The sequence below is a fragment of the Convolutriloba macropyga genome, chromosome 3 (assembly GCF_964194025.1).
Source record: "Convolutriloba macropyga chromosome 3, txConMacr16.3, whole genome shotgun sequence".
In the NCBI taxonomy this organism is placed as follows: Eukaryota; Metazoa; Xenacoelomorpha; order Acoela; family Convolutidae; genus Convolutriloba; species Convolutriloba macropyga.
The window spans coordinates 35,080,990-35,225,168 of record NC_134470.1 but is presented as its reverse complement, the minus strand read 5'-3'; the positions used below and the strand labels follow the sequence as shown (position 1 = coordinate 35,225,168).

The following is a 144,179-nucleotide window of genomic DNA, read 5'->3' as shown; positions in this document are numbered from 1 at the left end:
GTTGGGGGATATGAAACAGATCAAAAATTTTCAGCTGTCTAAAAGTCTTGTGAATGGATACCTTGGTAGGCTATAGTTTTACCTTGGTAGCTAAACTGCAATTAAGAAGCTCACCTATCTTCAGCCTGTTGTGTGTCGAACTGTTGTCTGTACCTCCTCAGAATATACTTGGGAGTTTTACCATAATTCGGTTTGTAAATGTACTTTCGCTCCAGTCCACTGTTGATCAGAGGCTGTGAACATCAAAGAACGTTCGTAAAAAGAAACACATTTATTATTTTGGGGAATGTACGAGTAATTGTTGGTTACATGACAATTTACCCAATGTGCCAAAATACCCAATACCATAATGCCAAACAGGATATGGATCTTTTCTGTTTGAACCCCTCCCCCCCCCCGTTACAGAGCACGTGCCATTACATAGTAAATCGTTATGCAAAAATATGGCACGTGCGTCTGGGGGGCGCAAACAATATGCACCCACCAAGCTGGAAGAGGGGGGGGGGCACAAACCCCGAGTCGAGATGTCAGCGCCGTTTCAGCGGATTATTTTGTAAGAAATGCGCTGAATGTGCTAAAAATATGTAAGAAATGAGTTGAATGCGTTGAATTGCGCTAAAATGAGCTCAAACGCGCTGATTTTTCAAATTTTTCAGCGCAAAAATCTTGCATAATTTTGCGTTGAAATGCGCTGAAAATTTGTATGAAATGTATTTGAATTTCAGCGCATTTCTTAAAATCATTTAGTGGATTTAAACGCTTTTTGACACCGATTCCATAATTTCGAACCATTTAATTTTCCTTATACACTATGGTACCAAAAAGCTATGTACAGCATGATTTCTGGTTTTAAAGCATGATTTGTGCTTCATAAGCATATTTTGCTCTAAGGCGAGAAGAAAGGCGTGAAATTTAGAAGGTTTAAGAGAAATTTCATTCTCCTTTTCTCCGCTTAAACAGAAAAGATGGTTAAACCGCTTTGTTTTTTCACCGTTTGCCAAGTTGTTACGCAACGAGATGTCGGATTTTCATGGTCTAAAATACAAAAGCAACGCAATTTGAAATCAAGATCCAGTGAACAGTATGCATATAAACGTTACCTGTAAAATAACAGTTTCGAGACCCAAAAATCGAGCGGAAGACCCCCAAAATTGTCAAAAAAAGTTATTTACTGATGTTTTGAAAGATCCCAAAACCTCACTGGAGCACATTAGAGTGGCTCATAACGCTTTCTCTTGCTACGATACAATTTCCAGTGGTAGAGTTAGACAAATTCTCAAAAAATATGGCGTTTCGTCAAGAAATGCTGCAAAAGTCATTTTGAAGAAGAATGAAGAAAGTAAAGATGAAATTAAGAGAATGAAGAAAGTGTTTTCGTTCAAAATGGTGTATCAAGATGCCGAAGAAGCCGTTGTCTTTCTGGCAGAATGTTGTTTTTACTGATGAAACACGGATGTGCATCTCCAGCAACGGAATTGTTAGAGGTTTTCGAAGAAATGGAACAAGATTTCTTGAAAAAAAACCTCAAAAAATTTGAGCTCGGATAAACGATCTTTTATGCTTTGGGTTGCAATACAATCAGATGGACAGAAATTGCTTGTTAAGTGTCCAAACAAGCTAAATGTTGTCGGTTTTTGGAATTTTGAAAACTTACGAAGAAAAAATGCATTTCCTGGACATGTTTTTTTAGCAAGATAATGCTCCTGTGCATAAATCGAAGATTATCGGCATTTTTTTTCCAAAAAAACGAGTGGAAGCTACTGGAATGGCCAGCATGCAGTCCAGTTCTGAAAGCTATTGAAAATTTATGGGCGATTTTTAAGCAACAATTACGAAGACAGACAGTTTTTTGGGAAAATTTAGAAGAAAAGGTGTATGAAATTTGGAATGAAATTGACCCAGACGTCGTGAGAAACCTGTATGAAATTTATATCAAACGTCTGCTAGACGTCAAAAAAGCTAAAGGTGTAATGACGCGTTATTAGAGAACAGAATTTGAACTGGAAATGTTGTATTATTTGATGTTTGTATTGCTTTTTGAAAAATCTTTTGGTGTACGTAGCTTTTTGGTACAATAGTGTATAACGATTAACTTTTTCTTTAAGAAATGCGCTGAAAAGCGCTGAAAATACGTAAGAAATGCGCTGAATTTTCAGCGCATTTCTTCCATAATTTCAGCGCATTTCTTTCTAAACTGTCTATTGCTATAAAATCAAACTAAATAGGCAGAAGTTCAGTAATGAATGGAGCAGTGGATTGAGTGAAGGCAACGGCGCCGGAGAGCAGGGTTCGATTCTCAGTGATAGCTATTTTTTTCAAAACTCAGTGGTTTTCAGCGCGTTTCTTGCAAAGTTTCAGCGAATTTTAGCACAATTCAGCGCATTTTTATGTAAGGTTTTTGCGCGAACTTTTTGAAAAATCAGCGCATTTCTTTCATAATATTTCTCGACCCGGGACGGAAAAGATCCCAGGATAGCATAAAAATTTCAGATATTCACCGTACCTCGAAGTGACCATTCCTGTCATCCACTATTCCTCTTCTGATCTGATTGGGACAGCCTTTGAGCAAAATGTTTTCAGCCGCATTCTGTCTGATGAAGTCAGTATCTCTCCTTAGATTCATCAGAGGCGGATCTTTTGGAATCGGAGGCAAGCGAGGCTCGTGCTAGAATGCATAACAGAAATGGGACTATCAAGGTTGAGGTTTTCGTTTATTAAAAACGCACAGTACGTTGAAGGGATTAAACCAACGATGTCCCTAGTCAAAGTGTGGATAAATTCTGATCATGAACTAAGGTATATACTGATCATAGCTCATTTTCGTCCGGATCTGTCTGCCTAAATCTCAAAACGAGCAAAAATTTATCATGACTGATAATTACCAGGATGGATCTGATCAAATATGATCATGGCCAATTGTTGTTTGGATGGGTCTCATTACGATCAATGAGCACCTCAACCCGAGTAACATTCGCGTTGAATTGCAGATTGATACACCTTGACAAGACGTCTGATCGTGACACCGTATGTAAAAAATAAATATCTTGAAATAAAGATCTAAATAAAGATCTTATCCAGATAAATCAAGAAAATTTTTTCACAGCACTTAAAAATTCTTGTTTTTTCTCTTTTTTTTTTGTTTTCTCCCTGACAAAAGAGACAAGGAGAAGTTAGATTTCATTCAAAGACAAGCCGAAATAACCGATTCTGTTCTAGGTTTATGCGTACCAACTAATGCGATCTACTGAAGTTGGTTCTGACGCTTTTTATAGGACTCTAGTGGGGGAAGGGTTACGTTGAGGGTTCTACATAAGTTGTGTACTGCTTACAAAACGAGCTTGCATTCACTCTAAAAAATCTTGATACTGGAAACAGGAAGTTCAACTGTTAGTAGACTGGAGGAGCTAAAAGTTTTTAAAAGATTTTCTGCTTACTTTTCATAATTTTAATCTTAGAACATTGTGTTAGATCTTGTTTAATATTGCTCATAAACTTTCTACATTCTAAACTCGATAATTTCCGCAGGCAGTCTTACGCTAAATCTTCCTTGACCATATTAACATGATCTTGTTCCTTGATACACATGGACAGATCTTGCAAGTATTTTTCACATATCTTGATGTTTTTCGCCACGATTGTGGCAGGATATTTCATGTCTTAGTATGTTTCTTATTATGTGTGTCAAGTTTAAGCCGAGGGGTTTCTCAATAATGATATGATTAAAAAAATCTTGCTAAACGTCGTGATATTAATGTTTTCAGAACCATTTCATTGTCTCAAGAAACAATCCAGTATCTCTAATTCAAGCTTTAAATAGTTTCAATGACTCAAAGATACATAAACTTGGAAGATAACAAATTTTCGAAAACTTGAAAAAAATCAAACCTTATCAGAAAATTGCTAAAACTCGCGCCATAAGGTAATTGCTAAAACTCGCGCCATAAATTGCTAAAACTCGCGCCATCAAACATCGGAGGGCCCTGGTGCCGGAAAAAATTTAAAAAAAAATCAAAATATTCAAAAAACTTGAAAAAATTGCAAAATTTTTTTTAAAAATTGCTTAAATTCCTGATCTCAAATTTTGAAATAATTTTGAAAAACATTCCACTGCATCTAGAAACTATGCATTAACCTACTATCAAAACCTAGAGTTGGTTCCTGGTTCTTGAGGCTGGAAAAACAAAAACTGACAAAAATTTTCAAAGAACTTGAAAAACTGGTAAGTTTTATCAAAAACTTGCTACAAGCCCTATCATTTAACCCCGATTGATTCACCCTTGTATCATTTAACTTTTCTATCTTTTCACCCCTCTTTTAACTTTTCTATAAAATAGGGATTATTAAATTAGCAATATAATGATTTGGCCATGCCTTGCGGGCCATGGCCATGCCTCCGCGGCACGTGGGACTTGATATGAAACTATCACAACTGGAGGTGAGATTAACTTATCCACTTAATTATGACAAAACATGCCTTTAAAGTTGACTGCTAATTGGCGGGATGAAATGATAGAGGGGTGAATTGATAGAGGGTTTAAATGATTGAGGGGTGAATCAATCGGGGTTAAATGATGGGGGGTTGACTGAATAGGGGTAAAAAGAAGTAGAACTTATAGATTATCTCTTGGAGTTAAGCTAGGGCATCTTTTTTACAAACTAGGGGTCAAAACTAGTTCACTCATTGATTTCTATATTTGATAAAAAGCCGTTTTTGCATGTGATTTATGCATGGAGTTGTAGTTTTCAAAAAAGCAAAAAAAAACTAAATAAGTTTCTACAAGTATAATAGAAAATATTTTCTTTGATGTTTCAACAGATTTGCATAATCAAATATAAAAACAATTACAAATTTTCGCAATTATAGCAATGATGGTTTTTTTTCTAGTGATGGGTAAAGTTATAGTCAGGACCTTGAAAAATGTATGCGTTTCATTTGAGTTCTTCCATGCCTCAAATTGATTTAAAAATTTGAAACTGACCGCCGTTTTTGGTTGCCCGTTTTTTCTCAGTCTTTTCACAGTTCAAACCTAAAAACACTGCTTCATTGTTGCAAGTATACTTTGCATCCATTCACGCGCGTGTTTTAATTTATGACATGAAAACTGAAGAAACCTCTGGTCTTTCCCATTATAACCCCGCCATGAAACTATAGCCACCATCATGGTATAATTACCATGTTTGGGGGGCTATAGATTATCTGACCACTAAAGCTTTTTTTGTGGAGCATCGTGACAACAGCATTCTTTCAAATGCAAGTTGAAAAAAATTTCAACACGCATTTTGATATAATTTTTAACAGATCTTAAACGAGATGCGTGTTTAACTTTTTGCAAAATAAGGCAGCTACTCAGAAAGTTGAAATTCAGCAAGATCAATAAGTTGCAAATGCTTGCCTTCTGTTTTTTTTTCTGAATTGTTTTTTTTCGGTTCTCCTCTTAGAATAAAATTCCCAATATGATCAGTTTGTTTGATGATAGTCGAATTGAACCCTTAATCAATTGGTGGGTTGGCTTTTGGGTAGGTTCTTGTGGAAATTAAAAAAAACATTCTGTTTCTCAATATAAATTTATTTGTTTTTAGATCAAAGTGAAAACAGAAATAAATTAAACTGATAATTACAATGATGCCATTGAAGGGTCATGGTTAGTTTTAGTCTGAAGAAAAGAATTTGAAAAAGATAATCATTTTTTGGATCTTTTCCGTTTGTGCCCCCCATCTCAGTGGGTGCTTAAAATTTGCAACACCCAGACGCACGTGCCATATTTTTATATAACAATTTACTATGTAATGGCACCTGCTGTTTGTGCCCCTCCCCTCACAGCTTAGTGGGTGCATATTATTTGCAACACCCAGACGCAAATGTCATATTTTAACATAATGATTTACCATGTAATGATACGTACTCTACAACAGGGGGGGGGGGGGGCATAACGTTCTGGGGGCACAAACGGAAAAGATCCAATTTTTTTTCTTTCAATTGGTTGCTGTTCAAGTTGGCGTTTTTTGAATTTCCCAGAAACGCTTCTGTTGTTTTATTCCATGTCATTGCCTAAGTTTATAGAGGTTTACACTGAGATAAAATTTCAATATATAGCATCAATTTGTTGAAAAAATTTACAAGGAACGAAATTTACTACTTTTACGGAAACTTCTTCTAATTAGAATTTCGCATTTAAATTGAAAATCTACTGTTGATCTTGTCATTTTTTTCCAAACTTGCTGAGTCAATCTGAGTCAAATGAGTAGTCGATCTAAAACTTCAGGAAAATCTACATTGCTAAAGCCACCTGAATTATCAGGAATAATCAAAAGAATGCAAATTTGAATGGATAGTTTTTCCTTCTATCTCACGAAATTATGTTTCCTGTCGTGTCAATTACTCAATATTTGGAACCTTCTGCGGATTTTTAATCAAAACATAATTGAATTCAACTGTAAGAGGCAGGTCTGGAATTAATCGTAGGTCACCTCAGAACGTTATGAAACTAATTAATTTAGATGTAGTAAAAACGTTTGGTTTCTCTTCTTCTTAAGCAAAGAGAGGATTTTTTTTGTTTGTGCCCCCCCCCAGCTTGGTGGGCGCATATTTTTTGCAACCCCCAGACGCACGTGCAGTATTTATACACGATGATTTACTATGTAATGGCACGTGCTCTGTAACTGGGGGACGCATAACATACTGGGGGGGGGGGGGGGCACAAACGGAAAAGATCCCAAAAAGATTACGGCAATTTCTCACATTTTTTACCGTTGAATTACTTAATTTAAGATAAAGAGACCCTAATTTGCCAGCAAAATAGTTCGTTCGAGGGGCCACTAAAAGCACCAAAAAAATTAGCGAAATTTTTAAACTTTGTTTGTTGTTTCCTGTTTCTCTGAGAACAATGTTTCTTGTAGTTTTCTTGTACATAAAGTAGATCCAACTTTGTTCTGGAATTGAACTCAGTAAAATTTTGAAACAATGATGTTTCTTTTTCTTGTTTTTGAAAATTTTTCTCGTCTCTTGAACTTTTCCCATTTTCTTCAAAGTTTTTCTGTTGTAGTTAAATTGAATATCGATTGTACTAAAAATACCAAGGCTTAAAATGTAAACTACAAAGATGAGAAAGAGCTAGCGAAAAGTAAAAAAAAATCCTCCTTTTTTAAAATTTAAAAACAACTACAAATTAATTGAAAAATTTCAAGCAATTATAGCAATGATGTCTTATTTTTTTCTAGTGATAGGTAAAATTATAGTCAGGACCTTGAAAAATGTGTGCGCCTCATTTGAGTTCTTCCATGCCTCAAATTGTTTAAAAATTTGAAACTGACCGCCGTTTTTGCTAGCCCGTTTATTCTCAGTCTTTTTACAGTTAAAACCTAAAAACACTGCTTCATTGTTGCAAGTATACTTTGCATCCATTCACGCGCGTGTTTTAATTTATGACATGAAAACTGAAGAAACATCTGGTCTTTCCCATTATAGCCCCGCCATGAAATTATAGCCCCCATTATGGTATAATTACTATGTTTGGGGGGGGGGGGGCTATAGGTTATCTGACCACTAAGCTGGGGCGCTATAATGGGAAAGACATCTAGTATGGGAAATTAATGAGAATGGGAAATAGTAGGGTCAAATAAGAGGGTCATCGAAGAAATTACCGCTTCTGAGGAAAAATGGTTCTGATTTAGGAAATTATTTCAAATAAATTTTGCGACCCCCACCCCTCACAAAACAATTTATATATATAGTAACACAATTTGAGAGTGGGGCAATAAAAACAGTGCATAGATTTGGTGGGCAGAATAGATCCGAAGGAGCAAAAGATGGGTCTCCCATTATGGTATAAGTAAACTATAATGTAAGCGTTCACTTTCCTTGTATTTAGTGACGCAGTGACTGGGCTGCTTGATTCCACAATTCTTCTTGAGGAAGCAGTTGGGATCTTTCAGAGGCTCCAGAGCCCACCCCATCGTGCGACGACAATGTCGGTTCTTGCGTCTCTCAATCACTGCTTGGGGATGGAAACAGGACACATAGCCAGTGTAGCGTTTAGGAATCGGTGGCAGTATCCGATTAATAGGAATTAGGTTTAGAATGTTTTCTTCACCTCGACATATTGTTGGTCTCTTTGTGTCGTAGGGAGCAAGACCAGAACTGGTCATGACTTTTTTGATAACCATTTTTAACAATTAATCACAGCATCTAATTTAAATCTCGGCTGTATTTGTGCATATATTTAAGTGGAATGTTATGCTGTTAAAAATAATAATAATGAATGAATTCATCTAATAGGATTTTCAGATGATTATTTACGCAGCAAAGAGGCTCAATAGGACTGTCAAGAATGGTGACGTTAAGTCACGTGCTTAATTAAAATATGTTTTTGGATTCGGAGACTTAAATGGTCACGACAAACTGAAAACCTCATTAGCAACTTTTTCTCGCCCTCAAAAATATTCTGAACATTTTCATCTATTACCCCGCAGCAAAAGGTTCACTCGGGTTTAACCCTGGAGTTCTGAAATGATTGAACAAATATTGCCGACGATTAGACTTTTGACCGATTCAGATAAGCTCTTCGACTTTTCGCCGCCCAAAATTGTCGCGTTGGATTTTGGGTCTTTCCCATTATACCCCCGCCCACATTAATGTTCAGATAACCTATAGCCCCCCCCCCCCCCGTCATGGTAAACATACCATAATGGGGGCCTATAATTTCGTGGGGGGGAAGGGGGTAGGGTGGCGGTTATAAAGGGAAAGACCCGGATTTTTGTTCGACCCATTTTTTAATGCTGCTTTTTTGCCTATAACCAATATTTCAAGCCAGAATTTAGGTATTATAATGCTCGGCTTTCGCTCAAATCAGGAACCTGAAATCATTAGGAATCGCCTCGTCCACTTAATAGCATAAGATTATCTGGATCTTTTCCGTTTGTTTCACCAGTATGTTATGCCCCCCTCCCCCCAGAGCACGTGTCATTACATGGCAACTCATTATGTTAAAATATGGCACGTGCATCTGGGGGTTGCAAATAATAGGACGTACCCAAAAAACTGGGTGCGCATTTTTTGTTTCGGTTAACACTTTTTCACAACCTCTCAAGACAAATTGTCTTACCCAATTAACAGCCTATATCAAGTTGCAGAAATTGTCGAAGTAAATTATTTTACTCAACCTTTAATGCTTGGGTAAAATGATATATTGCAGCAATCTATGCAACTTGAAATGGGCTGTTAATTTTGTATGAAAATTTGTGTTGGGAAGTTGTGCAAAACTGTAGGCCGAAATAAATAATACCGGAAAAACGTAAATGTTTGGAATTGAAGCGACTGATAAATGCTCATAAAAGTTGCTAGCTATGAAAACATTAACTTTTACAGTTACAATACTTTATAAAATTTGGGATCAACCCTATTTTGCCTCCCCCAAGCTTACTGGGCACAAAACTTTCACGCCCCAGTTTATTTTTTTAAATAAGTAATGTAATATAAAACACCGGGGAACCAAATAGAAGAGATCAAAAAGTTGATATTCTTGGGAGGGAAGAAAAATAGAAACTCCTGTTCTCACGAAATGGCTTATATTTGCAGTGCAATCGTTCAAGAGCAGTGCAATCGTTCAAGAGCGATCTGTCATCTTATCGCAATTACTCAGGGGTAATTATCTTAACTACCCCCAGGGAAATGCATCAAGTTTTCCGCTTATACGCACTTCAGCTAATCTTATCTACTTAATAAAATATATCTGCAGAACTTTTACTTTCAAACTTTTCATTTACGCATAACTTTTTCAATTATCAAATTTTTAAAAGTTTTTCGATTATTAACGAAGTTGTTGAAAATTTCATTTTTTTCAATTTTTTTACTCCTCATGATTTGAACCCATGCAACAAGAAAACAATTTTTTGGCATTTTCTTTTGGTAGTTTAAGGTTTTTTCTCGGTAGTTTCAGTTTCAAAAACCCGAAACCGTTAAAAAACTTTTCAAATGAAGGTGTTCTAATAATCGATTAAAAATTTTTTAACACAATTTCAAGGAAAAATACTAAAGCCCAGAAAACCATCACAGTGTGAATGTTGTTTTTGAATATGATATTGGTAATCTGTATAATCATTGACTACAGTACTAATGATGGTTCTGGCAGACTTCAATGAAGTATTTTCAACAGTCCATGCTCATTGTATTTCTTTCATTGTATTTTGTCCAGTTTCTGTAGAAGAACACGAAAAGGAGACTGCCTTACTGCCTTGTCAAATTTTTTGTTGCCTAACTTGGGCTCAAGTGCGTTCTCTTCTTCTACACTTGCAATAATACTCTTTGTCAATGACCCATTTTCCCACTCGTCACAATCCCGATCCAGTTTCTGCTCCTGCAAATTTTCAAACTCGTCAGACACACACCACAGGAATTTAAGTTGTCTCTCCTCCTCAAAAAAGCCCAGTTGATTTTTATACATTGATTTATAAGGCAACTATAATCACAGAACTGCGCGTGGAATGACCTGCTTTGTTCCATGTTGTCTGAGACGTGTAAAGTTGTGTTTTCGTAGTGATTCTTGTAAACGTTTACAGTTGTCTGTTTCTATGGTACAGAGATTTCAGGCAAATTCTCGATTGCAATAATGTAGACCAGAAGCTGCCCCAGAAATGAGAATGGAGGATCAGCTACCCAGCCGAAGCACCTTCTCTTCTCCTTTATAATTTCTACATCATCACTGAAATCGGGGAAGAAGAAGTGGGCCTTAAGATTTTCGTTCATTTTCACAGATTTGATTTTAATTATTCCAGCCTTTTTTGGGTGAAGACGGTTGAATTCCAAAATGAACTGAAGTTTCCAAAATCTTTCCCTCTGAAGAATTATTATGCTATTTGCGAATGAGTACGATGATTATAATAGCCGTTCATTCGTTTTTCCTGTTCTTTTTAAATTTTCTATAACAGTGGTGACTTACCTGGAATGGAATTAGTAAGATGTTCTGGAGATGAAGAATCTTCACTGAAAAGTTTATAGTGGTCAACTTACGTTTGTAGCAAAAGGAGACTGAAATTGTCTTTAAAAAAGAATGAAAAAACTAACTATAGCTGAGTTGGTGAAGGGAAGGAAAAGAAGCACAATGACTTGGATTATGACGCAATAGTGACGTCATTATTACATTGTTATGAGTAAGACTTCAATCACGTTAGCTGTGCATGCTTTGATAAAGTAAGAATAATCAGATCGTAAGTAGTATGGATTTTTTTTGTTCACTTGAATTCAGTGACCCCATAGAAAACCTAGGTATCAGTTATTGTAGCAACCATATGACGTAGCTGGACTAAATTTTGATCCAATGAGGTCAGTGGCCATCCTACAAGGATTAGATAACCTAATTGTTCGTAACTGTGAAAATAGTAGCACGTAGTTATAAAACTACTATTATTATACAGATACATTTAATGACTAATTTTGAACAATAGTAAATAATTCGTGACAAATTTGTGCTCATTAAACCTATATCGATCACCTGAGAAGATTCGTCTTCACAAAAAATCATGTCAAAAATTGATGTTTTTAAGGTCACTAAACAATTGGTTGTCAGGAAGAATTTTGATTAACAGAGATGATAAGGTTGTCCAATTTTTGATATACTTTAGATAAATAATTGATATCATTTTGTTATTTTGCTTACAATATGGGTATTTTGTGACAATACTAAAAAATTGGATAGAATTTGGATATTTTTTGACAAGATTTAGCTACTCTATGGTAAAAACGGTTATTTTTTGGAAGATTTGAGTCTGTTTTTGTGGCAACTATTGGGAAGTTTTCGCTAGAACTGGGTTCTTTTTGGCAGGAATTAGGTATTTTTTGGTAAAGTGTAGTAGATTTTGGTTAGAATTGGGTATTTTTTGCTATGAATTGTGTAATTCTGTACTAGAAATGGATACTTTTGGGCTAGAATTGATTGTTTTTCAAACTGAGATCAATTTTGTGAGACCTTTATGATCTTTAATAGATGACACAGTAGATTTGTTTGGTTAGACTTGTTAAAATAAACACAGTAATTTTTTTGGTTTCAGGTTACAGAATCTAAAACTTTGAAAAATACAAGTTTTTCCTCTTTTCACGACTTTTAAACTATGTCCATTGGATTCTGCGTCAAAGATTTTACGCTATAATTTTGTTCTGTAACGCACAATTCCAACAAAAAATTGTTTGAGGTTTCAGAAGCTGAAACTTCGGAAAACCCGAAAAGTGTAACTTATTAGGGTTAAGGAAATCGCCATCAAATGTTTTGTTTAAAAACAACATATAGAAAGTTGGTATAGCATACCACTCTCGAAGAAATTATTTTGTAGTATGAGGTTTGAGAAACTAAAACTACCAAACACCCAAACCCATTATCTATAATTGACCGTGAAATTACCACCATTGAACTCCACTTCGAAAAATACCCTCTAAAGTTGTACTGTATCATATATTTTCGACCAAAAAAAATTTTTAGTTTGAGGTTCCAGAATCTGAAACTACGAAAAAAATAAAAACTTTCTGTGATGGTTTTCTGTGCTTTAGTACTTTTCATTGAAATTCATCTGTGCTAAAAACATTTTAATCGATTATTAGATCAATTTTATTTGAAAAATCTTTTTAATGGTTTTGCTTTTTTGAAACTGAAACTACCAAGAAAAGACCTTAAACTACACAAAGAAAATGCCAAAAATTAGTTTCTTGCATGCTTTCTTATCATGAGCAGTAAAAAGATTGAAAAAATATGAAATTCTCAAAAAAAAACTTTCAAGAAGTTTTTTGCGAAAAATTTCCGATAATTTGAAACTATTGAAACTAAAACTTCGTTAATAATCGAAAAATTTTTAAAAATTTGATAATTGAAAAAGTTATGCGTGAATGAAAAGTTTGAAAGTAAAGGTTCTGCTGATATATTTTATTAAGTTGATAAGATTAGCTGAGGTGCGTTAGAGCGGAAAACTTGATGCATTTCCCTGGGTGTAATTATGATAATTACCCCTGAGTAATTACGATAAGATGACAGTTCTATTGTTCTCGCTCTCTTTTTTAGTTACGTCTTTGACAAATTGATGAAAATAGGCTATAGGTAATCTTTATACATAGGTGCGTCCTTTTACCCCCCACTCTTGCTCACCCTCTACTACTATCATAGCGCAAATTATTAGTTAAAAACTTATTGAAATATAAAATAAAATTTGATAATTTTGAAAATTAATTTCCGCCCAAAAATCAACGGTATTTTTAAAATTTTTTTTGCACAAAATGTCTCCATTTGTGTATTTTTTTAGAAGCTTTAAAACTTGTTTTGAAAAAGTATCTCTTTAAAGTTCAATTTTGGATTAACAGAGGCGTATAAACTGATAAAATTCCATTTGTCCAACCACTCAAATAAATTGGCGAGATAATTCGTCAATTTAAGCTGCTCTATACAGTATTTCGAAAAGTAGAGAAATTTTTTTTAGACATTTAGTTTTTTTTTGCGGAACACTTTTTAAACTTATGATTTCATATAAGTTAAATAAGAACAAAAAATTTGATTCAATTAAACCAATTTTTTCTGCACTCTCTGTGTCTAATTTGGAATCTGAAGTTTTGTTTCTAACATTTCGAAAACTCTTTTAACCCAAATTTCAGCCTTCATGGCCCCTTACATTTTGGTCGATTATCTAAACTTTTAAATAAACCGTTTAATGTAACCTATTATATACTTGATTACTGAATGTAACTTTCTTGGTCCAAGAAAAATTTAATCGAGCAAGCCAGAAATTTAAAGCAATTTTGTTGTATGCAATGCATTTTGCAGCTTTTCTAATTAATTGTTCAGACCCCAGTTGTGGGGGAAGGAACTATATACTCAAATGGGTTTTTTTGTTCAGTCAATTTTGGCCGATCGATATCTTCATCGTAGAGAAATGTGAGTGGTATCATTAAAAAACTCGTCCAGCCTAAAATTTGAAAATAACAAGTTTTTTTTTAATTTTGTTTTTTTCCAGGAGTTATCGAGGATTGAACTTTTGTGCGAGCACGTCATATTTGATATGATATTTCACTTTTAGTGTAATTTTTCGTCAAATTATGATTTTTTCTTTAGAAATTTTTCATTCAAAATTACATTTCACGCCACAAAAAGAATCAATTTTGTATTCCTAATACACAAAAGGTGACAAACAAACTAGTTCTGGTCTCAGAGGGAACATCACTATAAAAAAAATTCGAATTCGATTTGAGAGCTGTTTTTTTTTTAGAAAACTTCATATTTTTTAGGTCACCTAGAGACTGGTCCATATCGATGTTTGCTTAATGGTAAACCTGATTCACAGTAAAACCAGAAATTAATCTGTTTAGTGTTTACCGGCTTTATCTTCTAACTATTGGTTTTATGACTTCGATGCCACAAGATTTCAAAAACAATTTTAAAGTTTTTGGTTATTTTTGTATTTTTGAATCTTTTTGAAATTTTATCGCAATATTCTAATTTGGATAGCTCCCGCTGGTTTAGGGAAGACGTTCAATGGATCCTAGACAAAATTATGAGAGAAAAGCTTATGGTTTAAATGGCTTCGACACTTTCATCTTGCACTTTTCTACTGATTTTTTGGTTTTTGCCTGTATTTGTTTTTGTTTCCATAGTCATAAGACTTATTGTAATATCCTAGTGGTTTTTCATGCATGACAAACATCTTTGTTCTTCTATTGAGTCTTGACTGAGCGTATTTATTGGCTTCTGCTGAAAGATTTTGAACTTATTGTCTGTTAAGAATTAAAAAATACTTTTTCAAAAAATTTTTTTGATAATTAAACAATTTTAAACTTATTTTCATGACTTTTAAGAAACTCAGTATTGATCAGAACCCCCTCCTTTCTTTCTACAGCAATCTAAATTCTTTTGGTTACTGATTTTTTCTGACTCCTGGTTTTATGTCTTCGATGCCATAAGATTTTAAAAAAATTAAATTTCAGGATATTTTGTAATTTTGGTTCCCGTTGAAATCTTTTCACATTATCCTAATATTGATAGCTACCATTGATTCTGGGAAGACGTTAAATGGAGCATAGATAAAATTTTCAGATATAAAGATATGGCTTAAATGGCTGCGACACTCTCTTCTGGCACTTTTCTAATGAGTTTTTTTGTTTCTGTATTTTTTTTGTTCCATAGTCATAAGACTTATTGTAATATCTTATTGATTACCAATGCATGACAAACATTTTTGTCTTTCTATAGAGTTACGACTGAGTGTATTTGTTGACTTCTGTCGAAAGCTATTGAATTTAATGGCTGTTAAGACACAAAAACAGTTTTTCGAAAATTTTTTTTGAACATTAACCAATCGTAAACTTATGTTCGTGAATTTTACGAAAGCCTCGGTAATTTCCAAAACTTTTTTTTCCTACTTCAACAAAAATAATCTATTTTGCGTCTTTTTCTTCTTACTATTAGTTTAATAAAAAAAGTTGCGCGAGTCTTTATAAATTTTTTGGACATTTGAAAAATTTTCGGATTTCTTGTAGTTTTTCTGAAATCTCATCTTATTATCCTATTGGTGTTACTTCCAATTGGCTTAGAAAGGATGTTCAAAAGCTCATAGATAATGTTTTCAAACAAAATCTCATGGCTTAAATGGCTTCGACACTTTCATCTTGCACTTTTCTACTGATTTTTTGGCTTTTGCCTGTGTTTTTTTCCATAGTCAGAAGACTTATTGTAATATCTTATTTGTTTTCCATGCATGAAAAACATCTTAGTTTTTCTATTGAATCGTGACTGAACGTATTTATTGACTTCTGTTGAAAGCTTTTGAACTTATTCTCTGTTAAGAATTTAAAAATACTTTTTCAAAACAAATTTTTGAACATTAAACAATTTTAAATTTATTTTCATGACTTGTAAAAAATTCTCAGTAATGATTAGAACCCCTTCCTTTCATTCTACAGCAATCGAAACGCTGTTGGTTACCGTTTTTTTCTAACTCCTGGTTTTATGTCTTCGATGCCATAAGATTTTAAAAAAAATAAATTTTAGGATATTTTGTATTTTTGGTTCCCGTTGAAATCTTTTCACATTATCCTAATATTGATAGCTCCCATTGGTTCTGGGAAGACGTTAAATAGAGCATAGATAAAATTTTCAGATATAAAGATATGGTTTAAACGGCTGCGACACTCTCTTCTGGCACTTCTCTAATGAGTTTTTGGTTTCTGTATTTGTTTTTGTTCCATAGTCATAAGACTTATTGTAATATCTTATTGATTACCAATGCATGACAAACATTTTTGTCCTTCTAGAGAGTTACGACTGAGTGTATTTGTTGACTTCTGTCGAAAGCTACTGAATTTAAAGGCTGTTAAGACTTCAAAAACATTTTTTCGAAAATTCTTTTGAACATTAACCAATAGTAAACTTATGTTCGTGAATTGTACAAAAGCCTCAGTAATTACCGGAAATTTTTTTCCTACTTCAAAAAAAATAATCTATTTTGCGGCTTTATTTTCTTACTATTGGTTCCATAAAAGAATTGCGCGAGTTTTCATAAATTTTTTGGACATTTGAAAAATTTTCGGATTTTTTGTGGTTTTTCTGAAATCTCATCTTATTATCCTATTAATGTTACTTCCAATTGACTTAGAAAAGATGTTCAAAGGCTCATAGATAAAGTTTTCAAACAAAAGCTCATGGTTTAAATTGCTTCGACAATTTATTCTCGCACTTTTCTACTGAAATTCTGGTTTTTGCCTCTATTTGTTGTTGATTTCTTGGTCAATGACTTATTGTAATGTCTTATCGTATCGATGACTTGTCAATGACAAACAATTTTGTCATCCCATCGAGGCATAACTTTTATGCTCTTATCGAGCGCTTTTATTGCGCTTCACTGAAAGCAATGGAGTTTAATGGCGTTGATACTACCGGTTTTCTAAAAAATTTCGTGTTTTTAATGTATTTGTTCATATTTATTGATATTTTGAAGTCATATTAACAAAAAGAATCTCATGTTTTTAAATATTAAATGGATGGTTAAAGAGTCATTACCGAAAAGTTATTTTTTAATGGCTTCGACACTTTTCTCGCTCAATTTTTTTTTCAATTAGTGGTTTTTGACTATTTTTTTTAAATCTTTAGGTAGGCGTAAAATGCTGAGAGGTCTGAAAATCTTGTAATTAAGTGTTCAAGGGTTAATGTTTCCCGAGGCAGTCAGTTTATAGCAAAAAGTCTCATAGTTTGTGATATTATAAATTTTCAATGTTTTTTTAAATTTTTCAGTTTTTGTTGTTTTTTTTTGTCAACTTGTAGCTTCTTCTCATCATTGAGAGGTCTATTTCAATTTTTTGTATTTGAAAAATTTAAATGTTCAATGATATCATGTCTTACCTGTGGACATTAGGCGTTTGAATAAAGTTTCAATGGTGTACTTGTGTTTCCTTTTCTCTTCTTTTAGCACATTCACGTAATAACTGATCCCAATGATTTTCAAATGTGGCACAAAAGCACTTATTTAGTCTTTCAGTATAATTATAATTGCATTAGTTTTCATTCAAAATTACATTTCACGCCACAAAAAGAATCAATTTTGTATTCCTAATACACAAAAGGTGACAAAAAAACTAGTTCTGCTCTCAGAGGGAACATCACTATAAAAAAAATTCGAATTCGATTTGAGAGCTGTTTTTTTTTTAGAAAACTTCATATTTTTTAGGTCACCTAGAGACTGGTCCATATCGATGTTTGCTTAATGGTAAACCTGATTTACAGTAAAATGACGCCTAATGAACAAAAAACACGTTTTCAAGGAATCGCAGATCTTTTTTATGGCTTCGACTCTGTGCTTTTGTAATTTTTAATGAAATTTTGATTTTCTTTTTGAGGTTTAACTATATTTTTGGAGCCCTATGGCATAGAATCGTTGATTAAAAGTGCTATGGGTTTTGTAACGAGCATTATTGAAGCTATTCAGTGCTTTGATTGGACAGCTAATGACTGTTAAGACTGTATATAATTTTTCGAAGATTTTAAACAGTAACCGATTATAAACTTATTTTTGTAAACTGTAAGTCAGTTTCAGTACTGACAGGGTCCTCTTCCTTTCTACTGCAACCAGAAATTAATCTGTTCAGTGTTTACCGGCTTTATCTTCTAACTATTGGTTTTATGACTTCGATGCCACAAGATTTCAAAAACAATTTTAAAGTTTTTGGTTATTTTTGTATTTTTGAATCTTTTTGAAATTTTATCACAATATTCTAATTTGGATAGCTCCCGCTGGTTTAGGGAAGACGTTCAATGGATCCTAGACAAAGTTATCAGAGAAAAGCTTATTGTTTAAATGGCTTCGACAGTTTCTTCTTGCACTTTTCTACTGATTTTTTGGTTTTTGCCTGTATTTGTTTTTGTTTCCATAGTCATAAGACTTATTGTAATATCCTAGTGGTTTTCCATGCATGACAAACATCTTTGTTCTTCTATTGAGTCTTGACTGAGCGTATTTATTGACTTCTGCTGAAAGATTTTGAACTTATTGTCTGTTAAGAATTAAAAAATACTTTTTCGAAAAAATTTTTGAACATTAAACAATTTTGAACTTATTTTCATGACTTGTAAGAAACTCAGTTTTGACTAGAACCCCCTCCCTTCTTTCTACAGCAATCTAAATTCTTTTGGTTACTGATTTTTTCTGACTCCTGGTTTTATGGCTTCGATGCCACAAGATTTTTTAAAAAATTAAATTTTAGGATATTTTGTATTTTTGGTTCCTGTTGAAATCTGTTCACATTATCCTAATACTGAGAGCTCCCATTGATTTTGAGAAGATGCTAAATGGAGCATAGACAATTTTTTCGGATATACAAATATGGTTTAAATGGCTGCGACATTCTCTTCGATCACTTTTCTAATGAATTTTTGGTTTCTGTATTTGTTTTTGATCCATAGTCACAAGACTTATTGTAATATTTTATTGATTACCCATGCATGACAAAAATTTTTGTCCTTCTATCGAGTTACGACTGAGCGTATTTGTTGACTTCTGTCGAAAGCTATTGAATTTATTGGCTGTTAAGACACAAAAACAGTTTTTCGAAAATTTTTTTGAACATTAACCAATCGTAAACTTATGTTCGTGAATTGTACAAAAGCCTCAGTAGTTACCGGAATTTTTTTCCTACTTCAACAAATAATCTATTTTGCGGCTTTATTTTCTTACTATTGGTTCCATAAAAGAATTGCGCGAGTTTTCATAAATTTTTTGGTCATTTGAAAAATTTTCGGATTTTTTGTGGTTTTTCTGAAATCTCAACTTATTATCCTATTAATGTTACTTCCAATTGGCTTAGAAAGGATGTTCAAAGGCTCATAGATAAAATTTTCAAACAAAAGCTCATGGTTTAAATGGCTTCGACAATTTCTTCTCGCACTTTTCTACTGAAATTCTGGTTTTTGCCTCTATTTGTTGTTGATTTGTTGGTCAATGACTTATTGTAATGTCTTATCGTATCGATGACTTGTCAATGACAAACAATTTTGTCGTCCCATCGAGGCATAACTCTTATGCTCTTATCGAGCGCTTTTATTGCGTTTCACTGAAAGCAATGGAGTTTAATGGCATTGAAACTACCGGTTTCTAAAAAATTTCTTGTTTTCAATGTATTTGTTCATATTTATTGATATTTTGAAGTCATATTAACAAAAAGAATCTCATGTTTTTAAATAATAAATGGATGGTAAAAGAGTCATTATCGAAAAGTCATTTTTTAATGGCTTCGACACTTTTCTCGCTCAATTTTTTTTTTCAATTAGTGGTTTTTGACTATTTTTTTTTTAATCTTTAGGTAGGCGTAAAATGCTGAGAGGTCTGAAAATCTTGTAATGAAGTGATCAAGGGTTAACGTCTCCCGAGGCAGTCAATTTATAGCAAAAAGTCTCATAGTTTGTGATATTATAAATTTTCAATGTTTTTTTTAAATTTTTCAGTTTTTGTTGTTTTATTTTGTCAACTTGTAGCTTCTTCTCATCATTGAGAGGTCTATTTCAATTTTTTGTAATTGAAAAATTTAAATGTTCAATGATATCATGTCTTACCTGTGGACATTAGGCGTTTGAATAAAGTTTTAGTGATGTACTTGTGTTTCCTTTTCTCTTCTTTTAGCACATTCACGTAATAACAGATCCCAATGATTTTCAAATGTGGCACAAAATCACTTATTTAGTCTTTCAGTAAAATTATAATTGCATTAGTTTGAATGAAAAGGGAAGGAAGAATACATAGTATTCAGATAATAGCTGATGATTTTAATGGCTTCAATAATTTGTATTTTTGCATTTTTGTTTAATTTTTTGAGTTTTTCTTCTTCTTTCGTTCCTATGGCTTAATTTAACCATCGACTGGTCCTATTGGTTTCACGATGAATGTTTAGTAAATTTAATAAGAATTATTTCGTTAAAAGCTAATGATTTTTAAGACTTTAGAATTTATTTGGTTTAAAGAAAGTTGATTGATTTTCCAATTTTGCCTTATTATTTCCTTTTGTCGACTTTGTTACCTTCTCATCAAGGAATACTGCCATCTGCCGTATACTATGGACAACGTAAATTTGTGCAGTTAAAGTTTTATACGATTGCATTTTGGCTTGGTTACCAGGTATGTTCAAATTTAGATACCAAGTTTTTGCCGTGAAATTTTTGTTTCTGCTTGTTTTCTTGTTTTTTTTCGTAGTTTTTTCAATGAAAGATCTTGTCAGCGCCCTTATGAGGCATGAAATTATGTAATTCAATAAGTAGTTAGGTTTTTGAACGTTTTTTTTTAAAATCAAACATCTATTTTTATTATGTCTTCATTTAGTTGACAATTAAGTCAAAAATGTAGATGAGCTCGGGTCGGAACATCATGTGCGAACGCACATTAACGAGCATCCTTGTTCGTTTCTAATGTTTCGTCAACTATTTGTCATTTATTGTTTTTTAACCCGAATGCTGAAATTTTAATTCACGTATTTAACATTTGTTACATTATTCTTTCGCAACATTCGAGCGATTCGAGCTCTTGCTAATTTGTACTTCGAACTCTTAAAGATCGCCCACTATGTTGGTATATTTGCTCTTAAATACCGTTGTAAGCCATACTTACGTTCAAGACTGTGAGAGGATTAATGATGTTTGTATCGAGAAAACGTGATTATTTCACACGAACGAGTATACTTTGAAATCGGGTTACATATGTTTGCATGAAAAACTATTAAGGTAAGAATCATTGACGGTATAGTTCTTAAATTCTTACTTATCGTTGACATATCCCAAAAGAGCACTTTTTGAGCCGTCTATAGCCGTGTTTTCATGTAGACAGTAGTTGAATCTGTCTGATAATGTGAAAAAGTAAATATTTACTTAATAACACAATGCGAAGTCCCACACAAACAATTTGAACACAGAAAACCACACAAACATTCTGATGAAACCAAATCAGGTCTTCTCATCTCTGGGCAACATCTTTCCAAATTTGACATTTTTGCACTATCATAGAAGCAGCCTACTTAAGCTTTACAATAAGCGGCAATGAATAACTGCAATGAACAAATTAAATGTTGGTGGATATGAAAGAGTAGTTAACAATAATTTTTAATCACAAAGGCAAACGCAAATTAATGCTACCTCCTTTTTTTCAGTTGAACGCTCATGTGCATTTGGATGTTGCTTCAGGGAGCACTTTCTTTCTTCGTTATTACCTTAAATCTACCACCTCCTTCAACTCAGACAACAATGAATAACAATGACTTTGCTTGAAACTAAAGAATCATTAGAAAAGAAATTCTTTTTGTTTTAAGATTTTTTGTGGGAGTACCTCCAACTTTTCAATCGATTTCTTAACCAAACAGAGAACAGACAGCATAGAAAAAACGAAAATTAGCCGGTCCGATTTTCCATAATTTTTCCATATATTTACAATATGTACGGCATTTCCACACAATTTCCACACAATTTCCACACAAATTAAACTTTAATATCACCTGCTTTGCTTTGCTAATCATTAATTATTAACTTGCTTTCAACCAGCCACGCTTGAAGCGACGCAGCGTTTCAGAGCTGTATAGCAGCAAATTCATCACAGCACGAACAGAAAGTTGCTAGGCTACTTTTCCATCAATACTCAATAAATATGAAATAAATAAAAAACAAAATACGCTTTCCATCTGAAATATTTCACGAGGCAAAACGATTATTAATTATAAATTAGTGTATCATATCGAAACTGCCAACATCGACTATTTATTTTGCTCGATAACAGTTTTTCTCACTTGTTTGTGTTGTCTTGTATTTGAACGCAAACGAAAAGTGCGACTGTATTATCTTGTTGACAAAAAGTCACCTTTGTTTACTTTAATTAAAGAAAATATATTTACAAGGTTTTTACCTGTTTATTTTACAGTGAAACGAAACTTGATATATCTATATTGACAAGACATGTATTATTTTGATTTTCGGATGCTTTAATGCAATCCTGTTTAACTACTTTTATGATACAGGTTTAGTTCAGAAATTGAGACCACGTTTTTAAAACACATGCAAAGATTGCAAACGTTAGTTCAAATTTTAACGTTTTCCTATCAAGATATGTTTTTAAAATTCACTATCTAGATCTTATTTCTAAAAAATACTAGATGAAGTCTAAATTTTCGAGTTGAAAGTTTCAAAATTGAAGTTTCGTTTCACTAATTTGATAAGAAAGAAATGACTGCTGATGATAGTAACCACCAAGAGAGGGAGCATAATTACCAAGGAGATGGAAACTCAAAATCAACTCAGAAGGCTCGACCACTGGTATGATTTCATAACTGACCACGCTAAGATAAATTTGACATATTTAGACCAGGAAAACTGTCATCAAAATAAACTTAGAGAGCAAGAATACGAGAAATTTATCAAGAAAAAATTACCAATAGCAAAATATGCAATCTCCCAAAAGTATCCAAAATATACCCAAGACTTTATCGAACTGTTAAATTATCAGAAAGAATATTTAGCATAATCATGACCTATGAATATATTTTTGTTCCGACCCATTTTAGTGGGGGAGGAACTATATGCTCAACTGTTTTTTTATTCGATCAATTTTCGCCGATCAATATATTGATCGTACAAAGTTGTGAGTAGTGTAATTAGAAAGCTTGCCAAGCGTAGAGTTTCACATGCAAACATTTTTGATAGCCGCACAGCGATAGCAGGGGCGATAGTTGCCCTTCTCTTGGTTTTTAAAAATTCAAAGAATTTGAATTGTATTGGGGCGCTGTCTTTTTATTACGACTCGAAGAGGAGTATTGGAGAAGTCCTTTTCTTAATCAATTTTATTGGAGTGATTTTTGAAGCCGGAAATGAAACGCGTGAATAAAATTGGAGTGATTTTGGTGCTGAACAAACGTGAAGAGCGGAGCGAAAAGAGAGTGTTTGTTGTTCATACCGCTATTTTTGAGAGAGCGAGAAATTGATGTGTGAAAAAATTTTCTCTAAGCGAGCAAAACTTTTGTATACGTGCGTCTTTTAAAAGCAGTTCTTTTGCAATTTTTGATGGTTATGAGGCTTGATTATAATATTGTATTAGTTTTAGGCTTGTTTTGATAGGAATTGAAGGTTTCAATTGGTTAATTTGAGTTTAATGCTAACTTGAAGGTTTTTGACCAGTTTTAGTGATTTTTGGACGATATTTAATGAATCTTTTCTGTTCTTTTTTGTTTTAATGCTTTAAGTGGGATTTGGATAGAAGCTTGATACTTAACGAATATTCAGATACCAATTAACTAAAGTTTTCTTGGTATAAATCATTATTTCAAGGAAAATGGACAGAAAAATTGAGACATTTTAAAACCATTTTCTTACTTTTTTGCAGTTTTTCTCCTCTTTTTTTGGTCTTAGACAAGTTTATTAGCCTACTATGACCTGCCCATTGTTTTGCTAGTTTTTAATTGCTCTAATTGGGAGGAATCTAATTTGTAATTGCGAGGAACTTTATTCGGCTTTATGTTTCCTTGAACTATTTTTTAAAACTCAAGTTAAAAAAAATTTAAGTTTTTCTAGCTTTTTTGTTCAATTTGTTTTTGAATGCCGTTTCTATTCTTCCTTAGTTTTTATGGCAGTTGTGGAGGTTCAAGGTTCACAATAGTTGTTCTAGTTGTTTAGTCATAAGTATGGGCAATTTTCTCCTGCGAGTTGTTTCCGGAATTCTTCCGGCTATGTTTTTTTTCGAAGATCTGTCCACACATTTTCATGATTTTTGAAGTCAAATTGGAGTAGTGATTTTGGTCATGCCGAAACAGGAAATAGAGCAAAAAAGGCAGTGGTTTTGTGGCGTGATTTTTTTCGCTCTAATTTTAAAGTAGAGTGAGTTAAAACGATGTTTGAACAAAAATTCGCTTTCTCGCTAGTGGTTTTTTGTTCATCTGCGACAATTTCACTTTGGTTTTTTACTGTTTTTTCAAATTTTTGGATGGGATTTTAATCTAAATGGTTTTCCCAATCCATTCTTATTTCATTCCTGGCCTATTTTTTGTTAGAATCAAGTTTGTATTTCTCGCTAGTTGTTATATGTTCCCGCTAGAGGCATTTTGACATTGATTTTCTTTTCTTCTGTTTTTTTTGTTTTTTTTTTAAATTTTTTTCCAAAAGTTTTTCCCGATGAATTCTTAGTCCTTTGTAGATCTAGTTTTCTGCTTAGTCAATGACAATTCTTTGAATTGTACGTCAGGACTTTTTCTGCTATGTTTTTTTATTTCGTCGTCGCGATTTTGGTTACAACCATATGACGTCACAACCACTTCAAATCTGCTTCTTGTTCAATCGCTCATGCAATTTCAACTGAAGTGAGTGTGTCACATCAATTTCGGCTCTTAGTGGAGCGAGTTATTTTTTTCATTTGCGTTATTAAAGTTTTTGGTCACACTTGACTTACCTCACTCTCGAAAAAGAATTCCTCACTTTTAAATTGACTTTTATTTAATTTAATTCAAAGAGATAAGGTCAAATGGGTGTGTGTCATTCTAAATGAAGGTTCTTTGAGAGCAGCTAATAGACGCAGCTAAAATTTTGATTAAAAAAAACGATACAGATTTTTAATCAAAATATAAGACATCAGCCTTCAATGAAAAGACGAAAATTTTTATTCTGTTTTTTTTACCGTTTTTTTAGACTGCAGATCCACGAAGCTCTTCTGGACATCTGCGGCTATTTTCTGGCAATCTGCTAGCTACGTTTTGAGTTTACTTTTTTACAAAGAGTTAGAGTGGTTTAAAGTTTTGTGAACGTTGGTCACTTAGGCTCACTTCCGTTGATTTGTTTGCAATCTGCCTGAAAAACTTCAATCTATTTTGCTAAAATTTGTTGAATTCTTATTCTCATTTTTCTTTTAAAAAATTTAAGATAAAAGAGGGCTGTTTAATTGTTTGAACCAACTCTTTTAGCTAAAAGTTTCGCTCAAATTTTTGAAAATTTATTATATTTTAAAGTTTCATGAAAATGGCATCTTTAGCTCTCTTTGTCCAAATTGACCAGTAGTGCAGACAAAGAATTGCCATCGTTGTTTGCACAGATGAGGGCTAATTCTACCACTAGTTGCTATTAAAGTGCTCTTGAGCTAACAATTTGGAGTCCTTCTGCTAATCTGTATCGGTTTTCAACGAAAATGCAACATTTATGGTTTATAAATTGAGCATTACTTTCACAAAAAAATTTATTAGAGAATTTTTTCAAATAACAGATTTTTTAACATCTCCGCAGCGATAGCGGGGCCATTTTTGGTCTCATCGTTGATTTTTGCAACTATGAAAATAGGAATCGATTTTCTATTGAATCTGTTCGTTTTATATTATTTTTTGCAGTTTTCTTAGTTCAAATTACAGAAAATTTTGTTCTCCTTTTATGAATTTAAAAAATAGAGATCTGCCGTTTATGTTAAATGATGCAAAAAGAAAAAATAGTTTGTTTTCTGAGTAAAAGTCATGGTTTTTATAGCTCCCAAAAGCGTTTTTGTAAATTTTTAATGAAACTTTAGTTTTACCAAAAATTCTCGCCAATTTCGTAGATTTGTAGTTAAAGATTTTAAAGGTTTTATATGATCTCGAAGGAGCTACAAGATCTAATTTCATGTTTTCGGTTGATAGCTAACGGTTTTCATGTCTTTGAAATTCATTGTTTTCAAAAAGTATTAACGTATTTTTTTATCTATGCTTTTTTGTTTTTTTTTCACATGTTGAATAACCTCAAGAACGCCATTTCTTATATATATTCTGGTGAAATGCAAGTCAACTCTTTTAGATAAAGGTTCATCTATTTCAGATGCTATTTTGACTTTGTTATTATGCTTTTTTTTTAAAAATAGATAGACATTGAATTTTGGTCTTATTTGAGGCTTGTTGTTTTTTTTTATTATTGCCTCTCTTGTCTTCTCGTCTCCCTAATATCAGGCTCCATCGGTCTTTTAATGTTGCATTAAATATTTTTCTTAGTGGTTAAGGTTGTAACGATTTTTTAAATCGATACAATAATTGTTTTCGATTGATATATGGATTTTTGCCATTTTTCTTTCGCTTCCTTATTTGGAAGATAATTAAGTGCAAAAAGGGATTGACCGGTGTAGGAATATTATGTGCAAACGCACATTACCGAGATTACTTGATTATAAATGAACGGCTAGCTCATTTATCCATACCTCAGCGGCCCATGGGACTTGATATTTAAATATAACAACGGAAAAATAAAGTAGTGCTAAATAAAAAATGGTGTGTATCTTAATAAATCAAACATTGTATCATTTGTGCGCTGCAAATAGGGGCGATCCGTGTACGATTCTTTTTAGGGCCGTAATAATTAGGCTTGATTCAGATTATTGCTTTAAAATGTGCTTCTAGATCACTAAATTCGACAAAAAAGAATGAAATTTAAAAAACCAACAACTGCGCTCATTAAGTTACATATTTTTCAGACAAATCTCTTCTTAATTTAGGGAAACCGTTAATACAACTTTGTTTAATTTCTATAATCTTTCATGTCTAGCAATCAACATGATAGCGATTGCACGCATCATTGAAACTAGTACAGTCCTGTCGTACGCTATTATATTTCAGCAGGCTCTCGCAGTGCGCGTGAGCTGTAAATTGCGAGAATTGAGTTTCAAGGTAGAAAATTGGAACTTAGACCTTTCACTTATTTTGCGGCGCGAGTTCCCGGAGAAAGAAGAGCAAATGAATTTGAATTGAATGAACTAATGTTATGTCTCAAGTACTTAGCAACAAAGTGCGAATGTATGATCAGACATGTCTGATCACGGGGCGGGAGACAAAAGGTAGATGAAAAAAAGCAAAATCGTGATAAGAGGTTTGAACAAGAATAACTATAAAATGAAGGGCAAATGAAATGAACTAAATAAAAACTTGATATGAAACTCACTGCACCAAATAAAAAATGAATGTTAATATACTCAGCTATCACATACCCCTTGTTGTGAAAAAAAATTGAACTTATAGTACAAATTTTTGTTTCTTTGTAGATGACAATAACAAAAATATTTACATATTAATACTTGTTCCCCGGTTAAATAATAAATAACAATATATGTACTGGTTATCATATCTAATAATGAGTTAAAACCAAACTAACAGTTCGACAATTTTCCAAAGTTTTATTGAATAATAATGTGTTTCAATCATATGTCTCCTGATTTTTCGTTACGTATACTCTCATTGACCTGACATCCTCATCCAAAGTTGGGGTCTGCTGGTCAATTAGTAGCCTAACACGCGGCTCAGGAGGTGATACTTCTCCGATAACAGGAGAGATGTTTGCCTCCTCGGGTAGCTGGTTTGTGATTGTTTGGACTATTTCCAGAACCGAAACAGGAGTTGAAAGTTTTGACGTCTGCCGCTCGGCGTGGTTGTTTTAGGAGTGCTGCTATAGTTGAGTCGGACGATGAGTTATCAAAACCAGAATATGAGGGACTGCGGCGGTTTCTGTCCGAGGCTCGTTTGCCCTGCGTTCTGTCCGAGGCTCGTTTGCCCGGCTTTGAGGGTGCGGGTACTACTTGTTGTCGGGCTGACGAAGAAGCTGACTGTTGGGTTATACCAGTTGGCTGTGCGAGTCAGCTTGATAATCGTTGCGTTGGTTTCCTATTGCGGGGAACTTTAGGATTTTAGGTATACGTCCTCGCATCGCGTGTGATATATTCGATCGAGAAGATGAAACTCCACTAACGGGTACTCGCCTGCGGTGTTTATTCGTCTTGTCGCCTTTCAGTTTACGTGTGAATTGTTTCACGTTGCTCTGTATTTGCCCGTCTACCAGTTTTTCACAGGTACGCGGCCCACGCCGGTCTGTGTGGACTTTTCGTGCCTTTCCTGTAGTGTGCCAAATTTGGCAATGTCACTGTACCGTACAGCTACTGCGGCCTTGCCTGGTTCCTTGATGGTAGGGGTTGTAGGTTGTAGGGCTCTCTTTGATGATGTTTGAGCCTGGTGCTAGTACCTGGTACAGACTCTCCAGGTTCTTTTTCGAGCGCCTTTTCCCGTGAACTTTCCGGGCAAATTTTTGCTGCACTGCTCTCTCTGTAAGCGGAATTGGTTTGCATATAACAGAAATGGGAAATCTGAACTCCCCGTCCGTGCTCTTTCTTTCCCGTTTGTTTGCATCCCAGGTTGCCCAAGTCATTCCCATCTCAACCTCGATATCGTTATTGTATGCGTACAGCCATTTGTCATCTGGTAACATGTCTTCGGGAGTAACTGTGTCCTCTTCTAAATAGTGCTTTATAATGTTCTTGTATGAGGGGTTAGATAATTTAGGTTTAGTGGAGATTACGCTCAGCGGGGTATTAGATTTTTTGCAAAAATGCGCTTCGAAGGGCGAGGTCTTGTTGTTTTCTGTTTACATATTCGCAATTGGTGAATAATAATCTTTATTGCATGCTTTACATGAAATTTGTTATTAGCCGATTTTTCTTCTTTGATAAATGCCAGTCTATTCTTAATCGTTTGAAATAGTCTTTATACCAAGCCAATAGCACGTTTTTTGCAGAAGGTCTTTACTTGATTTCCATACAAACATTTTGGTTGATCCAATCCGATAGAACGAGGGACTCCGTGGTTTTCAATATAAATGTCCAATAAGTTTAAAATGTTTGGTCCATTAGCTTTTTCATAAACACATGCAGTGGGATGTTTGGAAAAGCAACCTATTGCAGCTAAAAAATATACTTCATTCCCCTTTTTCATTGAAAAGTGGTCCTCGAAAATCGAATTGAATCTCCCGATTCGGTTCAATGCAATGTACATAAGGTCGAAATCGATTAGCAGGAATAACAGATTTACGATTCTTACCAATTGCTGTGCATTGTTTTGCACTCCGTTGATTTAACTAATAGTTGTCGATTTTTGTAAGTGCGTGGCCATGCATATCATTCCGCAGGTACCTGAGTGGCTTGCAGGAATGTCCTCCATTATTGCTTCGCGGAGGACGTTGGTATGACTAGTTTCTCATCATTGCAAACGCAGCCAGAACGAACAAGGAGACCTCTCCAATAAGAGTGAATGTAAGAATCCAGCTTTTTAAGGCGGGTTTCGTTTTGGTTAAGATACAATCATGGACCTCTTTAAAGACTGCGTCTTTGCCGGTGAGTGCTGCAATCAATGACTAACTACAAATGTTGTTTACAATTTTGTAAAATGCTGGGATTTGGGGGCTGGGAGTTAGGGGAGTGCTGACAACTGATGACAACGCTGGAGAAGTTGGGTTTGTTGGTATAGGTGGGGGATTTGCGGTGCAAGAGGAAGTTGGGAGATTTGCAGGCTGATTCGCGGTGTGAGAGAGGCTCGTGGGCGTATGATAGATTCGAGGGGCGGGAGGAGTCATTGAATCGGGATCTTGTTATGTTTTTTTTCAAAAAGCATTTTAGGTTGAGTAGAATTGATGTAGTTAATATCAGAGTTTTTTTGTGAAATATGAAGGAGATTTTGGGTGAAATATATACGACTTAATTCTGAAGCGATTTGAGGCTAAAAGCACTGATTTTGTTTTTGGTTAGCGACTTTCAGAAATATTTTTGGAATGTCTTTCAATTGGCGGGAAATTAGGCTTAGAGAAATGAGTATCAAGCCTCTCGAAATGCTTTTCGCTCCGATTTTGGGAAGATTGTTTGAATTGAGTTGAATTTTGCTTTGCCAGCGAAGTGTTAATTGGTATTTGCGACGCGGGGTATGCATATTTTATTTTGTTTGAATTAAAGCTAGTATTTGTAAATTGAAGTTCGAGTTCATTAAAACTATATCGTTCTTCACAATAGTTTAGAGATCGAGATGTTAACGTAATTGGTTTCCATACGTCAACCGTTAATTGTTCAAGCGCCTCCCGAAGACCAGGGCAGGATGCGTCACAGTTTGCGCGTGTTTCGAGCTGCAGGTTGTCATAACCAATTTCAGTAGCATTTGCAATGCGATTGTTTTTCAAAAAAAAAAAACAATTTTCATGAACATCGGTCCAAATAAATTTAGATGGCTTTTTCAATAGAGGACGTAGTGGGTGACTAACTTGTGCGAGATTACGAAAAAGTTTACTAATATAGTGTTCCGAACCCAGAAAAAAATCGAAATTTCTTTAATTTCTTTGTTTCTGCCAATTCATTGTTCTGCCAATTCATTTTCTGTTGTGCACTGCGGGCATTTCCTTCTCTCCCAGGTTGTGCCGAAGAGCAAACAATTGTCTCCTCATAGATGGGTTCCAAAGGAAGATCCCCGATCTCAGGTTTCGGTCCGAGAAGAGTATCAAGAATGATATTCTCTTTTGCGAGAGGTGCCAGCTTATATTAGACTGTCAACTTTTCCCATTGTAGAGGAAGATCGGGTGTCGGTTTGTCCCAAAATGCATCTATTCCGAGCTGTGTTCGCTTGTTTGCTGACTGCGTCATGTCGTACGCTATTATATTTCAGCAGAATATGATATTTCGTTTGAAATGTCTTAAAACTCAAGACAATAGAAATTATTTCTGCTTATGGCTTTTGAAAACTTCTGTTTGCAAAAATTTTGTATTATAAACTATTTAAGCTGACCAAAAATACAGGAAAAAATATCAAGTTATTATTTTATTATTTATTTAATATTATTTTTTTTATTTTATATATTTTAGTTAAAATTATTTTAACTAATATGATTAATATGAAACTATTGCGAAAAAATTGAGATTTTGTGTATTTTGTTCCCCTATTTTTAACAATTGCTTCCTTAGCGCTTGTTTTGATTATCAGTATATCAAAATGGAGTCAAAATTCAGTTATAAAAACTTTTGTTCTTAAATTGACATATCCTCCAGAAGTTCTAAGCAGGGAAAAAATCGAAAAAAAAATTTAAGAAAACTTTAAATGAAGATATGGAAAACAGACACGAACAAACTCCAATGGACAACAAATTGAAGGCTTCGAAAGCTGTTTTTTTAAAAAAATTTACGAAAATTGCAAACTGAACCCTATGTTTTATTTAGTCATTCAAAGGAAAGATGTTGTATGTTTGATTAATTATGTTACAACATGTAACTTTTACCTTGTGGTTAATCGAACTTTCATGTTTGAAATTCTAAAAAAAGATTGTGTGTACATGTAAAAAACAGTTAAAAAACTTTAAAAATAAGTAGGTATGATTAGCATGATTTTAGAATCATATGTATGACATTGGCTTTCTAAAAAGTATTCACAGAATTCTAAGAAATCTCACAAACCGATCTTGGAAATTAATCTGAAACATTAATTTATACACTAGCGATAACCAAAAATCTTATTGAACCTCTACAAATTATGGAAAAATTTAAATGATTATAGATATCTTTTCAAATTTTACTGTTGAAAAACAAGAGAAAATTTTTTGTCTGAACAGACCTTAGGGCGTGGGGAATTATGGCAAAATCGATGATGAGTTTTTGTACAATCAGCAATAAGATATTGTTCTTCGGAAGTTTGCTCCATGATTCCATTTGTTTCATGAGTTATATTCTCAATTATATGTAGTGATTGTTGCCAGGAAGTAATCTTAGTTGAGCACACAACTAAGAAAAAATTTCATTACAGATATGGCCGTCTATCCATTTTTGGTCTTTTAAAATTTATAGTTGTTCCGGACTTTTTGGTTATGCTTCTGAACTGCAAACAATTTTTGGAGGGTTTTACGTGAAACCTTTGTGGCGGAACACAAGAAAATTAAAAATTGCTTTTTAGTGTGCCACTTTTATGTATAGAAACTAAATAGACAGATGAACACATAAAAAAGGCGCTGTTTCAATTGTGTGAAAGCTAGTGCATATGAGCAGATTAAATTTTGGTCTATTTTGAGTCTAGGATGAAATTGTTTCAGTAGCAAGCGTTTAGCATGTTTTAATTCTGTAGCTGTTTCAAGTGTTTTTTTTTCAGAGTGAACATCAAACTGTCGAGTTTTTAGGAGATCTTTCAGTTCAGATCGAAAAATATAATATAAATTCCAAGCGATTAATGTTTTTACTATTAAATAAAAATAGGGAAATCGCTTCAAGGATTATCATGCTTTGGCTTTTAAACATTTAGTAAACTGTGGCATATTTTGCCAGAATTATTTCAGGTCTTGCGTGCAATTATCTTTCCTAATTATACCAATGCTTCGCAGTGAAAAATTGCATTATTTATGTAAAAACTAAGTGATCCAGGATAATCTCGCTATTGTCTTCAGAATATTTTTAACTAATTTTGATTGTGTCAACCGGCCAGTCATTTTATAGAAAATATTACTTCCCATTCTACAATTTTGATTACAAAAAAGAAATTACTATAACCAGCAGTTGCTTGGGCTGAACTTCAAGGATTCGGATTGCATTATAATATCTCACATCGCTTGAATTCTGCTTATGTTAAAAATGGGAGAAACATCCTGTAAAATTTTTATGGTAATGATTCAACGTTAAAAATCAGGATGATCTATTCTGAAACGTTTTTCGCATGTAATGGAATTGTATATCGGATTGCACTCAATATTTCAAGTCAATTATTTTTCCCACTGTCAACTCATACCAGGCAACCAAAGTGTCGGTTAATGGGAACGCAGAGACAAATCTTGTAATCGAATAGTTAAATTAGAAATAATGGTTGACAACTGTGGCGATTGACACGAAATTCAGTCCATATTTATTACCCCAAATTACCGCACTTTTACATTCATGGTGATCACCTTTAATTTATAACTTCCTTGACTTCTTATGACATCCGATCTTAACTAGTTATTTACTCTGATAATTTACTTCTCTAAAAGATCAAGGGTCATCATATCACACATAACAATATGAAAAGTTGGGGACAAATCTAGTATAAATAGCACGTGTTAGCTCCTTGTTGCATTCACTCATTTCATAAATAACTAAGATGTAAATCAGCACGTGGATGAGGTACGTATATCTTTCCATACTTTAAACAATTAACATTATACTTTCAACACTCCTCCTATCATGTTAAGTGTTTGTTCCGAGAAGGACATCACGAAAAAGTGATACTTTGGTCCTCCCCAATGCTTTTTTAAGTGTGTCTGCCGGCATGCGATCGGTAGGTAAGTAGTTTAGCTCTAATAGTCGACTTTCGACTAAATTCCGAACGAAGTGCACTTTTAATGAAAAGTGCTTTGTCTTTCCGTGATTCATCGAATTTTTACTTCGATGCTCAGCCTCAGCTGTTGAAGTAGATACACACTTTTGTAACTTGCTAGCCCAACTGATTGCACCTGAACTATTATTAAGTTTAAAACAAAAACAACTTGTACTTTTTCTATTGTCTATGTTGCCTGCCCAATCGGAGTCTGAAAATCCTGTTAACTCCAGTTTCTCACTTTTTCGAAAGACCATCTTCTCTGTTTTTGTACTTTTCAGGTAACGTAAACACCCTTTTGCCGCATTCCAATGTCGCCGTCCAGGATTTTCAACAAACGAACTCAATAAATTGGCTGCGTGCGCAATATCTGGTCTGCTTGTTAATGCCAAATAGTTCAAACATCCCACTATACCCCTATAATCACATGATTGCATTTCTCTATGCTCATTGCTGCCTATTTCTGGTGAATCTAATTTTGATAGTTTCAGGCTAACATCTAAAGGTGTTTCCAGTGTCTTTGATTCGCTCATGTTAAACTTCTCTAGTAATTTTTCTACATATGCTTCTTGGCTTAGCACAATTTCGTTTTGTGTTCGCTCAATTTTTATATTTAAGAACCAGCTAAGATCTCCATAACTGCTAATTTGAAATTGCTCACTAACTTTATTTTTAAAGTTTTCACAAAAGTCTTCCTGCAATCCTAATATCACCATATCATCTACCCAAAGACACACTAATCCTTCTATACCATATTCTCCTTTCTTTATGAAAAGACACTCATCTTGAATAGCCGGCGTGAAACCTAATTGGTTGAGAAAAGTTTTGATTGTTAAGTACCAATTTCTACCGGACTGTTCCAATCCATATAAACTTTTCCTCAGCTTACAAATTAATGGATTTCCTTGCTTGTCAAACTTTTCAAACCCTTCGGGCTGTTGCATAAAGATTTCTTCTTCGATGTCAGCGTTTAAGTATGCTGTTTTGATATCTATTTGTTTTAACTCAGTGTTTTTATATACTGCGTAGCTTATCAGTACTCGAATTGTTGAGAGGCGTGTTGTTGGTGAGTAGGTTTCGTTGTAATCCCGACCTGGAACTTGGCTAAATCCTTTTGCTACGAATCTTGCCTTATACCTTGTTATCTCACCACTAGGACCAAACTTAAGAGCAAAGTGCCAGCGGCTACCAATGGGTTTATTTCCTTTGTTCTCTACCAGTTCCCAAAATCTATTTTCCACTAATGAGTTGTATTCTAACTTCATTGCCTCGTACCAGTTTTTATCCCTAATTGCTTCATCAATAGACTTAGGTAGCAATTCGTTGTTAACAATTTCACCAAGAAAAGCTACCGGATTTAAGTCTCTATCACCATCTGAATGATGCTTGTTGACTATCTCCTCCTTCTTTTCTTTGACTTCAATAAACATTTCGTTTTCGTTGAAGGTTACATTGCGAGATTTTCTAACCTTAAAGACCCCTTTGTCATTTGGAGTACCTACCAGATAAGTCTTACTATTGTCTGAAGACCCTAAGAATATTCTTTTTTGAGAAGTTCTATCAATCTTACCACGAAAATTTTTTTCAACATGAACGAAAGCTGAACAACCAAACACTTTGATAGATTCTAAGTTAGGTTTCTTCTTGTACATTGCCTCAAAAGGTGTTTTCTGAATACCTTAATGGAAACAAAGATTTTTAATCTCACTTGCCATGTTAAGTGCATAGGGCCAATACTCTTTTTCTAAACCTGACTGCTCTAAAAGACATCTAGCCATTAGGGTGATTGTCCCCCAATTCCTCTCAACCTTTCCGTTTTCTTGTGGTGTATACGGTGCCGAGAACTCAAGCCTAACGCCTTTTCGTCTACATAATTGTTTTATGTCATTTGATACATATTCCCCTGCACCGTCACAAACTAAGATTCCTGGTTGTCCTATGTCTGCAAAGAACTGTTCAACTTTTTCAAAGGCCTCGTCCCTTGTCCTCAAAAAATATAGTTTCTGATATCTGCTAAAACTATCTACGAACCCTATTGCATACATATGACCATCAACCGCTTCCGGTTGGATGGGCCCTAATATGTTGGTATGAACAATTTCTAAGACTTCACTTGCTTTTGTTCCTGAGTCTCTTGGTACTGGAAGTTTCTTTGATTTATTTAGCTGACATATTTCACAGTTTGCTAAATCATGCTCGTTTATTTTAAGCCCCACTGCGTGATCTTTTAATTTGTATATGTCCCCAACATTGTTATGACCCAAACGCTTATGCCACAAACTAAGGGGATCTCCATTTGCTAAGTTGCACTGCTCGCCGTAATCAATGTTGTGCCAGATAGATAAACTATCTCTTTCCTCGAAAGGGAAAACTATTCCGTTCTTAGTTCGTATTTCTAAAGTCACACCAAAGACGACCTCATTGCCTGTTGCTCTAGGTTTTGACACTGATATCAGATTCCTTGTGTTGTTGGGAACAAGCAATGCATTATTTAATCTTATTTTTCTCGCTAAACCATTGGAATCCAAAACCCTAATTTCAACTGTTCCTTTCCCACTAATTGAACTTTTACTGCTGTTTGCATTAGTGATGGTACCAGAATACTCCTTGTCTATATCTATGAATAAACTTTCATCTCTAATCATATGACTGGTAGCACCTGAGTCTAAAACTAGCTCATTTGCAAGGTTGTTTTCCGACGTTTGAAAGAAGGAAAAGATCTCTTCTTCTTCTTCTTCTTCTTCTTCTTCTTCTTCTTCTTCTAAATTCTGCTCCTCAACTAAATTTTGCGTGCCCCTCTGGTTGGTTCTCCTGCTTTGACTTACAAACTTTTTCTCATATTTCTGTTGTTTTCTACAAAATTTAGCTATATGTCCGTGCTCACCACACTTAAAACATTTCATTTGAGAAGCTTTGGTTTGTTCAGGAATCGTTTTCTTAAGCCTACATTCTTTTGCGATATGTCCCATTTTCTGGCAGTTGAAACATTTCCGTTCCTTATTAAAGAATACGCTCTCTGTTTTGGTTTTTACATTTTCATTATCGAAGTTTATCAGGTCTCGTTTTATTTGCTCTAGAGTTTTCTCGTCTTTGCTGTATTTCACGAGTGTTGCGAAATTTTCATATTCCTTCGGGAGCCCTTTTAGAATTATTGAGACAAATATTTTTTCACTAATTCCTTCATTCACTAGTGTTAAGTTGTATTGCATATCATCTGCTCTGGTGAGATAATCTACTATACTCTCACTTGAAGTCTTCCTAAGGCTAGTTAATTGCGCTATCAATTTGTGTAGCTGGGGTCTCTCAAAACTTTTGAAGCGTTTACACAGTACATCCCAAGCTCTGGTGCCATCACCCTTATGTGGTCTAAGAAAAAGAACTGATGTTTTGTCTAAAGCCTGAACCAACTCGTACCACAATGTCTTCTTTTTCTCTTCTAATTCTTCCCTCCCCTTTTCTATAGCTTGCCTACGTTGCTCCTCCGAAGAATTATTTCTAACAGCTTACATATAATCTAGATAGGTGGCTTCTCCACTAAGAACTTTACCAAGTTTTAAAGAGTGCATACGAGCCTCAAACTGTTCAGCAAAATACAAGAAATCATCTTCACGCCCGCTGAATAGCAATCTTTCTAATTTTGAGCTCATTGTTAGGCCTGTCTTAATTTCGTTTATTTTCCGTTCGTCTCAAATTAACACTTTAGCTTTAATTGTTCCCTACTGAAACAAAGACTATGTCCTTTGTTTTTCTAAGCTAGTACTGCTCTAGGTAAATATTCTTTTGTAACAAGGACCGGGTTGTGAAAAATCTTGTTCGGACTTAGATCAAAACTGCTTTCCTTTCTACGCGTGTTCGAATCTGTTGCCTGTTGGTGGCTGTGTTATAGGGCGACGAAGCGGTGAGTCGTTATGTTTGTGTATCAAAAAAATGCTTTATAGCACCAGGTTAGCACTTGTTGTAATATGGTAGCACTTGTAAGAAAAAAAAACACTAAGCAAAAAGAGTTTGGTCGACTAAATTAATCTAGAAGTTGGTGTTCTGTTCGAGTTCTGTAGTATCCTTGACAAAATCGAAAGCAGGACATTGACATTGAGCCAGGGTTTTTCTGCCGCGATTTAGCACGATGAGGATACCAACACCCTCCGAGGATAATGTACTCGAACCCTAATCCTAGTCCTAATTAAGAATTGTTTTACCACCAACTTTTGTGTCTTTCGACCAAACTTGTATCTTACAGAAGCACAGCACACACAATTGAAAATGAAACAGTTGTTTAAGCTGAGCTGTTCTCAGCTATACTAAGCAATCCTGGTTCCCCGACAGCTCTGTTATACAATTGAACCTCCGCGCTCCTTTTTGATCCCCCACAACAGCTCCACTCACTCTTGACTTCACAAGCAGAATCCACTGCTTAGCTACACACACTTAGCACTCCACGATTGAAGTCCCCCGACCAGGTACACAAGCTCTCGACTCAACAGATGAAGTCCCCCAACCAGCTTCACAAACTGCTCACTTCACAAGTGAAGTCCCCCAACCACTTACAAAAGCTTCCAACTCCACAATTGAAGTCCCCCAACCAGTCACACAAGCTTTCAACTCCACAACTGAAGTCCCCCAACCAGTTACACAAGCTTCTTACTCTTGCTTCTTCTGGTCTCACTTGGCCACTTCTTGACTACAAGGCTTGTCTCTCCTTGTCTTCTCTGTCTTCCTCCCCCAGTGATTTCAGCGATCCTCTTATGTAGCAAAGAGGCGCAGCAACAACGTTTTTCTATTCACGATGGGGGTTGATTACTTAACTTAGAAAAGCTCTGGGCCCATAACCTGTCGGTTAATGGGAACGCAGAGACAAATCTTGTAATCGGATAGTTAAATTAGAAATAATGGTTGACAACTGTGGCAATTGACACGAAATTCAGTCCATATTTATTACCCCAAATTACCGCACTTTTACATTCATGGTGATCACCTTTAATTTATAACTTCCTTGACTTCTTATGACATCCGATCTTAACTAGTTATTTACTCTGATAATTTACTTCTCTAAAAGATCAAGGGTCATCATATCACACATAACAATATGAAAAGTTGGGGACAAATCTAGTATAAACAGCACGTGTTAGCTCCTTGTTGCATTCACTCATTTCATAAATAACTAAGATGTAAATCAGCACGTGGATGAGGTACGTATATCTTTCCATACTTTAAACAATTAACATTATACTTTCAACACAAAGTATTTTGACAATATGACTGAAATATTTCTTAGAAATAATGATTTTAGTAATCTTGTTCAGTCAAATTTTGGTACTTTATTATACATTCAAGTTTAGTTATATTGGGCGCTATGACCCCTTTTTTAAATGAATATATATATATATATATATATATATATATATAAATATATATATATATATATATATATATATATATATATATATTATTATATATATATATGTATATATATATATATATATATATATATATATAGTCATAGAAATGTTTTAAAGTCAGCCGTAAGTAGTTAGTTTCTTCCTCACTTAAAGCGTGAACAGAAAAATTAAATGCTGGATCCAATGAAACCAAGCAGCTCCAATCTCCGATTGTCTCGCAAATCTGAAAATGTAGGATGCTGATAATCATGATTTATATCACTGTATTTTTGTCAAATTTCTTTTTGCAGCGAATGGGAAGCTCTTTCACGAATCTCACAAAATCGTGCATGATAGTCATTTGAAGCATATTGATGTGGTCTAAAATACTCCAACAACTAGCCAATAAGCATTTTTTTCTAGATCAAATTCTTACTACCCAGGTTAAAGTTTGGTCAAAAAATAATGTAAGATTAGCGGTGAATAGCGGTGAAAAAATCTTTTTTTTTCACCGCAAACGCCCGCATCTTTTAGCATTGAATGCGGTGAATTTTTGTAAGATTTGCGGCTTTTAGCGGTGAAAATTTTTTTTCACCGCATTTCTTAAAAAAAGAAACCGCCGTACCTCTCACTTTTTGCATGTCAACAATTTCTTATTTCACTGCGCCAGCTAGCACTAACTTCAATAATATTTCCTGTGAAGTAACGAGAAGCGGTTTTGCAGTTTTAGCGCTGAAAATTTTTTTTCACCGCATTCATTGCATTGAGCGCAAATCTTACACTTTTTATGCAAATTCACCGCAAATCTTACATCTTTTAGCGATTTTTAGCGGTGACACCTCAACCCGGGTACCAAATTCTTGCTTAGAAATATGAGCGAAAAGGAGCAAAAATCTACTGCAAAGATTATTGTACTTTTTCATACAGCAAGCAAAATATTTCTGTTTTAAGCTTTTTTGCCTTTAACGGAGCATCAAATGACGAAACTTTGCTTCTATGATATCAATTCCCTTCTGACTTTTTGTTCATAACAGGTGGCCGCCATGGAGAAGGGTCCGGGTCCTGCAGTATATCAGCTGAGGCAGAATGTCGTATACGATGAGCATGGACCGACAAAGCTCAGGAACCCCGCGTGGAGCATGTCGGGAAAATACGGCAAATTTTCGGACGATTCCAGTACGATACTTGTTTGCCTTTGCGTTCCTATTGTTTTTCCTTGCATATAAAATGATTTGTACAATTGATAAATTGAAGTAAACAGTTGATATTGTTGGTGATAAACCCAAAAAGCTCAGAATAATTTTTTGTCTCGTGCCAATTTTGTTTTATAGTGGAAGGCTCTTGGTTGACCCCTTTCGCCAATTATTCTTGACTATCATCCTCATTTGGCAGCCGTCATTCAAATGAAGGGGGCGGGGGTTGAAAACTCAAGTTTTTTAATGCATTGATTGAGTTTGATCACGGACCTTTTTAAGTCTAAGTTACATTGAATCACATTAAAATTAATTTGATTGATTATTATGTAATTGCTATAGGAATAGAATGATTGAATAAAATGGGTTTCCTATTCTAAACATTGTAGTGATAATATAAAAAGCTCTTTACTTAATTTGTTCGCAGCAAGTTTCCATGCTTTCATTGGAGGTTTTTGGTTTTTATGGTTGCCAAAAAATTGAGAGGATTTGTCAAAAAATTGAGATGATAATTGACCTGCAGAGCTATTCAGTGTTTAGTGTTTCATTTTTATAGTGTTTTTTAAAAATTTTGTAGGTCCCGGTCCCAAGTATGGACTCCATGAGTCTCTTACCAACCGGGGAATCCAAAGATCCAAGTCGTTCACGATGAGTGCTAGGAACAGACCACTGCGGAATCTGATGGTTGACACCCCTGGACCTGGTAGTAACTCTCCTCAGATCAACTTTGTATCTCAGCACAAAAAGGCACCCGAGTGGGTCATGGGAGAGAGGAGTGCTTTCAGACTGGGGGACAACAACCCTGCCCCAAACACATACGGGTAACTCCCCCCATTTACTTAATAAAGTTGCTTTCGCATAAACTCTTATAATATTGCAAAAAATTGTTTTACGTGTTCTAACAATTACGTTAATCAATTTCTCATGAAATTATACTTTTTTGTGAGAAATGTATAACATTCTACTTTATAAAAATTTTAAAATGATGAAAAATGACAGAAATTTTCCCTCCATGAAATGAGGTTGATGAAATTTATGGCAGAGCGGCTTTCTCAATTATGTCGCTTCGGCGGAGAGATACAAAAATCATACATTTAAAGTCACTTGGACTTGGAGAGTTGAAACGATCTCTCGACGACAAATTGAGTTTCGAAAATGTTAAAATTTTCACTTTTCTCACCTTTTCACTGTTAAAGAATTCCTTCTTTTCTCTTCAAATAGACTATGGCAATTATAGATATTTGGAAAACATGGTTTATGTGTAAATAATGTATTCCAAATGAAACAATTAGTCAATTTCAGGAAATGATTCAAATTTTGTCAGACAGATAGGGTGAACGTCACATCTAGTGCAAAACATTGTGAGAAAATTGAATTGCTCCCAAATTACTGAAACGAGAAACTTTTATTGATATATTATTTCCTTGTAGCGTCTGCTCTCTTACCAAAGAAAAGGTTTTACACCGCCATGTTTTACACCGCCCTGTTGGCTTCAGCGGCTTCAAGTCTGTCCGGGGAAAACGTTTTTGCGGTAACTTTGTGAACTTTATTATCCGCTATGGCGTAGATTACTGTGGCCTTAAATGAAAATCAATTATTTCGAATAATTAATTGTTCAGTTTTGCTGAAAAACAAATTTGCTTCCCTCATATTACCAAACAATTCTAAGATGAAGCAATCAAAATTTTGTTCAGTTTTTTGTTAACCAAAAATGGAAATTAGAGTTTATGATACCAATAGATTGTATCCCAACAACTTGGTTTTAATTAAGCAAAGTTTCAGCTTTCTGTTGCAATGATTTTAGAAAAATCAGTTATGCTAAAAAAACTGAACAACAATAATAAAGTTCTAACAATAAGGTTAGCGCATCTTTCTTTCTATTGATTTCAAAAACACCAATATCGAACTAGAGTAGGCTTTGGTGCAGCCGGTAGAGAGGAACCGAATTGATTCAGCACTTCGTAGAAAGGTTTTTTTCTTAGGAACTCTTTTCTGCAGAAGGAAGGATTGCGAATATGAAAATATCGAGGTTAATTATCTGTTCAATCAGTCCAAAATAAGATAAGCTGTACATTCACTGAGATGATTTACACCAACAAGACACAGTAACAAGCAATTTACTCATCGAAGATTGGGCCTCAATGAGCATTGTATCTCAGTTTACCACGACAAAACTGAAGAGCTTCACTGATTTTCATGGTTGTTTTTCAAGGTCTTACTATGCTACTAGTCATGTGATTGTACATGTCAAAAGTGAGTTTTTGAGTTTTTGTAGATAACGAAGTCGACAGAGTATTACCAGTTTTCTATAATGTCACTCTGTTAGTGTTACCTTAATGTCTTGGGAACCTAGTTAACTAAATATAAGATTTGTATTCTGTATCAACATCAACTAATATCGTATGGTTAGTAATCTGATAAAATTTGGCGATTAATTTCTGATGTAGCACATTCGTCGGAATTCTGATTTGCTAGTTCTGGTTTCACTTCATGTTCTATGAACTTTTACTAACTAAAGATGTTGCCAAGCTTGAAAAAATTGATTGGGCTTCTATAGAATGTAGCATTGAATTCTTCTTGTCATGCTACTCTAATTTCACTCGTTAATTCGGCCTGGAAAGGTTCTTCTGTTAATAAACCCGGCCTTGACATTGCCTGTGAAAAAAATGAATGCAATTGGTTGATTTTATTCCGGAAAACAAGTTAAGTGCAGAATGACATCTTTTTGATTAAAGGAACCAGAATTTTCAGAGGAATAAATTTGTGGAATAATTAGAAACATGTCCCTGTCAAAAAATGAATTGAGAATAGTGTGCTCTTTACTTCTCCTCTTTGTTCTTCAAAAGATAAAACTAAATCAAGTTTTATCTAAGCTGGCACTCTGGGTATAAATGATTTGTTTCATTTATTCATTAATATGACCTCCTTGGTGTCAGCCAGCACAAATGGATCTCTGAAGTCCTAATATGATTATTTTCGAAAAACAATGCTTTTGTTAAAAACCGAATGCTCGGTGAATCGTCTGCTTTGGTGAATTCTGTTCTCCATAAGTGGCCCAATTTCCTTTAGTTATACATTGAAACAGTTAAAAGGTTATAAGGCTACTTTGTTCTCAAGAAGACTTTAATCGTTTTTTTTATCGTGGCTTCAAAAACTTCGTTCCACACTTTTTGTTAATGTTTACATTTGACCCGCCTTTGCTTTTTCATCTAGGCGTTTTTGTTAACTCCTCTTGCTGCTTGACTAAAAAGTGTTAATACTGACAATTAAAGCAAGCCATTAATCTTTTGGTTTTTTTTTCGTTCCGTTTTAACGAATAATGCACCATTATTGTACTGAAATGTTTAGCTTGAAATTTTCATACTTTGATAGTGAACGGCGTGCTCATGCTACACGAGGAAGACTGTGTATATATAAATATCTGATGATCTCTAGATTAGTATCTAACAGTTTGTACGAATTCATGTTTCGATATTTTGTTTGGAAAACGACGGGTTGGAACACTATCTATAAACGCACACTATTCGCCCTCCTTGTTGGAATCTCAGAACAAGGGAAAGATCAGTACTGAATGGACTTAATTTCACTCGATACAATCCGTTCATCCACAACTTGTGTTCTTATCTAATATCTCATTAATTATACAAGAGGATAATCTTTTAATCTATTAAAAAATAGTCCATTGACTTGGAGTTTATTATTTGAACATAAAGCTACGCGGCAGTTAAATCTTTCCATTTTTACGAAATGGTAACGAACTTAGAAGCCATACTTTTTGTCCTCATTTTCGTCTGCTATAATTTACGATGCAATTAATTTTGTTTGCAATGAGTTTTGTTATTTTATAACATTGGCTTTTAGGTTGCCTGAGCTAATCGGCACTGGAATTCCGAACAAAGCCAATTCCGCATCATTCACGTTGCATAACCGGAACAAAGTCGGCTCTCACGACGAAGACCTCGGCAAGACACCAGGGCCTGCTGCCTATAGCGCTACAGACAACAACCTCGTCTACAACCGAAGGCCCAGGTGGACAATGAGTGCCCGGGCGAAGAATATGTCGGCTTTGATGAAGAACCCAGCTCCGAATGCTTACGGACCTAGGGGCTTCGTCGACCGGAAGACGGCTCCCAAGTTCTCCATGGGAATCAAACATTCGGAGTATTGCATGCCCTTAATTATTGATGCGTGGGACTAACGTCTCGATCAAACGAAAATTTTTGAATAAGTGCGTGCTGATTTAACATATGCTATTGTAGTCATTAAAAGAACGCTTTCCAAAGTAATTGCTCAACCGACAAGCAAATACTCTCGTGCAGTTGAACTAAAAGATAACAATATGAAGAATTCAAACTATACCATCACTTGATTTTAAAACATTTTGAAAATTATATTCGAATTAAAAACAAGACAGCGAGAGATGGAACTCTTCAAACAAAAAAGAGAAAATACAAACCCTCAAGACAAAAAATATTTCTCGCGGCGATATTTTGATTTGAATTCAAAACAAATCCTTGTTTATTTTACAGAGCAACGAAGAGGCTGGGTAATGTGCGTTCGCAGAATGCCCCGACCCGTCATTCATATTTCTGTCTTGATTCTTTACAACATGGAGCAAAGATAGGAAAACTTTTAGGGGAAAAAAGAAAGACGAAATAAGACAAGGAGGCTCGGTAATTTGCGATCGCACATAAGGTTCCGTCCCCGCTCACCCTCAATTTTGGCATAATTGTCTACCAAATGAGGAACAGATACAAAAACCTAAAAATTCAAGTACTGTTGTATGAAAGAAAAATAGAATCCAAAGCAAATAACTCTGTTGAGTAGAAAATGATGCATTAGATTGATGAGATATGCCAATATTCAGAAAACGATTCACGACGAACAGCAAAATCAAACAACAACAACAAACATTAATTACATCAAAATCTTTATGTACGTTTTAAAAAACAAAAATTAACAACATAGTCAAAATAGCGTCAGATAAAACTGAAATTAAACAAAATAATTGTAATTCATCAGAAAGGATATGGGACTGGTCCATAATAAGGCTTGGTTACAATTAGACAAAAAAAAACAAAAACTGGAAAGTTGAAAAACTTTTTTTAAAAAAACAATCGATTTCAAAGTATTGAAAACCATTAGAAATCAACTAAAATATCCGGTATGTTTATAATTACCAATGCTTCTATAGAATGGAATTAAAAATTGTCTTTATTCAATTTTTTAGGCGGTTAAATAAAGAGGAACAAATAGACAACAAACAAAAAATCAATTAAAACTTGCCAGAAAACGCTGTCGAAGCCGTAAAGCCATATTTTGCCCGCCAAAATTTATTAGGTTGCACCTTTTTTGGACTCGGATAATTTGGCATGTGACCTCTCATTATTGAAACTAAAAAAACAAGTCAACGAAAATGAAAAATGGCAAAATTAAGTTATAGTTTTGTATTTTCCGAAAAAAAATTATTTCCAAAGTCACGAAAGCCATTAATTACAAAAAAAATGATTAAACAGGTTCCTTTATTCATCCAGAGGAAGTCCTCAAGATCTGCAAATATCCAGAATATGTTCTACGTCTACAAAAAGAACGCCAAATATGGCAAAAATGAATTTACTTTTTTTGTGAAAAACCCGCGTCGAAGCCAGTAAAGTCAAAACGAATCCTTTAAAAACAATAGATTTTGTGACATCAATCACTTTTGACACCATCTCTTAACACCAATAGTGTCTTATTATGCCTGTAGTTAACGAGACTAGGTAATAAACCGACAAAAAAGGACAAAAATTTGCGAAGTTAAAAAGCGTTTTTTCTTATTTTGGAAAACAATTGTTTCCAAAGTCATGAAAGTCATCAGTTATCAACTAAAATCAGAATATCGGCTCATCAATTCTTCCGTGAGAAGCCAACGAAACCGTGTCATCGTACAGGAATATTAATACGACTATAAAGACAAAGCAAAAACGACAGTTAATGGCAAAATTTAAAAAATTCAATTAAGTTCTTCGAGAAAGTAGTGTCCGAGCCGTTAAAACCATAATCTGTATCGTTAAAAATTTTTAATTTTATCAATTGTGCTTTATTTTTAACGCCAATAATTTGATATATGAACTGTTAATAACGTGATAAACCGGCAAAACCAGAAAATGTGAAAAATGAGCAATCACCTAAATATAAAACAAAACTGAAATCTAGTAGTATCAAAGCCAGAAAACCATCACTTAGGGCGTTAAATTGCTATAGAGGTTGAAATTTTCATCAATAGCAAAAAGAGACACTAAGCTACAATTTGAAAGAAAATTAAGAAAAAATTAAGCAAACTTCATTAAACTTTTATTTATTTACAAATCAAATTTTTGCAAAAGTCAAAACGAACAGAAGTTTTTACGTAAAAAACTAGATGCATTTATTTGGAGTTGCTTAGGAAGCCAATTGGACCTATCACTACTGAGCTTTGATTTGAAATGTTCCGTTCTTTATAATTAATATAATAAAGATCGACTATTTTAATTTAAAAAAAGACCGACAGATTATAATTTGGATCTTTTTTTGGATTTTAACGGTCCAAGATTGATCCAACACTAGCCCTGCTAATGCTGTTTGTCCATTGGGAACACTTATTTTTGCAAATGATTTTCATATAGATAAATTGTTGTTTAAAAAATCAAAAATAAACTCTGCGTATTTGATAATCAACGAGTAAGAATAGAAATAAACGGCAAATATTTAATTACAGAGCACCCCCAGTCGAAATAGCCCCCCATTGTGCCTACAAAAATTGTGTTAGTTTTTTTAGGTGTGTACTTCCTGCAAATTTAATCAAATTGGACTAAAGAAACATTTCTTGCTGTTTTTGATGAAAAAGTCTGAAATTAGAATCATTTATCCAGAAATTTTGACAATAAAATTTAATAAAAATAGTCGACAAAATTTGATTGTCTTCAAAAACAAAATCAACAACACTTTCTTAGAAAATTTCAACAAATTTCAGCAAAATTGGCGAAATTTTAGTCAAAAATTCCTGAAAATGTGAATAAAATGATGAAAAAGGCTGATTTTGAAATATTTAGCCACAATTTTAGCCAAAAACACAAAATTAAATAGTCAACAAGACTTTTGTGTCTGAAAATAAAATCAAGAGTGTTATTGTGAACAATTTTTACATATTTTAGCAAAATTGACGCAATTTTAGGCAAAAAATCCGGAAAATTTGAACAAAAATAACTCAAATCGGTCTAACATTCACAAAAATTTTAACTACGATAACCAAAAGACTCGGATAAAACCAATCGGCAAGCCTCCGTTATACTGAAAAGTAAAGACATAAAGTATTTATAACAACAACATTGTTGTTATATATATTATTAAATTTTATCAAAATGGACGAGAATTTGGTAAAAAAAAATCCGTAAAATATGAATAAAAACAACCGATTTCCGTCCACTATTCACAAAATTTGAAACTTCGATAGCTCTCTGTAAGAAGCGAAATTCAGAAAAATCTTTTTAATTCCGTATTCTACGCTGGACAGGCTTTTTAATGATACCACTCACAACTCTCTACGATGAATATATCGATCGGCCAAATTTGTCTGAACAAAAAAGCCCATTTGAGTATATAGTTCCTCCCCCCTCAAGAGGGTTCGGAACAAAAATGAAATAAAAATAGCCTAAAAAGTCTTGAGTCACAGCCCAAAAAAAGAATGATAATTAATAACCTGCCAGCAAAAGTTTTAAAATTTTATGATGATGAACAGTTTTTGATAAAGCCTATGACCCTACATCCGCAAAAAACATAAAACAGAAAAAATTTTGAAAAATTTTAAGCGTTTCTTCTTCATTTCCCAACTGTCAGGTTTCCGCTTGTTCTCTTAGTTCCCCAATGAAATTTTCAACAGTCTCTCTCTGTGTCTGTTTCGCTGTCGAAACACAAAACGGCCAGACTTTTTATTTGGAGGTCTATTAAAAGGGAGTTCCATGCGTCACAAAGACCAATTGTAACTAAGTGGTCAAATTTGAAGTGCGGGTTCTGGCTATTAAGTGCAGGACCACCCTTAGTTCCACTTTTGAGGTATTTTAGGCAAGCTGTTAGGATCTCTCATGGATACAAGATTTAGCAGGACAAATTATCTTTTGACCAGCTTCAGCTCATTTTAATTTTAGCGTTTTTGCTTTTCGTTCGTATATGGATTGTGCTGAGGAACCGTCACTGGTGTTTGCTAGGCAAAACCACAACTTCAGGCGGGGCTTGAAGAAAAATATCCGAAGCAACGCTTTCTTTTGCCAAAAAACTTTTGTTTCTTTGCCAAAGGAAAGGAGAAGGGATGGGTCCAGTGTAGAATTTTCCCAGAACAGGTCTATTCCGAGAGTACTATTCTTCTGATCCCGGTTTGCTGACTGCGCCATGTAATATTCTTCAGAAATGTCAAATTATTTCAGTTCCGATTTCCGTTTAATTACAGACATTGCTGTCGAGAGCTGCATCACAATTGCTCAGATATGTACTGATTGCACTTAATTAGTTTTTGAAAACTAGATCAAAATAATATTGAAGGTTACAATTGACTCACGAGATGTAAATGTAATGTAACTTGTTAGGCAGCATATATGAACAAATATTATTCAATCAGAAATAGGGAGATCTAATAACCTGAAAGAATTATTGGTTGGAGATACTCAACACGATGCAATTAAAATCAAAACAGAAGACGAACTAACTTAGGTACTCTCTCAAAGTAAAAGAATGAATAAACGTATGTTAAATTCATTATCTGCTTCATACCACTTAACGTTACCAAGTAAAAATGTCGATTTCTATTTCAACTAAGCAGAGACAAACATTCAAGGCAAGTGTTAAAAAACAAATGAATACAAGATCTTAAAACACATTAAAAACGTTCAAAAAATTGGTCTCTTAGTAAAATTAGCTGCAAATGGGAAAATTGATTTTAAAATTAAAAACAACAATTAGCTGGCCTATACAACCAGATGTCAACGAGCGGTTTTTGTTTAAAATACAGAAACCAACAATTTGTTTCATTTTTGAAATTTGGGCAAAGTTTCATTGAGGAAAATTCTCAAAATTGAAAACAGTCGGACATAAAATGAGGCCAATAAACTGATTGGTATTTTTGTGTTTGCCAAAAAAGGATTGTATGTGACTCCAGTAAAATCAATTTTAAAGTCGGTAAGGAAAACCAAGTATATAAAAATATCATAAGCACAAATTGGCACTGTCAACCCAAATGTTGCCCACATCCATTAAAGCCCAAAAAAGCCCAAAAATACCAAACCTTGCCCAAAAAGCCCCAAACCTGTAATTTAAAAAGTTATAGGATATCATTGTTCGCAGTCGAGATTACTTTACTCGAGATAACAAACGATATGATAGTAACAAAAAGAAAAGCAAAGCTATAGCCCCAAAAACTCCCAAAATCTTTCAATTGTTCTATGCAAACATATTGCGTCAAAAGTAAAAAATTTTGTTAATTGTCCTTGTTTGATTCACATAATAGAACTTACACACTTCAAAAAATCATCTATCAACTAACCTTTGCACAATTTGCAAACAATCAGGACAAAAACAGCCATAAAGAATGTAGAATGTTGGTATGCGAAATAAAAAATGCCTCTCAAAACCAAAAACTAGTTCAAACACCAATTTCCACTTGACTCGAGGAATTTTTTAAAGTTTTGCGCTGACCTATTGTTTCTGTCACTCGCTCTATCTTTCAGCATGATTGAAACTACTCTCCAGGTTCAACTTATCGATTCAGTTCAACTTAAGTTCTTGAAACTCGCGCTCCATATTTTTTTGATAGATAGTAAAATTCCCACTAGATCTTGCTGTGTATAGCTAAAATTTCTTCAATAGTTTTCAGGGCAGTGCTTTTGAGCTTTATAGTTTTCAGGGCAGTTTTTGTTAGAATTAACTGATTAACTGATTTAGTGCTGGTTATGCAAAAAAATAAATTACAAAATTGAATCCCTATTTTGCAGACATTGTCAAACTAAGAGATTCAGCAACACTGTCATCTTAAAAAAATGAATGAGATAACGTTGTTTGGCTTATTTTTAATTTCCTGCTAGCAAATTAATTCAAAACCTGAAAAGTTTTCGAACAAGTAAACGAAAAAGGTGAAAATCGGCTGATGTTAACAATTTTTTTAAACATTGAGCCCTCCCCCTAAAAAAACGATATCAGACGCTTGACTTGCTTTCTAATGTTAATACTTACACATTTCTAAGATAAATGTATCGATTCCACAATTGACACTATCTTGGGTTGGAACAAATCAAAATTGGTTTTTGAACCAAGGTAATTTAATTATTCAGTTAACACATAGGGAAACTCAAACTTTTATATTTCAAACTGAAAAACTGTTCTAGTGCCCATTGCTGATTTGAATAACGGATGATTACATTCGTGAGTCAAACACTGCCCTAGTGATGAGCGGATTGAAATCTTGCATGATTCTTTTATGATGATTCAAAACTTGCAAGATTTTGAATTATTTGATCATTAGGGTGTTCAATTATTTATGACATTAGAGGTTTTTTTTGACATTACAGGTTTTTTACAGTACAACCCTGGTTTATTCTAACAATACCACACTGGTTAAACTGGTTAAAGTAATGAATTGATATTGATTCAGTTGAGAGACCTTCAGGTGGCTTTCGAATAATCGAAGCGTATCGAAGAATAATACCGATTGTCTATTCGTGCCGTCACGTTACATGAAACTAAACTTGAATCTTCTTCGTATTTAAAGTTGTTGCGTTTAATACTCTTTATACTCTTTGAGTCTTCCTCATAATTGTCATTTATTTTGCGAGAAAGGAGCAGCCAGCTACAATTAGTTTTAAAAACCAGCGTCGACATCAAATAACGGAGTAAAAATGTCTTTTATAATGTATACATAAAAGTGAAGTCAATACAATGTAATCAAACTTTTATAAAATAACATTTGATTGGGTCTAAAGCTATTTCTGAGGAATAATAAATGAACTGCGACAGTGTAGCACTAAGTTTTAAATTAAAAAAGTTTATGTCGCCCTTTCCATCGCTCAAAGGCTGGAGAATGAGCTCTGGTGCCTGACTAGGTGGGGTGAAATGTCCTTGAGAGTCCTGCAACCTGACAGTGCCATTGCCAATTTCAGCTCATTGTTCAGGGTTTGTAGAGTTTTTGACACACCTTCCTCTCCCTGAAACAGATATAAACAGATATCATAGTTTTTAATCATTTCCAACTTCAGATGAGCTTGGTTTCTAGCTTATAGCTTTAGAATATTCCATATTATGTTGGAGCAGCAAACACCCCTAAAAATAGTTTGCGTATAATTAAATAAATTTTCATAGAGCACTGAAGATTTGAATTGTGGCTGTACTTCTTTGTTAATATGTTAAGAGAAATAGTTCATCTTAACTGCACATGTAAATCTTCATGTATGCAGTGTGCATTCATAGGGCGAAAGAACTCATTTTACGGATCTAAGAGTCTCAAATATGCCATTAAAACTATATAAATTTATATTCAGCTCAGTTCGGCTCAGGGAAATTCAACATACTGATAAAAATTTCGGGCATAAAACAGATCATATTGTAATGGTTTAACAAACAATGTTACGGCTGTGTTTTCACAAGCAGAATACATTTTTCGGGAAACTTGCTAACCATTAACTATACAACGGCCATTGTGGAAATCTGATTATAGAACTTTATGAACCAATATGGCCAGTAGTATGGTTGTTTAGTTTGGCCATCCCGGCAATTTGTTAGTTTTGTACAGGTAAACTTTAAATAGGAGACAGATTATCTCTAACCCCACACGCCAGTCCCCACAGAACAGGTCTGCCAATAAATACCGCATTTGCGCCAAGAGCTAGTGCCTTCAAAACATCAGTACCAGTTCTTATGCCCCCATCGACAAATACCTCAACGTTAGAGCCCTTCACAGCCCGGACGATATCTGGCAACATCTCAATAGTTGCTGGAACACTGTCCAGTTGTCGCCCTCCGTGATTGGATACCCAAATACCGTCCACACCTGCTTGTACGGCCAATTTTGCATCTTCAGGCGAATGAATGCCCTGCAACACAGTTTAAGTTCTTGAAAATGAAAGTGAAAATTCTGGCACATTGTGTATTTTGGTTTTGAGTATTTCATTCTGAAATCAATAGTTGTGATTTTTGTATAGGAGGTCCATTTCAAAACTAGGGACTCCATTGATTTTAGTGGTTATTTCTGATGTTAGTGAACAAATTTACTTGCTTCATAACTGCTAAAAGCGGAATTTATTTATTAGCAATTGGAGATTTTTTGTAGAAATTTTTCACGAATGTGATCATCGAGAAAACTAATTTAAAGGAATAACACTTACTCTAACTTGTCTGCAGTGTTTTACTGTGCAAACTAAAATAAACAAGGAAGCTCGGCATTGTGCGTTTGCACATAACGTTCCAACCTAATTCATTGTTAACTTAATTGTTAACCAAATGAGGAAGAGGAACAAAACTTTCAAAAAAACACATCCTCTTCGAAAATATTTGGTTAATGAGTAATTCGTCTAAGTGCAAACCGATGAATGAATTAGTTGCTGCCGCATTAAAGAGCTGATGATACCTGCTATTAATAAAACTATGAGACAAGACAAGTGCCAAAACAACAAAACATCAGTTCCCGTCTAACTTAAATACTATTTTTTTTTAAAAAATCATTAACAAAATAAAAATGCAACTAACAGTTAAAACCTAAAAGCAGATACGAGCTATCCTTAGTAATACGTTGCAACAAGTCAAGAAAAACAAAAATAAAAAGAGGCAAAGCCAACCATCAGCTGTTAATTACAAAGATTGAATAGAATCTTATGTAACTTCATCGAACCCGTTGGGAGCATTCGTTAGCAGCCCTGCAAAAAACTAATGCCCCCTTCGGAGAACCAATGATACGTATCATGGATGAAAAAAGATGACAAGATAAACAACAAAATCATTGAACAAAAATAACTGTTAATTGCGCCCAAAAAATCAATATCCATTTAAAAAATTGAAAAATTGAAAAAAAATTGAAATTGCAACAGATAAAACCAGACAAAAGTCTACATATTGTCAATTGAAACAACCCTTAACATTTAATTGTCATCAGCAAAAAAACTTGTATGACTTTTGAAAGCATGTGGTACCAGTTTTTGCTGGGACCAGGTAAGAAGTTTACATAAAGAGAAAAAAAGAGCAAAGTTTGAAAACAATTTTATGTTTTTGAAAACAAATTCGAAGTAAAAAGACCATTAGCTATTAACTGAAAGTAGTCGATAGGTTTTGTTATAACTTCGATCAGGGAGACATTAAGATCTCTCATTATCCAGAATTTGTCATGAGACCTCAATAGAAAGTGATACACATCAAAATCCAGTTTTCAGTTAAATTTCAGAAAACGAAGTTGAAGTCAATGACACAATGTGTTAATCAAAAAATCTTTATATATGATTAGAAAGAAAATGTAAGCTGTGTTTACATTAGAGACTGTGTAGCAGATTGTCAAAACTGGGATTAAAAAGTTCGCCGAAGTTCAAAAACTATGATTTAAATGAACGAATTGTTTTCCAAAATTTTTAAAAACCTAACTTTTCAACTAATGTGAATCAGAAAAATTTCAATTTCTTGGGAAACCAATTGTACTTCAATTTGATGGAGACTAAGTCTTAAGACAACAAATTCAAAACGTGTACAAACTGAACTCAAAATTCCAAAGACAATATAACAAACACACATTGTTGAAGCTTTCACAGCCATAACTATCAATTGAAAAGATGCAGAATGTTTAAATGATGTTGTGTTCAACATCAATGAGCCCGCGTTTCAAGGGGACAATGCGAAAAAGAAACGAGAAATGAACCTAAATAATTACCCGTATAATTGTTTTAAAGGAATTTTGAACCCACATAGCGCCATAGCCATAAAACCATCAGCGGAAACAAAAAAGGACAAAAATACTATCGTTTGCTCTGCCAAAAGTGGATGGGATTTGTCATTTTAAGGAATAGGATATACGTTGTCAAAATGAAAAACAGAAAGGGGCAGAGTTCAAAAGGATGATCAATCTTTTCAAAACAGTAAACTTCGAAATCATTAATTCTATCAGCGATAAAATGAAATGATGAGATACGATTCTTATATCTCCAAAATAAGGCACAGAGACCGGCCATTAATTAGACTGTGTGGTAGCACTGCAAGATATTTAAGCTGGCAAAACAGAAAAATTCATTTATAGTCCGCAAGAAAAAGGTTTTGAAGCCGTTAGAATCATACGATTTGCACTAAAAAAATTCTATTAGTGCTCCGTTGTATACGGTTTTCTCAAAAAGTTTATGTGACTTGTTATCAAAGCGATAGTCGGACAAGGCAGCACAAAAACAGTTTCTAAAATGCACAAATGTCCAAAAGTAAAAAAATCTTAGAATCAATGCTATTGAAGCAATGAAGCCAATAATTAAAAACAAAAACCTCTGGAAAGACTTTTACTTTCACTAGATAGAATAGTGATGCGGTTTGTGCTTACTGAAACTAAGCCATAGGTTGACAAATAGTCAAAACAAGTGGCAAATTGCAAAAGGAAACAGATTTTCTTGGAACAATTACATTCAAATACGAAGAGCCATTAGGTGTCAGCTGAAAGCATTACGTAGTTTAGCATTAGAGTATACCATTTAGGAAGGCCAGCTGGATCTTTAATTATTGATTCGCAGACAAGAGAAACCGTGAGGAGACTAAAGTTAGCCTGAATAATTCGATGCGTTCAATGATAACAGCTAAATATTTCATTGGTAACCAAAATAGATTAATTGGCAACAAAACCTCATTATATCAGAATTGAAAGAGTCATTTTGCATAATGACTGTTTCAAGTTAGCAAGAAAGCACCCAAAAAAATATTCCAGAACACTCTTAAAAGAAACGGAATTGGAACTAGCTACCTGGGGCGACTTTTGATGATAAAACATTTGGGGCGACTTTTAATGAAAAAAGCTAAGATTTGAAAAAAAATCACCAATAGTTAAAATTATTGGATAATAGAAGTCATCAACCTTCCTCCGGGTCTTTAGGCAAAACAAATAGCACTATTGTTAACAAAGTTAACCAATTTTAGCAAAAATCACGAAAAATTGTGCGATTCCCTAAAATGTGAACCAAAACAACGGATATCATTCCATTGATCACAAATAGTTGAACCTCGATAACTGTCTTGAAAAAAACCAATTAAAAAAATCTATTTAGTTTCACATTCTACCCTGTACCGGCTTTCTAATGATGCTTATCACAAATTTCGGCGATGAATATATCAATCGGCCAAATTTTACGAAACAAAAAATTTGAGTATATAGTTCCTCCCCCCCCCCCAATAAAGTGCGTCGAAATAATAATTTGTTATTCCGTTTATTTTTCTATGCCATTCTTTTAGCACTAACTAGAAAAATCAAATTATCCAACGTTTATTTTTAGCAAACTTTTAGAGTAGGTATTGCTTTCGCGCATTTTTCTCGATGTTCATAATTGTAAAAGAATATGGCAACAGATCTGCTCCACGAATTGAGGTTATTTTTGCTTTCAATTTGAGCACTCGTGACGCAAGTAGTTTTGCGCATGAACATCCGATATAGACTTAAACCGACTAATGTCGGACAAGTTACTGTCAATCGATAGGAGGGCAATTTAAATCAGAATTTTAGGTTAAAACTCTTTTTTAGGCTGCAAAAACTCCGATAATAGAGCCTCCAGCGTAATAGACGACGAATGCATTCACCACTCGGCTATCGTAGCCTTGCAATAGCTTCTCTTGAAATAGCTTTGGTTCTAACACGAGACTTATTTTCTTAATACGCGCAATTGAAGTCATATAGAAACCAAGCAATCAAACGTGAAAATGTCATCCGAGAACTGAAATTCAGACAATTTTTTTTCATAAAAAGACACAAACCTTTTCAATATTTGCTGCAAACTTTGGTTGAGAGAAACTAACCACAACAATAAATCGACATTAACTAGTTCTGCAATAGAGCGCCAACAAATGCAACATCGTCTGATTTTCGTCCGTTCATATAAAAACTTTTCTGTTTTGCACAAGATTTTCTTACATTGACCAGACGTTCATGGGCTGACTAGACTTCTCTCAAAACATTTTTTGGGTTTATATGCGTTTAAAATTGCGTATGACCAGACTTTCGTGCTTTCATTTCAAGACTTCTATGCGGTCTTCTACAGATTTACCAACCTAATCACAGGCTAAATCTTAATGCCCTCCAGGTAGTAAAGCGTTGTTTTTTGCACTCTCAGCTTTTCTCTGCAACAATAGAAGTTAAATTGGCCAGGAAAAGCAAAATGTTGGATGCCATTTTTTAAGTTCGAAATGTTGTCATTTTTTTTTAGCTTAGATGAATTAGAGAAACCCAGGTTGAGGTCGCGCTCGAAATCGCCTCTGATCAGACCGTCCCAGACAAGTGGGACAACTAATCAGACCGTCACAGACCGAAGTGAGCTTTGATCAGACGAGTATGCGCTCGAAGATCATTGTGCGCTCGAAGTGCGCTCAACGCCGCCTCTGATCAGACGAGTTCCAGACCGAAGTGACCCATGATCAGACAAGCTCCAGACCATTGTCCAGACGAGTTCCAGACCATTGTCCAGACTAGAGTGCGCTCGAAATATAGTCCCAGACTAAAGTGCGGTCGAAATCACCTCTGATCAGACAAAAGTGCGCTCGAAGCTGCCTCTGTTTAGACTAAAGTGCGTTCGAAATAGTCTGATCAGAGAATGATTTTGAACATGAACAAATCTTTCAATATCGTTATAATATATTAATTTCATCTATCATTTTATCAATCTTATATTCAACTAATAAAAAGCCAATCTTGAAAGTATTGCTAATAAAAATAAATGATGATAAAAAAATGATCAAAAAAATTACTGAGTATGCCATTTATTTATGCTTTTAACTGAATAAATGAACTTAGACAGCTTTGCATAAAAACGTCTTGATCTACTTTGATTCAAAATTTTTTCTTGAGGGGACCGGCAGTTTTTATCAGCTGGACCCCTTGGTTCTGATCAAACCCATCAGATTTGCAGATGAAGTTCTGATCAAACTGCTGTTTTATTGTTGCCTCTTACCAGAGACAACAAAAGTCAGTATGAAAACAAAAAAAAATTGAAAAAAAAATTCGCTCAAATTCGTCTCTGGTCAGACTAGTGTGCGCTCGAATCGGCCTCTGATCAGACTAGTGTGCGCTTGAAACTGCCTCTGATCCGACCGTCCCAGAACAAAGTGGCCTCTGATCAGGCAAGTTCCAGACCATTGTCCAGACAAAAGTGCGCTCGAAGCCTTTTCCAGACCATGTAATTCGAGCGCACCGGGAACATGTGTGCGCTCGAAATACGTCTGATCAGGGGTCACTTCGGTCTGGCCACCTCGACCTGGGAAGATTTCACTTGAGTGAGAACTTTTTTATTGGTGCTGAATCAACGATAACCTCATTTGCGTTCAAGCTTGCTCACCTCCAGTATTTTAATCGGTTGAATTTGCTTTTATTCAGTCCTGCATTCAGAGTTGCTTATGTCCAGATCTTTGTACGTTTGATGTTGCTTACTTTCACAATTTCGAGCGTTCATATTTTCGTGTGTTGCTTATGTCCAGATTTTGCGCGTTGTTCTCGGACCCACCCCCCCCCCCCCTCCAGTTTTTTGGTCTGGGACCACAACCTGGGTAATCAACGAAAGATGAAAGGGATTTAATTGGGTTTCATAGCATTGGGGATGTTGGCATATTTGTTATTTTGGCATGGACTAAAGTGTTACACAACCTTTATTTTAATTTTTGAATGAGAATTAAATCTTACTTTGAGAACAATTTTCATCTTTGTGTGACTTCGTAGCCATGAGATGTAGTTCCAAGTTAGAGAATGGTTCTGAATAACGTCCACATATCCGGACAGACCAGATCCCCCTGAGTCCTCTACTTTCTTGGACTTGTTAGCACTGTCTACTTTCACGTTTGCATCAAAATTGGCTAGTCTAAATGCAACAGATTTGAGACAATTGACATTCTTTTTGAATCTGACACAATTTTGGATCTGCCCAAATAGTATCGAACATTGAATCTTTTTACCTCCCTAAAAATTTAACTAGCATCATAACCTTCATCACCTTTAATTAAAATTGGGCTAATTTCTGGTTTTTGGCGACAAAAGACAAATAAATTTCACACATTTGACAAATTACAAACTAGTATTATGGTTCCTTTGTCACCATATCCCACAATCTAAGCCCTTTTATCGTGAGTAGGAGTTGGGGAATCCTCACTTAATATTTAAATACACCTTTCCCTTTGAAACAATAGGTATATATTTTTACTGTAATGGAAGCATAGAGACAATTCAACTGTAATAAAGACAATCAACAAAGCTTATGAAGCTAAAGCATGGTTACATATGAATCATGACTTCTACATTTCCGATTTCTTTTTCAACGATTTAAACATTTCTTACATGTTTATAATTGATACAACGACCTCTAAACACTTCTGTATCCTACATTAGTATTTAGAGGTCATTGTATCCTGCACATGTAACAAGAGTCTCGGTAATGTTCGTTCGCAACATAAAGTTCCGACCCCGCTCATCCATATTTTTGGCATAAATGTCTGCCAAATGAGGAACAGAGAGAATAGCCCAAAAATTCGAATCTTTTTCAAAAAAATGTGTAAGAACAAAAAGATCGCCTCCAACGCAAATAACTCAGTGGAGTAAAAATTCCGCATTAAACTGATGATCAGCCATTATTAAGAAAGCAAGTCAACACGCACAAAAAACAACAATAACAACAAACAATAACTACATCCAAAACTTTGTGTCCATTTAACAAGTCAAAATAGCGCCAGATAAAACTGAAACTAAACAAAATAACTTGTACTTCACTATAAAACATATGGACCACTCCAGTATAATACGGATCGGTAACAATTAGACAAAAAAAAACAAAAAAACCAGCAATAAAAAATTGGCTTATATTTTTCAAAAAAAAATAGTTTCTAAGTAATGAAAACCATTAGGTAGCAATTGAAGACATTAAACACTTTTATGATCACATACCTTTCTATAGGAGGGCATTAAAACCTGTTATTAATCAATTTTTTTTGCTGTTACAAAAAGAACAACAAATAGACAACAAACAAAAATTCAACTAAAACTTGCGAGAAAATGCTGTCGAAGAGGTAAAGTCAGATTTTGCCCCACAAAAATTGTTCAGTTGAGCCTTTCTGCAAAGCCAATAATGTGGTATGCAAACTCTCATTAATGAGAATCGGAAAAAAGCAGAAAGAACAGCAAAATTAGGTAATACTATTGTAATTTTCGAAAACAATAGTTTTACAATAGTATTTTAAATTCAAGAAAGCCATTAGCTATAAAAATAATAAATAGGTCCGTTTCTTTGTCCAAAGTAAGCCCTTGATTCATGTAATCATTCAGAATGTGTCTTACGTCTACAAAAAGAACGTCAAATATAGACAAAAAACAAAAATTGGTTTATTTTTTTGCGAAAAACCCTAGTCGAAGCGAGTAAATTCATAACGTTTTGATATATAATCTTAAATTTTGTACACTTGAACCTTCCCTCGAGGAGAAAATTGTCATATGTGACCTGTAATTAAGGAGACTAGGTAACAAACTGACAAAAAATGCGAAGTTAAATAGTCTTTTTTCATTTTTGAAAACAATTGTTTTCAAAGTCATGAAAACCATCAGCTACCTACTCAAATCAGAATATTGGCCAATATATTTCTTCTTAAGAAGACAATGAGACTTGCCATTATACAGGAAAATTCATACGACTAATAAGACAAAGTAAAATCTACAGTTAAAGACAAATGTGAAAAATTCAATTAAATTCTTAGAGAAAGGGGTGTAGAAGCCAATAAAACCATAATCTATGCCTTTAAAGGCTCTTAAATATTCAATTGTGTCTTATTTTGAACGCCAATAAAGAAACATGTGAACTGTCAATAAAGTGATAATGCGAAAAAACAAGAAAAAAAACGTGAAAAAGGGGCCAATGCCTAAAAATCAAAAACACATCGTAAAATCTAGTAGTATCGACGCCAGAAAACCCTTACCTGATCGCGTAAAGCCGCAAAAGGGATTAGGTTTTAATTCAAAAGAGAGAAGAGGAAGAAGAAGCATTCTTTCTGTGCTGACACTAAGCTACAAGCGGACCAAATTAAAAAAAACAGTGGCAAGTTTCAATGAGCTATTGTTTATTTAAAAATCAAACATTTTTAAAAGTCAAAACTGCCAAAATCTTTCAAGTAAACCAACTAGATACATTAATTGGGAAATGATTAGGAAGGCAATTGGACCTACTAACGGTAGGCTTTGATTTGAATTTTTCTGTTCTTTAATTAACATGAGAAAGATCGAATGAAAAAGAACGAAAAAAAGATCGACTGATTACAATCTGAATTATATTTGGACTGTAACAGTCCAAGATTGCACCAAAACCAGCCTTGCGATTGTTCTTTGTTCATCAAGAGCATTCAATTGTTTCGAAGGTTTTAGATTTAGAGATGTTAGTTAAAAGAACAAAAACAAAGGCTGTTTTTTTGATAATCATAGAGTAAAGTAAGCGAAAACGGCAAAATTTTAATTCCCGACTACTCTCTATGAAAGTGAAAGAAGGTCTAGTTCTTTTTTGTAGTTTAAAAAGATTGTGTTAGTTGTTTTGTTTGTGTACTTCCGGCAAATTGAATCAAAGTGGACTAAAGAAGCTTATTTCGCGCAATTTTTGATGAAAAAGGCTGAATTATGAAGTATTTAGCCTCAATTTTAGCCAAAAAATAAATTGAAATAGTCAACAAGACTTTTTGTCTCTGAAAATAAAATCAAGAGTGTTATTGTGAACAATTTTTACATATCTTAGCAAAGTTGACGAATTTTTAGGGATTTTTAATGATACCACTCACAACTCTCTACGATGAATATATCGATCGGTCAAAATTGTCTGAACAAAGAAAAACCCAGTTGAGTATATAGTTCCTCCCCCCTTAAGAGGGGTCGGAACAATAAGATGTTTTGTGGAACTGACGAAGTGAAAGGGACCAAATGGCCCACTTTATTTGGTAGAGGGCGCGTGCGCGTAATGATTTTGTTTTTCTCAGATTTTGGTCCCAAAACTATTTCATCTTTGCAATGCAAGAAAACGTGATGGTAATATTCTACGAGAGCGGCAGATTTACTTGGAATTAAGGACGGGCAAAAATCTCTAACTGGATTTTTGAGAGCAATTATGAAGTTTAAATTATGATGCAAAACGATTAACAGATATAAGAAATACGACAAACAAGTTCTGACTTAAGATGTGATGGTAATGAAAATTTGTATCTCTCGTCTGCCCGTCGCTTGCCCAGGTAGGGTGTGTCGACAGTGACAGCAACAGCCTTGTACCCATTCTGTTCTGCTCGCCTTACTACGTCTGCAGTGGCTTCCAGGTCCCTGCGAGTCATGCCATAATAAACACCGGACTCGATAAACATTTCATTATTACTAAACGTCCTTAAACTACAGAAAAAAAAAGCATCTTGAGCCCCTAATAGTGAATATACTCAGGTGGAGACATTGCCTATTTACTTACCTGCACTTGCAAATCCAGAAAGTTTACCGGGTTAGGATTTTTCTTCCATCGGTTCTCGAATCTTAAAATCGCACCAACTAGGCGACCAGTTCTTTCCTTTTTGACTAAAGTTTATTTTCAGATCTAAATATTTCTTCATAAATTTACGAATTGTTAAAAGAGAAAATCAAACAACGTTTGCACTAAACTAGCACATTTAGTTTTTCAGAATATCTTTTTTTCAACATTTCGTTCTTTCAGCTGTCTTTATGGAAACTAGATGAGTGTGGCATCAACTCAAAAGAACGAAAAAATTAAGCTATTGCTATTAGCATTTCTGATTTCAAAAAACTGAATATCTTTCTTCGAATATAGAGAAGTGTGACACAATTTTTGTGTAATCCTCTTCTTCTGATCAAAAACAGGACTTAACGCATAATTTTCAGTTATTTCATTAATGGGAATTCAGTATTTCGATGAATTTGCAGCAGGTTGAAAACTATTATGCCAACTCGCCACCAATCATAGACTGAGCAGATTCTACGCCCTTTTAAGTGAAGCATAAAACTCTTTTATGATCAATCTTCTAGATTTCTACACAATTTGCAAACCAATGACTCCGGCGAACTTTATATTTATCGCCGTTATAATTGAAGTTATCAATCAGGGTTCCCCTGAATTGGCTAATCACCTAGTTACACAGGTCTATATTGCGCGCATAAATAAGTAGCTCTATATCATAAAACATAAGACCGTAAATAGACACCAAAACGGGTACGCCTTAACTAGTGCTAGCAGTGATTCCGCAAAATTCAATCAAAAAAGAACTCTTATATAAGAGGTAGAGTCTTCCTTGTTTTTTGACAGCGAACAAAAGACAATAGTTCCTTTCTAACACCGACGTCACTGAGGAAGAAATGTTTTGTTACAAGAAGAGAAACAATTGTTAATGGAAGATATAAAACCATTCTAAATTGTTAATATCACTAGCGCTGTTGAGTTTAAACTATTAGTGAGCACAGCCTCACAACTAATGACAAACAACTTTGATCAGAATCAACAACTTTTCAATCCGTAGTAAAATTTTGCAAATTGCTCGAACAACAATTACAAAAAATTTAACAGATATATTATGCTTTACTGTTACAAAAGGAGCAATTTTTTTATAAGCCATCCTATATCTCGCCAACACACTTCCGTTAATATAAGATACCTTGTTTTGTTCTCTGTGATAGGCAATATGACTTCTAACAGGGAAACCAAAGAAAAAATAACAAAGCTCAAACAGATGACCATTTTAAACAGTGGCCATTTGAAAACTTAATACATTTAGCACTGTCGTTGAAAGCAAGCACAAATACTGACTGAGAGTGTACGCAGAATTGCATGACAAGAAAACGAAATTTTCAATAAGCTTATTAAAACTTTTATAAGCACCGTTTCAGGTAATGACTTATCAGAAGCACATGCACCGGAAAATTCTCACCTGCTGCTTTTCACACGGTTTTGGCGAACTCTTCTGCGCCATATTTGCTCAGTTACAATACAAATTGTACAAAAACAAAAACAACAAATAACAAATTTTCCGGAAGTTTTACATCAAATTTACAACCCAGAATGGTTTTCGCAAGAAAAAACATTTAACGGGAATCCCATTAGAATTTATCCAGAAACTCTCTATATACAAAAATGAAAATACATTTTCAGACCACCTTGCTGATAATCAACCATTTGAAATCCAGACTCAAACAAGTCTTTCAAATTTTTCTCACAAGAACAGCAAAATTTGGTCTCAATAGTACATACATTCAACCGCTGCATAAAAACCCACATGACTTCTCAATTCTGAAATTTAATGCTAAGCTTTTAGATGATGGAACAATGTTTTCAGATCAGACATTGAGAACCATATCTCATTGCGAACGAACAAGTAAATATGAGAACCAACAGTAACTTACTTTTGACATATTTTGACAGAATTTCCTACAATAGAAAGTTATTACTTAAACACAACTTCAACCGTACTACCAATTACCAACATGCCGCTACCACCATTTCAACGGCAAAACTATTTAGCTAAATCTTGAACCCATAATAATAAATCAATTAAATCAACCAATAGAAAGATAAAGAAAATCAACAAATCGTACCAGCGACGGCACCACAACTTTCAACTCTAGCCGGACCGTTAACTCATCGAAACTATCTGAAAATCACACATGTTCGCAAACCATAAAATTTACAAGCAGCGTCAGCTCAAACACCTTCTTTTATAATAAGCAGAAACAATTCTTATGAGTCTCAGTTCCCATGCAACCTTCTTTAAAAATAATCGACAGTAAAGAACCCAAACTTACCACACAGGAATTCATGAACAGATTCAGAGCGAATTCCGTCAAGGTGACAAGACCAGAACTAGTCAATTTTCCATTCATTCAACACATCAAGGATTCGAAAACGGAATGCTACGATCGACGCCCCACTATTCGGTCGGCACAACAATGCTACTCTTCATTTTCCCTCTGAAATTAAAAAACTGGCATTTTTCACCCAGGGTCCCAAAAAAAGATGACAACAAACGACCACCAAACCACGCACAGTTAATCCTACAGGGAAAAGCACGATCTTCGGTAGAACAAGTTAAAACACTCGTACTCAGAATAGAACAAATGGCCCGAAGGGCCATTGTTAGCAACAAATGAAACACGAGGACTAAACAAATGAGAATGCGCTCGTTAATGCTATAGTAACACAATTCACGCAAATAGCAAAAAAAGATTTGCAAATTATAAACCAGCAGCATTTGACTACCGTTCGCTTAATTAGTCAAACATCCACTGAGAAGCCGTAATATGAGCACACATTGAACAAAACAAAGCACAATTATTATCACCAATCACAACACCTATTAGTAACATAAAGATAGACACAGAAGAACTCACAGCACATGACAAAGAAACAAAATAACATAAACACTGTTTATTGTATGAACATTGTCCGACATAAATAATCAGGGAATCCTACTTTTAAACAAGTTTTACAACAAAATTGCCAAAATCAAGCCATCTCTCCCTGCGCAGATCCATGATCTACACGCCCAACGAACAGACCAAAATTTTAACGAAGCTATGAAAGGTCACAGGAAATTGACCAATATACGCGTCACATCAAACAACAGAACAAGTAAAAGATTATCGTTCTCATATGGTTTTTCAATCAATAGTAGAGATTGGATAGATCTTCTGTAAGGGAAATACAATCAGATCTACTAATAAAAATACCCCAAATTAAAATTATGCAGAACAAACGACAACGTTTTTGGACGTTAAGTCATTCATTTTAACAATAACCAATACAACAAGGTAATTAAAGTAATAAGCACTTTTATTTAAAAAAACAATAACTAAATCTTCAGACTTCAGTCACTCGGATATAGAAGGGAAAACGACTTTTGTCAAGAAACCGTCAACGCAACGTGCGGAATTACCTAACACACAATGATATCAAGAACCTTGCATTGATACCACAATTCAAACCGTAACAACAAGCACAAATTGTCACAGTAGCATAACTTCGAGAATACCAATTTAACTACTATTACAGCTGTACACTGGACAATAGTTTCAGTTGTCAAGAAGAATGCGACTCTCTAACGTCAGAGAACACCCTGAATTTTGCTTAAAATTATAAAATGTGCACTACCAATAACTCTATATTGACAACAAGATAATGCTTGAGCACCAACACAATTAGAATTTGATTTTTTTCATGAATCTGGAGCCACATTAAATTTTTGTAATAACGACACTTGGATTTTTACGACAGAATATCGTAAATGTGACCTAACAACAACAAAATTGTTTATCTCAGCGGTAAACAACCGACAATTGAATTCAGGGGGAACAATTAAACTTGAATTTGTCATTGTTTTACTGAACACAGTCATATTGAAATTGAAGCATTCACTCTAACTGTTCATGCTTCCAACACAAAATTTCAAATTATGGAACATCATTCCTGGAACAAAAGTTTAAACTACAAAATATTAACTTTTTGTGAATCTTCGATAAAACCATTTTTGAGCCACTCCAGACTTTCAGTAGTCAACACTAAAAATAAACTTTTAACAATTTTGTATATTGACCTCAAGAACATACTCTCTTACGTTATATGAGCTTGAAAACGTATACTGCAATGGAATTCTTTTATAAGCATATAATTTGTCCTCTGTTCTAGTATACAAACCCATTTTTTCAATAATTGACTGGAAAAGAATCCGTTACCCCGATAATTTGTTTATACAACTTTTTTACGTATTACAGTAAATGGTCTAGCGCGGTATATTATCAGGCGGCACCTGGCATAAGCCCTCTAAATATGGTGTAATTGACTACGCACAGCAAGACGTCTCTCTAATAAACATGGATAAAACCACAAGTCGGGCAAATTAAATCAAAAGGTTTCCCAAAGCGAGATTTCAAAAAATTTAAACAAATATCTTTCAACTACTTTGAAAGAATTGTATTGTCTTAATAAAGACAGATCAGAAACACAAGACTTACTTTTCGACAAAAACAATTTTCCATTTCGTACATTACATTTTCCTTCACAGCTCATGAAGTACTCATTCTTGAATTGTTTAATTTCGAACATACAAACATACACAAGGATAATTCCAAAATTTAGCTCATCTGCTATTCAAAAATAAGCGATCTTACACTACATGAATAATCAATATAGGTAAAGTCAAAGTAGAGTTAAATCTAACAAATAATCCAAATGCAGTATTCAAAAATTGTGCCACACTTATAGCAATACAATTACACAAAAAAGTATAACACTCGTTAGATAGATTTATTCATTCCCATTTAAGTACCCACTAGACACAGATTCATTAGCGACAGGCCGTGTTTTAACAAAACCTATTAGTAGTCTACAAAAGCAGCAAAAAATTAAAAATCAACTCAGAGCTTGTCAAACAAACAGATTGATTGATGAAACAAAAAGCTGTTGTCCTATTCTCTTCAAATTTTTCTAATACACATTACAGAACAGTTTTTTGAATAGCCAATAAAGAGCGCATACAATCAAATGCCACTAGATCACTCCTTACAACGACAGACCAACTTTGTCATTGATGGACACAACAATCCTTTCAAAGCCCTTTCTTTGGCATTTCCAACGGACTAACAATATCTGGTCATTCATAAGTAGATTTTAAAATCCCCTTAATAGTAAAACCGTGTCATCAGGTAAATTGATTTTGCGTTCATTCAAGATAATTCAATAACATCAATGATGAAATCCCTACACGATTACTATCAGATATTGTAGACAGAAAACATGAACGCTACGTTTTTCTTATGGTCTTAGATACTCCAAAATTTTTTGGACATCTGATAAAAATAACAATAGTTGGCTTTTATTGTCTAATGCGTACTGCTCTTTAAAATTGCAATACCCGAAAAACCAAAACAGTACAATAACGCCTATGGATTTTGACAGATTTCTCAAAAAAAGTTTTCAACCCACACCATCTCGTCGACATTGTTATCGCCAACTGAGAGATTCGGTGGATCCAAATGGACCCCAGAAATCCGCCAAGCAATCGATAGCTGTAAAAAGGAATTGATAGACGCGTACACTCCGTGTAGCAATACCAGATATTAAGCAACCTTCACTATCTGTTATGTGACGCTTTCAATCATTTAAAGAGCGCAGCATTCTTACGGAATAAATTTGTAAGAAAGCAATTTACTTGCACAAATTCAGGTGTTTTCTCTACAGCAAAGCTCAATATTATTAACCAATCTTTGAGTGTTTTTGCCATTGTTTACACGCTATCGGAACCTGAAAGTTTCGAAACACGGTTCACAATGCGTAAATTTCTTATATACGAATCACAAACGAATGCTTGTTTCATTTACTTAAAACACGAACCCCATCACAGAGTTTATACACTTCAATCAGTCCATGAAAAAATTCCAAGTCTTCATAATTTTTGAACAGAAGGAGAACATCTATCTCTTTCAGATCTCATTGAGTCGAGATTCTCAATATAGGCACACAGGACCGACATTGTCATCGACCAATTGAAATATCAGATACGATGAAATTTTTCTGTGAAAAGAAAAAAGTTGTTCTCCTCTAATTTGCAGTTATTCGAGATAAAAACAAATACATTGACAAATAGCGTTAGAGTATCTACACGTTCCTACTCATTTTGATATTAAAGACAACTTCTTTAAAGTGCAAATCAGTAAAATAGCATCTTTTCCCCGCGTCTTACGATGAATTTGCTTAAAAAGCAAAACCATTTAAAACACTACAATAACAGTTAACTACAAAAAAAAATAGATCAAAAATCATTCCCTATAGCAAATTTTGGCATACAACAGACATGTGTTACACTAAATCAAACAACGGAACTTCTCGCAAAAACAGATGCCTACAACGGAGAATGCACAACCATTAAACAATATGAGCTTTCGTTTCCAACAGCCAACAACTTTAAAAAAAAAACACTACAAACTTATAATAACCCTTTCCTAAAATTTAAAGAAGCAAATGAACAGCTTTTTTTTGAACAAAGGAGCCCTTTAGTTCAACAAAACTACAGTGAAAGAAAAAGAAAAAATGTCCAGTTACATAAACTCTTTCGGTAAGAGCTAAAACAGTACTCTTACCTTTCTTGCTGTTTGATCAATGATTATTCAAGTTCAGTGTTCGAGGTCACCTTTTCACAGAGAACAAAAACGAATACATCAAAGTTGACCTAAAAAATGTTTTACATACACAAATTGAAATATGGTTTCTTAAAATGAGAATTTTTCCGGACTTTCTTAATTGAAAAATACGAACCAGCATGGGTTTCTACCCATAAAAAATTGCTTCTGGAATCAAACTTAAAAACGAACAATATATCATTTACCATCCACATTAGATGATTTTGGACATCGTAAAATATCGGACAAATCTCGATGTAACTCATTTTTTAGACCTACAGACACAGAACATCGTTCTCATCGCCGTCAACTTGAGAAACTACAGAGCAGAACTTTTGTGTCTGGGTTTCTCAAAAGAGAAAGGACAACCAGTTTCTTTTAAAAAATATAAAAAATTTTGAACTTCCTGGTCCAGAGTCAACATTTACGATTATTTGTAAACCGAACACTTGGCGCAGCCCACAGTTAAAACTAAAAACATTCCTTCTCATAATGAATGAAACTACCCAAAAGCGTATCTGTAAATAAATACAACCACGGTGAGTAGGTCCATATAAAATGAGTTACAATCCTACGACTGTTACATACAAGCTCAAAATTGTTCATGGAAAACAAAATATTTGTCATTGTGATGCCATTATTTTTGTTTCCCAAATGACCGCTTATTCAGGAGTGAATAAAAAAATTCAAAAATTTTTCTTCAGGAGAACATCGCCATGAGAAACACCAGTTACGAAAAGAAAAACAGGATCATTTAGTTAATTCATCAAATTCGTGATTCCACTTTCTCTTTTTACTTTAATTCCATCTCTAGAAAATCCTTCAGTACAAAAGCGACTATTAACCTAATCCGGAACCACTTCATTCTCAAATTTACAAACAGATAAATCTTTTCTGCAATGGGGACTTCAACTTCTTCAGTTAATGTACAGGTTTCTTATCTGAAAATTTTTGTGACTCTATTAACTCCTCCTACCTCAGACTAATAATCATTTTCTTCCCCACAGGAAAAACAGCAAATGGCAAAAATCGGCCGTTCACCTGCAGACTGATGTTGCCCTGGGTAACTGGATATTATGTTAACTTAGGGCCTAACAACATGTATTTAAAAAACACAACAATTCCACTAAGTTGCCAGCATATGACTCGTTAACAATTTTTCAATTTTCAAAAATTTTGTAGACAACTGAATTGGCATTAGACAAAATCACTTTTCTATCCGACTTGCGTCTCATTCGGTATTTTTTCTCTCGCTCGAACTCTTTTGATCTACTTTCTCAAAATTGCATTTAATAAATTTCCACTCTCCTCATCTATTTTTAAAATCGACCTCTCCATCAAAAATTCTTCTCTAAGTTTCACATTTTCTCAGTTCCATAAGAGCGCCCTTTCCTTCATTGCTCGCATCAGCAAGCTCTCTAGGAAAAACTTTTTCAGTCACAGAAACTCAACAACAAACCCATCTCTTCAGAACTTATCTACTCAGACGAGCAAAATTCTTCAAAACAAAGATTGGAAATACTGTATCAACAAGTTCGATTTACAAAAGTTTGCCGTTATACCAAAAACTCTAAAACTCTAAAACACTAAAATATTAGGTTGCTTGAAAAATTCTAAAATATCGATTACCTCCTAGATTTTTGCTTTGACTGGGATTTTTCATCAGAAAAGTCCCCAGGGAAGCAGTAGCTCACTTTAACCCTCTACTTTTGCACCACATGCCTCATGGAAAATGATAGAATTTTTATTTGATGTCTTTTTCACTTCTAAAATTTAGATCCTATTCCAACCTCTTATGACTTAAAATAATTTAAAGATTCATTTAACTTGGTTAGACAACCCCAACTCAAAAGAATAGATTTATCTATATATTGTCAATTGATGTGAAAACTATACTCTTGATGAACTCTTAGATAATTTATCTTCTAAATTTCTAGATATCATCTAACATGTTAACGACATCCCAGCAAAGACTTTACTGTCATTACAAAAAAACTATTGCAATATTTATCCACATACTGTATCGGACAGAGACTAAAAAAAGTCGCGAGCCCTGATTTTTCTTCCAATACAAAGCATAGCACAATCAAAAACACAGAACTACAAGCATGTCTAAACTAAGAAAGTCTAAAGCAATTGACCCCAGAAACTCATCATGTAAACTCTTTACAAAAACAATATGAACAAAAAACAGAAAAACATCTTTTAACCGCCTTTCTGCTTTCCAGAATCTACAGATATACTAACCCAACTGGACATTCTTACTCACTTTACCCCACAATCTACAATCTTTTATCAGCATCACTAGCCTACAAAAACACAGCAACTAATAAAACGACCAAGGGGTAGCTCCCTACAGAAGTTTGATTTTACGAACTGACTTTCAGAAGCTTCATTCATGCCAACACCACCGAAAGCACCAAAGACTCAGATTCCAAATTTATTGAAGCACTCCAGACTTATTTACAACTGCGACTACACAAAATAAACAAGGCTCAACCTTGCAACTTCAAGTACTCAAGGTTTTTGCAATTAAAAAAACATCGCAAATTAATGTTCGAATCAATCTAGCTCAAAAAACTGGTCAGACACTGGCACTTTAAATGCACAATTTTTTATTTTTTTTTGTTAATTACTTCATGGATTAGTAAAAACTCCTTTCAGACCTACTCAAAGGCAAACTTGACACATAGAGAGAATACTTTCAAAAGCTCATTAGAATCACTCAATTAAAACTTATAAATTCCTCTCCTTCCTAACAGGTAGCACTATACCTTTAACAGGTAGCACTATACACCCTTCAAAAACTGGTCCAGACAAATACGGGTTTCCTTGTATCGCCAAACATCCAGACACATCTCGTAACTACCGAACCTTACTTTAAAACACACACAAATTTGGAAGTAACTCCACCCGTCCCTTTCGGCTATAAAAACAAGTGCGAAAAATGACAACTTTGAGCAAAACAGCGTATAAGAAAGCCTCACAAAGCTACTTCGTGAGAAAATTACGGAACAAAAGATTTAATCAAAAAATGAAAGACAATTTTTTTGAGTCAATAGAATTTGAAAAAAAAATTTCCACCCAAAAGCTAAAGCACCAAATGTTTTTAGAGTTAAAAAGAACCGCTCGCCATTTATCTGAAAAAAATTATTATGAATATAACCGACATACCAAATGTTATTTTCTTATCTACAAGCCTCATTCCGGGTTGTCATACACATCTCCACTACAAATATGATAAAAATTCTTCACGTCCCAATTGGAACAACTAATCACAATTGTTCAACCAAGTATCAGCACCAAGTATCAGCACAGTAAATGATAGTTTGCCTTCACGTCCCAAGTGGCACAACGAATCACAATTGTTCAACCAAGAATTAGCACTCCTAAGTTCAGAACACTAGAACTCATAGTAATACACAAAGATCGTTCTGCCCAACACATCAGGAAGATGCAATATGATATTTTCAACACATTAGGCTAATGTTAGATTCAAGATCCTGCGATTAGATTTCAACCCGCCGATTTTAAGATCCTGGGCACCCAAGTGGCTAACTTTCACAAATTGATCACGATAAATGGTATGTTAAAAACAATATAGAAATACTCTTCTTTCCAACGGAAATCAGAGTGCCACGATTACTTTGAACGTTTAGAATTTCTAAGCACACACCAAAGTGAAAGAAATTTAATACAATTTGATCGCTTAGATGACCCTTACTGGCATTCAAGTATATTAAACAAACAAGGCCAATGTGATTTTGTTATACAGAATCCGTTCGCCTTTCAACACGAGAATTTTTTTTACCCCTAAGACCGCACTCCCTCGATTTGAATTGATCATTAATCCTCTGCTCGAGTGCAATGAAGAAAACCTCTTTACGTTACACAGAAACGTTTTCTGCCAACATGACGATCGCTTTAGTTTTGCCGCAGGCAGCCTCTGAAAAATGATACGTGGAGAACCTGCATTTAGTCCCAACAGTCCTATCTCGGTATCCCAGTACACAAAAGCAAAAATTCGGTATGATTACGTTAAACCAGAAAATTTAACAATTACGGTAAATCTGAAACACAGCAATTCTTGTGAAAATAAACCTCAGTTCACACCTATGTACAGGTTTATGCCAAAAGTGATTACGCAATCAATCGAGCTCCTCTGCAAACAATTAACTCTATTTTAAAAATCTACAAAAAACTCTGCGATCTTGACAGAGTTTTAAAATACTCTGGTTTTATCCTCCAAAGATAAAAATTACTTCTCGTCTGGCATGTAATGACAGGAAACAGAAATATATTTGCAACGCTTAAAAGCTTTAAAGTCATTTTAATATTTGACTGTAAAACAGATTTCTCCCGTTCTTACGGAAACTATGTCGGAAACGATTCCTTTCAACAAATCTCATCAAATATTGAAAACAAAATACAACTTGGTGATTAACTCAATCAGAAAACGTTTCCCTGGTCGGCTTATTCACCATGTAGAGCTGGCAACTTTGACCAATTCATTGCATTAGACGCCAATGACGATGACTCATGTAGGCCATGGGCTTACCAAATCAGGGCACAAAACAATATAAAATGGTATTCACACCCAATGACATACAACATAGCTTCTCAAATGGACTTTGCCGTTGAATAAATTGGCAGTTTCAATCAGAACAACTTGACTAATTCAATAGATACCAAAAATTTTTAAAAAAATGATGAGGCAGCAGAAAAACTTGACGTGGATCGCAGACTGAGAAATTTCGCAGACTTTGCCAGATAGCTTCAATGACAATGACAACACTAGCAAATACAAAAACAATACAGAAAAACTCACAATTGGCCCTCGGTTGCCACCTAATAACGGATCCCAACAGCGGAATCTACTTAAAGGACTCCACTACTGGAATCTTTAGATACCCTTGCTACGTATCAAATGAAATAGCCATTGCATGATAAGTGTTTAACTTTTGACATTTTCTCTTTGTTTTAAACCGCAGCGTTTTTGACACCTATAGTTCCAAAAGGAATTAGTACAAAATGTCACGTTAGATCGAACAGTCACCTCGGGTGTAAAGGAACCAAGTTCCTTTATATTTTATCTCCCCCCACACCCTCATTTTCCTCCCCCCACCTACACTTTCGTCCTCCAAAACCCTTTCATTTCATGATTTTCATTCCCCCAACCTATTTTCCTTGAAGCTTTTTATATGTTGATTTTATTGAAGAAGTCAGAAGTGGTTGACGTTCACTTTCAATATTATTTATAGTAAGGGATTTCCCGTTTTTGACCATAACTTGTGTGCCAATGGCGCGAATTATGATGTATTTATAGAGCTTGATTTGCTACCATAGTTGCGACTTTCAGAAATACAAATATTGATGAAAAGTTGTCTTGGTATGCAAGACTTAGGCCGAAGAGCATAAACATTTCTGGCGTATCCTAGGGTCAAAAAAGGACCTTTGAAACTTGCTCGACGCAGACTGGGGAATTTTTGATTTTATAGGGGGGAACTTAGACATTTGACACTTAGCACCTTTTAAACTCTGGTTTTGATAACTTCACACTTTTTAATCAAAAACATCACAATCACAAATGATCCAACTGATTTTTAATCTGGCCCTAGAAGTGAAGACTGAGATGAGAGTTCTCCTGAAAAGGATGCTTGCGTGGGATGCCTAGTCACGACAGATGGGCTGGTCTTGCTTGCGGATTTGAATGTCTTCATTTCAAAGGCTGGATTTTAATAGGCGACTAGTTATCGTTGGATCAATATAGTATCTTTCCGCATTAGTTTTGAAAGGAGTAGGTCCTCCTCTAGGTGAAATTTAAAGCACCACCAACACACACATTAACTTAGGATTAGTTGCAAGGCCTGGTATGCCCTTGCTACCTTAAGGTTTATAGGAACGTGAAGTTATCCCCCCACCAGTGTCAGTAGACACACACAATAGTCGAAAGTTAACCACCACAGGTTAGGGTTCCTTCTGTCGCGCTCGAGAATCAAATAGGCAACCAGACAAACATCTAATTTATCTAAGTTTGTAAGAGTTTCACTGATTAGTGGAAAAGTTTAACTCTATGCAACTTCTGATTAGCATCATATCTGTATCAAAAATCACTTAGTGATAGCGACAAGCATAAACATAGCAATCAAACATTAAACAAAAGCATTAGCTAAGCACAGTAAGCAACAGCCTCATTTAAATAATAGGTTTAACATAACAAAAACTAGAATAGGGCTGTTACAAGGAAACATAGTGCAGTAACAGTGCAGTATAAACTTTGTAAAATAAGAAAAGTCTTCTAACACAATCAACATGCCAAACAAGTCCAAAGCATCATCAACAGCAAAGAACAGCCTCAAGCAACAACTTCAGCTGAAAGTAATAGAGTGGAACGCAGTAAAAGACCTCTTCGAAGAACAAAGCAATAGTAACGAAGGTCTAAGCATACTACGTGAAACTTTGGAACTTTTGAGGTCTCAAAAAGAGCAGCTGGACAGAAGTTGCAGTGAACTCATGAAGCTACAGCTAACAAGTGAAGAGTTGACAACACTTGCTAATGAATCTGCTGAAAGAAACATAACCATGCTGAAATGCAAACAGAGAGCAAAAGCACACAGAACGGATGCAAGTGACACTGAATCTGCTTTCAACACATCAGCAGCGTCTTCCCCTAATCTACTGAGAAAACAGTACCCTTTACGCAATAGAGCAATGAAACAAATGAAACATCAGTTGGCAAGCCGCAACAATCAGGAAACAAACAAAGCTGACTCGTCCGACTCAGAAGACCCTGATAATTCTCAAACCGTTTTTAACATTGAAGAGAGAGGAAGGAACAGAGAATTTCTCACAGGGGCCTTGAGAATAGATGAGGGCTGGCAAAACTCAATTCGATCGAGAGAAGAGAACCATGTTCGAGGACAGAACCAACATGAGAGTGAGGATAGAGCTGGGCATTTGCAACAACCACTTTCTTTTCACATCAATAGCCAAGCTGGTCCTACCATGAGCCATAGGTACACACCACAAAATCAACAACCACTGAACAGTTGTACCAGGCATGAAGTACACTATAACAACGGCTCTAACAACAACCTATACAATGGCTTCCCGAGTTTCCCGAGTTCTCCACCAGACTGGATGCAACACCAGGCACTGATGATACAGAACACAATGAGTTTGCCCAAGATATCAATTGATAATTTCACAGGTGATCCTTTGAAATGGCACCAGTGGTTCAGCTTCTTCAAAGCGACCATTCACAACAACAGTGGCCTCTCAGACGCTCAAAAAATGACATACCTCCAAAACTCTGTAACACATAAGGCAAGAGATTCCATAAGTGGATACTCATACAATGGGGACTACTACCATGAAGCTATCGCTGAACTGACCAGAAAGTTTGGCAAACCACAGCATATTGTCGCTGCATACCTAGATCAATTGGAGAAGTGGCCGAAACCCAGACTGGACGAACCAAATACTTTTGTGAGCTTTTCATCCTTCTTGAGGAGACTGGTACAAACATTCAGGCTTCACAACTTTGAAGCTGACTTCAAGTCTTCAGCCGTCCTGAGAATGGCCAGAGACAAACTGAACGCTACCATGATAATCAGATGGAATCAACACTCAAGAAGCCAAGCCTTGCTGCAACCTAACCTTACCCACTTTTCTGATTGGATTGACTCCTACGCAGAGGCGTGTGAGGACATCTCCCCACAACGGAACCAGAGAACCAGAGTAAACAGTTCTTCTAGAAGGGGGCCACCAGATGTGTCATGTCAACTCTGCTCACAAAACCACAACCTTGGTCGATGTCCCGAATACTTGGAAAAAACAGTGTATGACCGACAGTGTTGTGTGAGAAGGTTCAATCTCTGCCCTAACTGTCTAAGAGGTCATGAAAAGGGTCTCTGTCAATCAAAAAGAAGGTGCCTTGTGGACAGATGCAATGGCTTCCATCACTCAACACTCCATAGGACAGATGCAAGGCAGATGCAACAATATGCACAACCAAATGGGAACTGGAACCAAAACTCACAAAATAACTTCAGACCCCAAACCAACCAAAACCAGTCAAACTATGGACGTAACTTTAACAATGAAAACCAAAGGCAGCAGACGAGTTCAAACTACAACCAACAGAGTGGAACTCAAAACAGACATTGTGGATCTAACAGCAGTACTTCACACAGGGGCAACTGGAACAAAAATGGTTTTCACCCTCAGCCGATGAACACGCAGAACGACAACAACAACAGACAGCAGAGTAGCAATCAACGCACTGTGGCTCAGCAGCAGGCAACTACTCCGCAACAAAACTACACCTGCAGCAACCAGCAGGAGACTTCTTGGATCAGACCGCAGATTCAGTTGCAGGCAATACCAGTAACACTTTTCAACAGAGATCTTTGCATTGAAACCTACGCATTGCTGGACAGTGGCAGTGACAATACTCAAATAACACAGAAGGTTGCTGATGCACTTCAAGTTCAACAACCAAAAGACATAACCCTACCACTAGCTTCACTTCATGGTGAACACTCAGTCAAAACAGCAGATGTCATGATCGGCATAGGAGCTTTGTACAGCAGTTGTCCTGTGATCAGAATCCCTGTGTACGCAACAGCAATGGACGAGTTTCGCATGCCAAGAGTTCAAATTGAAATGTTGAATGAGATCTGCAGAGACCATTCTCACCTCCAGAGCATAAGATTTCCAACAATCAGGGACAACCGGATCGGAATACTGATTGGAGCAGACGCATTCACAGCAACAGTTCCCAGACAGTTCACAACGGGACCCACTGGTACACCATACGGAGTCAACACTCTGCTTGGCTGGACACTGACAGGGCCCATTCCTCAGAGGTACACACAGAAGAGGGTCGGACAGTCAAACAGCACAAACATAACACTTTTCAATCATATCAAGAGACGGCAAGACGATCCAGATGAAGATCTTCTCCAGCTCTTCTGGACAATTGAAGGAGTGAACTTCAATCAGTGTTCTTCAAAGGGACAGTCTTCAGATGACTAGGAGGCGGTTTTCATCCTCAATGATACCATAAGACACATTGGTGACAGATACCAGATTGGACTTCCATGGAAGAAAGACATCACACTACCTAACAACTACTTCATGGCCAAAGTTCAGTGGCACGCTCTGCAGCAGAGGTTGGAGAGGGACACAAACTTGAGAGACCGCTATGAGGAAACAATCAAAAAAGATTTGGATAAAAACTACATCACAACTGCAGACCCCAGTTGCAGACACTCTGTCTGGTACCTTCCCCATCACCCAGTGATCAACAAACAGAAACCAGACAAAATCCGCAGAGTCACAAACGCTGCTTCCAAATATAAGGGACTCTCACTCAATGATGCATTGCTGACAGGGCCGGATCTACTCTGCAACCTGCATGGCCTTCTTCTCCGCTTCAGACAGTACTCAGTGGCAATCACAGCGGACATCGAGGCAATGTTCATGCAGATTGGCATCCAACCAAAAGACCAAGACTATCTCCGTTTTCTCTGGACAGAGGATGGCAATGAAAAGATCTTCAAATACAATCGACTCATTTTTGGAGCCACATGCTCACCTTCTTGTGCGATATTTGTTCTGCAGAAGTGTGCAAATGACCACAAACAAGAACATCCAGAGGCCTACACATCAATCATGCAGCAGTTCTACATGGATGATTTCATGCAGACCTACCCTTCTGAAGAGGAGGCCCGCAGAAGTGCAGAGGAGATCAAAACTGTTTTACATACAGGAGGATTCAATCTGACGAAGTTCTTGAGCAACAGACCAGCCGCATTAGAAAACCTACTGGAAGACAAGGCGGAAATGAAAGCCCAAAGAATCCTTGGTCAGACGTGGGACCCCAAAACTGACAAGTTGATGTTTGCAAAACCGAAGTTTCTCTACACAGGACAACAGATGACCCAAAGAAAGGTTCTTTCAATGGCAGCTTCTCTGTTCGATCCAATTGGACTGATATCACCCTTTGCCATCAGAATTAGATGCAGCCTCCAAAGAATCATTAAAGAGGGAAGAAACTGGGATCAACCTGTGCCAGAATGCTACCAACAGGAACTACAGGAGTGGATGGATGAGTTCGACAACATGACTCCAATTGAAAATCCCAGATGCTTGATTCCCAGCACCAATGGAACCCATCAACTTCACACTTTCACTGATGCCTCAATGAGTGCAATTGCTGCCATAGTCTATGTGAGGACAACGAACTCCGATGGATCTTCCACATCCCGATATGTGATCAGTAAAACAAAAGTAGCACCGATCAAGCAGTTGAGCATTCCAAAACTGGAGTTGGAAGCTGCAACACTTGGAGCAGAGCTAGCTGGGTTCTGTGAGAGCGAGATGACAACTACAATAAGTTCAAAACACTTTTGGACAGACAGCACCGCTACACTTGGTTGGATCCAATCCAAGCAAAGACAGAAAATGTACATTGCCAACAGATTAACCAAAATTCACGAGAATTCCAACCAAGAGAATTGGAGACACATCCCTGGAAAGATGAATCCCGCTGACCATGGAACACGAGGCCTCACCCCATCAGACATACCAAAGCTGTGGCTCCAACCACCGGACTTTCTGAGCAAACCTCAAGACTCTTGGAATTTTGCCGAGGACAGTGATCCCCACATATGCGCCACACAAGCGACACAACTTCAGACGCCGGTCATTGAGATTGACAAATTTTCAACATGGAGTCGACTGCTCAACTCTACTAGAATGGTGTTCCAGGCAATAAGACGCTTCAGGGCAAAAGTTCGAACTAGAAGACAAAACGAATCACCTGAGACATCCAACACTAACACTTTTGCATCAGATGAGAACAGGGGAAGGAACTACCTCATCAAAAGGTCCCAAAACGAGTTGTTCTCAGGAACAATTTCTGCACTGTTGAAGGGAGGCAATCTTGAGAAAGGAGACAAGCTGATGCCCTTCACACCCTTTCTAGATGAAGACGGACTCTTGAGGGTAGGAGGAAGACTCAACAAGGCACCTCTAACCTACAATGCAAAACATCCCTTTCTTCTCCATAGCAGGAGCAAAATTGCAAGACTGTTGATTGAAAAGGCGCACCATGACTGTGGCCATCAGGGTGTGGAACATGTGAAGGCTCACCTGCAACAGACTTTCTTGATGATTGGATTGAGAAAAGTGCTGCGAAGTCTGGGGAAATACTGTTTCATTTGCAGACGATGGAGGGCAGACAATGTGAGACCCAAGATGGCCGATCTTCCTGAATTCAGATTTCCAGATGCAAACAAGCAGTACCCTTTCGTCAATACAGGAATGGACATGTTTGGACCTTTCTACATTGAGGACAAGAGAGAGGGCACCCAGATGCACTACGTCTGCTTGTTCACATGCCTGGTCACCAGAGCTGTCCACCTAGAAGTATGCCATGACCTCTCAACTGATTGTCTTCTCATGACAATCCGCAGATTTGTCTCACGACGTGGATACCCTGACCTCATTGTGAGTGACAATGGCAAAAACTTCATTGGAGCCAACCAAGCAATGAAGTTAAAGTTCCAGAGAAGCTACAAGCCAGACAATGAGTACATCAGACTGCAATTGGCTCAACAGAACATTCAGTGGACTTTCAACCCTCCATTGGCACCACACTTCGGAGGAGTCTGGGAGAGGCTGATACAGACCGCGAAGAGGAGTCTACTAATAGTGCTGGGCAGTCGGAAACTAACACTCTCAGTTTTCCAGACAGTTGTGGCAGAGGCCGAGGCAATTTTGAACTCCAGGCCATTAACTCATGTGGGCTGCAGCATCTCAGATGAGGGACCACTTACTCCGAATCACTTCCTCCTTCGCCGACCTCACATGTGTTTGAAACCTCTTGTGAACAGCAACCAGCGGTTCTCCACTAAGGACTTCAAGTTGACGCAGACACTACTTGATCACTACTGGAGCAGGTTGCTGAAGGAATATGTTCCTGAGCTCAACAAGAGAACGAAGTGGCAAAAATCACATGATGAGCTGGATGAAGGTGACATTGTGTGGGTCCTCAAGGAGTTCACACCCAGAGGCATCTGGCCTCTTGGGAAGATTGTGAAAGCACACAGAGGTTCAGACGGGATAGCCAGGAGTTTCGACATCCAGACGGCTACAGGAATGGTACAAAGACCAGCAGTAACTCTAAGCCGTGTGTTCCCACAATCGTCAGGTGCGCCGGAGGGTCACTGAAACAAGTTCATCGAAACACACACACACTCACACACACACACACAAAACTCAATGTCGGAATGAAAACTTTTTGCTTTATTGTGTTTACATTTTCATATCAAATGCTTGCTTTTGTTGCCGGGAGTGTAAAGGAACCAAGTTCCTTTATATTTTATCTCCCCCACACCCTCATTTTCCTCCCCCCACCTACACTTTCGTCCTCCAAAACCCTTTCATTTCATGATTTTCATTCCCCCAACCTATTTTCGTTGAAGCTTTTTATATGTTGATTTTATTGAAGAAGTCAGAAGTGGTTGACGTTCACTTTCAATATTATTTATAGTAAGGGATTTCCCGTTTTTGACCATAACTTGTGTGCCAATGGCGCGATTATGATGTATTTATAGAGCTTGATTTGCTACCATAGTTGCGACTTTCAGAAATACAAATATTGATGAAAAGTTGTCTTGGTATGCAAGACTTAGGCCGAAGAGCATAAACATCGGGTTTCTTAGGTGACTTCTCACAACTAATTGATATGCTTCATATACAGAAAACGATAACAATAAGTCTACTCCAAAGAACCAAAGAAAAAAACACTCTTCATCTAGTATCCATTTACAGCCTAAAATTGAATTGATTTTTTACACATAAATTTTAATACTTCTAATATAAAAATTTTCTTTTCCGGTATACAACAACTCCTCTATTAAAAAAACGTACCACTGCGTTGCTAACAACAATCCATGACTGCTAAGATCCTCCAATCGTTTTACAATATATTATACATTTTTTCAACTGGAATCTTCAATTGGAAACTATCTGTCATATAAAAGAAAGCCATTGCAAGCTGGTTTTCTCCCACATTCTTTCGATGAAATTGATCCGGTTTTTCAAGTTTCCTGAAGATTTATTTCTAAATGTACATTGCACTTGGTTAAAAGAATTCCTATTGCTTTGGAGGCACCTCGGCTGTTCATTCAAAGTGAATTCTAGAGTACGCCAAAATTGCTTCGACGCCACCGAACATCGAAGTGACACAGTTCGACCCACTGAGAACGGAGGTTAGAAGTATCTTACCTTCAACATTAGAATCAAAACCTTGCCAAATGCAAAGACCTGCACATTCGCTGATACAGCCACGGTTTGAACTCTTGTATTATCTACAATTTGTATTATCAACTCCCGGATAAATCCATTGCCTTTTCCAGCCCCCCTTCCAGTCCTCGGAAACAACGATTGAAATTCCGATAACAATCAACCCCAACACAGTATTCCTCAAGAAGTTGCTCCACAAGCAATTCCAACCCGAAGTTCTATACGAGAACCTATGATTTTTCCATTTCCACAACGTCACACTCCACTAACTACCTTTTCTTGGGCAGATCAGGCAGAACAATCAACACTTGAAACAGATTCCAAATTTTTGCAATATCGGAACGCAATTTTATACCATCCCTACCCACTGCTCAGAAAACGATGACATTACCAATGTCCACGAACCCTATGCCTCATCCTCTTCCCTACGATCGAACTTTGTCCACGAAAAATTACCTCCAAGCCGATCCTCCACCTCGTCCTCAATGACCCAAGAGTAGTCAATAACTTCTAGCTAAGACGTCTCAACAGTTACGATACCAATTTTCCCCAGCGCAGACGTCAGAGGCGTTTCACTGGTTTGAGACACAGTTACTCTTCCCAGTCCGTTTAACCCTATTTCACCCTACTCCGCAAGAATGATTATTTACTTCATCTGGTATGGTCCGCCCTAGTCGTTTTTGTTTCCGCCTAAAGACAAAAACACTGCCCTACTGGATCAAATTTTTAAACATAACCGACTAACGTCGGGCGAATTGCTCTCAAACGACCGGCGAGCGGTTGGCTTGGTCAGTGGCTAGCTACGGGGGGGGGGGGTGCACCGGGGGCTGATGGGGGCAGCACTGGGTAGGGGGGGGGGCAAAAGCGCGGTGGGGGGGGGGTTGAGCCAATAGTGTGGGTGGGGGGTCAACAAAGGGGGGGGGGGTGTCTACACCATAAGTATAAGTATAAGTCTCCAAGACAATTTGAGCTGAAACAGACCTGAAAGGCTCTAAGAGAACATAATGCCCGCTGGGCGCTACCTGTTTATCCCGTTTTTGAGGACGAAAAGTCAAAAGCGTCAGACGAAAAATTGGTCAAGCGAAAAATCGCATAAAAAAAAGACCGACAGGACTAATATAATTGCTACAAATTTCGTTTGAGAGCAATTAAAAATATCAATTTATCAATACCCTATAAATTAACACAGAACCAGCCGTCTATGTCCCAGAACGAAATAACTTTCTCGCTACCCCACAGGAATCTGTTTTATAATCACTAATGTTTTTTGCACACGCAAGCAATTAGAAAACAAACACACCAAAGAAAGCCGCTTCACGAATGCTTTTGGAACAGTTCAAATTATTTTTGGCCTCGGGTTTCTTAGGTGACTTCTCACAACTAATTGATATGCTTCATATACAGAAAACGATAACAATAAGTCTACTCCAAAGAACCAAAGAAGAAAACACTCTTCATCTAGTATCCATTTACAGCCTAAAATTGAATTGATTTTTTTACACATAAATTTTAATACTTCTAATATAAAATTTTTCATTACCGGTATACAACAACTCCTCTAAAAAACGTACCACTGCGTTGCTAACAACAATCCATGACTGCTAAGATCCTCCAATCGTTTTACAATAGATTTTACATTTTTTCAACTGGAATCTTCAATTGGAAACTATCTGTCATATAAAAGAAAGCCATTGCAAGCTGGTTTTCTTCCACATTCTTTCGATGAAATTGACCCGGTTTTTCAAGTTTCCTGAAGATTTATTTCTAAATGTACATTGCACTTGGTTAAAAGAATTCCTATTGCTTTAGAGACACTTCGGCTGTTCATTCAAGGTGAATTCTAGAGTACGCTAAAATTGCTTTGACGCCACCGAACATCGAAGTGACACAGTTCGACCCACTGAGAACGGAGGTTAGAAGTATCTTACCTTCAACATTAGAATCAAAACCTTGCCAAATGCAAAGACCTGCACATTCGCTAACACAGCCACGGTTTGAACTCTTGTATTATCTACAATTTGTATTATCTACTCCCGGATAAATCCATTGCCTTTTCCAGCCCCTCTTCCAGTCCTCGGAAACAACGATTGAAATTCCGATAACAATCAACCCCAACACAGTATTCCTCAAGAAGTTGCTCCACAAGCAATTCCAACCCGAAGTTCTATACGAGAACCTATGATTTTTCCATTTCCACAACGTCACACTCCACTAACTACCTTTTCTTGGGCAGATCAGGCAGAACAATCAACACTTGAAACAGATTCCAAATTTTTGCAATATCGGAACGCAATTTTATACCATCCCTACCCACTGCTCAGAAAACGATGACATTACCAATGTCCACGAACCCTATCCCTCATCCTCTTCCCTACGATCGAACTTTGTCCACGAAAAATTACCTCCAAGCCGATCCTCCACCTCGTCCTCAATGACCCAAGAGTAGTCAATAACTTCTAGCTAAGACGTCTCAACAGTTACGATACCAATTTTCCCCAGCGCAGACGTCAGAGGCGTTTCACTGGTTTGAGACACAGTTACTCTTCCCAGTCCGTTTAACCCTATTTCACCCTACTCCGCAAGAATAATTATTTACTTCATCTGGTATGGTCCGCCCTAGTCGTTTTTGGTTCCGCCTAAGACAAAAACACTGCCCAACTAGATCAAATTTTCAAAAATATCAATTTATCAATACCCTATAAATTAACAGAGAACTTGGAGTCTATGTCCCAGAACGAAATAACTTTCTCGCTACCCCACAGGAATCTGTTTTATAATCACTAATGTTATTTGCACACGCAAGCAATTAGAAAATAAACACACCGAAGAAAGCCGCTTCCCGAATGCTTTTGGCACACTTCAAATTATTTTTTTTGTCTTGGCCGATCGTGGCAACGTATAATTAAGCACTTTTTTAAGGGAGCCAATTCCTTACTATCTCTACCGAAAATATGACCCCTTATAACTACAAGATCTTTTCTTACACCAGACACAGATGAATGTAAACGATGAATACCAATGTAAAAATAAGAGTTAAATGAGCATACGATGCATAAATATCATTCCATACAACATTTTTGTACAGAGACGGACAAGCCACCTCCCACATCTTAGCATCGCTCTATATTCATCGCCAAATATCCATTTCTTTGACCTATAATCATATCAACCGATCATTTGCGAGGGATCCAGGTTGGTTCTACGAAGTGTATGTACGGCCATACATTTAGTCTTTGGTGTGGCGACTGGATTTCGGACAAACTAGCAAACCACACACTTGAAGGGCGAAAAAAGTTACTGAAACATCTCTTGGCAAAGGCCTGCCACTACAATGTCGAGCTCTACCCCGGAGTCATTGCAGCGTGTCTTGTTTGCGACAAGGTGTTTCCAGAAATTTTTTGCGGTCCTCAAAATTGCGCTTCAGGTCTCCATTTTGGGAAACAACAAAAATCAATAGACAGATTTCAGCACTCAAAGACGCACTTTTCTCAACTAGGAAACTTACTTATTGGCTTTAGCAAAAAAGTCCAATCGAAAACTCTAATTGCATTGAATACTAAACTTTATTTATTTTTCTTCTCTTCGGTAATTTTTACTTACCTTGCTGGCGAATTCAATTGTCTGTCTTTTTCCTTTTTGCCGATTTAAAAAGTGGAACGATTGAATTACAGTAGCTAAAAACGATGCTAACCAGAAGATGAGCTGAAAAATCTGATCAGCTTAAGTACAAATGAACAAAATGATCAAAAACTCTTTGTACAGCCAAACTGACTCAAATGCGACACCTCATTCTGCAGTTGGCACCCGAAACTCTCACTGCTACTACTACGAGTCAGTGTGACTGAACAAGCTGGGACAGGAAGTTATTCGTCAGGTTACCCTGTAAGTTTCACTCTGACTTCTTCCACAGACGAACAACTGACTGAGGACACAAGTCACCCACTTACTTTACAAAACTCAAACGAACAGATTTTCAGCTAAAATTAACAGCCAGAGCAAAAACTCTTCATCCCGGATCGACGAAGCAGATGAAAATCTTTTAAGTGAACTCACCACCAATCACAGACTGAGAAAAATCTGTTCTCTTTTAGATAAAGCATGACAATCTCTTATAACCAGTCTTCTGAATTTGTCCACAATGTGTATATCAATGATTCCATGCTCCATATATTAAACGCCGTTAAAATTGAAGTTGTCCTTCAGTGTTTTCCGTAGACGGTTAGTCAGTTATAATTAGGTAATTCTACTTTGCGCGCAGAAATAAGTAACTCTATCACTATAAACCTTAGAGCCCAAATCGGGTACGCCTTAAATTATCTCATTTTTAGATCTTTGAGATGTGAACGTTTGTGTCGGCTAAAATAAAATTTGTACTGCTAAGAAAACTTGGCACAGATGCATGTAATGAATTATGGCTATAAGTACAACCAAAAACGTTTTTGACTTTTCTTTCAATAGTAATATTGCTCCACATTTTTTGAGCAAAAAATTCTCGATTAGATCTTGTCATTCCCAGGCGGTTCTTTTGCGTAATTGGAGAAATCATTTTCTATTTTTTGAGGGAAGTTGTGACAAGGCTGAGTTGTAAGGGTAAAAACAGCATCGATCATTTATTTATATTCATGCATTTACTGTGACCACTGACTTGAGCGTTATTTATGCTCTACACTGCCTTCGTTTCTGCATTGTCTTCAGTTCACTGTCGTTACACACTCAAAAATGATTGTATTGATGTTTGGCATCGAGTATTTGCTTAGCTGGACCACAAGCGGGATCTTCTGGCTTTAAATTGCTTAGCAAAAAAATGTATGGTCAAAAATACTTGAGGGCCGCAAGAGAGCTAGGAGCACTTTTGATTGGCGCGACTCTTGATATTAGTATCTTTGCGAAAGAAAAGAACGAAGGGCCTAGTTATCTTTTTTCTGCTTTTGCTTTCTATATAATTTTTTTAAGCTAACCAATCAATAGTTCGTTTTGTCTCCCACCAGGTTCGTTGTGTCTTAAAATTATTTAACACGATTAAATTTTCCTCAGCTAAACTCGTTTTTTCAGAACAGTACTCGTTGAAAGGGCTCGTCTTACTTGTAAATATAGAGTTGCAGCCACCGTTTGAGATTGGGGACCTGTTCAGCTATCGTCTCTAGCCCCGTTGTCGTTAAAGTGCTAAGGCTCATTAGGGTCCCTAAAATAGTTAAAGTATTGATTTGATGAATGAATAGCTACTTCAATCACTTGCGTATCACATTTCAATAGTATATACCAGATCAGTTCTTTGAACTTTTTTGAGTTTTTTTATAAAGTATGTCTATGTTCAGAAAAGATTACGACCAGAACGACAGATATCCGGCATATTTAAATAGTTTTAAGCCATATCACATGTGATCATTATTATAGTTCAACAACGACTAAAACAAATTGGTTTGTGGGTGACTATCCGGACCCTAGTATGATAGTAAACCAGTACTGATTCATGATAATCCAATAGTAAAAGGTTTGAGTATGCACATTCATGACATTAGAAAACCAAGGAAATTCAGCATAATACACGGGTATACCAGACAAAATCAGCATTTAACCGTTAAAAATCAGTTAATAGCAGTAAAATTATTTCGACTATTCTAGAATTGTTATAAACCAACTAGTTCCAAAAAGACAAACTTCGGGAAATCGACTGGTATCAGGGTATTAGTTGATTATAATTTTTTATTGTCCTTATCCCCATTTCATGTAGTAATGAGTTCTGTCAGCTTTAGCACTTGTGGGGGGGGGGGTGTCAGCTTTCTATTCTAGTCTTCCATCTGGGGAGGGGCCCTTACCTCGACCAACTGTTTAATGTCGGGAATCGCTGAACTTCCCAATCTAATCCAGTGATAGCTAAAACTGACCAGCGTGCACGAGAAAGAGAAAGCCAGAGCTTTCTGAAGAGGAATCTAATTTCAAAGGGAATGAAAGGTTAGTTCAGAGGGAATAATAGTTCATGTCAAACTCAAAACACTCCAAATTTTGCATCCGAAAAAATGAATCATTTTTTTTGTAAAAATTAGTTGTAAAAATTAATCATAAATTGACTATTTATTTCTAAGTGTAGTTTAGTACAATTTTTCCCTTTAACGAATTATGTTACTATGAAATAGATATAACTACTAAGATATGCTGATCAATGATGCAAAAGACTCAAAACTAATTCTGAACAGTTTAACCCAAGTTTAAAAATCCGATACTGTTTTTACTCTGCACAGGTTTCGCATGCTGAAAATTGGGTGCTAGAAAAATTGGCCGACAGGGCGTTTAGCCGACAAAGAAAAAATGGGAAATTTAGCCGACAGTTTTATCATAATTGGTCATTAAAGTCCAATTGGTCCATAAATCAGTAGTTCGGTTGTGATAGATTCACATCAAGTCCCACGGGCCGCTGAAGCATGGCCATGGCCCGCCAGGTATGGCCAGATGCAGTTAAATACCTTCGTTACATTAGTTGATAGACCTTTGTTACACTAGTTGATGAAAAAACTGCGGTATATTTGTTCGCTTACGAAATAGTGTTTTAAATTGGCCAATCACAGAAAAAGTTTTATCGCTCATATTACTCAAATTGTCGGTTAATTTTCTCATTTTTTGGTTGTCGGCTAAACGCCCTTTCGGCCAATACGGCGGCCACCTGAAAATTGACATGAAAATAGAATCTACTTTCCGCCGCAAACAACTTTTTGTTGCAGACCATTCCGCAAAATTGCCGTAATCAGATTTCTCTTAATAAGGGAGCGCATATTGCGTTTTTAATGACTGGAAGCAAAAATCACTTTTAAAAGGAGCCGAATTCGCCTTTAAGTGAATTGGCGTAAAACAATACTAGAATTGGTGCAAAACAATATAAAACAACAAGTAGCACTTTATTTAGAATAGTTGCATTTTAATTAGAAAACTGCTACAGGGAGCTTAATTATTGCAGTGTAATCCCTCATTTTACTAATTAATATTGACAAAAAATTTAAATGTTTAATTGTTTATGATAGGGAACCGGTACCCAGCTATGTTTCTCATAAAGCACAAGAACTGAACTAAGCAGGCGCATTGATGCGCCGGGGATTAATTTAATGTAGAACAAAGAAAATGTGCTTTTCTTAATTAATTTTTTTTTCAAAGAGTTTTCCCGCTTTTTAGACGGAAAAATCTGAACTGCCTGACTACATCATACTTCAGACAATGAAATTTTTTGAAAGCAAATTTTCATTTGTGACCACTGAGAAATGAAAATTTTCAATTTTTCATTTAAAACCAAGAAAATTGTTTTGACATTTTTTACGTGACCACTAATTTTTAATGATTTTTTTATGTTCACTAAGAATTGTTTGATCTTAGCAAGCTTGCTGTCTATGATTCTATAAAACCATTTATTACTTAACATGGTTATCAAGATAGTTATAAGACTGAGTATGATTGCTAAGATTCTTTTATGGTGTTGAAACCAGGTATTTTGGGGCATTGGTTATTCTGACTTTGGGTAAATGAAACAGTACAAAAGCATCAGTTTACTTTAGACAAGCGCTCAGACTAAAAAAATGGACCTCCAAGTAACAAATAAGTTTAACAACCCAATTATGGTTTTTGCTAACTCCCTATACTACTAAAGAATTAGAGCTTAGAGTACTCGAATCAACAATCTCCAGAACCGTGGCCAGGCTTGCTACCTTTGCACCAAAGCTCTGGTGAATACCAGAAGCTGGGTTATTACATAAACTGTATGACGACAATCTACTTTGTGATTTCAAATGCGGCGCAATTTACCATGTTTAGCACAGGCTCTTGCAGTTGCCAATTCCCCATCGGAGTGAGCCATTTTCTGCATAGCAGTGGGGGCTACACACACTGGACTGGACACCTCCTCCCCCAAAATGGACAGTCCCCCCACACTCACTCCCTCCACGTCACGCAGCACTCTGGGAATGAGACGCAATCTGAAAGAAGGGTTCTTTTTTGCGTGCAATTAGGACCATATATTTATTTAGCTCCCAGGACGAGGTTTTAGCCCCGCCCCTCCGAAAAAACAAACAAACAAACAGGTGTAACCGAAAAAAAATTCTCAATAAGCTTAAAATAAATTGTCGCAGATGAGATGAATGGCTGATTGGGCCACAAAGAGACCATAATGATTTGGAAATCCAGCGAAAGTCCCTCTAGCTGAAAAAAAACATAACTGCACGAATGTGACGGTTTCGAAGAAACATCAAGAAACTTAGAAGTTTTATCTTTTAAAGTTTCAAAGAACGAAAGAAGAACTTACCTTATGAACTTTGCTGCTATGTCGATTAGCAATGACCGCAAGCTAAACTCAATTCTAATTTTGTCTTGGCGCTATCATTATCTTATTGACCAATTAATCAGATTTCAGAAGTAAATTCTCCCACCCATAGGAACCTGATTCTAACATCCTCTGACCTCCAACTAATGATTGTATCTAGGCCATATATGATTCTGAGGAAATAATGATTAAAATAGAAAATCACGACCGGCATCCGAAACTAAGATCTTTTCGCATGTCAATCAAGTAAAATGTTTTCAGCTAATCTAAATATTCTCTGTATTTTTCTCATAGACAAGTAATATAAATAAGAGCAAAATTTTGTATATTTTCAGTTCCAATTTCAACTTAAAATTCAACTTATTGAATTCTTTTGACCCGTGTTATCTACTACCACAGTGGTATCCAGACTATCAGCAGCTAGACAAATTTTGGATTTACAGAATGCAAAATCAGCTATTGTGTGGATTGTCTTTTGTGGTGAAAAGTCGCGCAGAGACTAAAGAGGACAAATTTAACACCGATAGTACTATAGTGGACCTGCCAGTAACCAATCTCTTTCTTAGTATGTGCGGGCGAGATGCAATTCTTAAACGACGATTTCCTGGCACGTCCCAGAGAAGATGCAGAGTATGGTGACTTCGAAACATTCGAATTACCCGAAGAGGAGTTAGTGAAAATAAAGTTTATCTCAAGATTTAGGGACCCTGAATCAAATCTTAGACTACTAGATAGTATTAAATCAAAACCAGCAAAATCAATTGGTTAAATAGCTGATAGCTTACAGTTCAAGCTCTTCATCAGGTAATAAGCCCATAAATGGGAAAGAAGTTGGGTAAAACTTCAAATAGACCTTTAGAAAATCAAACAAAAAATTACGGATAAGAAAAGCAAAAAAGCAACAACATGTGCACCAGGTGTGGTGGTACCCAAATTCTAGTAGACGCTGTCCAGTGCTAAATAAAAAAGGCAACACCTGTGAAAAGGTGGTTACTTCTCAGAAATGTGTAGAAGCAAATCCCAAACTTATTCAGGTAAGTAAAATAAACAGAATAATTTTTGTGAAGAAGAAATTCCTTCAGTGCAAGCATCTCCAGCTTCGGTGACGGGAATGTGTTTTATATTAAAGAGCAAATTTTTAGCTTGTCTACGACATGGTAATATATCTCAAAAAATAACAGCAAAACAAAAATGCAGGTAACCAGAGGTGCAGATAGCACAGTGATATCATCAAACAAATGGACTGAGCTTGGTAAACCTCAAATAGATTGCAAAATAAGACAAGTCGAAGCTTACGATTGTCATCAATTAACGCGATAAGGTAATCAATTTCTTGTATCACTTACTTGTGACTTGAACGGGAGCAGGAGCACACAAAAGCAACCAGCAGTTGTGCAGTCTGATTAAGAATTTGGGCTACTTGGTGGTCCAAATGTGCTCATGTGAAGCTAATACCGGGGCCAAAGTCAATGTTCTGCAAAGCCAGAAAATAGTTCTACCACTTTAAGACAAGGTCACAGAGGAGTTGGAGACGGTGAGACAAGGCATCCTTGAACCGGTACAGCCAGAAAGAGTAACTAATGAATCTCCGGTGGTGTGGCTGAGAAAAAAAGCGGAGGACTGAGACTTTGTGTGGACTTGAAAGCGCATATCAGTGGCAAGGTCATGGATGAGGAATACTCAATACCAGAAAAAGAGATAGTCTTCCACAACTTAAGTGGATCTCATACTTCGGGAAAAATTGATCTCGCAGATGCCTACTAAGAAATTGAACTTGACGGAGAGGCAAAAGGCATATTCGCAATCAGCACATCTCATGGACTGTTCCAGATGCGCTGACTAGCTCAGAGAATGAAATGCATCGAATCAACATTCAAAGGAATCAAGGGTGTTGTGATTTTTCAAGACGACGTGTTGGTCAGTGGAGCTGCCATAGAGGTGTTTGACAAGAGAAAGCTTGCTGTCAAGAATCGAATACTTGAGAAAAACTTTACTATCAATGAGAAAAAATCTAACTCAAAACCAGTGAATATCGTTAGTTTTTTGGGATACTCAATTTCAGGCAGAAATAGCACCCGATCCTAAATATGTTGACAAGAAAACGCGAAAGCTCCAACTAACAACAAAAAACTCAAATCGTTTGTTGTGCTCGCAAATTTTTACGACAATGGTTCCTGATTCTGCAACAAAAATGGTACCTCTGAATTACATGAACAATAACAACTTCTCGTGGGTCAAAATGCAATAAAAAACCTTTGGCTGTAAAAAATAAATTATGTGCGAACTTTCTGGTACAGCCTTACAGTTTGCAAAAAGAAGCCACTGCAACTACTGACACCTCTGAAAAAGCAATTGGCGGGATTTTTTTTGCTAGAACGACATCCAGTAATATATGTCTCCAGGAAATTGACTCTAGCGGAGGAAAACCAATCAAACACAGAGCGCGAAGCACAGGCAATTGTCTTTATGGTCACAAGGTTGAAACTATTTCTTCTTGGAAAACAATTTACCCTACAGACAGGCCACAAACCACTCAAAAATCTCTTTGCAGCAGATGAGATCCCAAAAAGCGGCAGCAACTAGAATCACAACATGAGCTGTAGCTCTAATAGGTTTCGATGAATTGGAGCTGAAATAACCACCAGGAGAGCAGATACCACATGCAGATACTTTGAGCAGAATGGATTTTGATGACGATGAATCCGACAACAACCGAGAGTGCTTCGCAATCAACAACATCTAATTCGCTCAGTATGATTTGGTGACCCAAGGAAAAATCTAAACTAACATGAAACAAACAGACTCTCCCGGGACATAACGGAACAAAACAAAAGCGGCAATTGGAAACAATGTTCAGAAGTGGAGAAAAGATCGGTACAACAGAAAGATGCACTGACCATACACAATGCAATCATCTTCAGCTGTTGTTATTTTCATTCCACTCAAACATTTGGTTTTGGCAAAAGCGCATGAGACACATTCTAGTAGAAACGAAACTGATGCATCACTTAGAATGATAGCATGGTGGCATGGCGTTACACACGGCTTTCAACATTTTGTTAGTAACTGTTTGGTAGTAACTGTCATAGGAACATGCCTAGCCTGGGAAAAACAGTCTATACGTGGCCAGAAGCATACGATTGGGAACGGCTCCACATGGAGTGGGGTTAGGTTTAGGACCAAGGCAACATCTTAGTTATTGTGGACGCGGGTTCAGGCTGGATAAAAGCTTTCTCGCGAAATAGATAATCAGATACAGTTAAAGTATATTTTAGTAAAAAAAATTAGCATGATTCGGAATACCAAAACTTTAGTTTTTTATAAAGGTCTTGGGGTTTTAAGTGGTGACCGTAAACAGTGGTGTGAATCACTTGGAGTTAAGAGAATTTAATCACCTTTCTATCATCAAAGAGCTATTGCAAGAGCTGAGAGAGCAGTTCAGACAGTGAAGCGGGCGCTTCAAGCTTGTCCTCAAATTGTCGTTTCGGGCATTCCTGCAAACAAAGGGAACTGATGACACATCGAAACATTTCAAAGACGAGGGGCAAATCTCCGGTTGAACTATTTCTGGGACGAAGAGTGAGACTACCAACAAAAGCAGATTTGGACGTGCGCGTAACAATTATTTTCAAGACCAATGAAAAGACAAAGACAATTCCTGCTACCTCCATCGTTATCTTTTTAGTAACGAGTAAAATCGCCTAAGCTATAAAACATCTTGTAGATGGCTTGTCTAGTTTTCATGCAAGTTTCAAAACATGTGTGTCGAATTTCCGATACTGTTGTTTCCAATTTTCATTAAAAACGGTTGGCATTCGCATTTGTTGCTTCTACACTGGACATAAATTTTCAATTGGATTCAGTTTAGAGGCGGACGATCAAATACAAATTCGAGGCAAGAGAATATGATGAGACCTTTGCCATTTTTTCTTTTACATAAGCATAAAAACGTTTGAAATAAGTAGTCAATTACATAATTTCATGGCCCAAACGGCTATTTCTTGCCCAACATTTGCTCTTTTCTAGCAGCTTTAGGTTCCATACAATAACGATCAAAACAAAAAAATTAACCAAACTTAGTATTAGTAGTAAATATGAAACCGAATGAATTTTTTTATCGGCCGTGAACGGAAAAATCTCTCCCGATTGTATCAATAAACGCATTTGCAAGTTTTTGTTTTTAAAAAAACAAAGTTTGCTGCGTAAATATAAGTTCCTATATATACGTAACCAAGAGCAGACTTCCATTAAACTCAAAAATTGCGTGTTTTAGGCTTCAATGATTTCAAGCAGGTTCAAGTAACCGGTACCTCTAATATATTTTACGCTGAGAAACGTATTCGAGACGTTTTCGCGTGGATTTCATCGTTATTTTATCGTTAAGAGCTGATCAAAATATTTGCTTTTTTAGCAAAAACGTTGAAATAATGTCAAATTTAAAAATTTTCAACAAGATTGAAACTAGTTTTTTGTTCAAAACAATTTTGTTCCGAAATCATAGTAAAAAAGTAACGTAAGAAAAAATTCTTAAAAATGAAAAATTACATATTTAAGGGGTTCCCAATTGCATGCTATCAGTTGAGAGCTTTATTTATGAGCAAAGATTGAGAAAAAATGTAATCAAGAATGTGAAAATTATCAACCAACTAACGAACGACACACCAGAGCAATTTAATTTTGGGTTTAATTTAGGCGTGTAGCCTGGAAGTTTTTTGGTGGAAAAACTCGGATCTCATCGGGTTTCGCGCCATAGATATCCAGGCTAGCTGCCAGACATCTTGTAAACTAGACTACAAGCACGTTGTTACTCAACCGCTATCAATAACTTTTATATTAATAGGAAACTTAATTATAGAATGAGCAATTGAAATCACTCAAAACGATGAAGTAAAGCTTGACACAGTCACTTGAGAAGTCAGAGTATTTTTTTAACTTAGAAGCCCAAAATTGGTCAAATAAAATTTTTGTAAAAAAAAGACGAACATGTGTTCAATAATTGCTTCTATTAAGGAAGTATGTTGGGATTGGGAATGTTTTTAGGACAATTTTGAGTGTGTACTTTTAAATTAAAATTAATTTTGATTCATTTTGTTTCGATTGTTTTGTTGCTATAAAAGGTTTTGAGAAGTCGACTAATTTCGCCAGGTTTTGAAAATGATTCTGTTTTTGTTTTGTCGGCTTTTCTTCTCGAAATCGATCGAAATTCAACATCGCCGGCCCCATTTGCAGAACTGCAAAAAAGAATAATACTGCTGTAGTAAGTGTTAAATCATCCATCCAGCTGGATAATGAAATGAGGTCAAAATAATGATAATGGAAATAAAGGAGTACAAATCTAATCGGGTGGCTCGTAAAAAAACGACTCTCCTAAATTAATAAAAGAATTACAAATCGAAATTACCAAAATTAACAAACGAGAGCCAGGGGGTTAGAGACGAACCTCTAAGAAATAATATCAATAAAAAGTTAAAACAAGCGCGATCGATAAGAATTTGCCATAAAACAATTGTTGGCAATTGGAAAGCGTTATTTTTAATTTAGTTAATCGCGAATGTAGTCCAAAATATTGGGGAATAAAAGAAGGTAACACCTATGAAAGCGTATGAGACCGAATGTATGCAAGTAATTGCTACAATGGCGGTTTATATTGAAATTATTTGAATTGTATTAAAATAAATAGTAAGATATGGTGTTGATAATTTTGTGAAAATTGGGATCCAATAAACACAATCCGCTAGCTGCATTTTTCATTGTAGAACCTATGAATTCAAAATTTCGTCAGAAAAAACTTTGCTCAACTTGATGACCGGCCTAATGCGATCACCGCTCGGCGTTTTCAATTTGACTGATCGAACGATCCCATCATCTCTGGGAAAAACTGGCATTAATTTGGCAACAGGCCTCAGGCCTCGGGGGTAAAGTCCTCAAGGATCAATACCAAGTCGCCGACGTTCAGATTCCTTGAACCTTTGTTCCATTTGGAACAAATTTGTTGTCCTGGAAGGTACTCTCACATCAATCGATTCCAGAAGTGAGCAGCTATTTGTTGCGATGTACGCCAAGCTTTCGAAATGTTCTTTTCGTCTCCAATAAAAACGCCAGGAGGCAAAATTACTGAAGACCTACCTAGAAGAAAGTGGTTTGGCGTAAGAGGTAAAGGATCATTTATATCACTTGGAACGTTTGTTAGGGCCCTAGAGTGCATAATTGTTTCTACCTCACACTTAATTCTGTATAATATTTCATCGGTAAGCGTTCGTGACCCGATGATTTTATAAGGCAGTTTAGAAATATGCACTAATCGCTCCCAAATTTCGCCGAAATGCGGGGCCGCTGATGGGTTAAACTTCCATAGGATTTCAACTTTTATAAGGTGAAATTTTGCCGCAAATAATTTTGACCCTATTAGGTCGGCAATGCTGGAATGGAGGCTGTTGTTCTAATCAACAAATAATTTTACGCAGTCTGAAATATATTTGTTGGTTTTCCCCTCCGGCTGACAAAACGTCTTACGCAATTATTTGTTGAGTCAGTGCTAAGGCCATCTGAGGCTTCAAGATGGACTGCTCTGATAACTAGACATGTAAATAGTAGTACGTACCAATTAAACAGCTTGCCATTGTTCTTTACAAGAAACGGTCCAATAAAATCAAGTCCATTTGTTTCGAAGACAAATTGAGTGTTTTTAGGTAATCTGTCCTGAGGCAAATCTGCCGTTTTAGGAATGCTAAAGTCTTGGATCATTCGGCGATATAGAACACAGTGTCTAATGGTTTGTTTTATTACCGCTCGACACCGAAGTATCCAGTAATAATCCATAAGAATATTCCTAGTTTGTTCGGGACAACAGTGATAGTTAAGTTCATGAGTATGTTGTATCAACAATCTGGTGGCAGTGGCGTTGCCGTCAAGTAACAGAGGGTAACAGGAAGTCATCAAAAGGCTTGCTTTTGACAAACGGCCTCTCGGTCGAAGTTGGTTGTTTTTGTCTAAGAACGGGGATAGATGTTTTAGTCTTCTTGAACTGGATATATCGTCACTTTTTTTCAGAGCAAAGAATTCTGCTTTGAAATCTTGTTTCTGGGTTGTTTGAATGCCAAAAAAATTAAAGAATTATGTTGGGATGGGGAATGTAATTAGGACAATTTTGATTGTGTACTATTAAAGAAAAATAAATTTTGATTCGTTTTGTTTCACTTGTTTTGTTGCTATAAAAAGTTTTGAGAAGTGAACTACTTCTATCAGGTTTTGAAAATGATTGTTTTTGTTTTGCGGCTTTTCTTCTCGAAATCGATCGAAAGTCAACTTGTCCTTGACATCGCCGGCCCCATTTGCAGAATTGCAAAAAAAGAATAATATTGTTGTAGTAAGTGTTAAATCATTCATCCAGCTGGATAATGAAATAAATTCAAAATAATGGTAATGGAAATACAAGGGTACAAACTAATCGGGTGGCTCGTAAAAAAAAGACACCTAAATTAATAAACGAATTACCAAACGAAATTAACAAAATTATCAAACGAGAGCCAGGGGGTTAGAGACGAACCTCTAAGAAATAATATCAATAAAAAGTTAACAAGCACGATCGATAAGAATTTGCAATAAAACAATTGTTGGCAATTGGAAAGCGTTTTTTTTTAAAATTTAAGCAAATAAATCGCGATTGTAGTCCAAATTATTGGGGAGTAGAAGAAGGTAACACCTATGAAAGCGTATGAGACCGAATGTATGCAAATAATTGCTACAATGGCGTTTTCATATTGAAATTATTTGAATTGTATTAAAATTAATGGTAAGCTATAGTTTTGATAATTTTGCGAAAATTGGGATCAAATAAACACAATCCGCTAGCTGCATTTTTCATTGTAGAACCTATGAATTCAAAATTTAGTCAGAAAACAATTTGCTGAACTATATGACCGGCCTAATTCGCTCACCGCTCGGGGTTTTCAATTTGACAGATCGAAAGATCCCATCATCTCCGGTAAAAACTGGCATTGTTTTGGCAACAGGCCAGGACTCGGGGGTGAAGTCCTCAAGGATCCATACTAAGTCGCCAACATTCAGATTTTTTGAACTTTTGTTTTATTTGGAACCAAGTTGTTGTCCTGGAGGGTACTCTCGCAGCAAACGATTCCAGAAGTTAGCCGCTATTTATTGCGATGTACGCCAAGCTTTCGAAATGTTCTTTTCGTCTCCAATAAAAAAGCCAGGAGGCAAAATGATTGAAGACCGACCTAGAAGAAAGTGGTTTGGCGTATGAGGTAAAGGATCATTTATATCACTTGGAACGTTTGTTAGGGGCCTATCTCACACGTAACTCTGCATTATATTTCATCGGTAGGCGTTCGTGACCCAATGACTTTATAAGACAGTTTAAAAATCTGCAATAATCGCTCCCAAATTCCGCCGAAATGCGGGCTCGCTGGAGGGTTAAACTTCCATAGGATTTCAATTTTCACAAGGTGCAATTTTGCCGCAAATAATTTTGACGCTATTAGGTTGGCAATGCTGGACTGGTGGCTGTTGTTTGAAACAACAAATGATTTTCCGCAGTCTGAAAAATATTTGTTGGGTTTTCCTCTCCGGCTGACAAAACGTCTTATGCATTTAATTGTTGAGTCGGTGCTACGGCCATTTGGGGCCTCGAGATGGACTGCTCTGATAATTAGACATGTAAATAGTAGTACGTACCGATTAAACATTTGCCCTTGTTCTTATCAGGAAACGGTCCAATTAAATCAAGTCCAGTTGTTTCGAAGACAAATTGATTAATTTTAGGCAATCTTTCCGAAGGCAAATCTGCCGTTTTAGGAATGCTAAAGTCTTGGATCATTCGGCGATATAGAACACAGTGTTTAATGGTTTGTTTTACTACTGCTTGACACCGAAATATCCAGTAATAATCCGTAAAAATTTTCCTAGTTTGTTCGGGACAACAGTGACAGTTAATTTCATGTGTTTGTTGTATCAACAATCTCGTGGCAGTGGCGTTGCCGACAAGTAACAGCGAGCTTTTGACTTAGGACTTGCTTTTGACAAACGGCCTCTCGCTCTCAGTTGGTTGTTTTTGTCTAAGAACGGGGATAGATGTTTTAGACTGCCACAACTGAATATATCATCACCTTTTTTCAGAGCAAAGAATTCTGCTTTGAAATCTTGTTTCTGGGTTGTTTGAATGCCGAAAATATTAATGAATTATGTTGGGATGGGAATGTATTTAGGACAATTTTGATTGTGTACTATAAAGGAAAAGTTAATTTTGATTCGTTTTGTTTCGCTTTTCTTTTTGCTATGAAAGGTTTTGAGAAGTCGACTAATTCCATCAGGTTTTAAAATGATTGATTTTGTTTTGCCGGTTTTTTTTCTCGAAATCGGTCGAAAGTAAACTTGTCCTTGAAAGCTTCAAACTTCGTTTGCGAGGGATTAAAAACAAAGCTCAGTTTTTGCAACTATTTGAAAACGCAAGTTCCAAGTTCATGTTTCGTTTTCACCGGCCCCAATTGCAGAATCGCAAAAAAGAATATTACTGTCGTAGTAAGTGTTAAATCATCCATTCAGCTGGATAATGAAATAAATTCAAAATAATGGTAATGGAAACACAAGGGTACAAATCTAATCGGGTGGCTCGTAAAAAAAACGAGTCACCTAAATTAATAAAAGAATTACCAATCGAAATTACCAAAATTAACAAACGAGAGCCAGGGGGTTAGAGACGAACCTCTAAAAAATAATATCAATAAAAAGTTAAGACAAGCGCGATCGATAAGAATTTGCCATAAAACAATTGTTGGCAATTGGAAAGCGTTATTTTTAATTTAGTTAATCGCGAATGTAGTCCAAAATAATGGGGAATAAAAGAAGGTAACACCTATGAAAGCGTATGAGACCGAGTGTATGCAAGTAATTGCTACAATGTCGGTTTATATTGAAATTATTTGAATTGGATTAAAATTAATAGTAAGTTATGGTGTTGATAATTTTGCGAAAATTGGGATCCAATAAACACAATCCGCTAGCTGCATTTTTTATTGTAGAACCTCTGAATTCAAAATTTAGTCAGAAAATAATTTGCTCAACTTTATGACCAGCCTAATGCGCTCACCGCTCGGCGTTTTCAATTTGACTGATCGAATTATTCCATCATCTCCGGGAAAAACTGGCATTACTTTGGCAACAGGCCTCAGTCTTCGGAGGTGAAGTCCTCAAGGATCCATACCAAGTCGCCGACATTCAGATTCTTTGAATTTTTGTTCCATTTGGATAGAATTTGTTGTCCTGGAAGGTACTCTCACAGCAATAAGAGTGAGCAGCTATTTGTTGCGATGTCAGCCAAGCTTTCGAAATGTTCTTTTCGTCTCCAATAAAAACGCCAGGAGGCAAAATGACTGAAGACCTACCTAGAAGAAAGTGGTTTGGCGTAAGAGGTAAAGGATCATTTATATCACTTGGAACGTTTGTTAGGGGCTTAGAGTTCATAATTGCTGCTATCTCACACGTAACTCTGCATAATATTTCATCGGTAAGCGTTCGTGACCCGATGATTTTATAAGGCAGTTTAAAAATATGCACTAATCGCTCCCAAATTCCGCCGAAATGCGGGGCCGCTGAAAGGTTTAACTTGCATAAGATTTCAACATTCATAAGGTGCAATTTTGCCGCAAACAATTTTGACGCTATTAGGTCGGCAATGCTGGACTGGAGGCTGTTGTTCGAACCAACAAATGATTTTCCGCAGTCTGAAATTCATTTGTTGGGTTTTCCTCTCCGGCTGACAAAACGTCTTATGCAATTAATTGTTGATTCGGTGCTAAGGCCATTTGAGCCCTTGAGATGGCCTGCTCTAATAACTACACATGTAGATAGTAGTACGTACCGATTAAACAGCTTGCCATTGTTCTTAACAGGAAAAGGTCCAATAAAATAAAATCCAGTTGTTTCGAAGACAAATTGATTGTTTTTAGGCAATCTTTCCTGAGGCAAATCTGCCGTTTTAGGAATGCTAAAGTCTTGGATCATTCGGCGATATAGAACACAGTGTTTAATGGTTTGTTTTACTACTGCTTGACACCGAAATATCCAGTAATAATCCGTAAAAATTTTCCTAGTTTGTTCGGGACAACAGTGACAGTTAATTTCATGTGTTTGTTGTATCGACAATCTGGTGGAAGTGGCGCTGCCGTCAGGTAACAGCGGGTAACGAGAAGTCATCAAAAGACTTGCTTTTGACAAACGGCCTCTCGCTCTAAGTTGGTTGTTTTTGTCTAAGAACGGGGATAGATGTTTTAGTCTTCTTGAACTGGATATATCATCATCTTTTTTCAGAGCAAAGAATTCTGCTTTGAAATCCTGTTTCTGGGTTGTTTGAATGCCAAAAATATTAATGAATTATGTGGGGATGGGAATGTGTTTAGGACATTTTTGATTGTGTACTATTACAGAAAAATTAATTTCGATTCGTTTTGTTTCGCTTGTTTTGTTGCTATGAAAGGTTTTGAGAAGTCGACTAATTCTATCAGGTTTTGAAAATGATTGTTTTTTTGCCGGCTTTTCTTCTCGAACTCGATCGAAAGTCAACTTGTCCTTGACAGCTTCAAAATTTTTTCGCGAGCGATTAAAAACAAAAGTCGGTTTTTGCAACTATTTGAAAACGCAAATGCAGGTTCCAAGTTCATGTTTCGTTTGCTAAAGTGATCAAAAAGCTAAACGTTGAGAACAGAAACAATATATTTGCATTTTTTTTCTGGGTTTTGCTTGTTTTACATATATTATGAATCAAGCTTACAGTATTAAATATTTTTCTTGAATTTATAGCGTAATGAAATTTGTTTCCAAATTCATGAGGTGAGATGAGCTGCTTTTAATTCAATTGATACATTGAACAACCATTAAATTAGTATACATAGTATTGCGGCCAATTTAATGAACGTCAGAATTGGATGAATAGCTAGGAGTTGCAATGTTTTCGAGTTGCAAAAAAAACAGAATGATTAGTTTCAGATAGTCAAAAATAGATCCACTTGAATTGTTCAAACAGATTGGATTTTTGTGGCGCAACTTCACAATTCTATATTGTAAATATTATAAATGGTAATTAACTTAATATTGTTCATTGAACAATTGTAGTGCAGAAAGAAGTAGAACCAAGATTCAACTGAAACAATGGGAATAACTGCACTCGAAATGATGAGACATCAAACAGAACTAAATTAGGGATTATTGGACTCTCGCATCACATTTCGTCACTGGTGATAGTGTATCCTTGTTATTATACATGTTTGCTGGTTATAAGATACAATGTTTTAATAGTCTTTTGATAAAGTTTTTTCAATCGGTAGTCACTATCGGGCTCGCAGGCATTTTCGCTTCATGAACCGTAAGAAACCGTTCCTCACAATTGGGCAAGATATAAGTTTGCGTAGAGTAAGCCTCATTTGGAGAACAATCAAATATCACAGCAGTAGATGATGTGAGAGCTAGTGTTTTTCCGGCAATGACCTGAATAATTTGCGACAACACCTTGAATAAGTTCGCTCATTTTTGAGTACCTGCCTTCACTTTGGAAGAGTTTGGATTTTTGAATGTTAAATTCGTTGTGACGAAGTTGAAGTACCGAGAGTGTTAGCGGGTTTTTCTTACGATTGAACAATTGAATTCATTTTTGCTAGCCTCGGAACCAGCTACCAGTTACCTTCTGTACAATAACATTCTTGATCATTTGCTTTGGTTACCTTGCATGAGTTTGGGCAAAGGATTTCATTTGATCAATCTACTTTTTTTCTTAGCACGGTGAATCTTTGGATTTTGACAAGATTCAATTGACAAGATTCAATTGCTGTGATTAGTATTAGACGTCCTCCAATTAGTGAAATTTGGTTTTTTTTCCAATATACATCCTAAGCTGCATTGTGGCAATTTTCCTCCGAATTTTCAGCACTACTTCAGCAATCTTCCAATTTATCGTCGGGTATCATCGGGTCTAACAGTAGTATTTCCAGATTTAAATCTCCTGTTTGATCTTTTTAATACAATTAAAAATTTGTATAGGGCGCAAGACTTATCTTACTTAGTATTGTATTAGGTTTTCTTCCAAAGTGGCCTTCGAATTGTAGCAGAATTAAAAACTTCTGTATTCATGTTAAAAATTGATATCAGATGAAATTAAAGGATGTTTTCATCAAATCATTTTTGCTTTACTTTTTATTTGTAATCAAAATACTTTGAGTTCCTTTTACAAGTGCTTAGTTTGTTTTATTTCCTTGTATCAGCCGGTTAGCTAGGCCCCTTACTCTATGATTGAGCATTGGCACATCAGTTAACTTAATATCATTGTGTTATCAAAAAGATTTCATTTGCTGACCAACATAAGAGCGAGCTTGATCTCTCCTAATTGCTCGCGGAAAAACGTCCACAAGAATTACATGAGAAATTTGAGTGTTCGAACCATAAATATTTTGAAAAAATGTTGCTGCAGGGAATTTTTGAGAGCGATCTATACAAGCAAGGAAGTGCGTTTTCTGAAATTTCATTTTCAAAAAGGCCCTCCAAAGTCTTAGCAATAAACAGTAAAATACACAAACCAACTTAAAAATGAAAAATTAAACTTTTCAGGTGTTCCCGGTTGCATGTTATAATTCGAGCGCTTTATTAATGCGAGGAATTGAATTTCCGTTTTCGGAAAATATGCGTAGATTTTTTTGTTAGTTCATTGTTAAAAGCAAATCTTAATAACTGATTTTCAGCAAAAGCTTTGAAATATAGAAAAAACTAAATTTCTAACAAGATTGAAACTATTTTTTGCACGAAACAGTTTCGCTCCAAATTTTTAGCAATAAAAAGTAACGTTTAAGATCAACTAAAAAATGAAAAATTCAACCTTTCTTGTGTTCCCAGTCGCATTCTATAAGTTGAGCGGTTTGTTTATGAGAAAAGACTGAGAAAAAACAAAATCAAGATTATAAAAAATATAAACCGACTGAAGCGCTAAATTTAGGGTTTAGCTTGGATATTTTTGGGGTGCAAAATTTGGGTTTTGAACCATCACCCTGAAGGCTAGCTGTCAGACATCTTAACAACTAGGCTACAACCACGTTGTTCATAAGCAGCTAACAATTTTCCTTTGAATTAGAATCAAACATCGTTTCAGGATGAGCAATTGAAATCACTAAAAATGATCAAGTGAAGCTTGAAACAGTCACTTGAGAAGTTACAGAATTTTCAAGCGCAAAATTGCTCAAGCAAAAGTTTTGCTTAAAAAAAGACCATTCGAAAAGAAATTCAATTTTTGCAAATATCTGTAAACGCAAATTTAACAGAAAGCAATAACATAAGATATAGAAGAATTCTCTTGAGAACTTATGCCACAAGTTTCAAAATAGCCGTGCTAAATTCATAACTTTTAGCCAGGACATTGCAAACAAACACGATTTTTGTTTGCTAAAGATATCAGAAAGCTGAACTGCAAGAAATAAAACCATAGATTTGCGTTCTGTACAAGTTTGCATTTTTATCAGGGTATTGCCAGTTTTACAGTTATTAATAATGAGCGTCTTTCAATTCGAATGAAAACGTGAACAACCATTTAAATAAGTATACATTATTGCGGCCAATTTAATGAACGTCAAAATTGGATAAATAGCCAGGAGTTGCAATGTTTTCGAGTTGCAGAAAAAAAGAATGATTGCTTTCAGATAGTCAAAAATAGATCCACTTGAATTTTTCAAACAGATTGGATTTCTGTGGCGCAACTAAACAATTCTAAATTGTAAATATTATAAATGGTAATTAACTTAATATTGTTCATTTAACAATTGTAGTGCAGAAAAAAGTAGAACCAAGATTCAACTGAAACAATGGGAATAACTGCACTCGAAATGATGAGACATCAAACAGAACTAAACTAGGGATTATTGGAGTCTCGCATCACATTTCGTTACTGGTGATAGTGTATCCTTGTTAGTATACATGTTTGCTGGTTATAAGATACAATGTTTCAATAGTCTTTTGATAAAGTTTTTTCAATCGGTAGTCACCATCAGGCTCGCAGGCATTTTTGCTTCATGAATCGTAAGAATCCACTCCTCACAAATGGGTGAGATATAAGATTGCGTAAAGAATGGCTCGCTTGGAGAACAATCAAATATCACAGCAGTAGATGCTGCGGGAGCTAGTGTTTGTGTTGCAATGTCCTGAATAAATTGCGACATCTTGATTAAGTTTGCTCATTTTTTGAGTACCTGCCTTCGCTTTGAAAGAGATTGGAACTCTGAACGCTAAAATCGTTGTGACGATGTTGAAGTACCCAAGAGTGTTAGTGGGTTTGCCTTACGATTGAACAATTGAATTCATTTCTGCTAGCCTCGGAACCAGCTAATAGTTACCCTCTAAACAATGACAGTCTTGATCAATTGCTTTGGTTTTTTGCACGAGTTTGGGCAAAGTATTTCATTTAAACTATGAAATTTTTTTGTCATTGTGAATCGTTGGATTTTCCTTGACAATTTTCAATTTCTGCGATGTGATATTAGACGTCTTCAATTTAGCGGAATTTGGCTTTTTCCAATATGCATCTTATGCTGCATTGTAGCGATTTTCCTCCGTTTCCTTATCACTACTTCAGCAATCTTCCAATTTATCGTCGGGTATCAACGGGTCTAACGGTAATATTTCCGGATTTAATATCTCCTGTTTAATCTTTTTTATGTTGCAAATTTTGTATAGGGCGCGATAGTTATATTACTTATTTTTGCATTCAGTTTTTTCGAAAGTGGCCTTCGAATTGTAGCAGAATTAAAATCATCTGTCTTTATATTGAAAACCGATATCAGATGAAATTAAAGGATGTTTTCATCAAATCATTTATGCTTTAAATTTTATTTGTAATCAAATTTTTTGAGACCCTTTTACAAGTGCTTAGTTCGTTTTATTTGCTTGTATCAGCCAGTTAGCTAGGCCCCTTGCTCTATGATTGTGCATTGGCACATCAGTTAACAGAAAATCGTTGTATTATCAGAATGATTTCATTTGCTGACCAACTTAAGAGCGAGCTTGATCTCTCCTAATTGCTCGCGGAAAAACAGCCACAAGAAATACATGGGAAATTTGGGTGTTCAAACCATAAATACTTTGAAAAAATGTTGCTGAAGGAAATTTTTGAAAGCGATCTATGCAAGCAAGGAAGTGAGTTTTTCGAAATTTCATTTTCAGAAAGGCCCTCCAAAGTAATAGCAATAAAAAGTAACGTACAAAAATCAACCTAAAAATATATTAATCTTTTCTGGTTTTCCCAGTACCATGTTATAAATCGAGTGCTTTAATAATGAGAGGAATTGAGTTTCCGTTTTCGGAAAATATGCGTAGATTTTTTTGTTAGTTTATTGTTAAAAGCAAATCTTAATAACTGATTTTCAGCAAAAGCTTTGAAAAATAGACAAAATCAATATTTTCTAACAAGATTGAAACTAATTTTTTGTACAATACAGTTTTGATCCAGAATTTTAGCAATAAAAAATAACGTTTAAATTCAACTAAAAACTGAAAAAATAAATTTTTTAGGTGTTCCCAGTTGCATGCTATAAGTTGATCGGTTTGTTTATGAGAAAAGACTGAGAAAAAATAAAATCAAGAATATAAAAAACATAAACCGACTAAATTAGGATCGCTCTCGAATGACAGGCTGGGAGCAATTAAATTTAGGGTTTAGCTGAGAAATTTTTGGGAGCAAAAGTTCGGACCTCATATGGTTCGGACCATCACCCTGCAGGCTAGCTGTCACACATCTTAACAACTAGGCTACAAACACGTTGTTCATAAGCAGCTACCAATTACTTTTATATTAGAAGCAGACATCATTTTAGAATGAGAGCAATCGAAATCACTCAAAATGAAGAAGTGAGCATTGAAAAAGTCACTTGGGAAGTCACAGAAAGTTTTAGCACATAGAGCAAAAATGGTCACGCAAAATTTTTCCAATAAAAAAACCGACACTTTTACAATAATTGCATCAAAAATTCGATCTGGAGCAATTAAAAACAAAAGTCAATATTTGCAATTATCTGTAAACGCAAATGCAAAAGTTCTAAGTTCCTGAACTAATTGAACAAAAAGCATTAACATGACAAGATATAGAAGGATTCTCTTGAAAACTTATAAGTTTCAAAATAGCCGTGCTAAATTCATAACTTTTAGCCAGGACATTGCAAACACGATTTTTATTTGCTAAAATTATCAGAAAGCTGAACTGCAAGAAATAAAACCATAGATTTGCGTTCTGTACAAGTTTGCATTTTTATCAGGGTATTGCCAGTTTTACAGTTATTAATAATGAGCTGCTTTCAATTCAAATGATAACGTGAACAACCATTTAATTAAGTATACATATTATTGCGGCTATATTATTGAACATTGTGTCTGAGTAGTGAACGTCAGATTTGGACAAAAAGACAGGAGTTCCAATGTTCTCGAGTTGTAGAAAACATAGAGTAGTTAGTTTCAGTAAATAGGAAATACCTTTATTTTAAATGCACGAACAGATTTGATTTTCGTGTTGCAATATAACAGTTCTATATTGTAACTCTTATAAATGGTAAGTAACTTAAATTGTTCATTCCACAATTGCAGTGCAGCAAGAAGTAGAATCAGGATTCAGCTAGAATCAGGATCAAAAGAAGTAGAATCAGGATCAAAAATGGGAATAACTGCACTCGAACTATATGATGGCTCGACATCAAACAGACCTAACTTACGGATTATTGGAGTCTCGCATCACATTTCCCTACTTGTGATAGTGTATCCTTGTTAGTATAGATGTTTGCTGGTTACAAGATACAATAATATAATACTGTTTTGATAAAGTTTTTTTTAATCGGTTGTCACTATCAGGCACGCAGGCATTTTTGCTTCATGAACCGTAAGAATCTGTTCCTCATAATTGGGCGAGATATAAGTTTGCGTAGAGTATGGCTCGTTTGGAGAAATTCAAATATCGCATGAGTAGATGCTGAGGGAGCTAGCGTTTGTGTCCCGATGTCCTGAATAATTGCGACAACACCTCGATTGCGCCTTGACATTTGCTTATTTTTGAGTAGCCGCATTCGCTTTGGACGAGATTGGAATTTTGAGCGTAAAACTTGTTGTGACGATGTTAAAGTACCCAAGAGTCTTAGTGGGGTTTATTAACAATTGAACTCCTCTCATTCATTTCTGTTAGCTCCGGAACAAGCCTCTGAATAATAACAGTCCTGATCATTTGCTTTGGCAAGAGGTCTGCGTTGAAGTGGTTACTTTGCAGTTCGGGTTTGTGGGCCCAAAAAGAATGTCTCGCCATTTTTTTGTCCTAGTGGGAGACCTACTGATAGCGCGCAAAATCTTTTCGAATTTATTGAAAAAACGCAATTCGCATTATTTGTTACTCGTCAATGTTTGATAATCGTAATACTCTCTTTCACGTTAAGTCTCGTGCATGATCTTCATTTTTCCGCTTTTTTCGGTGAGGTTGGCTGGCCGGTGATTTGAATTCTCTCATAAAGGTGGGTTCTTTCCTGCTTTTGTAACAGTTTTTGCAAAATCGGAGTTTATTGGTGTAGATTCCAAGGTTCCTGGTTCGCAAAGATGTGATCTAAATTTTTTTTTATCTATCCAACAGACGAGCTTTGGCAAAGGATTTCATTTAATCCATCTTGTTTTTTCTTGGCACGGCGAGTCTTTGGATTTTCCTTGACGAGTTTCAATTGCAACGACAGTTCAGTGCTGTGATGCGGTATTAGACGTCCTTCACTTATTGGAATTTGGCTTTTTCGGGTATTCATCTTATGCTGTATTGTGGCGATTTCCCTCTGTTTCTTTATCACTACTTCAGCAATCTTCCAATTTATCGTCGGGTATCATCTTGTCTGACGGTATTATTTCCCGATTTAAAATTATTTATCAGCCGGATAGCTAGGCCCCATGCTATGATTGTGCATTGGCACCTCAGTTAACTGAATATCGTTGTGTTAACAAAATGATTTCATTTGCAGACCAACTTTAGAGCAGACTTAATCTCTCCTAAATGCTCGCGGAATGACGTCCACAAGAACTATATTTGAGCAAAATTTGGGTGTTGAATCCATAAAAAATTTGAGTAGCTTTTCCTGCAGGGAATTTTTGTAAGCAATCTATACAAGCAAGGAGGTGAACTTTTTGAAATTTTTGTTTTCAAAAAGGACCTCCAAAATCTCAGCAATAAAAAGTAATGTACAAAAATCAACTTAAAAAGATAAATTAAACATTTCAGGTGTTCCCAGTTGCATGTGATAAATCGAGCTCTTCATTAAGGAGACAAATTGAAAAAAGAATAAATCAAGAATATAAAAACATAAACCGACTGACATCTGATTAACTGCTCTCAAATGGCAGGCTGGGAGCAATATAATTTACGATTGTAGCTTAGAAAATTTTTCCCTCTGTTTCTTTATCACTACTTCAGCAATCTTCCAACTTGTTGTTGGGTATCATCGGGTCTGGTGATACTATTTTCAGATTTAAAATCTGTTTAATCTTCTCTTAAGTAGAAAAATTTGCATACGGCGCAAAACTTAGTTTTGAATTAGGTTTTCTTCTATTGTATATTACTTAGCATTGAATTCGGTTTTCTTCCAAAGTTGCCTTCGATTTGTAGCCGAATTAAAGTCCTCTGTCTTTATGTTATAAACTGACATGAGATGAAATTACGTGTTGTTGTCATCAAATTATTTATGCTTTAATTTTTTGTTTATAATCAAATTATTTTGAGCTCCTTTTACAGGTGCTTGAATTTTTTCATTTGCTTGTATTAGCCGGTTAGCTAGGTCCCTTGGTGACGTCTTAACAAATAGACGTTACAAAATATAGAAATTTCAACGAATGTGATTGGTTGAGAAATTTAAAACACTGCATCTTTATGCGTTCAATTAACCTAAATTGGACAGAGCCTATTGCTAATATTCTTTTACCGAATCTGTTCATGCCTCGCATGCCTTGGCCATATCTCAGCGGCCCGTGGGACTTGATATGAATCTATCACAACCGAACGTGAGACCAGTTCCCCCCAAAAAAGTATAATTTTTCTATTTCGACGTATCGCGATTTCTGAGCAAATTCACGTTAACACGCATATCCTATTTTAAAACAAGGAGAATTTGTTGAGCAATCAGCCAATCAGAGAACAATATTCCTATTTTCTCAATTGTGATCGGCCAGCAGTAAAATTTTTATATTTTGGTACGTCTGCCATTTTCACTAGCGCCAGGTCCCTTGATCTATGATTGCGCATTGGCACCTCAGTAAACTCATTATCGTTGTGTTGTCGAAATGATTTCATTTGCTGACCAACTTTAGAGCGGACTTGATCTATCCTAATTGCTCGCGGAACGCCGTCCACAGGAATTATATTTGAGAGAAATTTAGGTGTTCAATCCATAAGTATTTTGAAAAATTTTTGCTGCAGGGATTTTGGAAAGTGATCCATACAAGCAAGGAAGTAAGTTTTGAAGTTTCATTTTTAGAAAGGCCCTCCAAAGTCAATTTCCGCTAAATTCTATTATTATCGTCTAAAAACTTGCCCGAGATGATGTTTTCTCTAGCAAGAATTGCTTATTTAAAATGACATCCACCCCTCCGTTTCTCCCATCGAACTGAGGGTCATGGAGTTCCCAGAATGGCTCTCTGTCAATTGAAGGACAACGTCGTGGATGGATTATTCACTGTGCTAATTGCAATTGGATTTATGAGTACGCTTAATTTGAGTGATATCTGCTAATCGATAAGCAAAGATTGAAATATTCCGCGACTGGACTGTCCGGGTCGAGGAGTTCGTCAAAATTTATGTAAGAAATGGGCTGACAACCGCTGAAAAAAAAATTTTCAGCGGGTAAATCTTACACATTAATCCGCTTAATCTGCTGATTTTTCAGCACTTTCTTACATAATTTCAGCACTTTTCAGCACATTAAGCGGATAATTTTGTAAGATCTAACTGCTGAAACTATAATTTTTCGGAGGCTATCAGCGCATTTCTTACATAACTTTCCGGACTTGTGTTACACAATATCATCACTTATCTTATGCATTTTCAACGGTTTCCTTGCACAAGTTGAAACTTTTTGAATTGTTTTTCCTGCTGTACATTTAGAACAAGCAACTGTGCAAGACTAGAAAGCATTGCACTAGGGCAGTTCAAATTAAAACAGTTGGATATCTGCCAAAAGACTTAAGAATTTTGTCAAACCTTAAGATAAAGCAGTTATTGCAGCTGAGGTATAAAACCAAATTACTTGATTGAATGAAACCAGGTACCCTAAGTATAATTATCTTCCTTCCGTTACATATGATGAAAGTGTGACGCTTTTCACTCGGTCTGTTTTTCAAAAAAATGAATTTTCATTTAAAAAACCATGCAGAGTTTTGATTGATTAGTGGCAATTCATAAGTGCAGAATTTGAAGGAGCCTACATGCTGACTACGTTATAAGCAATAGTGAGCAAAAAGATTGCACGTAAAATTATATAAGAAAGGCGCTGAATCCGCTGAATTTAAAATTTTCACAAGTGCTGAAATTATGTAAGAAAGGCGCTGAATCCACTGAATTTAAAATTTTCACAAGTGCTGAAATTGTGTATGAAAGGCGCTGAATCTGCTGAATTTAACATTTTCACAAGTGCTGAAATTATGTAAGAAAGGTGCTGAATCAAATGCTGATTTTATGCAAGAGAAGCGCTGAAATGTGCTTAAATAAATTTTTTTCAGCGTATTCAGCACCTTTTTATCGATTTTCAGCGCAATCAGCACAACCTTACATAATTGCAGCACATTCAGTGGATTTCTTACAAAAATATCCGCTTACAGCTGCTGACACCTCGACCCGGGGTATTTTGGGTGCAATTAAGACACTCACATGCACATTTTAAGACGCCGAAAGTCTGCAGTACCAGAGGACAAAATATTAGAAGTTCCTGCATAGCCAGAAGTTCACTTCCGTTAGACTTTCGTCATTTTAAAACGTGCGCAATTCGTACTTTAAGCATCGTTACAAGATTCTGCAGAAGTCACTTCGAGAATCTAACTTAATATCTCGAACCAATTCTCGGATCTCGATAAACAAAAGAGGTCGGAAATTTTCTTTAACTTCACGCAGAGTCACGTAACCATTGTTTAACCGAGATTGATTCCCAGGTTTAGACCTCGACTTAAGAAAAGACTTTATAATTCTAGTAGGGGGGTCTTTATTGACTATAAATACACAGTCCAGAACTTAGGTAAAGTCAAGGTAAAGTCTTTTCATGAGTCCAGCTAAGTATTTTCATAGCCAATTAAAGTCGAGCACGGTCTTTTAATAGGTCGAGCAGGGTCTGTTCATGAGTCGAGGATCTTATTTTGTGGGATTAAAAACAGTTAACCTTTCTATAGTTCTTTTTGTAGATGTGTAACATCTACCAGCAACGCCAAAATAGCGTTACAACAGGCAGTCCAACTTCGAAAAACAGGTGGATTTCCGCCAAACAATCTTAAGAAATAGTGAATTCTTAAGATAAAATAGTTTTCGCAAATAAGCAATATAGCAAATTTGTTTGGCTGAGTTCAGCTAGTTAACAAAGCTCTAACAATCGACATTTCATCATCCATGAGTCTAGGTTGTTATGATTTAGTTCATTTGGTTCTAAAAGTTGTTTTTTCAAATATATGTATAATACCACAGTTCGCTTCTCTGAAAAATATGAGAAACATTGAAAAAATTGAACGGTAAAAACCCGTTGACTACGTTATAAGCAAAGACCAATTTGCAGAGCAAATGTAAATTTTTTGGGTCCAGTTTGAACAATTTAGGTCGAGGTAAAGTCGAGCATCATATTTGGGTCGAGCTAAAGTCCGGCAACAAAAATATTGGTCGAGCCAAAGTCTAGCTGAACGATTAGGTCCAGCTAAATTCTTTTCATGGGCTATTTCAGTCCAGCATGGTCTTTTCATACCATTTTTTCGTCGAGCATGGTCGTCTTTTCATATTTCAAGGCCTAAACCTGGGTTGCTTTCATTACATCAGAAGTTTTTTCTCAGGACATAGATGATTAGATTTGATTTTTGCGCTGCAATCGTGAACTATATCTTTATTTATCAGTTGCAGTGCGGGAAAGGGTAAAATCAGGATTCAATTAAATATTGGAAAAATGCACGAGAACCTTATGATGATTATACATCAGACAAAACTTAATTAAGGATACGCGGTGTCACGTATTACAAGAAGGACGAGAATGCAAAAAACAGCAAATTGCACGACAGTTTGCTTGGATGGCACTTTGCTCTGATTAAATCTTTGCTCTGACATGAACAACAGGCTTTTTAGCAATTTTGAGAAGGTTTATATATGAGATTATTTATCGTCATATAAAATTTATAGTATTTGTAACTTTCTCCTGGAATTCACTACAAGCAATTACTTGAACCGAGATAAACTTACTTCCGATGAAAGTAGCCGCGAAGTACCGTACAATTAAAAAAAGATTAAGAAAGTAGAATTACGCATAGTTATTGCGCATTTGCAATATATTACGATACAAAAAAGTGGAAACCAGCTATAAAAGTGCGTACATTTATGCAAAAAAATCGGCACCAAAAAACGCCTGTGATGTTGTTGGCTTTGGGGCTAACAATCAGCGCCCCAATAGCTCGTCAAGACCCCTAGAATTATAAATTGACACCTTTGTATGTAATTGTAATTATGAGTAGAGTTTTTGATCAAACCTGCGATATGCTGCTTCATTTTCGCCCAATGTAATTTCGTCGTCCGCACCCGATCTGTAGTAATTCAAGGCATTTCTGGGCAAAATATGTCTGGCTTCCCTCTCAAAATCAGCCAAACACACCAAATGCGATAAGCTCTGCGCCATTCTTCACTTCAATTTTCTAAATTCTGCAAAATGTCTACGAAGTATTGTGTGTGTGTGTGTTGGTGACAAATTATACCAATGTGCTGAGCAAAGTTAACTGATTATTGAAGACAGTACATGCTTAGGCGAATGCAAAGTAAGCCGATAGGCAACCAAGCCGACAGAAAAGCAAGCCGAAAGTTATGTAATAGTTATGTATTCTATCAGAAATAATACATTGTCAGCCGTTACAATCAATACTGCGCGTAGTATTATAGTGCATAATGTATTCCAATGCACCAAAGAAACAAAAATGCGTCAATTGTTAGACATCTAGTGGGTACGGGCCTCAGCAGACCGCTGTCCATGGCCATGCCTCTGATCCGCTGTGGGATGTAATCCGGAAATAGCGGGCCGGTTATCGCGGCGAACCCACCGGCCGGCCAAGGGCAACTTAAAATACCGGTATCCCAAAATTTTTCGGCTTACCTGACCTCATTTTCAAAATTCGGCTTGCTTGCCTATCGGCTTGCTTGACCGCCACCACATGATTAGCTAGGTGGTGGTCAAGCAAGCCGATAGGCAAGCAAGCCGAATTTTGAAAATGAGGTCAAGTAAGCCGAAAAATTTTTGGGATACCCGTATTTTAAGTTGTCCCTGGCGGGCCGGTGGGAATGCTTCGTACGGAGAGCGGTCCACTGAGACCCGTACCCACTAGATGTCTAAAAATTTACGTATTTTTGTTTCTTTAGTGCATTGGAATACATTATGGACTGTAATACTACGCGCACTATTGATTGTAACGGCTAACAATGTATTATTTCTGATAGATTGCATAACTATTACAAAACTTTTGTCTTGCTTTTCTGTCGGCTTGCTTTTCCTTCGGCTTCCTTTGCATTCACCGCTTAGCTATTCTTGTTACGAATTGAATGAACGAATTTTAGACAATCAGAATCGAGTATTTCCAATCTTTAAAATAAGAATTAAATATTTTCTAATATACGTAGAAAGTTCCCAAAAGTTCATTTAACCTAATTTTAAGTAAATATAACCACGACATGTACCAATTAAGGTGGTTTTTGGCTTAATGTTTTTAGGTTTTTTGGATCTGTTCTATTTTGGCCTCCACCTTAGTGAGCTTATTTCTTTTTACGCCCCCAGGAGCGCGTGCTATTTTCTTACAGAGTAACGTGTTATATAACAACACATAATTTGTAACTGGGGGCATAAAAAGACGGGGGGGGGGGGGGCAAAACGGAATGGATCCGGTTTCTTAGACGATTGTTGACCGATTATGAACCGACTTTGACGTCAATTACATCAGACTAAAAAAAATCTGTCAAAAGAGCATCAAAAAAGACTTTGCCCTCTAAACACTGGTTGCTATGATCACAAAGAATACTAAAACGTGTCTTAATCTCCAACAATTATACGTTGCGTTGTTTATATGCGGACAATTTTGAAGCTTACGTTAATGCTTATACGTTGCTTGCAAAAAGATGAATTGAAACTTGAATTCCGTAGACTGTTGTTTCGAATATCTACCGCTACATTTTGGTGCCGAGAAATCTCGTTATGTCCGATCGCCCCTCGTTATCATTTCTCTTCTATCACCCATCGTTATTTAGACTAATTGTGATAAACTTTTTAGCTTTGTCATAATGACCTCCTCAGTTGACAAAAATTTGCCTGTGAGCCTGACAGTAAACGGAGTTGGCAAAAAGGGAGCAGGAAGCTGCTACATTGATGTGGAAGTTTCCTAAATCAGCCAATTCAGCTTTCCTAAACAGTATCAACGATTCGTGGAAAAGTCCTAGGCCCGAATCCGCTCACGATACAAACGACCAATAGAAGCAATCCAGAAACGGGAGAGACACTTCGATGACCCTCTGCCTCGAGTTCCGAACTCAGAGATGGCCACGATGCTCCCTCAACCTGTCAAAGCCACCCGCTGACTACTCCCTTCTACCTTTTACTCCTTACCACATGATCATTGTTTGCAAGAGGAAACAGACCAACAGGAACTGTCAGACAGAACCTCTGATTTTTTTTCAACTGCGATATATGTGTAATAAATTTAGACGGCAAGAACTCATACCCTGAAAAAAAAGTTGAAACTACGAAAGAAGTTTCATTAGTTTTCGCAGAAAACGGTCTTTCTGCAGGAAATTGTTTGAGATATCATATCGGTCAACATTATTAACAACAAAAATGTAATTTGGAAAACATCGACTTTGAAAAACATCGTTTTTGAGCATTTTGTTCGAAACTTGGAAATTTTAGAGAAATTGGTTCACTATGGTTTGTATAGCAATAAGTTAACCTCAGATACGAAAAAAAGTGAGAACAATGCTAAGTAGTGCAATTTTAAAAGTCAATTTTAAAATTTAATAGTGCAATTTTAAAGTCAATTTTAAAATTTAATAGTGCAATTTTAAAAGTCAAATTTTAAAAGTCAATTTTGACGAAATTTAAAAAATGAGAAAACCAATACCGAATTTTGATTAGCCGTTCTTTTATGCATAAAACCGTCAATTTTACTGGATTAGAGTTCCGTGATCAAGAATTTGCAGAAAAATTGACCCAAATTGGAAAAAATTGGACAAAAGGGTAAATTTTTGACAAATTTGTCAAATCCATCTCTTTTCCAACTTGAAGGTTCATCAATTGAGTGAAACTCAATACAGATAAGGTGTGAAAAACTCACAACCTCCGGCCTACAACAAAAATCGTATTGCCATATTTTTTTTTCGTCGCTCTATTCAACATCGTACCGTCCACGTTTTTTTCGTCTTTTAGCTTTTCAAGTCTCCGTGTTTAGTTTTTTTCAATATTGTCGCTCGACCACATTTTAGTATTTCATTTTCGTATCGATCGTTCCGTTTTTTGGTATTCGACGTTGTATTTCTCCGCGTCTTATATTCCTTCGATGTGGTATGTTGTCATATGTGGTAAAATTGTTTCAGTTTTTGTTGCGGTATGTTGATTATGCTAGTATGCTGGTTTGTTGTTTTAAACTTATAGCTTTCTAGGGTGTGACTTAGTTGATTCACGAGTTACAGCTGGAGTGCCTCATGACTTTTGCAACTTTATTAATTTACTAGCACTCCTGTTGTAGTATATTGATATCTGCTGCTGTATAATTGCGTGTAACTGTATGATTGTTAGTTGGTTTGGGTTTTTGCCTTCTAGGGTGTGAATTAAGTTTTCCCTGGAATTACGGCTCGATTGCTTCTGGACTTTTCTAGCTGTCACACTCTACAAATACATTTGTAGTTTATTTAAATTTTGCTGTAATTTGTTTAAAATTGTTAGTGTGCCGATTGGTTGTTTTGGTCTGGATTTTACTATGGTGCGACTTAGGTTTATTCTGGAGTTACGGCTAATTTGCTTAGTTGAGTTTGTAGCTGTGGTCTGTTAGCATAGTACTTCCCCACCTCCCCGCTTGTTGCATTCTCGCTTTCCGCCCGTTTTTTCCCGTCTTTCAGTTGAATTGCGCGCTAGTCGCTCAACTTTTCAGTTCAGTCCAACCACTTCGCGCGCCCGTCGTCCGATCTGCCGCTCTGTTCGTTTTGTTTCCGTTTTCGGCGTTCGCTCATCCTTCCTGCCCCGTCCGTTTAATTGCCCGTTGTTCGAGTATACACTCCAGTAATTAAGTTGTGATCATAAGATGGAGCTTGAAATGATGGCTCAATTTAAGGGAGCATAGTAAGCTTGTCGCGATGTGGACCAGTTGGCTCAGTGGAGAGCACAAAATTGTAATCATTTAAGAGATTGTGGGGTCGCAACCCGCAAAGGTCCCAAACTTTACTCTCACTATAACGGTGTTGACATTGAATCAACATAACGAGCAAAGAGTTGCTCTAATACCCGTTTTGTGCTTCATCCACCGGCTTTTCATCGCCAGTCGACTGTCTCGCTGTTTATTCTCACATTGCTCACAAGCACGTTAGACGATCTCCCACTTCTGTTACTCACTTTCGCCGAGTAATTCATTACTCGGTAGCTCGTTTTCTGCTCTTCGGCGTCGTGATTATAATATCGTCGTCATTTGGTTCGGCAAAATCCTCATACCACGTGTTTGTTTGGAAGTTAATCTATATCGCGAAATTAGAAATGTCAAGATCGTGGACGAACACAAAGATGTAACGTCCACAAAGACATCACTGACGCCATAGATCGGAAGGAAAGAAATGTTAAAATTGAGTGCTTGATTTTAACATAACAAATTTCTTCAGCCAGCTAGTACATAAAAATGAAGAACTCTAAGACTTGGCGGGTAAAATCGAGAATCCAGATGCAATTCATCCTCTCCTTGAGCAAGTGTTGAATGTTGTATCTAAGAAAAATGATAAATTCTTGCTTGCGGCTAGAAGCTATATTGAGTCAACTGTGGACCGAGATACCGGATGCGAGTTCTTTAGTCTGCATGATTAGTCTAAGAGAAATTCAGGCAGAAAAACGTCAACAATATCTAGCCGGCGTAAACGTAAATTTCTCATGTCAAAACTAAAACGCGAAGAGGTTGAGAAACAAGAACAAGCTGTCCTGTGCCTCGCTAAACAAATACACAATATTGCCATGCGGAAAAAAGAGCCTGAAATACAAATAACCGCAGGGCAGCTTGTTACAGCAGATTTAAATGAAACCGAACTGATGTATAATCGTTCCTTGTTTAGTCACCACTCAAGTGAACTAAATTTACTTAAAGATAGGGGCTCAAATAGAAGTCAGTATCTTGTTCAGGATTGGGTAAATTCGTTTCCACTCGGAAATTCGTTGACTGCCGCAATTGAGTTAATTTTGTCTCGTCCCGGTTCACTAACTGTAAACCATCCCCTTTAAGATACTGCGTTATTGATCCCCCGAAAACCCAAGTGGTGTTGCCGGCAACTTAAATCATCTTGAAATGCCCTCTCAGTACACACGACCAGGAGTTGTACTTTCTATTGCTCAGCAAGTGTCGTTTTATCGTAAATACGTCCAGGCTCAACTGCAGCAAGCTGTCAGTGATCGAAAAGTCAAAAAGGCCCATATTCCCTCAAGCAGTGGTTTGGTTAAACCAGTGAACCAAGTAGTAACCGACTTGAAAAATGTCGCACTCTCACTTCTTCGGGCCGCCTATGCAACCTCCCCGGCCACAGTCACTTCTTATGGCACCATCGAACTCAAACAGTTTTGTACCTGATTTTTCATCAAAAACACAGGTAAATCAAACCATGGATCAACCCGCTAATCAATTGAGACCAAAAAGATCTGGTATGCGCGGACAGTTGCATCGGACAAACTCAAGTTTGCACAACAGAATCCACCTCAAAATAATATTCTAAACGCAACACAACTCCCTATCACATCCATCCCCTCCCGCACATTTTATCTCAATCTGCGAACCCACACGTGTACCTGCTGCCCAAAATGTGGCAACATCAATTAGTTTAATCCCGACTTCCCGGAATTTCGCCTGCAATTCAACCAATTAATAATCAACAGTAACCCTGTACGTTCCCATGCAGCCCCATGATACCGTATCCCACCACACGGAAACCGTATCCCACCCGCAAACGCCAGTCATGTGACAAAAAGTGCAACCGTTTTCAGCGTTTTCAAAGGACAATACCACCAAGCACTGCTAACCCCGCCGTCTGCCATTCCATGTGGCAATCGACTTTTCCACAAATTGCTATAAGTAACCACGCAGCAATCTGTAGTATCCCTGTTAGCTGACACCATAACTAGCAAGAGGGATAACCAGCTACCACAAGGGAATTCCTCCCATTACAATAGCGATCCCTCTACAGTGGCACGAATGGTGTGGTCATTTTAGAAACGCAATTGACTCTATGTCTCTTACTGACATTAAACTGAAATTCTTTAAGACCCTCAAAATTGGTAAAGCTAAAACAGCTATAGGTGAGTTCGCCTACTGCGGCGCAATATACAAAGACGCACAGAGGATCTTAGAACGTAATTTTGGCGAACCACAGGAGTTTGTAAGTGCCCTTTGGGACAAACTCAGCAGCTTTCCACTCTTGAAGATGCACAGTAGCGATAACAGCTTTAACAATTCAAGCTAAATTTGTATTCTTGTCGGTGTCTTTAAACGCTCTCATACGATTCTGATTTAAAGTGTGCTGCACGTCTCAACACTGCTGTACAGAAGCTTCCGCCAAATTTGAAGGAGTCATAGTGACTCTTTACTGTTAAAATTAATTGAGTGAAACCTACTTTTCTGGATTTTAACGACTGATTAAAGGAGAAGGCCGAAGCGCACAATTTAATGAAGAGTGCCGCCATTAAAACCAAAACTGAGGATTTCATCAACGCAGTACCCAAGACAAAAGTAGCATTGAATGTATTTGCCTCAAATACGCAAAGGAAGAGTCACCAGAATTTGCAACAAAAATCGTCAACATCTATCCCAAGCTGCATTGTATGCAAAAGCACCCATTCGCTGTGGGAATGAAGTGTCTTGAAAGAAACGATTCCTACGAAGAGATCCAAAGTGGTGGCCAAGGCAAAGCTCTGTTTCTCTTGTATGCGTGGTAACCGTATGATTAGGCAGTGCCCTAGTCCCCGTAAATGTAGAAATAATGGTTTCAGCTCGTAAATGTAGAAAATATGGTAAATGTAGAAAACCGCTCTTATAACACCTTACTTTACTGAGCTGAAAATGTTTTTTTCAGCTAAACACTCAACTAGCAACTTAAATAATTCGAAGTCAAATATATGTTGTAGTAAACCATCCACCGGTCAACAACAACCAAGCAAAACAACCACTTTGTCTTCTGTCAACGATGTCAAAGGTCTCCTTCAGGGGACAGAATTGCATTTAACTGAATCTTCTGGCACTAGTATCACGGCGTTGGTTTTCTGCTATACCGCCTGCAATAACTCTTGGGTTGCCGATAGTCTCGCAGTTAGACTTGGTTTGCAAGGTACCATACTAAAACTGACCGTCAAGTTTATAAAGAGAGAAGAACTAACAGACACAAAAATTGTTCAATCCACTGAGAAACCTCATGAAGATCAAGCCTCCAAAGCATTCACTGTGCGTCCCTGTGTGAGGGAAACTTTAAATGTAGGTTCTAATATCATAGGTTTTAACTCCATGCAAGAAACAAACCTACATCTTGCTCTCCGAGATCCAGAAAGATTTGGAGACCTTCAGATAATATTTGGACAGGATGTCTACCATGCCATGCGTCCGTTATTAGAGTACTTTAGAGCCGACGAAAGGTGCTCACCGTTCGCTGTTCGCTGGCCCAAATGTTGCTTTTTATGGTATGATATGGAATCGTACGTCGCGTACAAGCAGGTTGACCCACGATCCGCAGCGGATGATCGCGCACATGAAATATTTGGAACAATGATTTTTCATAGTGGCCAAATAAACGATGTCTGTATACTGTGTGCCGAAGATAAAATCCAGCTCCCCGAGAACTATGTTTTGTCACTAGTTCAGGTTAAATGCCTCAAAAAGCGGCTCTCAAGAATTTTAATAGACATTTACGCAAGAACCATCAGTGAATACCTTGAAAAATGTTATCTAACAACAGTTCCTGACGCTCACATAATCGATCAGCGGTCGGGAAAACAGTGGTACCTACCACATCATCCCGTTATCAACCCGAACAAACTGGGGAAATGCGTAGGGTAATAAATGGTGCAGCGAAGTTCCACGATACTTCTCTGAACAATTCTTTGCTCACTGGCCCCGACTTGCTCCAAACCTAATTCATGTACTACTCAGGTTTCGTCAAATTCAATTTGCCGAGTCCACAGATATTGAGGGTATGTTCCTCCGGGTTGATGTCCCAGACCATGACCAGCCAGCACCGCAATTTTTGTGGCAGGATGACCGCACAACAAATGTAGTAGTGCATCAATACACGCGCCATATTTTTTGAAGACTTGCCCACTTACGCTAACTATGCATTGCCATGCACGACCCGAGACAACATAGGTCAACACCAGGAGGCAACCAAAGCCCTCCTAGAAAATTTATAAGCGGACGATTACCTGGACTCGGTGAATTGCCTTGAGAGGGCTCTCAATAGATCGAAGATATTGGTGCATCTTCTCCATCTAGGTGGTTTCAATATACTAAGTTTGTAAGCAATGTACCAAATCTGGCTGATCAAATTGATGGGTCAACGCCGTTCACCGAACCAAAAGTTATTGCATCATCTAAATAGGAAATTTGGCATGTGTTAGGGTTGAAATTGGATCACAACAATGACACCCTAGTTGTGAGATGAGTTACCTCCAGTAAAGTAATTAATCTGAATTACAATGCTTGGTAATGAGGTTACTTTCTAAAGTATTTGATCCCATTGGTCTAGTGGCACCATTTACAGTTAGCGCGCGACTGTTACTGAAGAACATCTGGTGTGTAAGCTGGCAGCATTGGGATGAGACGCTACCAAAAGACAGTGTTTAAGGGTTTCTCGAATGGAGTGTAGAACTATCCAACCTTGCCGAAATCACTACACAAAGGAGCTAAATTTTGGAAACCTTCAAACCCCCGGAAAAACATATGTTTGGCAATAAATTGCAAGAAGATTTCAGTGCTGTTGCATTGCTCTGAGCTCGAGTGACTAATTCGAGTGGGTCCCAAACGGAGCTTGCGTTTATCCTGGATAAAGCTCGCGTAGCACCTATTAAAGTCATGACAGTTCCAAAGCTGGAACAAATAGCAGTGCTAGTGGCCGCTCGATTGAAAAAGTATATCTGTCGAGCTCTCGCATTCAAGGTCAGCAAGGTGATCATGTGGACCGACAGCACTAATGTCTTGCAATGGCTTAATTCTACAACCAATCACTCAATATTTATTTAAACCGTGTTTGCGAGATCTTAGAACACACTAATGTGGACGATTGGAACCGCGTTGCCTCAAATGATAACCCGGCAGACGCCGGTATTCGTTGTATATAAGTTGAAGTTTTGCAATCAAGTATCTAGGTTAACGACGCAGATTTGCTAACAACCACACGATTCCCGTTCGAACCAGGGACTGAACTGCTTAATAACATCAAACTCGGTATAGAAACCAAAGAAAATGATAATACCAACACATAATTGGCCGCATCCGCAACTAATTCAAATAAAGATCCGCCAGCGCAATTAATCCCCTTCGATAAAGTCAGTACTTATAAAAAGTTCCTACGGATAACAGCATATATACTCCGGCTGTTACCCCCACGAATGCTACCATGATATCATTGGTAGAATAATAGATTCCACTGAGCTTGGGGAAGCCGAGCGTCATCTTCAGTTACCCTTCAAAGATACCATGGAATTGTTCCATTTCCAAAAAAAAGATCTCCTGAAGAACGAATCCGTTAAACCGTGTTGCCGTTTTCCCTCCATTTTCACCTTTCGTCGAACCAAATGGTCTTATCCGTTTGTCTGGCCGCATTAAACGGTTGGTCAAAGTTGATTTTGATGTAAAAAAAACCTATCGACTTAGACGCTCGCCAGGTATTTGTAAAACTATTTCTGTGGTATATGAAAGTAAAAATTTACCATCAAAGCGTTGACTATCGGGGGGCTAAACAACATGAGCGTTATGCTATCCTCAGACTAATATCCTCACTGAATTCAAATAAAGCTGGCTGTGTTACATGCAGAATGTTCCAATTTGCCACTATTCTACCCGCCATGGCTGACTTTCCTGTAGAAAGACTTAAATTCAATCTCCTCCGTCTAACGACACAGGAATCGATGACTTTGATCCATTTTACGTCACCGTTTGTTGAACTACCGAGAAGAAATGGGGATTGCTCTTCAATTAGTTGAATACGCGTGCTGTCCATGCAGAAATAGTCCCAATCGTGGACGCTAATTCGTGTGTAATGAGCAAGGAGTGGTTTACCTCTTGTCGACGAACTTCTAGCGTGATTTGGACTGATAATGTTACTATTTTTCTCGGTGCGGAGAAAGAGCTCGGGAGTATTGAAAAATGAAAGACCATCAACATTGCCGCTGGAGTTGCCCACAAAGTCATTAAGTGGATTTTCAACTCCCTTATTGCGCCACACAGAGCTGGCATCTGGGAGAAGCTATTCCTTTTTAAGCGAATATTTTACACTAGCCGTGCTAATTGTCGCTTCAGTGACGAAGTTTTTGAATTACTTTTATGTCTAGAAATATTTGTGAATTTACCGGAAATGTTGACCAGATATTCATGTGGACATATAACACGATCGTTCTTTAACGGATTAACTTTAATGAAAAGAAAACAACATTTAATGCACACCTCGTTTGCGGAACTTTTGAGTATACCAGCATTGACCAATAGAACCACGTCACAACTAAGGATAATCCAGTTGATGCTGACACTCGTGGAATGTCTGCCGAAGTTTTGCAACTAAGCAGTTGGGAGAAAGGTCCTAATTCCTCAACTAATCCAAGTTTTCCGTTCGTACCGAACAAAGAGGACATCAATAACAGCAATCTTGGCGTCAACAAAGCGGTCACTATTGAAGACAATGTATCTTTGGTCAAATCAGTTAAGAAACAGACAACTCCCTTTCCGTCAATTTTACCGTTTGATAAGTTTAGTTCTTATCAGAAGTTCATTCGTATACGTTCTCCGACTTTTACCAAAACCCACCGCTAACCGCAACCTCGATGGTAGCATTTATGACCCTAGTGAACTTGACGAAACGGAGCGTCATCTACAGTGCTTGTTGCAAGGAGAGTCTTTTGAAACCGAAAGGAACAGCTTTGACAGAAAGTCTTTGAAGCCGACAACCGAATTGCTCCACCTTCGCCGTTCCTTAGTTCAAATGGAGTAATCAGTTCCTCTGGCAGCATCCAGCGGTTAATGGAACCTGGGTTTAACGTAAATTAACTATTCAAGTTAGATGCACAACACCCGTCTATAAAACTGTTCCTTGAATACACCCATATAAATCTTTACTATCAAGGCGTTGAGTACAAGGATCAATTGTGCAGGAACACTATACTATACTGAAATTAAGATCACCATTACCCTTCATCAAGCACTCAATTGCGCTTCTTGACAATAAATCTGTTAAGTGGACAACCAAATTGCTCCATATTTGCCTTCACTTAGTTCAAATGGGCTAATCCGTTCCTCTGGCAGCATCAAGCGGTTAATGAAAGTTGGGTTTAAGGTAAAGTACCTAATCATCTTAGATTCACATCACCAGTCTGTAAATCTGTTCCTTTAACCCACCCATTACTATCAGGACGTTGAGTACCCCAGATCATCTTGGCAAGAACACTTTACAGTACTGAAACTAAGATCACCATTGCGCTTCATCAAAGCCACCTGCTTGAGGTGAGACATTCGAGCTTTAACTATGGAACCAATCATGTCTGATTTTCCTAAAGAGTGACTTGCTTACCAGGCTTGACTTTTCACGAACACTAGGGTCATCTACATTGGACCGTTATAGGTAACTGTCTGCCGTACTACAGAAAAAAGGTGGGGATTCTTCTTCACTTGTCTTAGCACTCGCGCAGTCCATGTTGAGATAGTTGCGTCCAATGACATCAGTTCTTGTGTTATGGAAGTTGAGCGGTTTGCGCCAAGTAGGGACATACCTGCCATGATTTAGTCGAACAATGGCAATAACTTCATGGGAGCGGAGAAAGAACTCCGGGAAAGTATTGAAAAGTGGAACGTTGTCAACATTGCAGCTGAGCTCGCACAAAAAGGTATAAAGAGGATGCTCAGTCCACCCAGCGCAACCACATCATAGTGGTAACTGGGAGAGCTTGGTACACAGCTTCAAGCGCGTGTTGTATATTAATTTCGTCACGCGTCGCTTCACGGATGAGATGCTGCATACTTCCTTTTGTCTCGTGGAGCATGCTCTCAATTTTCGTCTTTTAACTCCCGTAAGGCGATTTTAACGCCTTAACGCCCAAACAAGTCGTTTAAGGACAATACTTTACCGGTATCCCGTCTCTTGTTGATGATATTGAATTTGACCATCGTAAACGTTACGTCCGTTCGCAATTGTACGCTAACGCTATTTGGTCCTGTTAGATCAAAGATTACGTACCGACGATGAAACGACGTTCTAATTGGCCGACGCCTGCCGAGCAACACCCTACGACCGGTGAAATGGTTTGGGTTGTTGAGGAAACGAACCCTAGGGGTTACTACCCATCCGCTCTGATTGTGGAACTCCGTTACGGCTCTGATAGAGTTGCGCACTCCGCCATTGTACGTACGTCGACCGGTTCACTCGTCCGCCCACTTGTAAAAATTGTACCACTTCTCACATCATCTGATTCCGAACCGGAAGATGTTGCGTAAAAAACGATCGATTTTTAAACAATCAGAATTGAGTACTTCCAGTCTTTAAAATAAGAATTAAATACTTTCTAATATAAGTAGAAAGTCCGGAAAAAGTTCATTTAACGTAATTTTAAGTAAATATAACCACGACACGTACCAATTAAGGTGGTTTTTGACTTAATATTTCATAGGTTCTTTAGACGATTGTTGACCGATTATGAGCCGATTTTGACGCCAATGAAAGCAGACTAAAAAATCTGTCAAAGGGGCATCAAAAAAAGACTTTGCCTCTTAGACACTGGTTGCTATGATCATAACGAATGCTAATACGTGTCTTGATCTCCAAAAATTAAACGTGCTTTGTTTATATGGACAGTGTTGAAGCTAACGTTAATGCTGATACGTTGCTTGCAAAGATTGAATTGAAACCTGAATTCGGTAGACTGTTGTTTCGAATATCTACAATTGCAATTCTAATATACACGTATTTATACATGCAATTCTTTTAGGATAGATTGCGTGTAGTGTCTTAAAAAATTTGATTCATTGCTTTTTGTAAATGGCGTTTTAGTAAAAGACTAAAATGGTATTTAGAGACCACATAAAACTTCATACTTCTTTTACACAAAAACCGTTACTGTAATACAGCAAAAATAGCCTTTTTACAAACGAGAATCAACTGGCTGTATTCTGAGATTACTATTAACATTTTTCGAAGAATTGGTCAGAAGTATATATTGGATACAAGTGTATTAAAACGGATTAAAACTTTATAAACTATGATTATAAAATTATGAAAAAAATAAGCCACTATTAATGCCTCTGGTATTGGAAAAGATTGCCAATAAAGTTAATAAGTCTTTTCATAAAGTCGACCTCTCAACTGGGGATGGATGCTTTAAAATGATAATGCTGCTGAATGATTGCCAATCATTTAGTAGCTATGGAAGACTATGGATATTTTAAAATGATAGAAAATTGATCAATTTCACAATGATTTTGTTTAATAAAAAAATAGGGATATGTAACTTTCTCATCAGCAACATTGTCTACATTTGATGCCATCTACGAACGAAATTTTTGATGAGGCTTTTTAAAGGTAGCTTTTATTCAAAAACAAGACTATTGCCCATCTTTGTGAGTTTTAAACATTCAGTCATAAAACCAATGATTATTCCATAAAATAAAATTTCTTCTGCGTTAAAGCAAAGAAAAATATATTCCAAATACATTTTTCTTTGCTTTAACACAGAATTTTATTTAATGGAATAATCATACCAAATGAGTCAATTTTGCTCAGAAAAGCTATATTTTTAATTATCGGATTAAAGTGTAATTGTAAAAGACCACAAATTTTTTGTTTGATAAGAATGCACGGATATATTTCAACAAATTAAAAATAAGTCTCTTTATCAATTTTTAGTGTTTGCTCTCCATGCGTAGTATAACATAAGTTGTCTCAAATAAGTTTTTCAAGACTGTTGAAACATTTTTCGAACTTCTGCAAAAAAAAAATTGGCAAAAATGACAACGCTGACCAGTGGCAAAATTAAATGTGGGCTGTTTCGTGGGCTGTTGCAAAAACTTCAAATCCAAAAACACTCTATTCAAGATAGAAATTTAAAATAGTACATATGTTCAAAAAAACTTAAATTTGTTTTCCGACAGGTGCATTACGATGCAGAGGTATACCCAAATCGTCACGGGCAGATATGCCCGATTTGTGTATCTCGTGTTCGTTTTTACTATGTTAGTACATTGAAAGTGGTACAATATTACGGAAAATAGCTACTTTAGCAGAAATCGGCAAATTGGAAGGGAATATCGTATCCCGTGTTCGCAAAAGTGTCCTAATTTTAGCCGCGAAATACAAGTACAAACTCAATAATCTATTTTTCGCGCAAGTTGTATCACGCATCCGCTCAATTTACGTTTGGATTTTTTGCACGCAATGTAGCTCGATTTCGCATATAATACGCAATTAAGCCTAACTTTATTACTACTTATTTAATTATGCCTTACTTACTACTACTAGTAGTACTTTTACAACTTTATTACTACTTATAGTACTTTATTACTACTTATTACTACTTATTAGTACTATTTATTACTACTTATTAAAATTGGCCAGTCCCACATTGATATACAAAGCCTTTGATATGCGAGGGATTTTTCGGAAAAAAAATCAGTTTTTGTGTTTGCATGTCTTTAAAGCACTTTAAAGCTTTGAAAGCTTCAATTAAATCTTTATAAAAGTGCTTATTGCATTCTCAAAATGCGCGGGAATAATAGATACCTAAATTGAGCGGAAACGTACTACAAGATTTGTTACCTACTTTTCGCACCGAATGTTATTTTATTTCGCAAAATTGGCGGAACCCCTTTTGCGAAAAGTGAGAAAAGCGGAAATTTTGGGGTATACCTCGGCATCGTAATGTGTCAGATAGAGAAACTTTATAAACTATATACATTCTCCCGCCCACCACTCAAAAACACGCTACTATGTAAAACTCAAAAAAACTCTAAGACGCTACTATGTAAAAAAAAATGCGTCTGGGCAGATATATGCCCACTAAGCTGGGTGTGGGGGGATAATAGATCCAATTATTCTCGAAACACAACTTGCATGTTCATGTTTGAAATCTGGCTGTGTATATAGGTTTCTATAAAGTAACTGTTTCTTCTGCTTGAAGAGAATTGTAACCAAAAATCCGTTTAGGTTTTGTCCAGTAAACTTTGTCCCAACTTAGTTGGTATAATGTTGAAACAAATTTAGAAGTATAAGGATGCATATAAAACAATGAATGATCGAGTTATGATACCGAATTCACATATCCGGTTAAATAGGGCAGGCCTCAAATACCAAGATAAGGCACTTCATATGCAATAGGTTGTTACCTAGATTGTTGCATTGCATTGATAGCATTAAATATATGCAACCAAATTGCGCATTAAATATGCCACTAGCTTTGAGTTCTGCACGAAATCAGTTCACTTTACCAAAATTTTGTCACATGTCATGAAATATAGAGTGGATTTAAGCTTTAAAATTTATTATATGTCATTAAAAAATCTTACTCACCCGAGCAACTTAGTGCCTTGACGCAAGGGCGCTCGCACCCGGGAAATGAGCACAAAGCACAAGGGGACCATTCTTTGCTATATTTTTAAAGTGGTTAAAAAATTTAGATATGATCTGGAACCATTCAGCTGGTTCAGTTGCTCCTCATCAGAACCAATGCGACCGTTCATTAATAAGATTATGTGCTGGGACGACCAACATGTCCCCAAAAGTTCAAAACTAAAAGAGTCATTTATTATTTGTGAAAACAAGCATTACGTTGCCAATGTCCAAAAAGGCAAGACAAAATTTTTGTTCTGTGGAAATGAAACCACCATTTTGAGCATAAAACTAGCCTATTACTTTACTGCACGGGTTTTATTAGTAATTATTTGAGATCATTTTCAAAGATTAAATTGTTCTTGTGAACAGTGCTATGAGTAAATTTAAAAAAAACCACTGAGGCTGTCTTATTAATCCCAAATTAGCATCGAGAGGGTACCTTTCTGAAATTTATCACCAATTATGCTTCTTTTCCTTACGGTAATCAATCGTTTTGCACACACTCTTACAACTCTAATCTTAAAACAATGATCGTGGAAAAAACACGACATTGGCCCGTAATAAGCGGTGGAAAAGTTGTTAAAAAGGTTACATACAACATGAAACTAAAAGCATCTTAAATCAAGTTCCAAAAGAAAACCACTGAAGAGATTCATTATTTGGATTGAGAGAGAAGAGAACAGGAGAAGTCAAAATAAGAGAGGTCAAAGTAGGAGAAGTCGAAACAGGAGAAGGAGACAAAATCAGGCAAATCTCTAGAACTTACGCAAAAATTTTTGAAAACAAAAAGTATCTGAGTCGTGTAAACCACTAGCTGTTATTTGACGACTCAAAAAGTTTGATTATACCGCATCAGAAAACATGAATCACCAAGTAAAACCAATTTTGGTCAGGGACGATGAAATCTTAAAAACTGAAGTTAAGTTGCAGCGATTGAAGAAAAAACACTCTCTGAGAAACCAAAGTTTTTTCAAATTTCGTTTTTTCACTCTTCTGGAAGTTTTACAACACCTTAAGACTAATAAAGTGAGAGCAATTCTTTAAAAAAGTCAAGGCCCTAAAACAATTCAATATCTTTAATTTTCAAATAAAAAGGGAAGGCCAATAATATATTTTTGCAGTTATTGCTATTACAGCAAATTAAAAAACTAGATAACTTTTACAATAAACCCATTTATGCACTTACGAAGCGTGAAAAGCATGCGGAATGATTTAAAGATTGAAACCGTTTCAAAATTTTGAGCCCTCATTTCTCTCCATGATATCAGAAATTAAAAAAAAATGATTCATTTAATTTATAACAGCTTTCTGATGATACGCCTTTGTTTTTCTTCGCTAAAGATATAACTCGGTAACGAATAGCTTAGTAGTAAGAAAATGGCTTAGGAGTAAAAAGTAGGACTGGTATGAAGTTCCAGCTCGGACGTTGGTGGCAGAGCAAATCAGGGCTGAATCAGTCTAGAGACATTATTTTCGGATGGCGAGTACTGTTAATGTTCTAATTAACAGGGACTAGTCTTCATTTCTTATTAAACTTCACATGAAAATAAATGTCCTCATTTTGACTCCCCTCGACAGAGTTTGCCATATACGCTATTAGAACTTTCACGTCGGTACTTGTAACATTTAATTTGCGGAGCACGTCGTTATCCCTAAGCTATTGTGTTAATTACCTACAATTTATCATTCAAATAAAGAGCGTATATATTACTGCAGTAGTTATCAGTTGTACGCAATAAAAGTAAGACACCATGCTGCTGAGATAGAAATTCGGCGAATAAGTAAATTGCAGACTGTCCAGGATAACTTTAGCCTGGGTGAACTCCATGACCTCAATATTATCATAATAAAGAAAAACGGCATATAATGAAGCTCTAATGTTTCTGGAGGTTTCAGTACAAAATCAAATTATTACTCTTGAAATGTGCTGATTTAGCGCTGAAATTTTGTCAGACCCAAGTCCGGGTACGCCCAATTCATTGGGAGTTCGAGTGCCAACAGTAAATGTCTTTCGTTAATGTTTTCCATTTTCAATGTTCTTCACACCGTCCTCTAGTTGAGAGCAACACTTTAGCACCAAAATGCAGCCCCATGAAGGCAGCCCCATGAAGCGTCAAAATTTTCCCGTGTGAATCACACAAAAACAATTTTTCAAGAGAAGTTGACACACAAGAAAATGCCCAGTTACATGATAAACCTTGTATTTTTACACGATTCTTTCGGCCTTAATCTCATGGTGTTTTGCGAGATTCACATGAAAAGTCATGTAAAAATATCACGGTTTTTCGTGTGAAAAATGCGATTTTTAGATTAAAATCACACGAAATTTTAATGTGAAAACACGTGATAAGTTGCGTAAAACTCACATGATTTCTCATGTTTTTTATCGTAAGTTTCCACATGAGAATTTTGAGTGTTTCTAAAGGACAAAAGCGTTATCTAACCAAAAAAATGGGTTTTTTGAACTATTTTTTTGTGAATCACGCGGAAAACCATTTGATTTAAGCCGAGAGAATATTGTGAAAATCACGACTTATCATGTAATTGGGCATTTTCTCGTGTGTCACTTTTTCCTCAAAAAATTGTGTGGCAATTTTTTGTGTGATCCAAATTAGTCTGTTACGAGAATGCCCAATGGGTTGTTCTCAACTAGAGGGGAGTGTGATGAACATTGAAAATGGAAAACTGAGCGCATTAAAGTAACTTATTGACTATTGGCTTTCGAACTCCCAACGAATTGGGCGTTACCCGGACTTGGGTCTCAGAACTTTTCAGCGCTGAATCAGTACATTTCAAATGTAAAAACCTAATTTAGTTCTGAAAATCAACCTAGATTAGACTTGACCTGTTTTCTGACCTTTGTCTTTTGTTAATTAGGCAATAAAAAGAGAGACCAGTTTCCTCATTGCTACAGTCTTTTTCAGGGAAAAAGTGACACACGAGGAAAAGCGCAGTAACATAATGAAACGTTTATTTTTACCCGATTATCTCGGCCTGAATCTCATGATTTTTCGCGTGATTCACACAAAAAATCGTGTGAAAAAACACCCATGTTTTGTGTAAAAAAATACGATTTTTAGATTAAAAACCACACGAAATTCTCATGAGAAAGCACACGACAAATCGGGGAAAATTCACATGACTTCTTTTGTTTTTTATTGTGCGTTTCTTCATGAGAATTTTGAGTGTTTCTAAAGGACAAAAGTGTTATCTAACCAAAAAAATGGGTCTTTTGCACTATTTTTTTGTGGATCACGCGGAAAACTATTTGATTTAAGCCGAGAGAATATTGTGAAAATCACGACTTATCATGTAATTGGGCATTTTCTCGTGTGTCACTTTTTCCTCAAAAAATTGTGTGGCAATTTTTTGTGTGATCCAAATTAGTCTGTTACGAGAATGCCCAATGGGTTGTTCTCAACTAGAGGGGAGTGTGATGAACATTGAAAATGGAAAACTGAGCGCATTAAAGTAACTTATTGACTATTGGCTTTCGAACTCCCAACGAATTGGGCGTTACCCGGACTTGGGTCTCAGAACTTTTCAGCGCTGAATCAGTACATTTCAAATGTAAAAACCTAATTTAGTTCTGAAAATCAACCTAGATTAGACTTGACCTGTTTTCTGACCTTTGTCTTTTGTTAATTAGGCAATAAAAAGAGAGACCGGTTTCCTCATTGCTACAGTCTTTTTCAGGGAAAAAGTGACACACGAGGAAAAGCGCAGTAACATAATGAAACGTTTATTTTTACACGATTATCTCGGCCTGAATCTCATGATTTTTCGCGTGATTCACACAAAAAATCGTGTGAAAAAACACCCATGTTTTGTGTAAAAAAATACGATTTTTAGATTAAAAACCACACGAAATTCTCATGTGAAAGCACACGACAAATCGGGGAAAATTCACATGATTTCTTTTGTTTTTTATTGTGCGTTTCCCCATGAGAATTTTGAGTGTTTTTAAAGTAAAAAAGTATTATTTACACGAAAGGTCGGGGTTTTTTCGTACAATTGTTTCGACGGGTTTTCGACGAGTTTTTTCAACTTGTTTTTTTATTCGAGTGGATCACGCGAAAAACCATGAGATTAAGGCCAAGAGAATTGTATTAAAATGTTCTATTTATCATATATCTGGGCATTTTTTGTGTGTCAATTTTTCCCGGAAAAATCGTGTAGCAATGAGAAAACCGTTCTCTCTTTAATGCCTAAATAACAAAAGAAAAATGTCAGAAAACTGGTCAAGTCTAATAGATTGATTTTTTTCTGGAAATCAACAATTACATCCGACTAAGCGTTTATGAAAAATGTTGCTTTTGTGTTCATTTTGTGACCTTTCAATACAGCAACTAGAAATATAGCCTGCAAAAAAATTTTCCCTGAGAGATTGCTAATTTTCCTTATACGTTTATTCACACGAAAAATGGTGTCTTTTCATCATACTAGAAAAAATCGAGTGATTTCACACTAGAGAGTTTTAGAGTGTTGTAAAAAACATTTTGATGGGATGATATTTGTAGCTGGCTTTGTTGTACTCAATTGCGATGGGTGGATCCAATTGAGCCGCGAATGCTTTATTTCAAATCGGAGTAGACAATTGCGCCGCAAGTGGCAAGCCAATTTCTACTATCAGAATTTCTAATTTCTAGAGTAGTCAATCGCGATGCGATTGGCACTTCTCAACTTTACTGAGCTTAATTTGAAAAGCAAGTTGCTAGATTTAAATTGAACTGAGTTGTAGCGTTGCAAATGAGAGAATGAATTTTAATAAGTAAAATTTAAGAAGCAAAAGTTTTGTTCAACATGGTCACGAAAAAGGAAGTAACTATCAAGATTTGTTTACAGATTGAACAGATAATTTCCTGTGCAGACAGTATGAACAGACATCAGATGACTAAAATTGGGAGGAAGTGAAGTTAACTAGAATAGGAGTAGCACTTGCCCTTCAAATGGAAATAAGTATTAAACATGAACTAAATGCGGTCATGGATATGTGAAGGGTATCCATTGCCGTATGACATTTCTCCCTCTTGGGAGTAAAAGAAATTAGTATTTAAAATCAGAATATCAATAAATATTCACCGCTTACATAAGTAATAAAATATTAAATAATAAGTAAAAATATAAAAATTTATGAAGTTTGACTGAGTTTTCTAATCTGTTTCCGAGTTTTCCTCATTCTCTGCTTGAAGCACTGTCATTTCCCTTGGGATATTCTGAGAGTCCTCCATCCATTCATTTGAACTTCCTATGGAAGTTTCTCCGATATCCTGATGCAAATCCGCTGAATATCCTTCAGTATTTCTGATTTTCTCCACAATTGTTTGGGAAGATTTCTTTTTCAATGATCTTTTACTTTTCCGCACTGAAGATGTGTCTGAATCCGAAGTGTCACTGATCGTGAGTTGTCTCTTGCATGATTTTCTAAGTATTGGTGTCGGTGCCTTAGTCGAATCCATTCGCGTCGCATATGGTCCAGCTGCATTAGGGTTGGATGGTGGTGGCGCGATTGGAGCAATTGGACTAAATTGTAAGATTTGGGTCAAGTCTGGTCGATTAAAAAAGGCCTCGTCATGCTTAGGATTCCTCTTCGGGATTCTCAGTTTGAGAGATCGGGCTACGTTGCTTGCGGATGATATACATGATCTGCCTGAAGAAATTACACTGACGTCATCGGCCTGTTTTCGATTGCGTTTGATTTTCTTGTCTCCCGTACTTTTTCTGATTAAATCTCGTTTGTGTTTATGAATCCTCTGCTCAATAGTTTTTTCGCTTATTTTTTTCGGTCTTCTTTCGATATACTGCGTCAAATCTGTGTCTCATTCCGCTCTCGTGCCAAATTTTGCTATGTCTGAATTTCTTACTCGCACCTCCTGTCTATTTGGCTCCTCGATTACGCTTGTCCTAGGGCTCACTTTACATACTGTACTCCCGGGTGCAAGTACTTCATACAAACCATCAAGGTTTTTCTTCTGCCTCTGATTTTCGTGAAGCTTTCGAGCCAATTTCACTTGGACACTTCGTTCTGAGCAGGGAATTGGTCTGGAAATTCCTTCCGATCTGATTAAACGTTGTTCGTCGTCGTTCATCTTTTGTTCCTCCAATCTGGCTCGAGAACTTGCTGCACAAATGACTCTTTCAATTTCTGTATCTGAACAGAGGGCCATGTCTGCCCACTGCTCCTCTGATAGATATGATTGACCGGAATTGTAGCTTCGTCTAAATAATGTTTAATTATTGCATTATAATTGAGATTTTTACTATTAGATTTAGTGGTGATGTTAGATGTAGGTGTGTTACATTTTCTAACAAAGTGTGCCTCAAATGGTGTGATGTCTATTGTTTTTGCTTTGATATTCTTAGTCGTTGTATTATTGCTTTAAGTGAATTTTCTAAGTTAAATTTTTTGTTAATTGTGATTTCATGCAAGATAATTGTCGCTTAATTGTTTGAATAAGACGTTCTACTAATCCAATTGCTCTGTGATCATTTGCTGGTATATATATATATATATATATATATATATATATATAAATATATGTATATATATATATATATATATATATATATATATATATATATATATTGGTGCAATGTTATTTTCTGTACAGAATGTTTCAAACTTTTATCCTGTAAAACATCTAGCTTGATCTAATCGAATAGTTCTAGGTACTCCGTGTTGATATATGTAATTATTTAAGAATTCGATTAAATTTGAACCAGAAGCGTTATTTACTATTTTTGTTGTGGGATATTTTGAATATCTATCTATACTTGTAATAAAATATTGTACTATCCCTTTTTCATTCAATATTGGTCCGCCAAAATCTATTTGTATTTCGTCATTTAGTTCAATGCATTTTGGTAAAAGTGCCCATTTGCGGTGCGAAATCACTGATTTAAGTTTCTTACCAATCTCCGTGCAGGCTTTGCACTCACTGGTTTTTGCCAGTATATCTCGGTGGATGTACGACCACCAAATGTGTGGCGCGAAAGATAGCATGGCAAAACTCCCGGGATGCGTAGAGTGGATATCCTCCAGTGCTGCATCTTTGATTGATTTTGGAATGGCTATCCGCTCGTCCAAACACACACACAGCCATGCTTTACGCTCAAATCCCGACAATAGGAAAAGAGATAAGGACTTATCTCTCTAAGCCTGTCTGGGTCATCACGGATTACGCAATCCCTCACCTCCTTGAGGATTGCATCTTTACCGGTTAAAATGGCTAAAAATTTCCGGCTGAAGACTTTGTTAAGGGTTTCCGTAAATAAAATGTCATCCGTTTCCTCAATCATGCTGCCAGTCGGTGTCTCAGTATTTCAGGACGTATTCATTCCCGGTGTAGATGGAGTGGTGTCTGCGAATGTCACCCTTGCTTTCGTTGGAGTGGACTTTGATCGCGGAGCTTTGACTTTCGACATTTTGCTAAGGTGGTTGACTGAATAATTCGAGTTAATCAGTTTATTTCGTTTATTTAATGTGTAGTGATTTGTAGGTTTGTTTTGGGCAAAAAGCGAGTGATTCTTGTGCAAATGGTATTTATACTTTGGAATTTGTGTTTTCGCGCCAAATTTAGCGTTATTAGGTGGATTATTTGACGTAATGCCATTAGTGGGCTTTATTGGGTATAATTGTTCAGAGTGTTCACATTCTTTACTGTCTGACATTTGCACCTCTTTTGCAGCAAATTTGTTAATGGAATGTGAATTATTAACTTTACAGTTATTTGGTGCAAATTGTGATTTTATAACTTTAGGTGACATTTGCGATGCGAATGGTTGTTTTAAATACGGATTATTTTTAGAATTAGTTAGTGTTATTTGCGTCACGAATGGTGCTTTTAGTGGTGAAAGGAGTGATTGTGATGCAAATGCATCATTGCTAATTTGTGAATTAGCATTAAGTGATGTATGTAATTGCGGCGCGAATGGTCGTTTTAACTTGTGTGAAGGCAAATGTGACTTCAAAATGCTACTAAACTTTAGTTGCATTTTGTTTATTTGTAATCAGATGTTTCATGGAATCACGAATTTTTGATATTGTTGCTACTACAAAGTGTTCGTCATATGTAGATATCTTTTTAGCGCTCGCAAATGGGTTTCTTGAGATATAGTGTACGAGACCCATTTTTGCACCTGGCATATGTTCAATTGTGAAGTTGTACGGAAGTAATCTGTCTATCCATCTAGATAGTCGGCTATTGTACGATTTGTTTGATCTATGCTCCTTGAGTATAGACAATAGTGCTCTATGGTCCGGCACTACTGTAAAATTTTTCCCGTACAAATAGTATTTGAAATAGTCAATGGACCAGATTATTCCCAATAGTTCCAGTTCGTTAACACTGTAGCGTTCCTCTGTTGAATTTAGAAATCGTGACGCGAATGCTATTGGCTTCCAACCGTCTGGTGTATTTTGTTCAAGTGCTGCTCCCAATCCGTAATGTTAGGCATCACATTTAACTCGGACATCAAGTTTTGGATTATAATGGCTATTTTCTGTGCTGTTGGCAACTTTTTCTTTGATTAAATTAAAATGTTTAGTGTGCTCTGTTGTTCAGATAAACTTTGCTGATTTTTTTTAGAAGTGGTCTAAGTGGGTGACATAATTGTGCAGGGTGTGGTATGAACTTACCAATATGGTGTACTGACCCTAGGAAGGATCTAAGGCGTTTTAGTGTTGTTGGTGGTGGTACTGTTGAAATTGCTGCAGTTTTACTTTCTGGAGGGGATATTCCAGTTTGTGTAAACTTATAACCCAGCCATTCATTTTCGGTTTTTGCGAAATGACATTTCTGAAGATTAATTCTTAAATTATCTTCGTCTAGCTTTTTCAAACATTTAATAACATATGCCAAATGGTCTGCTTCAGTACCAGTACTAGCGATTGTGATATCGTCTAAAAAATAATATGTGTTTTGTAGACCTATTAGTGTATAGTCCATAGCTTTCTGAAATTCTGCTGGCCTATCTGTAGGACCATAAAATCTGGTTTGAATCTATATGTACCAGTAGATTCTCCACAGATGATGTTAAAACTACAATGTTTTGCAGTGTCGTGGTGCGGCTTTAATTGGCTATATGCATATTTTAAGTCTAATGAGGTGAAATACGCTTGTTGACCGTTTTGAGTGTGGGCTAGGTGTTGTGATATTGTATCAATTAACATTTCAATGTTGGGCATTTGATATTTATTTTTATGTATTGCTTTATTTAGTACTTTAGAATCTAATGCTAGTTTTATAGATTGGTCTTTCTTTACTGTGATTACAATCGGAGATATGAAATGTTCGTCAGAGCAACTGAATAGTTTTTCAATATGGCCTTCAGTCTGTAATCTTTCTAATTCTGCCGTCAGTCTAGGTTGTAGATCTATCGGAACACGTCGTCCGTTTTGATGCTTTGCTGTAAACTTTTGATGAAACTTTGATCTCGCTACATGTGTTTTGGACAAACCAATTCTTGATACTAAATGAGGAAATTGCGTCGCGATTGTCTCTTTATTTTACATGTTGAACTATTAATGTTATTAACACATTTACTATTTTCTGGTTGTTGTTGTACCACCGCAAGTCCAAGGGTTGTGAACAGGTCTCTCCCGATGATATTTTTGTGACCATCTTCTACCACAGTCAATGTTGCTGCTCTATCTTTCAAATTGTTGTATGCAACTGTGGTCTCCAGATGTCCAAGAACTTTTATTGGCTCGTTTGAGAAAGTTTTGAGGTTCCTTCTGTCTTTCGTGTCTATCCACTTCGCAGTTTTTGTGGTTCGAAGGATTTGGTTTGTCAATGTTTTCGTTATGAGGCTAACTGCACTCCCAGAATCGATCATTGCATGTGCTTTAACTTCTCCAAGTTGTACCTCAACATTTAACGGTTCAAGTTGATGTGCTGAGTCAGACGAAATTGCCGCCACGTAATCATCAGAATCGCTGTCGTAGTTCGAGTCATACACCTGTTCATACAGTTGTTGATAGCTGGATATGTAATTGACGGATTCTTCGTCATCACTCTTTTCAGGAGACTGGTCAATTTGATTGACAATTCGTTTGTTGGGTTTTCTGTGTTTGTCCCTGTGACTTTTTCGGTTTTCGGCATTGCCAATTATTCCACAATTATTGCATTTCTTTCCATTCGCGGGGCAAATCTGCTTATGGTTATGAATCCAACGAAGGCCGCAATTCATAGAGGTACTTGTGTACTGATAGTTCTGGGGCACAGTTGCGTATCTTGTGAAATCTCGCTTAGTTTGTGGAGCGTTCGCGTTGCGATTGCGTATTTGGTTACTGTTGATTGCATTCACAGAGTTTGTACCCGGCAACAAATTCTGGTTGATCTTTTGTTGATTCTGCGCCCCCCATCTCCATTTGAATAGCTATCTCCAGTGCTTTAGACGGTTCAACTGTTTCTTTTAGCAGTTCTTTCTGGGTCTTGTGATCGATCATATTCAATATGAATGCATCACGAATCAAGGTAGTTTCTTCACTACCGAGACTACAGTTTTTAGCTTGTTCGATGAGACGGCCATAGAAGTTTTCCACAGATTTACCCTTTCGCTGATTACAAGTATAGAAAACAAAACGATCGTAAGTTATGTTTCGAACTTTTGTGAAAGAATCCTCAATGGCCTGCCATAGTTCCTTGAACGGTTGTTTTTCTATTTCAAAATGGGGATGTTTACTTTTGAAAATTCGTCGTCCCTCCGTTCCAATACTCAAATACAATAGAGATATCGATTTTTGCTCACATATTCCCCATGGTTTATCTCCACACAAGATCCCAATTTCCTCAATCTTTTTACAACAATTTTGCCAGTTTACCTTCAGTTGTTGATTGCCAATTTTTTGGTCCCTTTCCGTCGCTTGTGTATGATTCTCCACTGGTTCCTCATAGATTGGTTCGGGCGGGTAGGTTACCGCTGCTGGTGGATCGTTCAATAGATTGTCAAGTTGGATTCCCTCTTTAGCTAGCAGGGCCAGTTTCCACTTTTGGGTCCATTTGTCCCACGTCAGAAGAGGTGTTGCTGTCGGCTTTTCCCAGAACGCCTCTATGTGAAGAGGTGTCTTTTTAGATTCCGTTGCTGACTGCGCCATTTTGTACTCAATTGCGATGGGTGGATCCAATTGAGCCGCGAATGCTTCATTTCAAATCGGAGTAGACAATTATGCCGCAAGTGGCAAGCCAATTTCTACTATCAGAATTTCTAGTTTCTAGAGTAGTCAATCGCGATGCGATTGGCACTTCTCAACTTTACTGAGCTTAATTTGAAAAGCAAATTGCTAGATTTAAATTGAACTGAGTTGTAGCGTTGCAAATGAGAGAATGAATTTTAATAAGTACAATTTAAGAAGCAAAAGTTTTGTTCAACATGATCACGGAAAAGGAAGTAACTATCAAGATTTGATTACAGTATGAACAGATATTTTCCTGTGCAGACAGTATGAACAGACATCAGATGACTAAAATTGGGACGAAGTGAAGTTAACTAGAATAGGAGTAGCACTTGCCCTTCAAATGGAAATAAGTAATAAACATGAACTAGATACGGTCATGGATATGTGAAGGGTATCCATTGCCGTATGACAGGCTTGTAGACTATTTTAAAGCTTCAGTGATAATGAGTTAAATTGCTCTCTACGTGACTCAACTCTCGCACATAGGTGAACAAGCCTGTGCTCATATCAAAAAAAGTGGACAACTTGGTCCATTTAACCTCTTTAATTCCCGAAAGCGTATCATTTGTGCAAATTGACCAGGTTTAGACCTCAAAATATGAAGAGACTTTATAATTCTAGTACGTGGGTCCAATATTGACTATAAATCCACGGCCCAGTTCGTTGTTAATGTCAAGATAAAGCCTTTTCATGGGCCCAGAAAGGGTCCTTTCATAAGAAAATAAGGTCGAGCACGGTCTTTTAAAAGGTCGAGCACGGTCTTTTCATGAGTCGAGGATTGCATTTTTGTGGGATTAATAATAGTTAACTTTTCTATGCTTCATTTTGTAGTTGTGTAACATCTACCAGCAACAGCAAACTAGCGTTGCAACAGGCAGCTCACGTACGAAAAGCAGGTGAAAAACAGATGAAAAAACAGATGCAACAGGCAACTCACTTTCGAAAAACAGATGAACTTTCGAAAAACAGCTCACTTTCGAAAAACGGATGAAGATTTTAAGAAATATTGAATTCTTAAGATAAATTAGTTTTCGCAAGTAACCTTTATTGCGAATTGGTTCGGTTGAATTCAACTAGTTCACAAACTTCTAACAGTCAGCTTTTCATCGGCAATAAGTTTAGTATGTTATTTTTAAGTTCATTTGATTCTAAATTTTGTTTTTTTTTAAAATTTACAATAGCACATTTTGGTTTTTGATAGAATATGAGAAACATTGAAATATTTGAACGGCCAAACCCGTTGACTGCGTTATAAGCACAAGCCATTTTCAACTGAAATGTATTTTTTTGGTTTTTGGGTCCAGCATGAACATTTAAGGTCTAGCTAAACTCGAGCATAAAATTTGGGTCATAATATTTGAGTCGAGCTAAAGTCCAGCATCAAAAATTTTGATCGCGCCAAAGTCTAGTTGAACGCTTAGGTCCAGCTAAAGTCTTTTCATGGGCTCTTTGGGTCGAGCATGTTCTTTTCATAAGTCGAGGTCTGAACCTGGGTTGTAATGCCACAATGTTTTTATCCTCTACGCCACTTTCTACAAATAAATGTAATCAATAATGAAAGTAGGGACACTGGCTGCTAACCATTTCATATATTCCTTCTCCATTAACTTTATTTGATTACATGAAGGAGGGAAGGCAGTATGCCTGAAGATAAAGTCAACAAAAGTCGAAAAGAGCACAAACTAGCATGACATTAATTAATTCGCACGAAGAAATTTTTGTTAATTATGCAAAACTTGTTGAGGTCAGAAGTAAAGACCATTTGTTATTAGTTCATTGTTAAAGAGAACTACAATAACAACAACATCACTTATAACCGAAAACAACTGTAAATGTGGTACTGATCTATTTAGCATGCTTGAGCTATTCTGCAAGTGTTTATTTTTTTGTTTGGATTTCTTTCAAACTTTACAAAACTTATTCCGTGTGTTCCATTACACTGCGCAAACATAAGTAGCCAATATTTCGTTGCGTTTAAGATTTAGTTCAAATGACTGTTTCAATGGTTATCTGGTTAAAATGATAATTAAGCAAAACAGTATATAGTTTATGTTAACTATTTGCAAAATGGATTTAAAAGCGGTCAAGAAATATCTTAGCTTGTTGCGAGATCAAATGTTTCTCTTTTTTCAGATTTGTTAGACAACGTACTACTACTAGAGTTCAAACAGCAGAGCCTAAAAAATTTTTTATTGTAAAAAAATGGCAAGAAAATGATTGATTTTACTGGGAAATAAGACGAAAAAATTAAATCGGAGACGAAATTTTTGAGGTAAGTTAATCTAATTTCATTAAAAAATTTACTTAAGAAGTGTTACCTTAGAAGATAATTTAAAGGTTCCATTTGTAATAAGAATTAACAATTGATTTTGTTTCTCAGTGTATACAGTAGCAAAATTGTATACGAAATAAGAGAACCCGGGCTGACCAAAAGTTATAATCATAGAACTTTCATATTATGGACCATTGACTTCATAAATCAAAAAAGTTTTTAAAGATTGGTAAAATTATAACTTTGCCATAAATGAAAGTTCAATGACTATAACTTTTTCATAAATGGAAGTTTTATGACTACAACTTTTCCATAATATGGAAGTTCTATGGTTACCACTCTTCCATAACAACAGAAAGGAGGCATTTAAAGAGTCTTGGTTTTTTCGTGAGTCCTCGTGAGCTTCTTAAACTACAAGGGAAAACAGTTTTGACTGTTTTTCTTGCAGAATAAGCAAAAATGGAGGCTCTTTTTTTCCAAGATATATAGCTAAAATCTAAAATCCCGGATAAGCCAGGAACATTATAGCACATCATAGAAGAAAGAAACAACGCACAATAAAAATACAGCACATGGGAGAAGGTGCCTGTAAGGGCACAAAGGGATGGACATTTAACAAAAAATCGGTTTTTTTTTTAAAAAAAAAATTTTAGCCCCCAAAACTTAAACGAAGACGCCAAACAAAAAAAAGCTGGTGCCTTACAATCCTTATGGATAGAAGGCACTACCAAAACAGTATGGGTAACATTGAACAACTAATTGACCCAGAAGGTCGCATTATATTTTTTAAATAAGATTGACTTTTTGAGAAACCCTTGACGAAATTGCAGAACTTGAACTTATACATCAATTATGGGAAAATTTTTCATTCCATAGCCAACGTTAGCCTAACACACGATTGTCATGTCAATTTGAGCAACCAAAGCCCATTGGTAAAGAAATGAGAGCAATTTTTACATAAAAAACGGTCGAAAAATCTGCGTTTCCGAACTACAAACTTTTTTATCTATCAAATTTTAAGCATTGACCCAGAAGAAAAATCTCTGGATGTTTTACCATCCTTATGGATAGGAGGCACCGCCAAAATAGTATGGGTAGTATTGAACAGCTCATTGGGCCAAAAGGTCCCATTATATTTTTTAAATAAAATTGACTTTTTGAGAAACCCTTGACGAAATTGCAGAACTTGAAATTATACATGAATTATGGGAAAATTTCTCATTCCATAGCCAACGTTAGCCTAACACACGATTGTCATGTCAATTTGAGCAACCAAAGCCCATTGGTA

At 36.2% G+C, this 144,179-nt stretch overlaps 3 protein-coding genes across 9 annotated transcripts in view; 1 reads left to right on the top strand and 2 right to left on the bottom strand.

Moving 5' to 3' along the window:
* Positions 1-8,353, bottom strand: part of LOC142336620 (enkurin-like) — an 8,857-nt gene extending 504 nt beyond the window's left edge. Inside the window, exons 1-3 of the mRNA XM_075385530.1 lie at positions 7,860-8,353; positions 2,504-2,667; positions 115-233 (exon numbers count right to left, since the gene is read on the bottom strand). Of these exons, the coding sequence (XP_075241645.1) occupies positions 115-233; positions 2,504-2,667; positions 7,860-8,163 (587 nt within the window). The 5' untranslated portion in view covers positions 8,164-8,353. The remainder of the gene's footprint in view (positions 1-114; positions 234-2,503; positions 2,668-7,859) is intronic.
* Positions 8,354-22,025: 13,672 nt separating this feature from the next.
* Positions 22,026-44,530, top strand: LOC142337035 (ciliary microtubule associated protein 1A-like). 4 transcript variants are annotated; one of them, XM_075386073.1, is made up of 5 exons: positions 22,026-22,381; positions 22,705-22,796; positions 40,008-40,149; positions 40,744-40,987; positions 44,028-44,530. In XM_075386073.1, exons 2-5 carry the CDS (start codon positions 22,707-22,709, stop codon positions 44,362-44,364), a joined length of 813 nt encoding a protein of 270 aa, XP_075242188.1. In that variant the 5' UTR covers positions 22,026-22,381; positions 22,705-22,706; the 3' UTR covers positions 44,365-44,530. The 4 variants fall into 4 exon arrangements, with proteins under 4 accessions (XP_075242188.1, XP_075242187.1, XP_075242190.1 ...); XM_075386072.1 differs by having other exon boundaries at positions 22,701-22,796; XM_075386075.1 differs by having other exon boundaries at positions 22,026-22,403.
* A 6,521-nt stretch (positions 44,531-51,051) lies between these two features.
* On the bottom strand, positions 51,052-129,105 carry LOC142336163 (2-Hydroxyacid oxidase 1-like). 4 transcript variants are annotated; one of them, XM_075384774.1, is made up of 8 exons: positions 129,085-129,105; positions 113,912-114,091; positions 89,647-89,816; positions 86,944-87,043; positions 61,561-61,701; positions 58,054-58,228; positions 51,989-52,255; positions 51,052-51,370 (listed from the first exon to the last, which is right to left on the bottom strand). In XM_075384774.1, exons 2-8 carry the CDS (start codon positions 114,055-114,057, stop codon positions 51,233-51,235), a joined length of 1,137 nt encoding a protein of 378 aa, XP_075240889.1. In that variant the 5' UTR covers positions 114,058-114,091; positions 129,085-129,105; the 3' UTR covers positions 51,052-51,232. The 4 variants fall into 4 exon arrangements, with proteins under 4 accessions (XP_075240889.1, XP_075240888.1, XP_075240890.1 ...); XM_075384773.1 differs by lacking the exon at positions 129,085-129,105 and having other exon boundaries at positions 113,912-114,182; XM_075384775.1 differs by lacking the exon at positions 129,085-129,105 and having other exon boundaries at positions 52,100-52,255; positions 113,912-114,182.
* Between the last annotated feature and the right edge of the window lie 15,074 nt (positions 129,106-144,179).

Bases quoted from the DNA above. Each gene is read 5' to 3' on its own strand.
- LOC142337035 (XM_075386073.1), top strand. From the start codon at position 22,707: ATGACTGCTGATGATAGTAACCACCAAGAGAGGGAGCATAATTACCAA. The intron at 22,797-40,007 runs GTATGATTTCAT...TGTTCATAACAG, and splicing joins CTCAGAAGGCTCGACCACTG to GTGGCCGCCATGGAGAAGGG. The intron at 40,988-44,027 runs GTAACTCCCCCC...ATTGGCTTTTAG, and splicing joins CCTGCCCCAAACACATACGG to GTTGCCTGAGCTAATCGGCA.
- LOC142336163 (XM_075384774.1), bottom strand. From the start codon at position 114,057: ATGGCGCAGAGCTTATCGCATTTGGTGTGTTTGGCTGATTTTGAGAGG. The intron at 87,044-89,646 runs GTAAATTGCGCC...TAACTATTTTAG, and splicing joins AAGAGCCTGTGCTAAACATG to GGACCCTAATGAGCCTTAGC. The intron at 52,256-58,053 runs GTAAGATTTAAT...ACTGTGTTGCAG, and splicing joins AGATGAAAATTGTTCTCAAA to GGCATTCATTCGCCTGAAGA.